We start from the raw sequence: 121,896 nt of genomic DNA, 5'->3' as shown, positions 1-121,896 counted from the left end.
CAAGGAGCTCTCCAAACAGGTCAGGGACAAAGTTGTGGAGAAGTACAGATCAGAGTTGGGTTATAAAAAAATATCAGAAACTTTTAACATCCCACGGAGCACCATTAAATCCATTATAAAAAATTTTAAGAATATGGCACCACAACAAACCTGCCAAGAGAGGGCCGCCCACCAAAACTCACGGACCAAGCAAGGAAGGCATTAATCAGAGAGGCAACAAAGAGACCAAAGATAACCCTGAAGGAGCTGCAAAGCTCCACAGCAGAGATTGGAGTATCTGTCCATAGGACCCCTTTAAGCCATATACTCCACAGAGCTGGACTTTACGGAAGAGTGGCCAGAAAAAAGCCATTGCTTCAAGAAAAAAATAAGCACGTTTGGTGTTTGCCAGAAGGCATGTGGGAGACTCCCCAAACATATGGCACCGCCTGGTTTAGAGGTCCTGGATGGCAGGGAGCTCTGCCCCAGTGATGTAACCTCTGCAAGCGTCTTACAGTCGGAAGCCAAGCAGTTGCCATACTAAGTCAAGATGCTCTCAATGGTGCAGCTGTAGAACCTTTTGCCAAATCTTTTCAGCCTCCTGAGGGGGAAGAGGAGTTGTCGTGCCCTCTTCACTGTGTTGTGCGTCTCATCACTGTGTTGGTGTGTTTGGACCATGATGTGTGATGTGTGGACACCGAGGACATGTGTGGACACGAGGAACTTGAATCGCTCGACCCGCTCCACTACAGCCCCATCGATGTGAATAGGGGCATGCTCAGCCCTCCGTTTCCTTTAGTCCATGATCAGCTCCTTTGTCTTGCTAATGTTGAGGGACAGGTTGTTGTCCTGGCACCACACTGCCAGGTCTCTGACCTCCTCCCTGTAGGCTGTCTCATCGTCGTCAGTGATCAGGCCTACCACCGTCGTGTTGTTGGCAAACTTAATGATGTGTCTCCTGAGTGGCGCAGTGGTCTAAGGCGCCGCATCGCAGTGCTAACTGTGCCACTAGAGATCCTGGTTCGAATCCAGGCTCTGTCGCAGCCGGCCGCGACCGGGAGACTCATGGGCGGCGCACAATTGGCCCAGCGTCGTCCAGGGTAGGGGAGGGAATGGCCGGCAGGGATGTAGCTCAGTTGATAGAGCATGGCGTTTGCAACGCCAGGGTTGTGGGTTCGATTCCCACGGGGGGGCAGTATAATTTTTTAAAATATGTATTCACTAACTGTAAGTCGCTCTGGATAAGAGCGTCTACTAAAATGTAATGTAAAATGTGTTGGAGTCATGTGCGGCCATGCAGTTGTGAGTGAAGAGGGAGTACAGGAGGAGACTAAGCAGGCACCCCTGAGGGGCCTCTGTGTTGAGGGTCAGTGTGGCAGAGGTGTTGTAGCCTACCCTCACCCCCTTGGGGCGGCCCGTCCAGGGTCCAATTGCAGAGGGAGTTGTTTAATCACAGGGTCCTTAGCTTAGTGATGAGCTTGTAGGGGACAATGGTGTTGAACGCTGAGCTGTAGTCAATGAAAAGCATTCTCACGTAGGTGTGGGAAAGAGCAGTGTGGAGTGCAACTGTGGATCTGTGACATATTCATTTAGAATGATTCCTTCATCATTTATTTTATTTGCCAGAAAGGCCTGTCGTTAATTAAATAAAACAAGAAGCCAAACTTTAAAGTACATGAAGACTGTTTTAAATGAAAATGTCCTTGGATGAATTGGCCAGTGCAAATGCAAGACAATGGGCACAGCATCAGTAGTGTGACTACTATACAATAGCACTTAGCAGCTACCGTAATGACATATTTTACAGTAAAATGTATTATATGAAATATATCAGTACTGTAATCTGATATTTCCTGCATCAACCTTAGTGCCTCATACCAAATATACTACTATTTATTCTCTGGTGTAGAGGGTGAATTAGCCTTTCCCACAATATTCAGGTGGTTGAGTCGCGCCATCACCTTGGCACCAAGTCTATTGGTCTGAGACTTCAGAAATAACTCCAGCTGCTGCTCTCTTGATTCCCTGTAGAAGTTATGAGTAAAAGTTATACAAATATGAATAATCATACCTATTGTTCTTGTTTTGATTAGAAAGAGAAAGAATCATAAAGTGTGTGTGTGTGTGTGTGTGTGTGTGTGGACGTGTTTAACTATACTTGTGGGGACCATATTTCTAGGGGGTTTAGGGTTAAGGTTAGAATTAGTGTTAGAATTAGGTTTAGGGTTAGGAGTTAGGGTTAGGAGCTAGGGTTAAGGTTAGGTTTTTGGGTTAAGGTTAGGGTAAGGGTACGGGTTAGGTTTAGTGTTAGGGAAAATAGGATTTTGAATGGGACTGAATTGTATGTCCCCACAAGGTTAGCTCCGCAAGACTGTGTGTGTGTCTGTGTGATAGTAGTTGATGCTACCACCAGATGCTGAGTGGATGGGAAGGGAACAGTGTTGTGTTCACCTGGAGGTATTGGCTGTACTCAGAGGCATCATCTGGGGAGTTTTACAGGGACTCAGGGAACTAGTGGAGGAGAAGCACAATGAGCTGTTGTTATCTCCACCTTTATATAACATCCTCTTTTACAACCCCAACCTGGCCAGAAGGAGGCAGTAGTACAGCAACATAATTATAATTCTGGATCTCTTGATTATCTCTGCATCATGCTGATGTAACTTCATTATTTGAGCCAAATTAGAAGAGATCATTTGATTATAATTTGATTTTTGACAAATCGAATTACAAACAATTAATATGCCCACCATCAATAGAAGTAATGAGACAATGACAAACCAAACATGATGGAAGCAACAGAAAATGGAGTGCATCACATGAATGCTAATTCAAGTTATTGATTGATGACAATTGGCAAGGACTCAAGGGAAGACACCGATTGAGTTGTAGGCTAAATTAAATGCCAGTATTCCTCATAGGGATTAGAGTTTAATTTAGTGCAAACACAGATGCATGATGCTCCTGGTCCTGCAGTGTGTGTGTGTTTGTTCGTGCGTGTGAACAGTATACCTGCTGTCATCTTTAGGTACATTCTCTGGCAGGGGAAACTCGGCTCGGATCATCTCAGTCGTGAGAGAGATTCCCATGCTTTCAAACCTGGTAAAACACATGTCAGTAATACAAACCTCTAAAATGGATTCCTGTTACTTTCAGTCAGTTTGTCTGTCAGTGTGTGTTAGTGCTTACTGTCCATCCAGTAGCTCCTCTGTCATATCTTCTGGAAGGCCATTCAGAGCTGTGGGCGCCATGGTGGGCAGAATGTCACTGTTGAAGGGGTCAGACCTGCTGGAACACACACATGGTCAGGTGGTAAAGACTCGGAGGCCATTAAAGGACTGGTACATTGACTGACTCAACTCTATTATCTCAACTTTATTTATACAGGTAACACAATTTCAGCCCATGTTGTACCACTGAGTATAAACATACAGGCTAACATTCGGTTGATGTTTGCAATATCTTCACGTCAGATGACTAGGCAGCCCTATGGTTTGTTGTAAAGGCCTACCTTAACTTTATAGGCAACATTTCACTTGGACTTGTTTGGACACTACTTCAACAAAGCAGAGGATATAGCGCTGGCTCTTAGTAACCCTGGTGTTGGAATGGATTCCAGAGAGGAGTCTGCACCATGGCCATAGATCTTAGACAAGGGAACAGAGTCCTGCCCCCCCCCCCCCCCCCCCTCACCCTGTAAATATTAAGTAAATCACTGTGTTTCCATTCATAAGTCTGTCTGTGAGACTTGCGATGGTCTGGACCTGTAGCTAATGTGCTACAGCTTAGCCTGAGCCATTCAAATGATCTGGAGGCAGAGATGAAGCCAGCAAGAACATCCTTAAAAGAAGTGGACACACACAAACACACTGAGCCAGCTGGAGGACGTTTGTGGATGACCTATAACCTACAGTGTACTTCCTGAGGAGCATAAGGGTTTACACATTCGTCAAGTCAAATGATCTGAGGAAGGGCAAGAGGTTTTTTAAGTGCTGCGTTGCAACTTACTGGTTGCGTGTGGTGCCTTAATTGAAGCTCTATGCAATCAATGGAAAATCTGAACATAATAGCAAAAACAATCCTAACTAACTATCTCCCACAGGAGGCTGCTGAGGGGAGAACGGCTCATAATAATGGCAGGAACGGAGCAAATGGAATGGCATCAAACACCTGGAAACCATATGTTTGATGTATTTGATCCCATTCCATTTATTGTACTCCTGTAATTCCCACGAGCCCGTTCTCCCCAATTAAGGTGCCACCAACCTCCTGTGCTATCTACCTATCCATAGCTTCCCAGTACCACAACACCTCGGCTGTGAGCTGTTCAAACAAGATGAGCTCATAAGACAAGTGTTCAGTTGTGTGTGAAGAAGAACAGTCTATACTTTGTACTGTTCGCTCAAGAACACATAGTATAGATGAGTTAGTACATCATGATCATTAGACACTGTCAATTTAGCTGTCACTTTACGCAGCTGTATGTGTAATGTGAATGGTAGACAGCCCTGTAAAGTCTGTGTTACTGGATCTTTACATGCGCGGGGCCCAGCTACTGGTGAGTGTGGGAGTGTTGGCCAGAGCGGCTAGGGCAGCCGATGGGAACTTCTTCCAGGTCATCACGCCTCGGATCACATCCTGCAATTTGATCAGGATAAAGAACACAGTGTAATTGTTGTAAAAACGGCTTTGACTTTAGTCCCAATACCCACAAATGTCCACATTGTGTGAACAATCAAGGAATTATATTATATTTTGCTTAATAACTCCTGTTGATATGAAAGAGACTTACTGTTCGGTCCAAAAATGTCTTCTGAGTGCTGGGGGTGTGCATTCCAAACACAGAGGGCTTTGGAATGGTGTACCGGGGCAGTGGACACAGGTGGAACTCCAGGTCACACTCTAGGTAGAGAGGGTCCGCTTTGAAGGCATGGAGACCGGGGGCTGGGTTCTACAGAGCAGAACAAAGTCCAACATGGAACATGAACGGTATAAATGATCAGTACAAAATGATTCATAATGATTGATATTCTCAGGCCCAGTGAATGAATGATTCCACTATTGGAATGAGGAACAGCTAAATACTTTGATGGATGAGAAAGATGTTGAGGGAATCATCGGGACAGAGATTCCAACAAAACATTTACAACTCTATGCATGATAGTAACACCAATCATTATGACTACAGCTATTGTATACAGCCTTATAATGAACAGCCTGGAGATATTTACTAGAGATATGACAGATGTGGCCCATACTGTAGAATATGATAGAACACATTTATATATACAACAGTGGAGGCTGGTGGGAGGAGTAATAGGAGGACAGGCTCTTTGTAATGGCTGGATTGGAATTATTGGAATGGAGTCAAACATGTGGTTTCCATATGTTTGATACCGTTCCATTAATTCCATTCCAGCCATTACAATGAGCCCGTCCTCCTATCGCTCCTCCCACCAGCCTCCACTGAGATACTGTATATAAATAAATGTGTTCTATCATATTCTGTGATATTGCCTTACAAAGATTCTGAGGGGGTGTGCATAGGGGGGCTTCAGCAGGGCGGCTGGGGCCGTGAAGCTCAGACTGGGACACTCGTCCTCCTGCTCCACATCCTCTTCACCCTCTGGCTCGGCCACGGCACACCCCGAGGGAGAACGGATCACCCTGGGCAACAGTTCATCCTGAAAAATAAAAAAGATTGATCAGTCTTGTATAACAGCCATGCTGGCAAGAGTAGATATATACTATCAAGAATCCTATCAATGAGATTGGGCCAATCAATTAGAAGCTCTAGTTCTGCAATTGCAAAAATCCTATTTGACGTTGTCCTAAATTAAGATAAGATCTGACAGTTCTAGGATGTTTCTGTTTAGTATCATATAATAATAAGTAATGTTGTGGTAAAGAGTTTGTTAGAGTTCATATGGAGAGCTGCCCATAGCTGAGTAAGTGTTTGTATCATGGGAGCTAAGTGGGGACCATGAGCTCTGGAGAAGGGTGATTAATGGTTGTCTTGTCATGGTCTTGTCAACCATGGGAAACTATAGGAACATTTAAAAAATAATGGTTTGATTACATAAACAATGAGGTTATTGCTGTATCAGTTTGAGTAAATGCACACATGCTATTGGATGTCAGAGGAGCAGAGCAGATCATAGTCTCTGATAGTGACACCATTAAGTAATCAATCAAACCATTCAGAGTTCTCAGGGTTATTGCTGTTTTATGTCATTGTTTATGTTATATCACTAATATATCATCTCGTAAAAGGCTTAAAAGATTGACTTTGATGTATTTGTTTTTGTAGGAATGTATCTGTGTATCACACACAACCTAGGTAAACTTCCCACAGTGTTGGTGGTGAGTTGTCTCTTGGCTCACCTGTGCCCCAGTGCATAGCGTTCTGGGCTGGGTTGGGGGAATGTAGCTAGCTGCAGCCTCAAAGGCCGAAACAGGCTGGTACCCCATTAACTTGTAGTGCTGGGGAACCTTGAAAAACAACACAAGTAATGGGACAGAAGTGAGCATGTTACTGTACAATCTACAAGCAAAATCCCTGTCATCATCAGCAGTGACAGAAAGTAGCTAGTTGTTAGTGCTCCAATGTACAAGCAACCAATTATTCTTGATTCAGGCAAAGACCTCTCATGTAAACGTACCTTGAGATTGAAGAATGGAGTGTGTGGTTTGACCAGGACCTCAATAGGCCTGACAGGGACGGCACCCAACGCATTGGGAGCCTGGGCATACAGTATAAGGCAAACACTGTAAGTTATGGTCATTTTCACTGTATCATTTCAATGAATTTGTAACAAGCTACTGGGCAAATCAAATCAGTGTTACTTCTTTGCAAGCAGTCCATGCAAGAACAAGATGGCTTTTTATCAAAGTGCACTGCACTCACCAGTTCATCAGACTGGTATGGAAGAGAGAAGATAGGAAATGTGAAAGGAATCACGTTGTCTGGTGAGATCTTCGGGAGATGAGAGGTCTCCTCCTCAACTGAAAAAGAAAAATGCATGCATCTTGCTTGCTTCCAACATCACAACGACTTGGAGGTAAAATAACTTTAAGATAGATTTTTATTTTGGAGCCACAAATGTGTGTGCTGCGTCGTTCAGGTTTGTATTTTGAGCATAGAGAACATTTTTGCCCTGTGGGGTCTCAACTGTGCAATACCTCTTACTCCTTTGGACAGGCGCTTCAAGCTTTGAGTCAGCTGCCTCAACGAGACAAGTCTGTTGTTCATACGACATCGAATCACCACCTGAAACACATGGTGCACTCACTTAGAAGTCGTGTTGTTTGGAAAGGTTATGCATGTTTATAAGTAAAACCTCTTTGTGCTGTATGAAATCTGTAACAGTACATATTTCTTGCTCAAATAGAGAATTATATAAATACACAACAACAACAAATATTTTCAGGTATGCATTGGAAGAAATATGATATTAAAGAGCTCTACAGGATCGGTGTCCCGTATACGGGACGGTTGAGCTAACGTGCGCTAATGTGATTAGCAAACTTTCCAGGACATAGACCTGTCTTAGATGGGCAGAAAGCTTCAATTCTTGTTAATCTAACTGCACTGTCCATTTTACAGTGAAGAAATACCATGCTATTGTTTGAGGAGAGTGCACAACAACAAAATACTTATCACGGCAACTGGTTTGATACATTCACCTCTGAAGGTAAATAATGTACTTAAATTCAGTAATCTTGTTCTGATTTGTCATCCTAAGGGTCCCAGAGATAAAATGTAGCATAGTTTTGTTTGATAAAATCTATTTGTATATTCAAATGTAGGAACTGGGTTCTACAGTTTGAACCTCTGCTGTCTCTGGCTCCACACCCACCCTGCCCGGCCATCTAGATGTGTGAAAGTTAGTGTATAAGCTAATGATCCATCATGTATGACATTCCTGGGAGTGTGTAAACTTACATTTTGCACTACCATATAATTTTTGTATGTTCTCTATAGTTATGTACTTGAAAATGTATCAATTGACCAATTCGGCAAGTTTGTGCAGACTTTATACAAAATAGTCCAGTATTGCAATGATTCACTGGATCACTCCGAAACTTTGCACACACACTGCTGCCATCTAGTGGCCAAACTCTAAATTGGGCCTAAACTGCAATATTATATTGTGGCCTTTCTCTTGCATTTCAAAGATGATGGAACAAAAAAAAACACAAAAAAACATGATTTCTCTTTTACCAGATCTAATGTCTTATTTTCTCCCACATTAATTTCACATGTCCACAAACTTCAGTGTTTCCTTTCAAATGGTATCAAGAATATGCATAACATTGCTTCAGGTCCTGAGCTACAGGCAGTTAGATTTAGGTATGTCATTTTAGACGAAAATTTAAAAAAAGGGTCCCATCCTTAAGAGGTTAAAGAGAACCAGAACTTAGACATTGTCAGCTTTCCAACTGCCTATGAGGTATTGAATAACATAGTGGTTTTACAGTTTGGCATTTGATTGGATGTAGTAAAATGTATGCTACTTCATTAAATATACAGTGGGGAAAAAAAGTATTTAGTCAGCCACCAATTGTGCAAGTTCTCCCACTTAAAAAGATGAGAGAGGCCTGTAATTTTCATCATAGGTACACGTCAACTATGACAGACAAATTGAGGGAAAGAAATCCTGAAAATCACATTGTAGGATTTTTAATGAATTGATTTGCAAATTATGGTGGAAAATAAGTATTTGGTCACCTACAAACAAGCAAGATTTCTGGCTCTCACAGACCTGTAACTTCTTCTTTAAGAGGCTCCTCTGTCCTCCACTCGTTACCTGTATTAATGGCACCTGTTTGAACTTGTTATCAGTATAAAAGACACCTGTCCACAACCTCAAACAGTCACACTCCAAACTCCACTATGGCCAAGACCAAAGAGCTGTCAAAGGACACCAGAAACAAAATTGTAGACCTGCACCAGGCTGGGAAGACTGAATCTGCAATAGGTAAGCAGCTTGGTTTGAAGAAATCAACTGTGGGAGCAATTATTAGGAAATGGAAGACATACAAGACCACTGATAATCTCCTTCGATCTGGGGCTCCACGCAAGATCTCACCCTGTGGGGTCAAAATGATCACAAGAACGGTGAGCAAAAATCCCAGAACCACACGGGGGGACCTAGTGAATGACCTGCAGAGAGCTGGGACCAATGTAACAAAGCCTACCATCAGTAACACACTACGCCGCCAGGGACTCAAATCCTGCAGTGCCATACGTGTCCCCCTGCTTAAGCCAGTATATGTCCAGGCCCGTCTGAAGTTTGCTAGAGTGCATTTGGATGATCCAGAAGAGGATTGGGAGAATGTCATATGGTCAGATGAAACCAAAATATAACTTTTTGGTAAAAACTCAACTCGTCGTGTTTGGAGGACAAAGAATGCTGAGTTGCATCCAAAGAACACCATACCTACTGTGAAGCATGGGGGTGGAAACATCATGCTTTGGGGCTGTTTTTCTGCAAAAGGACCAGGACGACTGATCCGTGTAAAGGAAAGAATGAATGGGGCCATGTATCGTGAGATTTTGAGTGAAAACCTCCTTCCATCTTGCTGAAGATGAAACGTGGCTGGGTCTTTCAGCATGACAATGATCCCAAACACACCGCCCGGGCAACGAAGGAGTGGCTTCGTAAGAAGCATTTCAAGGTCTTGGAGTGGCCTAGCCAGTCTCCAGATCTCAACCCCATAGAAAATCTTTGGAGGGAGTTGAAAGTCCGTGTTGCCCAGCGACAGCCCCAAAACATCACTGCTCTAGAGGAGATCTGCATGGAGGAATGGGACAAAATACCAGCAACAGTGTGTGAAAACCTTGTGAAGACTTACAGAAAACGTTTGACCTGTGTCATTGCCAACAAAGGGTATATAACAAAGTATTGAGAAACTTTTGTTATTGACCAAATACTTATTTTCCACCATAATTTGCAAATAAATTCATTAAAAATCCTACAATGTGATTTTCTAGATTTTTTTTTCTCATTTTGTCTGTCATAGTTGACGTGTACCTATGATGAAAATTACAGGCCTCTTTTTAAGTGGGAGAACTTGCACAATTGGTGGCTGACTAAATACTTTTTTTCCCCACTGTAGCTGACCTCAGGAATTCCCATCCCAGACATACTACAGGAAATGTCCATTCTTAGCTTCTTACTACTTTCATTAGACTGGACTGTGCCCCACTACAAAACTACTACTACACCATCTTATGACATGGCTTAAGATCGTTATCAAAGAGAGTTTACACACTGCCTCACAGGGTTTTGGATTGTGGTTTGTGAGTGAAACCATTGTGTTGAGTGGGCTGGAATGAGGCACTCTATACCTATAGGGCCAAACCTAAGGCCAATGGAGTGAAAATGAGAGGACTAAGTACTGTACCTTGCGGGCTACCTGCTGGAAGAGCCTCAGAGCTCTCTGCCTGATCTCCAGATGACTGCTGGAGTAAATGCGAAAGGAAGGTGTGCCCATCGGTGCCTGGAAGGTACAAACAGAACAGACATTTTGATTTTTAAAAAATAAATAGATACAAGCAGCTCTCCTACTCGAGGAAAAATCACTCCGTTGAACGCCGTTTTGACTTCGACATGCTTACCTGACCTGTGTTATGCAGGACACGTCTGGTAGAGAGCTTAGGTTGATCTCTAGCAATGTCCCTCTCCTTCCTCACCTCTCCTTTTCTAACCTGGAATTAAGACGGATGTTTGTCATGTTCAGAATACGAGCAAGTGTGACTAACAGGGATCAATCCCGGGAGAATGCATTAGCCCACTAAGCGAAAGCCTAGGCATTTGCTCGGGGAGCCAATGCAACTCTTCAAGTCTCAGGTAAGGTTACTGATTATCACACTAGCATGGTCACCAAACAACCTCTGTTACACAAACGTATGAAACACAGACCAGCACACGGAAGAGGTGTAAAGGCTATTTTGGTTTCTGGCCTGAGCTCCAGATTCCAGAGAAGACACATGAAAGGAGTTTATCCAATCACCAAGTGGAGTGGTTGGCCTCTCTAAAAACAATGGCGGCTTGTAAAGAGCAGAGTGTGTAAATACAGCCAATAAACAGAGAGAAGGGAGAGGAAGTGCTGTTAAGTGTCCTGGGAGAGATCTGTCATCTGTTCCCCTTTAGAAGAAACAGCAATAGCAGCAGCTCTCGCTGACATTACAGTGTCATGTAAAGTTACAATGGTTGGATTTATACATTTACTGGCCGGTCTCAATAAAACTCAAATATAGTTGCACAGCCTGACTTTACGATATATTAAAGGAGAGCATAATACACTATATGTACAAAAGTATGTGGACACCCCTTCAAATTAGTGGATTTGTCTATTTCAGCCACCTCCGTTGTATAAAATCGAGCACACAGACATGCAATCTCCATAGACAAAACACTGGCAGTAGAATGGACTTATTGAAGAGCTCAGTGACTTTCAATATGGCACCGTCATAGGAGGCCACCTTTCCAACAAGTCACTTCGTCAAATGTCTGCCCTGCTAGAGCAGCACCGGTCAACTGTAAGTGCTGTTATTGTGAAGTGGAAACGTCTAGGAGCAACAATGGCTCAGCCATGAAGTGTAGGCAACACAAGCTCACTGAACGGGACTGCCGGGTGCTGAAGTGCGTAGCGCGTAAAAATGGTCTGTCCCCGGTTGCAACACTCACTACCGAGTTCCAAACTGCCTCTGGAAGCAACGCCAAGTGTCGGCTGGAGTGGTGTAAAGCCCACCGATATTGGACTCTGGAGCAGTGGAAACGCGTTCTCTGGTGTGATGAATCATGCTAACCATCTGGCAGTCCGACGGACGAATATGGGTTCGGTGGATGCCAGGAAAACGCTACCTGCCCCAATGCATAGTGGCAACTGTAAAGTTTAATGGAGGAGGAATAATGGTCTGGGGCTGTTTTTCATGGTTTGGGCTAGGCCCCTTAGTTCCAGTGAAGGGAAATCTTAATGCTACAGCATACAATGACTTTCTAGACGATTCTGTGCTTCCAACTTTTTGGCAACAGTTTGGGGAAGGCCCTTTCCTGTTTCAGCATGACAATGCCCCTGCGCACAAAGCGAGGTCCATACAGAAATCAAGATCGGTGTGGAAGAATTTGACTAGCCTGCACAGAGCCCTGACCTCAACCCCATCGAACACCTTTGGGATGAATTGGAACGCTGACTGCGAGCCAGGCCTAATCGCACAACATCAGTGCCCGACCTCACTAATGCTCATGGCTGAATGGAAGCAAGTCCCCGCAGCAATGTTCCAACATCTAGTGGAAAGCCTTCCCAGAAGAGTGGAGGCTGTTATAGCAGCAAAGGGGGGACGAACTCCATATTAATGCCTATGATTTTGGAATGAGATGTTTGACAAGCAGGTGTCCACATAGTTTTGGTCATGTAGTGTATATAAAACATAGTTACAATATGGTATGCAAACCGGAGAAAAACTGGATGCCCAGATTGCTGCACAAGTGATGAGAACTAAGCCAGAGCAGAGGGAAACATGAAACATGTTGGAAATACAACATATAGCAACAGTGTTTTATGATTATTATGACTATCATGATAAGTTACAAATCTTACCATATATTCATAATCTGCAACATCTCTCTCCTCCAAAACCTGCATTTTGGTCTGTGCCGAGACAGGGTCCATCCCAAGGTGAACTTGCCTTTATCAAAAAGAATCCTTCAACATTTATCTACAGTACAGTATGAGTGACCTATGACATTTAGTACATAATCATAGATATGTTAATCTACAGTGCCTTTGGAAAGTATTCAGACCCCTTGACTTTTTCCACATTTTGTTACATTACAGCCTTATTCTAAAATTGATTAAATTATTTTCCCCCCCTCATCAATCTACACACAATATGCCATAGTGGCAAAGCGAAAACAGGTTTTTAGAAATGTTTCCAAATGTATAAAAAAAATATTAAAAAAATACCTTATTTACATAAGTATTCAGACCCTTTACTATGAGACTCGAAATTGAGCTCAGGTGCATTCTGTTTCCATTGATCATCCTTCAGATGTTTCTACAACTTGATTGGAGTCCACCTGTGGTAAATTCAATTGATTGGACATGATTTGGAAAGGCACACACCTGTCTATATAAGGTCCCACAGTTGACAGCGCATGTCAGAGCAAAAACCAAGCCATGAAGTCAAAGGAATTGTCCGTATAGCTCCGAGATAGGATTGTGTCGAGCCACAGATCTGGGGAAGGGTACCAAATAATTGCTGCAGCATTAAAGGTCCCCAAGAACACAGTGGCCTCCATCATTCTTAAATGGAAGAAGTTTGGAACCACCAAGACTCTTCCTAGAGCCGGCCGCCCGGCCAAACTGAGCAATCATAGAAGAAGGGCCTTGGTCAGGGAGGTGACCAAGAACCCGATTGTCACTCTGACAGAGCTCCAGAGTTCCTCTGTGGAGAAGGGAGAACCTTCCAGAAGGACAACCATCTCTGCAGCACTCCACCAATCAGGCCTTTATGGTAGAGTGGCCAGACTGAAGCCACTCCTCAGTAAAAAGGCACATGACTGCCCACTTGGAGTTTGCCAAAAGGCACCTAAAGGACTCAGACCATGAGAAACAAGATTCTCTGGTCTGATGAAACCAAGACTGAACTCTTTGGCCTGAACGCAGGAGTGGCTTCAGGACAAGTCTCTGAATGTCCTTGAGTGGCCCAGCCAGAGCCTGGACTTGAACCCGATCGAACATGTCTGGAGAGACCTGAAGATAGCTGTGCAGCGACGCTCCCCATCCAACCTGACAGAGCTTGAGAGGATCTGCAGAGAAGAATGGGAGAAAATCCCCAAATTGTTTTATTTTTATTTAACCTTTATTTAACCAGGTAAGCCAGTTGAGAACAAGTTCTCATTTACAACTGCAACCTGGCGCAGGTGTGCCACGCTTGTAGCGTCATACCCAAGAAAAATTGAGGCTGTAATCGCTGCCAAAGGTGCTTCAACAAAGTACTGAGTAAAGGGTCTGAATACTTACGTAAATTTGATATTTTGCATTTGTATATTTAATACATTTGCAAAAATTTCTACAAACCTGTTTTTGCTTTGTCATTATGGGGTATTGTGTGTAGATTGATGAAGAAAAAAAACAATTTAATACATTTTGTAATGTAACAAAATGTGGAAAAAGTCAATGGGTCTGAATACTTTCCGAATGCACTCTATATGACTATTAATGTGAGTAAATTATGGATCCTCACCATCTGAGATGATTGGCTCTCTCCTCCTGGATGTCCTGTCGAACCCTGGTCTCAAAGAACGCCTCCTTCATCTGTCTCGTCTGGAGGCCCAGCTTAGGTTGGGACATCATGGCTGAATTGTGAGGGGGAAAAAATATATATATATGTAACTTAGTAACAGCAAATACAGTCCACGGCAGACCTAAACGGCAATGAATTAAGCATTCCAGACGTTGAATCATCTGAGTTAGCTTTCAGTCATACTAGCAAACAAGTCATCCAACAAACCTGGTTTCTCCCCTCTTTACATTAAGTGAATATTGAATGACACTCCTTTATCTCTTAGAGAAAATCTAATGTATGTTGATTACTTGTGTGGAAGTTCATTACTTATGTGAAAGTTGATTAATGGTGTGAAAGTTGATTACTGGTGTGAAACTTGTCCAGGTACCTTCCCTCAGGTCTTTAGAGCTCAGTTTATCAGTCTGTTGTATTAGTATCTTGGCCACTCCAGCAGGGGTGGACACATCAACTGCAGTCTTCAGGCTCAGCTTCACATCACTCTCTCTTTTCTCCCTTACAGTCTATTGAAATCACACAATACCAATCACACACCAGATATGTTCATATTCATATGATTACCTCATTATCTACATCATAGTATAGTCTGCTAAATGAACTGGAGTGAGTTTCTTAAAAGCCTTGTAGCTACCATTGTAGTTTATTTCTAGCATGACTGTATCTCTGTGCAGCTGGGTTTTCAAGATAAATAAGGTGTGATGTTAGCTAGAAGGCTTTCTGGAAATGCACCCTTGCTAAGTACAGCAGGAGTTAAATGCTTGCATTACCTTTGACTTTTCAGGTGTCCGCATTGACCTCTGCTTGGTTTTGGTCAGAGGCTGTCTCAAGGAGACAGGTGGAGGCCCTCGACTGTCAACAAACAGAACTTCTCTTGCATGTCCCATGTCTTTCTCCTGTTGACTGGGTCAGAAACAACACCAATAAATGTATGTAGCATGTTTCCTGCAGTCAAATGACCAAATTGCCCTCTAGTGGCCTCATCGGTGGAATGTTATTAATATTTGTTTAATAATTTGACAATTCATAAACATTATTTTAAAAAGCCAGTGGAAAATCTGGTGTTTCTCTGTCAAACGGTTTTTGTAATATTTCAGTCTTCTGTGATGTGTAATATTGTGACGCAAACTCAAAATGTAATACATTTCAACTCTATATCTGACATGGTACAGGTGTCTTCTTTTTTTAAAGCCCATAACCATGTGTGTGAGGTGTATACTTTTGTTTCTAAGTAGATTTGTTTAAGACTACCAAGAAACACTCTGCGTGACCCTGATTTAGCCCACTGCAGTAAAATTTCAATAATAAACTTTTATTGTGGGTCCAGGGAGAAGTAAACATGGGAATATTTGATCCAAAGCACACACATTGAATGGATTGGATACCAATGCATTTTGATATGACTGCAGTTCCCTTGCTTGATGAATCATTAACTTATTTCAGTCATAACACAGGGGAGTAAAACTCGTCCACTGTCAGTGATGGAGTACACCCATTTTCTCATGGGAACTGAATCAAAAATTATATTTTATATACAGACTCGAAACAAGAACAACCTGTTTATCAGTATAAGTGACTGTGTGTGGTTTTGAGTCTGTAGCCCAAGACTAAACAAAGAAGTTAGCCATGAACAGAAATCAATGGAACAGAAGGGTATCATCATCATTTGAATCGTGCAGAAGAACCATATATGTGCATTTTTTTTTAAATGTAGATACACAGAATGCATCATTATAAAACATTTAGAAAAAAAAATGATTCAAGTATCTATCAACTGTAAAAATCCTAATGTGGTATATACACACTTAAAAACAGATAAATATTTGATTATAAGAAAATGGAACAGTATGCACTTGTATGGTTCTTCACTGCAAGGGTTCATTTTTATCTCTCTAAATGTTTGTACAATTTCCATTTTCAAAGTTTTCAGATGGAGAGTTTCAATACAGTACATGTGCAGCACTTGGTCTCTCTCTCACAACAGCAGTCGCTCTATGAAATGTGCGTAACCACTTAACAATCACGTTTCCATTCTTATCAGTAAAATAAATATATTTGGCTCAGTGCATTAATTGATGGAACTCACAATGACACCAAATAACAAGCAATAACGTGATACAAACCAAGAAAACAGGAACTTTGCTGACCATATATATATATAAATAAAATAAAAAAATAAAAGACTGGTATATATACGAGTCTTGTCATTGTAACTATGACCTGGTAAAAGTGACATAATTCAATATAATGTTTGATGAATTAACCTGTAACATTTCAAAATGGATCTGAGATACCTGAGAGCCAGGTGGGGCGAGGAGGACCCGCTGAGGGTGCAGACGTAGGGTTTGGAATTGAACTGGGAGATGACCACTTGTAGAGTGACCTGGGACGTGACATACTGGAACGGCCTGAATGTGACGGTCACCTCCACCTTCCCATTGGCTGGAATCACTCCTAGAATCACACACAAACAAATGATTATACCGGTCTTGAATGTAACGCATTTGTTAAAGGAAAACAATACGTAGGCCTACCTAAACTCAACACTTCAATACCCTCAAACCATGGGAAACATGGAGAGATACTTTTTCAGACATCTCTACCCAGTCTGAGTACTAGGCTATTTGCGTAACCCCGGAAATCCATCATCACGCATTGCCTGGAAAGCGTCACCATCCATGCCAGAGACAAAACAACACAGCTCCCCCCTGTGCTAGATGCACTGAGTCCCTGACTGCTTTGTGTCAAGGTGGCAGTTGCAGACTATGAGCATCTTTCCACAGTAATTCAGACACAAGACATGATGGTGATGTTGAGGAATCACAGGTCAGGGCTAGGTAATCAGCTAATAATATTACGTGAGTTTATACAGGTGAGTCTGGGTCTCTGGGAGCCAGCAAAAAATGTTTTATGTGGTTCAACGTTTTAACTAATCACCTCAAGGAACTAACACAAAAACATAGCTGGAACCTTATTGTGAACCAGAAATTATCCTACCGTCAAATATTAAAAAATAAATTGATACATATCTGGCAAATAGACTCACAGGCTTAATACATTAATAAAATAATATATACCTACTGTAGATAGAATAATACAGGGGTTTTCCTCACTGTCTGTCTGAGTGAGCAGGTAGGATGTTGTTGCTATCTTGTTAAGGACTGTGTTATTACTACTTTATTCAGTGGCCTAATGTAAAGTGCTACCAAGTCTGCTGATTGGAGTTACCTGACAGGGGCTGGACCGAGAAGGCCTTGTGTGGCTGGATGATGTACACCTGGAACTCAAAGTCAATGGGACAGCTGCAGCTCAGAGGGATCACATGGCTGACACTGGAAGGTCAAAGACAGGTCAAAGGTCAAAGATAACAAGCATATACACCACCAGTCAAAGTTTGGACACACCTACTCATTCAAGGGTTTTTCTTTATTTTTTACATTGTAGAATAATAGTGAAGACATCAAAACTATGAAATAACACATATGGAAACATGTAGTAACCAAAGAGGTGTTAAACAAATCAAAATATATTTTATATTTGAGATTCTTCAAATAGCCACCGTTTGCCTTGATGACAGTTTTGCACACTCTTGGCATTCTTTCAACCAGCTTCATGAGGTAGTCACCTGGAATGCATTTCAATTAACAGGTGTGCCTTGTTAAAAGTTAATTTGTGGAATTTATTTCCTTCTTAATGAGTTTGAGCCAATCAGTTGTGTTGTGACAAGGTAGGGTGGGGTATACAGAAGATAGCCCTATTTGATAAAAGACCAAGTCCATATTATGGCAAGAACAGCTCAAATAAGCAAAGAGAAACGACAGTCCATCATTACTTTAAGACATGAAGGTCAGATAATACGGAACATTTCAAGAACGTTGAAACTGGTTCTCATGAGGACCACCACAGGAATAGAAGACCCAGAGTTACCTCTGCTGTAGAGGATAAGTTCATTAGAGTTACCAGCCTCAGAAATTGCAACCCAAATAAATGATTCACAGAGTTCAAGTAACAGACACATCTCAACGTCAACTGTTCAGAGGAGACTGTGTGAATCAGGCCTTCATGGTCGAATTGCTGCAAAGAAACCACTACTAAAGGACACCAATAATAATAAGAGACCTGCTTGGGCCAAGAAACACGAGCAATGGACATTAGACTGGTGGAAATGTGTCCTTTGATCTGGAGTCCAAATTGGAGATTTTTGGTTCCAACCGCTGTGTCTTTGTGAGACGCGGTGTTGGTGAACGGATGATCTCCGCATGTGTAGTTCCCACCGTAAAGCACGGAGGAGGAGGTGTTATGGTGCTTTGCTGGTGACACTGTCTGTGATTTATTTAGAATTCAAGGCACACTTAACCAGCATGGCTACCACAGCATTCTGCAGCAATACGCCATCCCATCTGGTTTGGACTTAGTGGGACTATCATTTGTTTTTCAACAGGACAATGACCCAACCCACCAACAGGCTGTGTAAGGGCTATTTTACCAAGAAGGAGAGTGATGGAGTGCTGCATCAGATGACCTGGCCTCCACAATCCCCCGACCTCAACCCAATTGAGATGGTTTGGGATGAGTCGGACGGCAGAGTGAAGGAAAAGCAGCCAACAAGTGCTCAGCATATGTGGGAACTCTTTCAAGACTGTTGGAAAAGCATTCCAGGTGAAGCTGGTTGAGAGAATGCCAAGAGTGTACAAAGCTGTCATCAAGGCAAAGGGTGGCTATTTTAAGAATCTTAAATATAAAATATATTTTGATTTGTTTATCACTTTTTTGGTTACTACATGATTCCATATGTGTTATTTCAGTTTTGATGTCTTCACTATTATTCTACAATGTAATTTTTTTTACAAATAAAGAAAAACCCTTGAATGAGTAGGTGTGTCCAAACTTTTGACTGGTACTGTATATCACACAGCCCGAGAGAGAAAGGACAACAGCCTACATGTTCATTGAGACCTACAATAAAATGTAAAGCTAAATCAAATTCAGCCAGCCACTCAGTTCAAAAGACAATCATTTTTATCAAGAGATAAAAATGCCCTCCTATAAAAAATTGTGGAAAGTGGATTGCGTCACAATCTGTAAAATGTTAATGTAAATAATTATTATATTGTATCTCTATGGCCTTACAAATGTTTATATTTGGATTTTTTTGAAATATTCTCTTTCCAAGTGTATTGTTTTGACTGAAGATTGTTGAACATGCAAGACAAATACTACTGACCCTAGCATATACCCCAGCATATGGCTTACTTAGAGAACTACGATTAGCTATCTACTGTGCAAATGGACTCTAATATATTGACTGCTCACCGCATCGTTAGTGTCAACAGAGATTATGAAAAACCAATGTTTATGATGCGTTACATGACCATAATAACACACTGAGTTTATTCCTCAAACAAGCCTTTGTTGCCACTCATCATGTTTATCTGGCAGGCTAATTCAGAAACTGGTGCACTTAGCAACTACTTAGCAGACTAGGCTGTAGCTGTAGCCTATCCCTTACGGAAAGAACATATGAATTTCACATGTGAAGTGTTCCAAAAACACATGATTTCACATGTGAAATTATGTGTTTTTTCTGTAAGGGATTTGAGTGGCCATGCACTCATGTACAATCCTCTTATGAAGGTTCATTGGTGGGTTTAAATACTATTCAAAGGGCAAAGATGCACAGTGAGACACGATTGTCCACTTCACCTCACCTTTGGCCCAGTGGAACAGCTGGTATGGTGATGTGTGTTGGGATGTGCAAGTCATCGATGATGGGGTAGGCATGGACTGGTACCTGTAAATTCTCTTCCCCCTGGAGAGAGATTGAGAGAGAATAACAATGCTCCCTGATGCATTCATTTCCTGGAGTTCTAAACAGGAGGGAACCTCCTAGCAGTAAGTACTCTGGTTCCAGATCAGTTTGCCATGGAGTGACAATGACCTTAGAAGTTTGCAAGACAGCACAAACAGATCTGGGACCAGGCTTACCTTGCAGCAACTATGGAGAGAAACGTTGACAACAAACAACATGTGATCCATAAACACAGCAAATCCCTCTTTTGATTGACAGTTGAATAGATTAGAAGTAGAAGTTGAAGAGATCACTGTCAGGCATGACGGCACGCGAACTTGATTAGAAATGAACATAGCACTGGATTCCAACCTTGCAATGAACCCGAATACAGTCGTAGAAGTAGCGCCATTCTTTAGGACAGAAGTGTACTTTCACTGTGTAGGACAGTCCGGGGACAAGACGATGCTGCATAGAATATCAAAATGGAGGAATTAACCATCAACACTGACACGCATACGAATCAAAGATCATAGACGGAATGCATAACATGACATCAAATAGTAATAAACAAACACCTTTTTTAAATATTTCGTTTGGAAGTGCTTTGTTTGGGTGGGGATAATGTGAATGTTGATCACTTCAGATGATATGTTGATAAGTTTCTGAGGAAGATTAAAACAAAGATGAATTACATGACGCCTTGTATAAGAATGTACTGGTACATGAAGTGCATATATCGGCAAAATCCATCTAAAGTCAGTGCTTTGTCTTTTGTTCTCTTGGAACAGTCAACACTCTTTGCTTCACTCACCAAGGTCCTCTGATAATCCTTCCCCAGTTTAAACCCACTGAAGTGAAGTGCTGAGGGTTCTGCATGGATTGCACTGTTGCTCTTGAGTTTGGTATAGGTTTCTGGAAAGTATAATATAAATGAGATGTCTTCACCATCTGCTTAGTCCCGTGTGGCTCAATTGGTAGAGCATGATGCTTGCAATGCCAGGGTTGTGGGTTTGATTCCCATGGGGGACCAGTACGGGGGAAAAGTATGAACATGTATGCACTCACTACTGTAAGTCGCTCTTGATAAGAGCATTTGCTAAATGAAGTAAATATTAAAACCCAAAACAAGTGGAAAATATTATCAAACGCCTGAGGAATCACACACTGCATAATGTAGGCTACGGTAACTCAGATAGCATCATGAGCATGCATATTATAGTTCTAGCCCTAGCGCTCTACTACAATAAACATATTATTCTTGACTGAATATAGCCTGTTAAATATATGACTGAGATGTATCAAATTGTTTAAGTGTAAGGGTCCTACGGGTCACCCGCCCACCCGACTAGAATCACTACTCTAGACGGGTCTGACCTAGAGTACGTGGACAACTACAAATATCTAGGTGTCTGGTTAGACTGTAAACTCTCCTTCCAGACTCACATTAAGAATCTCCAATCCAAAGTTAAATCTAGAATCGGTTTCCTATTTCGCAACAAAGCCTCCTTCACTCATGCTGCCAAACATGCCCTCGTAAAACTGACTATCATACCGATCCTTGACTTCGCCGATGTCATTTACAAAATAGCCTCCAACACTCTACTCAGCAAATTGGATGTTGTCTATCACAGTGCCATCCGTTTTGTCTCCAAAGCCCCATATAATACCCACCACTGTGACCTGTACGCTCTTGTTGGCTGGTCCTCACTACATATTCGTCGCCAAACCCACTGGCTCCAGGCCATCTATAAATCACTGCTAGGCAAATCCCCGCCTTATCTTAGCTCATTGGTCACCATAGCAACACCCACCCGTAGTCTGCGCTCCAGCGGGTATATCTCACTGGTCATCCCCAAAGCCAACACCTCCTTTGGCCGCAATTCCTTCCAGTTCTCTGCTGCCAATGACTGGAACAAATTGCAAAAATCTCTGAAGCTGGAGACACTTATCTCCCTCACTAACTTTAAGCATCAGTTGTCAGAGCACCTTACCGATCACTGCACCTGTACACAGCCCATCTGAAATTAGCCCGCCCAACTACCTCATCCCTATATTGTTATTTATTTTGCTCATCTGTACCCCAGTATCTCTATTTGCACATCATCTCTTGCACATCATTCCAGTGTTAATACTAAATTGTAATTATTTTGCACTATAGCCTATTTTATTGCCTTACCTCCATAACTTGCTAAATTTGCACACTGTATATTAATTGTATTTCTGTTGTATTTTTGATTTTTGTTTTGTTTTACCCCATATGTAACTCTGTGTTGTTGTTTTTATCGCACTGCTTTGCTTTATCTTGGCCAGGTCGCAGTTGTAAATGAGAACTTGTTCTCAACTGGTTTACCTGGTTAAATAAAGGTGAAATAAAAATAAAATAAAAATAAAATGAGGGACATTAGAGGGACTTATTTTTGTGTCCTCCACCAGTTGGCACAGGGGAAGAGGGGTCTTCTTCCTTTGACTGTCTGTGAATGTCTCTGATGCAGAGTGTGCCACTTCCATCACTTCTCCATTAAAAACAGGGCTGAAGAAGATAGCAAACAATATCACAATTCATATCACATCAGATATGTAACGTTAAACGCTTGCATTTCAAAGATGCAATGTTGTCCATATGATAATGAAAAGAACCAAATGACACAAAGCTAGCAAGCCAACTTTGTGCATGTGCAGCTACTGTGGTTGACACAGGAAAGTAAGCAAACTAGCTAGGGACGGGTTAGCAAGAAAGAGTGGAAGCTAGCAGCTAGCAGAGAGAAACAGCTAGCAAAGAAAAACAGCTAACGTCGTTAGCTAGCTTGTTATCAAACTTAATCAAACAGTTGTTTTATTTCGATTTGGTAACGTTAGCTCATAAACAACACACGTTTTTATTCGTTGCATGATGTGGGTGCTTTTCAAGGTTGAAAACTGAACGTACCTTTTGTTTCACTGATAGAACATCCACCAAACACTCTCGTCACCATAGTGATTCTTCCGTGGGGCGGGATATTTTTTCAAGGGTTAGTATTAGCAAAGAGTTTCTAAACCCAGAGGCGCAACATCTGGGAACGCTTGCGAAACAGGCCAAGCAGACAAGACCGGGGTTTGGGGTTTATGAAGTCAATGAGATAAGTATAAAAATATTCATTTGTTGTACATTTTCTCGAAATCTAAAGGCACAACCTGGAGTCGAGACATCGTCTTAAGTAGTTGAACATGGTATTACTACAACCTCGTGAAAGTGACACACTGACACGTTTTCATTTTTGTCAAAAACAACTTTATATCAAAAGAGTGCCTTTGACATGACGGTCTGCACATGTGCAGTACAGCGTGAGACGACCATTAGACACAATGACGTATTTCTGCGCATGAGTTTAGCGAGCCAACGTTGCCATGACTTCGCCTACATGCGTTATCGGGGATTTATATTGGAGAAGCAGTTTCTGCCTATCTTCATACTGTACTGTCTTTGGTACTAGTCTATTATAAAATTGGGCAGGTGTAATAACTGCTCAAACAAAACACATGCAGTTGGTTTGGACAAAGCCAGTGGATGCTGTTTGATGACTTGCTGGTTTGAATTGGACGATTATTTCAGACTTTTAGTACCGAAAGTCAGTTTGCAGTTTATTAAAGTCTATAATTTGGTTACAGTTTTCTGGTATATGATGCTTGTGACTGACAAAATGCACATTGGAATTATTGGAATCCTACTGGGCATGTACTCAGTGGCGGCTCCTGAAAAAATTCTCAGGGGGGGCAATTTTTCTGATGATTTAGGTGACCTACACACATTTTTAAAAAGATATGTCCAGCAACAACATGAAGACAGGGGCAGCATATAAGTCAATACCAGAAGCATTTATTGACTGATCTCAAAAGTGTTGGCTTACAAAAGCAAAATAAGTTATCACAGTAAAAATAATCAAGGGTGTTCTTTCACATTCCTCAACACTGCATAAACAATATGCATTTCCATAAACAAATGAAATATCAGCTGAAAATACAGCATCTTGGTATTTGTTCAGATTGCAGGATCAACAAGAGCTTTTACCACATTTTTTGATATTGTTTAATCTTACCTTATGGCCTGCACTTGCTTGTGAAGCTGTCGAGGGCACGTTTGATAAAGACAGCATCGATGTCCTTCTTCTGTAGCTTCTGGTACAGAATGTCGACGTGGGGCATGATTTTGTGAAAAAGCCGCAGGAAAAAAATTAAATCTTCATCATGTAGTATCCTCACGTAGCCAGCTGCCTCTCTCACGGTGTGCTGGTCAAATGAACCCAATGAACCCGTCCGGATGGCTTCAAAACATTCTATGAGGTCGTCTCGATTCTCGTAGACAGTGTTCACGACTCTGCTGTTGCTAACCTCATCGTTGTGGCGGCGGACAGCTAGCCTGTATCCCTCATCCAGTTGAGTGGCAATATTCACTCTCCCCAAAGCAAACAATCTCAAACAGCTATATGTGGGTCTTTGACAGCTCATTTTTCTTAATCTTTTCTGAAAGATGGTGCATGTCGGTTACACCAGTCGCTGTCCAAGCGGTGCTGTCTGCCTTGCCGCCTTCAGGGTGAAAGAGTAGTTTCTTAGTTACGTTCATGGTTACGTTACGTTACGTATGACGAAAGCGCGTAAGTGCAAGCCCTCAGAAACCCATAGAGATTGTATTGAAAGCTCTGATATTTGAAAAAAATATATTTTACATTAGAGGCTATGAGAGACGTCTGGGCGATTTTCAACCTGACTGAAATCGCCCCAAAACGGGCGGGGACATTTGAAGCACGACTTTAGCCTGATTGGACATTTAGTGGCAGATCAGGCGTCTAGATTAGAACACTGAACTACTGTTGCCGTGATATAATTGATTAGAAAAAAAATCCCTTCCTTTTCCCGTTTGGCAGTGCGTCGCCCATATCGCCCTAATGAACACACCGCCCCTGCATGTACTTGAAGGTAAGAATGAACGCGCGTGTTTGAAACAGCTGGGCATGTTTGGCAAAGGTACATACATATACACTGAGTGTACGAAACATTAGGAACACCTTCATAATACTGAGTTTGTACCCCCTTTTGCCCTTAGAACAGCCTCAATTCGTCGGGGCATGGACTACAAGGTGTCGAAAGCGTTCCACAGGGATGCTGGCCCATGTTGACTCCAATGCTTCCCACAGTTGTGTCAAGTTAGCAGGATGTTTGGTGGACCATTCTTGATACACACTGGAAACTGTTGAGCGTGGAAAACCCCAGCAGTGTTGCAGTTCTTGACACACTCAAACTTGTGCACCTGGCACCTACTACTACCATACCCCGTTCAAAGGCACTTACATTTTTTGTCTTGCCCATTCACATTTAAATTGACGCATACACAATCCATGTCTCAAGGCTTCAAAATCCATATTTAACCTGTCTCCTCTTCATCTATACTGATTTTAAGTGGATTAAACAGGTGACATCAATAACGGATCATAGCTTTCACCTGGATTCACCTGGTCAGTCTACTATGTCATGGAAAAATAATCTAGGTTGAAGGTTATGCCTTTAGATTTTGAGAAACTTTGCAAATAAGGAATACTTTTTTAATGTTTTGTACACTCAGTGACTTCAGAAATTATTCACACCCCTTGACCTTTTCCAAATGTTGTTGTTACAAAGAGGGTTAAAAATTGGTCAACTATCTACACAAAATACTTTCATGTCAAAGTGGGGGGGAAATGCTAACACATATTAGGAAGGTGTTCCTAATGTTTGGTATACTCAGTGTATATTAGAATCACCTTTGGCAGAGACTTTTCTACAGAGACTACAGCTGTGAGTCTTTTCTGGGTAAGTCTCTCTAAGACCTTTCCACAGCATGATTGTGCAACATTTGCCCATTATTCATTTCAAAATTCTTCAAGCTCTGTCAAATTGGTTGTTGATCATTGCAAGACAACCATTTTCAGATCTTGCCATAGATTTTAAAGCAGATTTAAATCAAAACTGTAACTCGGCAACTCAGGAACACTCCAGTGTAGATGTGGTCTTATGTTTTGTCCTGCTGAAAGGTGAATTAATCTCCCAGTGTCTGGTGGAAAGCAGACTGAAGCAGGTTTTTTTCTAGGATTTTGCCTGTGCCCATTCCAATGATTACAAGCATACCCATAACATGATGCAGCCACCACTATGCTTGAACATATGGAGAGTGCTACTCAGTAATGTGTTGTATTGAATTTCCCCCAAACATAACACTGTGTATTCAGGACAAAAAGTACATTGTTTTGTCAATGTTTTTGCTGTATTACTTTAGTGCCTTGTTGCAAACAGGATGCATGTTTTGGAATATTTTTGTTCTGTACAGGCTTCCTTATTTTCCCTGTCAATTAAGTTAGTATTGTGGAGTAACTACAATGTTGATCCATCCTTAGTTTTCTCTTATCACAGCCATTAAACTCTTAACTGTTTTAAAGTCATCGTTGGCCTCATGGCGAAATCCCTGAGTGGTTTCCTTCCTCTCCAGCAACTGAGTTAGGAAGGACACCGCTATCTTTTTAGTCACTAGGTGTATTGATACACCATCCAAAGTGTAGTTAATAACTTCACCATGCTCAAAGGGATATTCAATGTCTGCTTTAATTTTTTTTTACCCATCTACCAATAGGTGCCCTTCTTTATGAGGCATTGGAAAACCTCTGTGGTCTTTGTGGTTGAATATGTGTGTAAAGTTGACTGCTCGACTGAGGGACCTTACAGATAATTGTATGTGTGGGGTACAGAGATGAGGTAGACATAAAATAAAATAAAACTATTATGTGACTTGTTAACATATGTTTACTCCTGAACTTATTTAGGCTTGCAATAACAAAGGGGTTGAATACTTATTGACTAAAGACATTTAAGCTTTTCATTTTTTATTTATTTGTAAACATTTCAAAAAACATAATTCCACTTAATTCCAGTGACAAAAAACTCAATTGAATCAATTTTAAATTCAGTCTGTTACAACAAAATGTGGAAAAAGTCAAGGGGTGTGAATACCTTCTGGAGGCACTGTAGGCTATGGGGAGATGACACATGCACACATTATTTTTCTTTTTAACTATGAAAGGTTCAAGCAGACTGTGAGCCGTACATCATTCTTATTCGAGAGTACTGTTTGCCATATAATGCATGACAATAAACCACCAAACACATGTATACCCCCCCCCCCCCCCCCCCCCCCAAAAAAAGATAATGGTAACTGATTTTTTTTTCTTATACAGACTGCAAGGGTATGTGGGACCACTTGAATTGCTGGTCTCCTGCTTTTGTAGGGGAAACTGCATCACATAACTGTCCCAATTTCTTCAAATCAGAAGGTGAGAGACCCCCACCCCACCCCTGGCTGTTACGATGTGTGTGTTAGACCCCCACCCCACCCCTGGCTGTTATGTGTTAGACCCCCACCCCACCCCTGGCTGTTATGTGTTAGACCCCCACCCCACCCCTGGCTGTTATGCGTTAGACCCCCACCCCACCCCTGGCTGTTATGTGTTAGACCCCCACCCCACCCCTGGCTTTTATGTGTTAGACCCCCACCCCACCCCTGGCTGTTATGATGTGTTAGACCCCCACCCCACCCCTGGCTGTTATGTGTTAGACCCCCACCCCACCCCTGGCTGTTATGATGTCTTAGACCCCCACCCCACCCCTGGCTGTTATGTGTTAGACCCCCACCCCACCCCTGGCTGTTATGATGTGTTAGACCCCCACCGCACCCCTGGCTGTTATGTGTTAGACCCCCACCCCACCCCTGGCTGTTATGATGTCTTAGACTCCCACCCCACCCCTGGCTATTATGTATGTGTTAGTTAATGATCCACTACTAAGATAATTTGTTTCCATTCAATACAAAAATGTTTGTCTTTCTACCATAAACTGTTGATTGATGCTCATATATGCGATAGACTAAAAGGACAGAGGAGTGGTAAAGAGTTCATAAAAGGTCTGCTTGTGGAAAAAGCGGCATCATGAAGTGATTTATGACAACCTTACATAACACAAATGAAGCCTGCAAAAACTACTGCCTGCACTAAAATACCAGAGAGATTGAACCTGCGTACTATGTAGGTCTGTGTGTCTTAGAAAATATTTGGTCTGTTCCACCGTTGCTCTGCATGGTCAAGTTTTTTTACTCTGATGCCGACTATTTTGATGGCCATAATTCGTTTATTTGAACAGAACAGTAAGTAAGTATTGATGAGACTGTATGATTTTCCAGGTAAAGTGTACCGGAACTGCACAGACACGGGCTGGACGGACCCATTCCCTCCGTACGAGCATGCATGTTTCAACGAAACCTTACACTTACTTGGAGAGGTGGGTACATGTGTAATCTTAGTATATGCTACATCAATGGTTTTGTCTTTGATTCAGGACAAATACATAAAAATAAGGGAAAGCCATAGAAGTGTTGAGCAGTGATTTAAAAATACATGGACAATTTTCATAAAAATATATTCTTACACCAGGCCACTTTTTCCTCCCAGTCACATGACTCCCACATGTACTTCCCCTACGTGAAGACCATGTACACTGCAGGCTACGCTCTCTCTCTAATCTCTCTCACCATCGCCATCACCATCCTCTGTCTCTTTAGGTGAGAAACAGAGAATCAAGTCTAAGAATTATTATGATAAAAATATATGATAATCCATTTGGATACCCAATAAACCAGACTGTAACCAACATGCTTATCTTAATATTGTGTCTCAGTGGAGGATTAAACATATTACAACATGGGTGTCAAAAGCATGTTGGTCAAGGAGGACATTTACAGCTGCTTTGACACTTTTCCTGTTGTCTAGGAAACTGCACTGCACCAGAAACTACATCCACATCCAACTCTTTGTCTCCTTCATCCTGCGTGCTTCCTTCATCTTCATCAAAGACTCTGTGCTCTTCACCGATGAAAGACTTCTACCATTGTGACGACTACCCAGTACGTATCTACTGTACTTTGTAGTGACTGTCAATGCATGTGTAAATGGATGAACACATTGATAGAGAGAAATGTGTAATTTAGTGTGTGAAAGCAGAATAACTCACTTTTCTAACTCTTCAAAAAATTCCTGGTTTTGATAGTTATTAATCTTTCAACATGATATGAACATACTAAAATACCCCTCCTACACTATACAGTGCATTCGGAAAGTATTCGGACCCCTTGACTTTTCCACATTTTGTTACGTTACAGCCTTATTCTAAAATGGATTACATTGTTTTTTTCCCTCATCAATCTACACACAATACCCCATAATGACAAAGCAAAAACAGGTTTTTAGAAATGTTTGCAAATTTATGAAACATAAAAAACTGAAATATCACATTTACATAAGTATTCAGACCCTTTACTCAATAGTTTGTTGAAGCACCTTTGGCAGCGATTACAGCCTCAAGTCTTCTTGGGTATGACGCTACAAGCGTGGCACACCTGTATTTGGGAATTTCTCCCATTCTTCTCTGCAGATCCTCTCAAGCTCTGTCAGGTTGGATGGGGAGCATTGCTGCACACCTATTTTCAAGTCTCTCCAGAGATGTTCGATGGGGTTCAAGTCCAGGCTCTGGCTGGGCCACTCAAGGACATTCAGAGACTTGTCCCGAAGCCACTCCTGCGTTGTCTTGGCTGTGTGCTTAGGGTCGTTGTCCTGTTGGAAGGTGAACCTTCGCCTAAGTCTAAGGTCCTGAGCGCACTGGAGCAGGTTTTCATCAAGGATCTCTCTGTACTTTGCTCTGTTCATCTTTCCCTCAATCCTGACTAGTCTCCCAGTCCCTGCCGTTGAAAAACATCCCCACAGCATGATGCTGCCACCACCATGCTTCACCGTAGGGATGGTGCCAGGTTTCATCAGACCAGAGAATCTTGTTTCTCATGGTCTGAGAGTCCTTTAGCCAAACTCCAAGCGGGCTGTCATGTGCCTTTTACTGAGGAGTGGCTTCCGTCTGGCCACTTTACTATAAAGGCCTGATTGGTGGAGTGCTGCAGAGATGGTTGTCCTTCTGGAAGGTTCTCCCATCTCCACAGAGGAACTCTGAAGCTCTGTCAGAGTGACCATCGGGTTCTTGGTCAACTCCCTGACCAAGGCCCTTCTCCCCCGATTGCTAAGTTTGGCCGGGCAGCCAGCTCTAGGAAGAGTCTTGGTGGTTCCAAACTTCTTCCATTTAAGAATGATGGAGCCCACTGTGTTCTTGGGGACCTTCAATGCTGCAGACATTGCTGTACCCTTCCCCAGATCTGCGCCTCAACACAATCCTGTCTCGGAGCTCTACGGACAATTCCTTCGACCTCATGGCTTGGTTTTTCCTCTGACATGCACTGTCAACTGTGGTACCTTATATAGACAGGTGTGTGCCTTTCCAAATCATGTCCAATCAATTGAATTTACCACTGGTGGACTCCAATCAAGTTGTAGAAACATCTCAAGGATGAACAATGGAAACAGGATGCACCTGAGCTCAATTTCGAGTCTCATAGCAAAGGGTCTGAATACTTATGTAAATAAGGTGTTTTTAGTTTTCGCTTTGTCATTATGGGGTATTGTGTGTAGATTGATGAGTAAATATAACTTGACTGGCCTGCACAGATCCCTGACCTCAACCCCATCGAACACCTTTGGGATAAATTGGACCGCCGACTGCGATTCAGGCCTAATCACCCAACATCAGTGCCCGACCTCACTTATACTCGTGGCTGAATGGAAGCAAGTCCCCGTGGCAATGTTCCAACATCTAGTGGAAAGCCTTCCCAGAAGTGGAGGCTGTTATAGCAGCAAAGGGGGGACAAACTCCATATGAATGCCCATGATTTTGGAATGAGACGTTTGACAAGCAGGTGTCCACATACTTTTGGTCATGTAGTGTATCTTTTCTCATCATATCCTGTAGGTGGTGTGTAAGTTAGTGGTGATGTTCTCCAACTACTGCATCATGGCTAACTACAGCTGGCTGCTGGTGGAGGGACACTACCTCCACACCCTGGTCAGCGTCTCCTTCTTCTCCAAGAAGAAACCCCTGTGGTGGTACATCATCCAGGGCTGGGGTACGGACACCTGTCCCCTCTACATTACAACAACACTACACATGCCATGTCATTGATGTCATCTAGCAATGTCATGTCATAGTGAACTGTTCACTGAAAAGAGGGATTGAATTTAACTAAACAGTTTTTGTTTTTCTACATAGGTTTGCCAATGATTGTCATTGTATCCTGGGGCTTGGCAAAATACTTCTATGAGGATGAAGGGTAAGATACAGATGAATGGGATGTCATAGACCATTTTAAACAGATGACAATTGCATCATCATCATAGTTCACATACATTAATAGGTTTCTCTTTCTCCTCAAGCTGCTGGGAGACAAGGGTACATGACTGGGTTTGGTGGATTCTCAGAGTACCAGTCCTACTCTTCATAGTTGTAAGTGCATCAATCTCTGTTGATAACTAATGATTAGGCCTATGCATTGTTCAAGATTCTTCAAGACAGAATACCAGGGCACATTCTCAGAGCATGCGCAGACCAGCTGGCAAGTGTCTTCACGGACATGTTCAATCTCTCCTTGTACCAGATTGTAATCCTAACATGTTTCAAGCTGACCACCATTGTACCTGTTCCCAAGAACTCCAAGGTAAACTGCCTAAATGACTATCGCCCTGTAGCACTCGCATCTTTAATTATTAAGTGCTTTGGAAGGCTGGTCAAGTCACACATCAACACCATTATCCCAGACACCCTGGAACCACTCCCAATTCACATACTGCCCCAACAGATCCACAGATGATGCTATCTCAATTGCATTTCACACCGCCCTCTCCCACCTGGACAAGAGGGGAAATCACTATGTGAGATTGCTGTTCATAGACTACAGCGCAGCATTCAACACCATATTCCCCTCCAAGCTCCTCACCAAGCTCGGGACCCTGGGACTGAACCTCTGTAACTGGATCCTGGACTTCCTGACGGGCCGGCCCCAGATGGTGAGGGTAGGCAACAACACCTCCGCCACGCTGACCATCAACACGGGGGCCCCTCAGGGGTGTGTGCCTAGTCCCCTCCTGTACTCCCTGTTCACCCACGACTCCAGCACCATCAAGTTTGCTGACGACAACGGTGGTAGGCCTGATCACTGATGGTGATGAGACAGCCTACAGGGAGGAGGTCAGAGACTTGGCAGTGTGGTGGCAGGACATCAGCCTCTCCTCAACATCAGTAAGACCAAGGAGCTGAGTGTGGACTACAGGAGAAAGAGGGGAGAGCATGTCCCGATCCACATCGATGGGGCTGTAGTGGAGCAGGTCGAAAGCTTCAAGTTCCTTGGCGTCCACATCACTAAGGACTTAACATGGTGTACACACACCCGCACAGTCGTGAAGAGGGCACGAAAGTGTTTCTTCCCCTCAGGGCCGAAAAGATTTGGCATGGGCCCTTGGATCGTCAAAAAGTTACACAGCTGCATCGAGAGCATTTTGATTGGGTGCATCACCGCTTGGTATGGAAAATGCACCGCCCTCGACCGCAAAGCGCTACAGAGGGTGGTGCGGACGGCTCAGTACATCACTGGGACCGAGCTCCCTGCCATCCAGGACCTCTATATCAGGCAATGTCAGAGGAAGGCCTGAAAATGTGTCAAAGACACCCACCCAAGTTCACTGTTCACTCTGCTACCGTCCGGCAAATGGTACCGGAGCATCAGCTCTCGGCCCAACAGGTTCCGAGACAGCTTCTACCCCCAAGCCGTAAGACTGCTAATAGCCATAAATAGTTAATTAAATGGTTACCCGGACTATCTGCATTGACCCTATCTTGCACTGACTAGCCCTCTCTATACATTTTATATATACAGTGGGGAAAAAAAGTATTTAGTCAGCCACCAATTGTGCAAGTTCTCCCACTTAAAAAGATGAGAGAGGCCTGTAATTTTCATCATAGGTACACGTCAACTATGACAGACAAAATGAGAAAAAAATATCCAGAAAATCACATTGTAGGATTTTTAATGAATTTATTTGCAAATTATGGTGGAAAATAAGTATTTGGTCAATAACAAAAGTTTCTCAATACTTTGTTATATACCCTTTGTTGGCAATGACACAGGTCAAACGTTTTCTGTAAGTCTTCACAAGGTTTTCACACACTGTTGCTGGTATTTTAGCCCATTCCTCCATGCAGATCTCCTCTAGAGCAGTGATGTGTTGGGGCTGTCGCTGGGCAACACGGACTTTCAACTCCCTCCAAATATTTTCTATGGGGTTGAGATCTGGAGACTGGCTAGGCCACTCCAGGACCTTGAAATGCTTCTTACGAAGCCACTCCTTCGTTGCCCGGGCGGTGTGTTTGGGATCATTGTCATGCTGAAAGACCCAGCCACAATTCATCTTCAATGCCCTTGCTGATGGAAGGAGGTTTTCATTCAAAATCTCACGATACATGGCCCCCCCATTCATTCTTTCCTTTACACGGATCAGTCGTCCTGGTCCCTTTGCAGAAAAACAGCCCCAAAGCATGATGTTTCCACCCCCATGCTTCACAGTTGGTATGGTGTTCTTTGGATGCAACACAGCATTCTTTGTCCTCCAAACACGACGAGTTGAGTTTTTACCAAAAAGTTATATTTTGGTTTCATCTGACATTCTCCCAATCCTCTTCTGGATCATCGAAATGCACACTAGCAAACTTCAGACGGGCCTGGACATGTACTGGCTTAAGCAGGGGGACACGTCTGGGACTGCAGGATTTGAGTCCCCGGCGGCGTAGTGTGTTACTGATGGTAGGCTTTGTTACTTTGGTCCCAGCTCTCTGCAGGTCATTCACTAGGTCCCCCTGTGTGGTTCTGGGATTTTTGCTCACCGTTCTTGTGATCATTTTGACCCCACGGGGTGAGATCTTGTGTGGAGCCCCAGATCGAGGGAGATTATCAGTGGTCTTGTATGTCTTCCATTTCCTAATAATTGCTCCCACAGTTGATTTCTTCAAACCAAGCTGCTTACCTATTGCAGATTCAGTCTTCCCAGCCTGGTGCAGGTCTAGAATTTTGTTTCTGGTGTCCTTTGACAGCTCTTTGGTCTTGGCCATAGTGGAGTTTGGAGTGTGACTGTTTGAGGTTGTGGACAGGTGTCTTTTATACTGATAACAAGTTCAAACAGGTGCCATTAATACAGGTAACGAGTGGAGGACAGAGGAGCCTCTTAAAGAAGAAGTTACAGGTCTGTGAGAGCCAGAAATCTTGCTTGCTTGTAGGTGACCAAATACTTATTTTCCACCATAATTTGCAAATAAATTCATAAAAAATCCTACAATGTGATTTTCTGGAAAATTTTTCCTCAATTTGTCTGTCATAGTTGACGTGTACCTATGATGAAAATTACAGGCCTCTCTCATCTTTTTAAGTGGGAGAACTTGCACAATTGGTGGCTGACTAAATACTTTTTTCCCCCACTGTATATACACACATACATACACACACACACACTGAGTGTACAAAACATTACGAACACCTTCCTAATATTGAGTTGCACCCCCTTTTGCCATCAGAATAGCCTCAATTCATCAGGGCATGGACTACAAGGTGTCGAAAGCGTTCCACAGGGATGCTGGCCCACGTTGACTTCAATGCTTCCCACAGTTGTGTCAAGTTGGCTGGATGTCCTTTGGGTGGTGGAGCATTCTTGATACACACAGGAAACTGTTGAGCGTGAAAAACCCAGCAGCGTTGCATTTCTTGAAACATTCAAACCGGTGTACCTGGCACCTACTACCATTCCCTATTCAAAAGCACTTAAATCTTTTGTCTTTCCCATTCACCCTCTGAATGGCACACACACACAATCCATGTCTCAAGGATTAAACATCCTTCTTTAACCTGTCTCCTCCCCTTCATCTACACTGATTGGAGTAGATTTAACAGGTGACATCAATAAGGGACCATAGCTTTCACCTGGTCAGTCTGTCATGGAAAGAGCAGGTGTTCTTAATGTTTTGTATACAAAAAAAGAAACACACACATGCTGCTGCTGCTACTCTGTGCTTTATTTTACTTATATTTTTATCTATCCTGATGCCTAGTCCCTTTACCCTGACTTCATGTCCTTATCTACCTCAAATAGTGTACCCCATACCCATGCACATTGATCTGGTACTCCCTGTATACAGCTTCATTCTTGTATATATGTTTTTACTGCATTGTTGTAAAGGGCTCGTAAGCAAGCGTTTCACTGTCAGTTAACACCCTTTGTATTCGGTGTATGTGACAAATACAATTTGATGTTTGTTTTTTTATATAACTCAGAATGTAAATATTTGTTTTACTCCCTACGGTAATCATTTGTTGCCATTTCATTGCAGATTAATTTTATATTTTTTCTGAGTATCATACGAATTCTGGTGGGGAAACTGCGGATGCCAGACATGCATGGAACTGAATTCAGCCAATACAAGTGAGTTGTCAAAATCACCAGAATATACTATTACCAAAGCATTTCAAGGATGTTTATTCTGTAGGGTATAAAAAAAACTTAAAACAGTGTTACAGTACCTGTGCTAACTTTCTGTAAGCGTTGCCCAGTCAAACCTGAAAGACCAGCACAACGGCAAACTAATGGAATCTCTCCAAACATGTGTACAGTATTGATTTATGTATTTTGTGTATTGTAAAATTGCATATTTTCCTTGTATCTTTTCAGGAGACTTACCAAATCTACTTTTCTTTTGGTGACCCTCTTTGGTTTGTACTACATCCTCTTTGCCTTCTTACCCATCAAAGTCAGTGGTTTAACTTACAAAATATGGACCTTTGTTGAGCTGGCTCTTGCATCAACACAGGTAATTTTGATTTTTACTTTTTTACTTTGCAGGAATACTATTTGATGTCTAAATTCCCCTTTCTTCCTTTCCAGGGCTTTGGAGTTGCTGTTCTTTACTGTTTTCTAAATGGGGAGGTAGGTTTTTTGTCCATTTCTCAAAACTATGATGTTAAATGAAGTTGAAATAAGTGGTATAAATGTGCTATTGCTAATATTAGGCAGCTAGCCCTGATTAACTAGTGCTCGATGATACACTTTCTCCATCCCCTCCCCCCACACACAGGTACAGTACGAGGTACAGAGGAGATGGCGAAGGTGGAGGCTGAAGCAGCATCTACACGGGGTGCCAAGACACCATGGCTCCATGAGCCAAAGCGGCTCTCCCCTTACCCAGGTCTCCTTGCTTCCCTGTTCCGGACCGGCCAGCCTGGCATGACCTTTGACGACCCCCCCCCCAATCACTGGAGATCTCTTAGACATGCCAGATAAAAACACTCATACAGAGGGACTCTCTCAAGACATCAAGGGTACTTAAGTTACATAACTTTATTTAACTTGAGGAATGGTCCACAGAATCACTTGGCCACTCTTGAAGACTTGGACATTGCATGGGAAACAGCACTGTTATTTTGTGTCATTCCCTCAAGCTCAAGCAACATTTCTACGACTATGGACCAGGCCTGAAGATCTAGGACATTTTGGGTTCAGTGGAAATCCTAAGAAACAGGAAGATATTCAAAAACAAGAAGTAGGCCTCAGCTCTTCATCATCAACATGTGAAAGATAAATCCTGGAAAGGGGTCTGGTTATGGCCAGCCTCTTGTCCAGAGAATGTATCGACATGATTGAAAATTCTCACTTTTTATTATACTTCAAAGACATATCTTTTAAGAAACATAATTTACTGTTCTTTTGCATCAATGTACTGTATTTTCTCACAATTTGACATTTTCTGAAATAAATACCCAGTTCAAAAGGCTGCACTTTTTCAAGAGGATAACAAATTGCTGGTGAGTTGTCTAATAAACGGTCATCTTGGTTGTCTCAACACTTCACCCATGTAAAATGTCAGATTTGGTCCCTTTTCTTCTTGCTCATGGTAATTTATTATAAACTGGATGGTTCAAGCCCTGAATGCGGATTTGGCTGACAGCCGTGGTATATCAGACCTTATACCACGGGTATGTCAAAACATTTATTTTTACTGTTCTAATGACATTGGTAACCAGTTTATAATAGCAATAAGGCACCTCTGGGATTTGTGGTAGATGGTCAATATACCATGGCTAAGGGCTGTTCTTAGGCACGCACGACGCAAAGCAGAGTGCCTTGATACAGCCCTTAACCGTGGTATATTGGCCATATACCACACCCCCTCGTGCCTTATTGCTTTATTATAAAATGGTTCTTAGAAAAATATGTGCACTAATGTCCTAAAGATAACCTCTACATTGGATACTTTGCTTTCATTTCTTCCACAAAGGCAATATATTATTTTATGGCATCTTCTTTGGACTTTCCTATTGGATTGAAAATAGAAACAGGACACATCGAAGATTTGTGTTACATTCAAAACAGAGAGAGTGGAAAGGCAGAATAATACATTGTCCAAAATACTTACCTTCCTGTGCTTTCCAAACATCCCATTTAGATTTTCCTTGGAAGTCAAATATTCCCGGACGCTCTGTGGACACAACATATACATTTTCAAAGTTACTCTTACATCAACAAAAATATTACTTTAACTGGCAGGTATTGACAAAGTCTGAAAGACACTTGCCCATCGGGTAAGTCAGGATAATTTTTTGGTTACCCGAAGATTATGATCGCTTTCCCGATAATGTAAAAATAAACTACACTGAACCAAAATATAAAACGCAACATGCAACAATTTTACAGTTCATATAAATAAATACATTAGGCCCTAATCTATGGACCTCACATGACTGGGAATACAGATTTGCCTCATGCAGCCCGACATCTTCGCATTGAGTTGATCAGGCTGTTGATTGTGGCCTGTGGAATGTTGTCTCACTCCTCTTCAATGGCTGTGCGAAGTTGCTGGATATTGGCGGGAACTGGAACACGCTGTCGGAAACATCAATCCAGAGCATCCCAAACATGTTCAATGGTTGACATGTCTAGGTATGCAGGCCATCGAAGAACTGGGACATTTTCAGCTTCCAGGAATGATGTACAGATCCTTGCGACATCGGGCCGTGCATTATCGTACTGAAACATGAGGTGATGGTGGCGGATGAATGGCACAACAATGGGCCTCAGGGTATCGTCACTGTATCTCTGTGCATTCAAATTGACATCAATAAAATGCAACTGTGTTCGTTGTCCATAACTTCTGCCTGCACTACCATAACCCCACAGCCACCATGGGGCACTCTATTCACAACGTTAAGATCAGCAAATCGCTCACCCACATGACATCATACACGCTGTCTGCCATCTGCCCAGTACAGTTGAAACCAGAACTCATCCATGAAGAGCATACTTCTCCAGTGTGCCAGTGGCCATCGAAGGTGAGCATTTGCCCACTGAAGTCCGTTATAACGTCGAACTGCATTCAGGTCAAGATCCTGTTGAGGACAATGAGCACACAGATGACATTCCCTGAGATGGTTTCTGACAGTTTGTGCAGAAATTCTTCAGTTGTGCATACCCACAGTTTCATCAGCTGTCCGGGTGGCTTGTCTCAGACCATCCTGCAGGTGAAGATGCCAGATGTGGAGGTCCTGGGCTGGCATGGTTACACGTGGTCTGCGGTTGTGAGGCCAGTTGGACGTACTGCCAAATTCTCTAAAACGTTCAGTTCTGGCAACAGCTCTGGTGGACATTCCTGCAGTCAGCATGCAAATTGCACACTCCCTCAACTTGAGGGACATTTTAGAGTGGCCTTTTATTGTCCCCAGCACAAGGTGAACCTAGGTAATGATCATGCTGTTTATTCAGCTTATTGATATGCCACACCTGTCAGGTGGATATATTATCTTGGCAAAGGAGAAATGCTCACCAACAGGGATGTAAACAAATGTGTACACACAATGAGAGAAATAAGCTTTTTGTGCATATGGAACATTTCTGGAATATTTTTCAGCTTTTGAAACATGGGACCAACACTTTACATGTTGCATTTATATTTTTTTGTTCAGTATATTTTACACGCAATAGTGCCATATATTGCCTGCCTTTCACATACACAGGGGAGGAATCTGAAAAAGAAGAACTGGAATTCTTTGTATTTTGGTTGTTCTCAGAGCAGGCTCAACTTGCCCGACTGCCAAACATCGTCTGTCTTTCACAAAGATCAGTTTTAGGCTAGGCCTACTGGAAGTATTCACTTTTTAAATCACCTGCCCAACGGGGCAACATCAGAGCATGTTCAGGTCACCGGCCTAAATGTCCGTCCCTGAATGGTTTACTTACAGACAAAAAGGCAGCTAAACAATTGATAAGTCAAGACATTTAACTCTTGAGAAATGCATATAGAGACAAAATTATAAGCCTTGGTCTCACGAGTGGCGCAGTGGTCTAAGGCGCATTGCCTTTAAAATTGTAACTACAGACCCGGGTTCGATCCCAGGCTGTGTCACAACCGGCCGTGATCGGGAGTCCCATTTGGCGGCGCACTATTGGCTCAACGTCGTCCGGGTTAGGTGAGGGTTTGGCCGGTGAGGCTTTACTTGGCTCATCGCGCTCTAGCGACTCCTTGTGGCATGCCGGACGCCTGCAGGCTGACCTCGGTAGTCAGTTGAACAGTGTTTCCTACGACACATTGGTGCGGCTGGCTTCCGGGTTAAGCAGGTGGGTGTAAGAAGCGCGGTTTGGCGAGTCATGCTTCGAAGGACGCATGACTGGACCTTCGCCTCCCGAGCCCGTTGGGGAGTTGCAGTGATGAGAAGATCGAAAAAGGGGGTAAAAAATAACAAATAATTATATATACAGTTGAAGTCGGAGGTTTACATACATCTTAGCCAAATACATTTAAACTCAGTTTTTCACAATTCCTGACATTTAATCCTAGTAAAAATTCCCCGTCTTATTTTAAGAATGTGAAATGTCAAAATAATAGTAGAGAGAATGATTTATTTCAGCTTTTATTTCTTTCATCACATTCCTAGTGGGTCAGAAGTTTTTTCATACTAATTGAGTGTATTTGGTAGCATTGCCTTTAAATTGTTTAACTTGGGTCAAACATTTCGGGTAGCCTTCCACAAGCTTTCCACAATAAGTTGGGTGAATTTTGGCCCATTCCTCCTGACAGAGCTGGTGTAACTGAGTCAGGTTTGTAGGCCTCCTTACTCGCACACGCTTTTTCTGTTCTGTCCACAAATGTTCTATAGGATTGAGGTCAGGGCTTTGTGATGGCCACTCCAATACCTTGACTTTGTTGTCCTTAAGCCATTTTGCCACAACTTTGGAAGTATGCTTGGGGTCATTGTCCATTTGGAAGACCCATTTGTGACCAAGCTTTAACTTCCTGACTGATGTCTTGAGATGTTGCTTCAATATATCCACATAATGTTCCTTCCTCATGATGCCATCTATTTTGTGAAGTGCACCAGTCCTTCCTGCAGCAAAGCACCTCCACAGCATGATGCTGCCACCCCCGTGCTTCACGGTTGGGATGGTGTTCTTCGGCTTGCAAGCGTTCCCCTTTTTCCTCAAAACATAACGATGGTCATTATGGCCAAACAGTTCTATTTTTGTTTCATCAGACCAGAGGACATTTCTACAAAAAGTACGATCTTTATCCCCATGTGCAGTTGCAAACCGTAGTCTGGCTTTTTTATGGCGGTTTTGGAGCAGTGGCTTCTTCCTTGCTGAGCAGCCTTTCAGGTTATGTCGATATAGGACTAGTTTCACTGTGGATATAGATACTTTTGTACCCGTTTCCTCCAGCATCTTCACAAGGTCTGTTGCTGTTGTTCTGGGATTGATTTGCACTTTTCGCACCAAAGTACCTTAATCTCTTGGAGACAGAACGCGTCTCCTTCCTGAGCGGTATGACGGCTGCGTGGTCCCATGGTGTTTATACTGCGTACTATTGTTTGTACAGATGAACGTGGTACCTTCAGGCATTTGGAAATTGCTCCCAAGGATGAACCAGACTTGTGGAGGTCTACTCTTTTTTTTCCTGAGGTCTTGGCTGATTTCCTTTGATTTTCCCATGATGTCAAGCAAAGAGGCACTGAGTTTGAAGGTAGGCCTTGAAATACATCCACAGGTACACCTCCAATTGACTCAAATGATGTCAATTATCCTATCAGAAGCTTCTAAAGCCAAGACATCATTTTCTGGAATTTTCCAAGCTGTTTAAAAGGCACAGTGAACTTAGTGTATGTAAACTTCTGACCCACTGGAATTGTGATACAGTGAATTATAAGTGAAATAATCTGTCTGTAAACTATTGTTGGAAAAATGACTTGTGTCATGCACAAAGTAGATGTCCTAACCGACTTGCCAAAACTATATTCTGTTAACAAGAAATGTGTGGAGTGGTGGAAAAACAGGTTAACGACTCCAACCTAAGTGTATGTAAACTTCCGACTTCAACTGTTATATATATATATACAGGTAAAAGTCAGTAAATTAGAATATTTTGAAAAACTTGATTTATTTCAGTAATTGCATTCAAAAGGTGTAACTTGTACATTATATTTATTCATTGCACACAGACTGATGCATTCAAATGTTTATTTCATTTAATTTTGATGATTTGAAGTGGCAACAAATGAAAATCCAAAATTCCGTGTGTCACAAAATTAGAATATTGTGTAAGGGTTACATTTTGAAGACACCTGGTGCCACAAAATAATCAGCTGATTAACTCAAAACACCTGCAAAGGGCTTTAAATGGTCTCTCAGTCCAGTTCTGAAGCCTACACAAACATGGGGAAGACTTCAGATTTGACAGCTGTCCAAAAGGCGACCATCGACACATTGCACAAGGAGGGAAAGACACAAAAGGTTATTGCAGAAGAGGCTGGCTGTTCTCAGAGCTCTGTGTCCAAACACATTAATAGAGAGGCAAAGGGAAGGAAAAACTGTGGTCAGAAAAAGTGTACAAGCGATAGGGATCACCGCGCCCTAGTCAAGATTGTGAAAAAAAACCCATTCAAAAATGTGGGGGAGATTCACAAGGAGTGGACAGCTGCTGGAGTCAGGGCTTCAAGATCCACCACCAAGAGACGCTTGAAAGACATGGGTTTCAACTGCCGCATACCTCGTGTCAAGCCACTGTTGACCAAGAAACAGCGCGAAAAGCGTCTCACCTGGGCTAAGGAAAAAAAGAGCTGGACTGCTGCTGAGTGGTCTAAAGTCATGTTTTCTGACGAAAGCAAATTTTGCATTTCCTTTGGAAATCGAGGTCCCAGAGTCTGGAGGAAGACAGGAGAGGCACAGGATCCACGTTGCCTGAAGTCTAGTGTAAAGTTTCCACCATCAGTGATGGTTTGGGGTGCCATGTCATCTGCTGGTGTCGGTCCACTCTGTTTCCTGAGATCAAGGGTCAACGCAGCCGTCTACCAGCAAGTTTTAGAGCACTTCATGCTTCCTGCTGCTGACCTGCTCTATGGAGATGGAGATTTCAGGTTCCAACAGGACTTGGCGCCTGCACACAGCGCAAAATCTACCCGTGCCTGGTTTACGGACCATGGTATTTCTGTTCTAAATTGGCCAGCCAACTCCCCTGACCTTAGCCCCATAGAAAATCTGTGGGGTATTGTGAAAAGGAAGATGCAGAATGCCAGACCCAACAACGCAGAAGAGTTGAAGGCCACTATCAGAGCAACCTGGGCTCTCATAACACCTGAGCAGTGCCAGAAACTCATCGACTCCATGCCACGCCGCATTAATGCAGTAATTGAGGCAAAAGGAGCTCCAACCAAGTATTGAGTATTGTACATGCTCATATTTTTCATTTTCATACTTTTCAGTTGGCCAACATTTCTAAAAAATCCCTTTTTTGTATTAGCCTTAAGTAATATTCTAATTTTGTGACACACGGAATTTTGGATTTTCATTTGTTGCCACTTCAAATCATCAAAATTAAATGAAATAAACATTTGAATGCATCAGTCTGTGTGCAATGAATAAATATAATGTACAAGTTACACCTTTTGAATGCAATTACTGAAATAAATCAAGTTTTTCAAAATATTCTAATTTACTGACTTTTACCTGTATATATGCCTTGTAATAAGACACTATAGGCTGATACCTGTTTATAAGTAGGACCAGGGGTTTTGGGGCACTGAGACACTACTTTTATTGGTATTACCTGCATCATCCACTAGCGCTGCAGCAGGTAGGAAATGTTCTGTAATTGACACAAGCTGTCTCCAATCAATCCATATCCAGTTGTGCGTGTGTGTTTGGCAGGGGGATTGCCTAAGCCAGGGGATGAGTAGCTCTGCTAATCTTAAATCGCACAAAATCTATTATTTGGCAAGGAATACCATTTGTAGATCAGTGATTCTAAACCTCACTTTACTCAAACTGATCCTCCCCAACGGAGTCCAAAGTTGTAGCTAAAAAAGGGTAAATTAGGGGCAGTTTAAGGGGAGAGTCAATGAAACCAACCATGGATGTACTGTATGTTGTAGAAAACTTGGGGGGTAGCCCCAACCGGGACTTGAACCTGTGTCCAGTGACTGTCAAGCCAACACATGAACCGTTACGCCAAGAGGTCCGAATCGTGGTCAAAAGTTTAGAATGACACAAATATTAATTTTCACAAAGTCTGCTGCCTCAGTTTTTATAATGCCAATTTGCATATACTCCAGAATGTTATGAAGAGTGATCAGATGAATTGCAATTAATTGCAAATAATTAATTAATTGCCATGAAAATGAACTTAATCCCCCAAAAAAACATTTCCACTGCATTTCAGCCCTGCCACAAGAGGACCAGCTGACATCATGTCAGTTATTCTCTTGTTAACACAGGTGAGAGTGTTGACGAGGACAAGGCTGGAGATCACTCTGTCATGCTGATTGAGTTAGAATAACAGACTGGAAGCTTTAAAAGGAAGTTGGTGCTTGAAATCATTGTTCTTCCTCTGTTAACCATGGTTACCTGCAAGGAAACACGTGCCATCATCATTGCTTTGCACAAAAAGGGCTTCACAGGCAAGGACATTGCTGCTAGTAAGATTGCACCTAAATCAACCATTTATCAGATCATCAATGAAGGCTTCAGGGCACCCAAGAAAGTCCAGCAAGCACCAGGACCGTCTCCTAAAGTTGATTTAGCTGCGGGATCGGGGCACCACCAGTGCAGAACTTGCTCAGGAATGGCAGCAGGCAGGTGTGAGTGCATCTGCACGCACAGTGAGGCGAAGACTTTTGGAGGATGGCCTGGTGTCAAGAAGGGCAGAGAGGAGGCCACTTCTCTCCAGGAAAAACATCAGGGACAGACTGATATTCTGCAAAAGGTACAGGGATTGGACTGCTGAGAACTGGGGTAAAGTCATTTTCTCTGATGAATCCCCTTTCCGATTGTTTGGGGCATCCGAAAAAAAGCTTGTCCGGAGAAGACAAGGTGAGCGCTACCATCAGTCCTGTGTCATGCCAACAGTAAAGCATCCTGAGACCATTCATGTGTGGGGTTGCTTCTCAGTCAATGGAGTGGGTTCACTCACAATTTTGCCTAAAAACACAGCCATAAATAAAGAATGGTACCAACACATCCTCCGAGAGCAACTTCTCCCAACCATCCAAGAACAGTTTGGTGACGACCAATGCCTTTTCAAGCATGATGGATCACCTTGCCATAAGGCAAAAGTGATAACTAAGTGGCTCGGGGAACAAAACATCAACATTTTGGGTCCATGGCCAGGAAACTCCCCAGACCTTAATCCCGTTGAGAACTTGTGGTGGATCCTCAAGAGGCGGGTGGACAAACAATAACCCACAAATTCTGACAAACTCCAAGCATTGATTATGCAAGAATGGGCTGCCATCAGTCAGGATGTGGCCCATAAGTTAATTGACAGCATGCCAGGGCGGATTGCAGAGGTCTTGAAAAAGAAGGGTCAACACTGCAAATATTGACTCTCTGCATAAACGTAATGTAATTGTCAATAAAAGCCTTTGACACTTATGGAATGCTTGTAATTATACTTCAGTATACCATAGTAACATCTGACAAATATCTAAAAACACTGAAGCAGCAAACTTTGTGAAGACCAATACTTTGTCATTCTCAAAACTTGACCTCGACTGTACGGTTAAGGTGTTGGTTTAACAGTCGCAGGACCCGTGTTCGAGTCCTATTCGGGGCTACTCACCGAATTCACTAAAATATACTTTCATGGTTGGTTTCATTGACTCTCCACATTAACTGCCCTTAATTGACAATTTTTTTGCTACAACTTCCGAGTCCGTTAGAGGATCAGTTTGAGAAAAGTGAGGTGTACAAATAGTATTCCCTGCCAAATAATAGGCTTTGTGCGATTAAGATTCACAGAGCTATGCCTCCCTTGCTTTAAGCGATACCCCCGCCAACCAGACATGGATTGATTGAGTGGAGACAGCTTGCGTCAATTACAGAACATTTCCTACCTGCAGCAGCACTAGCTGACAATGCTGGAAATACCGGTAAAAGCACAGTGCCTCAAAGTGCCCAAAAACTCCTGGCCATACTTATAAGAAGTTGTATGTCATTATCTTGATGCTTGAAGTGGTACCAGAAAGATTAGACAATAATCAGGGATTTGGCTTTAAGAATGAGGTGCAGCCTGTAGGACAGGTTGAACAGAATGACTCACCCGTGTTGACGTTGCCAATTGTTGCCTGCTTGTACAAACCATATACCACTGCTAGTTCTATATCGTGGAGCTCCGCCCCATAGGGGAGCTCTGCTCCTAGTGGTTTACCCTCTGCCCTAAGGCAGCAACAGCCTGAGACAAAATTATGCACACACCTACAGCCAATAGGAGTACAGGTGTCCCTATAAGAGGGGATGCCTCCCCTCAATCAGCCTCCCTTTTTCTTCAGCGACTGGATGACTAGACTGAAGAGCCAAGAAGAGACGAAGCACAAGACTCAGGACGAAAACGCCGTTGATATTCCAGTCATCAACGTCGTCTAAATGAGCACACCGGGAGATTTTCCACCCCCAAAAGCTCTTTTCAGAGCTCAGTGCAGATGCACTTCCATGGTGGCCGGTGACCACCACGACCTGTGCTTCGTTTGTTTGGGATCCCAGCATGCCAAGGAAGGCGTCTGCAGTCCCCCGAATTGCGCCTCCTGCGCCCTCCTTTCTTTAAAGGAGAGGAAGCAGCGTTGGGCGTTTTTCAGGGAGGACATCCCCCTTGAGGACGTGCTGTCGATACTAGCCTCTGCTTCAGAGGCGTCGTCCGACGGCGCAGACTCGGGGGAAGATAGGGACTTTGAGGGGGGGTCTGGCATTCCAAGGGAACAGTCGGACCCCATCCCTCATACTTTCAAGCCCCCCTTTTTTTTGGAGAGCGAGAGGGCTTGTAGTCCCTATAGTGAAGGGGATACGAGCTCTGAGAGATCAGAAGCTCTCTCTTTCGCTGCAGCCTCTCTGAGATCTGATTTTCCGGGTCTCATTGAGTGAGCTGCTCAACAGCTGGTGATAAGGCTGCCCCCTCTTCCCTCCGCACCGGAGGTTGATATGATGGAGGGCGGTCCTTATTCCAGGCCAAGGAAGGCAGCAGAGCCAGTGGCTCCTGCCATGCCTTCTTTGGCTAGGTACGTTGAGGGCTCGTGGGAGGCACCTTTAGCGGCGCGTTCGCCCGTAAAAGCGGATCTCCCATTCACGAGAGTGGAAGGAAGGTTTCAGGGTCAGGGAATCCCCAGGTTAGAGAGCGCCATGGCGGCGTATCTCGTACCGGGTTCGAGCCCTTGGCCCTCTTCCAAGAAGGCCACGTTGCCATCCCAGAAGGACCGACTCACAGCGTCGCTGTTAGAGAAGTCCTTTGGGTTGGGAGCCCAAGCTGTAGCAGCAGCTAACAATATTGCCCTCTTGGCGGCCTCTCTGTCCCGTTTAACCACGGGCAAGACAGAGCTGGCACCGGAGGAGGTGGAGGAGGCGTCCAGAATTTCTGGCGCCATACTCCACCTGACACAGGCGTCCGCAGTCTGCGCGGGGAGGTCCATGGCCACTTCGGTGGTCGGGGAACGACACCTCTGGTTGTCCTTGACATCCATGAAAGAGGCAGACAGGACGTCTCTCTTGAACGCCCCCCTCTCTGACGACGGCCTCTTTGGGGTCGCAGTCAAAGAGGCGACGGAGCGCTTTTCCAAGCTGGAGGAGGAGAAGAAGCAGCTGGCCAAGCACCTGCCGTTGGCAGGACGACTCGGCCCCCCTCCATCCCAAAGGCCATCTACCTCCGCCCCTCTAAGTAGACCGGGGTCTACGGCGAGGCGGCGTAATCGGCGTCATCCTACGGCCACGAGCAGCAAGGGAACGGGCCCCGCCCTTCCAGCAGCTACGGTAGCCCCACTACAGCTGGCGAGGGAGGTGACGAGGACGCCGACCTGGCCCTCCAAGGGAGGCAAGAGGAGGCGTACGTGACGGGACGCGGGGGAGAGGATGGAGGACGCATCGATGGTGTCGAACGTGCCCACTGTTCCCCCCCACCCTTCGGTTGAAGGGATGGGTGTTGATGTAAATGCCTTTGTTGATGTATTTAATAAAGAGTTGGCTCCACCTGACTTTGTCAAAAAATAGCCTCTTTTCCATAATACGTCCGAGAGCGTTCAAATCTCACCCTCTCTTCCTTACCATTCTAAGAGCCGTTCAGCCCACCGAGGGTGCGTTGCTGAACAGGCACTTAGAGTAGGTATCCGTAAGACCTCAATCAGGTCGTCACATCACACTTCACGTATAAGAAGTGCTTTACATAGAAAGCAGCAGTCCCGGTCAGATTCTGACATGAGGACGCAGCCGCTATTTGGGGATGGCGCACTAGCACAGACTAAGGTCTCCGCTAGTACGAGCCAGACCCATGCTGCGTTCACGGAGGGCCCGATTACCGCGGTCACTAAGGTGTCCAGAGTATCGGCGCCCCCAGGCATTGTAACACAGCAGCTATCTGGGGACGGCGCATTATAGCAGACTAAGGTCTCGGTTAATGCGATTCAGACCCATGCTACGTTCACGGAGGGCCGGATTACTAGGGTTATGGGTATAACCAAAGTATCAGCTCCCCTGACAGAACGAGCCAGTACTCACCACACTGAGCGTGAATCAACCCACCAGGGGTGCAGAGTTGAACACACACAGAAGGTGAAAGTTAAGAAGGTATCAAGGCGCCGCCTTGTTTTACCTCATAGAGACCTCATACTACAGACTTCTAGGAGTACTGTAGTGAAGGGCTCTGATAGCGAATTGCAGTCACCTAAGATGACGCAATCGCTTGCTGGGGATGGTGCCCTGCCGCAGGCTGTGACCTCGGTCAGTGCAATTCAGACCCGCGATGCGTTCAAGGAGGGCAGGAATACGACGGTTACGGGTTTAACCGACGTCCCTGCTCCTCTTTCTTTCTCAGAACGCATTGATGATTCCTCTCCCTTTCACGGGAGGCCCACCTTGGGCTGTTCCACCACTTCAATGTTGGGGAACAGTGGCGGTAAGGGCCATAGAGGAATACAGGTCCTTCCTACTGAATGCACCACAGCTTCGTGCTCAGCCACTTTCTCTGCATTGCTGGCAGTGGCGAAGAAGCTGCACCCTCTCACGCTGGCTAGAACAGATGTTGCAGAAGGGTTATGCTCTCCAATTCCACCGGACCCCACCCCCGTTCAGGGGAGTGGTGGAGACGGTGATGAAAACGCCAGACAAAGTGGCCGCTCTGATGACAGAGATTACGGAACTTTTGGCGAAGGAGGCGGTGACAGTAGTTCCCCGGGAGCAAAGGAACAAAGGGCTATATTCGCCTTATTTCCTAGTGCCCAAAAAGACGGGGGGAGTGAGGCCGATTTTGGACTTACGCATTCTCAACGAGAGCATAACCAAACGGCCCTTCCGAATGCTAACGACAAAACGTCTGCTGGAATGTGTCCAGAGAGGGGACTTTTGTACGAGCATAGACCTAAAGGACGCGTACTTTCATGTGCCGGTTCAGCCGCGTCACAGGAAGTTTCTGCGGTTCGCCTTTCAAGGGGTGGCGTACGAATACACGAGGATGCCATTTGGGTACGCCCTGGCACCTCGCACATTTTCCAAGTGTGTGGAGGCGGCATTGGAACCATTGCGTCGTCAGGGAATACGGCTACTAGCCTACCTGGACGACCTACTGGTTCTCGCCCCGTCAGCAGAGCTGGCGATCACTCACACAACACAGACAGTGATGCATCTCACAAGTCTGGGGTTTGCTGTGAATTGGAAAAAGAGCGCGCCCTGGCCCACTCATCAGATTGTCTACCTGGGGATACAGCTAGACACTGTGAGGATGAGGGCTCGAATTTCGGACCCCCGAAGGGTAGCCTTGTTGCTAGCCCTGAGGTAGACCACTTTCAAAACAGCGGTTGTCTCACTGGCTTTGTGAAGGCATTGAGACAGCTTATGAGGCAGCAGGGCAGCAATTGCCTCAGGGTATCAGAGCTCACTCCACTCATAGAGTAGCGGCTTCTACTGCCCTTTTCAGAGGAACAGGGGTAGAGGATATCTGTAGAGCAGCATCCTGGTCGACGCCGTCTCCATTTATCCGTTTCTATCTCTTAGATATGTCTTCTAACTCTCTGGCTCGATCTGTACTCAGCGTGGCTGAAGGGAGATCTTGAGCAAGATAGAGAGGAGAAGCAGGACTGTGGACACAGGTTTCCATCAGGTCCGCTTTGGTTAAGAAGACGTGTTTTTTGATAGATGTGTTTTCTAACTCTTTGGCTCGGTCTGTACTCAGCATAGCTGAAGGGAGATCTTGAGCTAGGAAGAGAGGGAAAAGCAGGACTATGGACAAGGTTTCCATCAGGTCCGCTTTGGATAAGAAAACATATTTTGTGGCATGAATCCTGACTGACAGGTTCAGTACAGTAGAGGCATGCGTTGATTGACAGAAGGTGAGGTCATCTATCTGCTTGTTCAGTTTAGTATGACTCATGTTTTGTTCCTGCCCACTAATCTCTGGGATTCCATTGAGTGAGTGAGGCAGTCTACCGCGTTTACAATGTAGAGTGACACTTGGTGTCATTCCATTAGTGGTTGGTAGTGTTTTCACAGGATATTGAGGCACATCTATCTGCTAGTACAGATTAGTATGGCTTCTATTCTGGTGATCTGCCCACTAGTCATTGGCATTGCCATTGGACTAGGTGGTGCGGGTCTTTAACCGATGACGCGGTATATTGTGACGCCCGTAGGGGTTTTTAGTTGCAGTACTGCGGGACTCGGTTGCAGCCATTGCTAGTCCTGACCTTCTCGTTTCGATGGGAAGTGTTAGGCTCGGCAGGGAGTACATTTTGGAGCGCTACGCTCCGCCTTAAACCACTAGGAGCAGAGCTCCCCTATGGGGCGGAGCTCCACGATATAGAACGATTAGTTACCGGAGTGTAACTCCAGTTCTATGAGTGGAGCAGAGCCCCATAGGACTTAAGGCCCTGCCGACCCTCTCTAGTCTCGCTGAAGAAAAATATCTCGGGAGGCTGATTGAGGGGAGGCATCCCCTCTTATAGGGACACCTGTACTCCTATTGGTTGTAGGTGTGTGCATAATTTTGTCTCAGGCTGTCGCTGCCTTAGGGCAGAGGGTAAACCACTAGGAGCAGAGCTCCCCTATGGGGCTCCGCTCCACTCATAGAACTGGAGTTACACTCCGGTAACTAATCGTTCAGCGTAGCTAGGTTGTACGGTCAGCCTCCTCACCTCATCCGCAGCCTTTTCAAATTCAGCCTCGAGAAGAGAAAAAAAAGTTTTGTATTGCACTCCTTGTGGGGACCAAAGAATTGATTCCCATCCAAAATCCTATTTTCCTTAACCCTAAATCTAACCCTTAACCTAACATTAACCCAAACCCTAACCCTAATTGTAACCCTAAACCTAAAATAGTATTTAGTCCCCACTTGTCAAAATGTTCTTGTTTTACTATCCTTGTGAGGACTTCTGGTACCACAAGGTCAGTTAAACAAAACCACACACATAATTTCCCCTATATACTGAGAATAATATGTAAATCAGCGGATGCTGAAAATACTTCCACACCACATTGTGTCAAAATATTTGTATCCGACTTAAAAATAAGTTGAATACCTTAACAACCCAAAAATTCTCCCTATGACAAAATCAGTCCTATATGCCACACACATCAGTTAAAATGCATGTGTCTACACGAAGCTATTTGCAGTAGCATCAGAATAGATTCGCTGCAAAAAAACTGTTTTAAAAAGAAATGCATGACACCTAGAAGGTATCTAACATTTTAAACAGATGATTGTTAGTTACTGCACATAAAAACAAAAAATAACGAGGTTTCTGTTTACCATAGACATGTTGTTCCCCAGAAAAAGACCCAGCTACTCCTTACATGTGGGAATGCTCACTTCCGTGATTTCATATGGGAGTTGTCTTACCTTTAACCCTTGAGTAGGTGGTGGTGACATCTCAAATTCCATTGGAAAGCAATGAAATGAGAGGTGACAAATGCAATAGCCTATAGCTACCACAAGAGGACAGCATGTGTCCACAGTCTCTCTCCAGGTCAGTAAGGAGTGAGACAATAAAAATACATTCATGAACTTCTACATAACAATGAATTGGTAAGTTGTGGAAAATACTGTGTTTATTCTGAAAATAAGCACTATCAAAATATACATGTCTTTGATTTCATTTTGTGGATAAACCAATGGAAATTCGTACATTTAACAGAACCACAAGTGACGCAAGAAAAAATGTAACAGTCAGAGAATATAAAATAGCTCGTACAATTTCAGATGTACCATTGAGTCACCATGACAGCAGGTTTGTTTGATCATTCAATAAAATTAGTACATTTTATACAATGTCATATTTAAATTATACCTATATCACAGTGTAACTTCAACACAGAAACAAAACATGAGCCATCCTCGACTGGGTTTGGTGCCAGCAACAATTTGGGACTTGATAGTACATTTCTCCAATCTTTGACACACATTTGATCTTTGAAAGACTCTGACCAGGTAAAGTCTAAACATTATAGTGCATTCATTGACGCGTAAAAACAGTGCAACAATAATCTAAGGCAGAAAATATAAAGGTCTATTTTCTAAACACATCTCCGAGCAGTAAGAAGCGATTACACAGCAGAAGTAGGCATGACACCCCCAAACAACCGATGACATTGTTGTGAGTTGCAACATTTTGGCTCTGACTGACCTTAGCGTCAGGGCAGGCAAATCAGACAGCTGAGCCAGATTCAGCCGCGAGCAGGACAGAGCTGAGGCATCTAACAGTACTACAAGTACAGCCTCGGATGCCCAGGCTTCGCTCACATTGAAGTGAAAGCCTGAGACAGAGGCTACTACAAGTACAATGTATTTTATTTTGATTTGTGTGATAGCATTGGATGCCCAGTATTTGACTGGCTAAGAGACTAGTAGGAAGACAATGACAATGTCTGGTTTCCAGTTTAGTTAAAGGGAGTAGCGGCAGCAAATTTAAAAGCAGCACTATAATAGCCATATCCAAAATGCATAACTGTACATGTGCCGGAGGCTTAGTGAGCAATACAACCATAGTTAATTTCTCTTGATAAATATACCAAGGTAAACAGTAGTGCTATAGATGAAATGGCATCCAAACAAGTAGCATGTTCACTAGTAAAACAAAGGCCATTGAAATCCCTAAATTGTTTTTGATGCATAAGGCTACTGTTGGTGATATTCCATCCCTTATAATGACACGGTCAGTACTTCTCTCCCATCGCCACTTGCCTGTGTGTGTGTGTGTCTTCCATGCTTCCTTCATTCAACCCTGCATGTAAGACTAAACCAAGCATCTCTCTCAAACATTACTGATGTCATCCTGTGATGGCCCGTTACACTCGTCCTCAGGCAGTGTGAAGTGGATGGCTCGGCTCTTCTCCCAACCCCTCCTGATACGACTCAGCCGGAGAGCCACACACGGCAGGGACAGAGCCAGCCTCCCCAGCAGCACAGCCAGCGGCAGGGCCAGCACCAGCAGGAAGGTGGGAGGGAGGTAGAAGCGATACTGCTCCGGGTCCAAGCCCCGGTCCCAGCCGTAGGTCAGCGTGTGGAGGGTGGCCATCACCAGGGCGGTGTAGCCAAGTCTGGACTGGAGGGGAGAAAACGTATTTGAATTGAACTGAATCTGGGTGATAGCCGGCTTCAGATGTACTCACTATAAGTTAATTTGGTTTGAAATCCAGTTTTTTTATTCAATACAATGTCAGGTCGTGAGATCCGATGGTGATGGCCCATTTTATATTGAACGTTTTAAAAAATACACTTCTGAACTTATAAATCCCCCAATACTCCATCCATACCCAATCAAACCCCTTTATGAAAGACTGTAAATGCAAACGAGGTTGGCCTACCCAGATGTACAGAACACCGGGGATCTGGCTGTTGACCTTTGAACCTTCTACATAACCTAATAACTCAACATCTTAGTGAGGTGAAAGGAAGTGGTGACTTGAGTGGTATATTATATGTGCAGTATATTAGCTCACGAGTGTAGTAAAGAGGCCCAAGGGGACAGTATGACCTACAAGCTCAACATTTGTCCTTAATGAGCCCCTGTAGTCAGCGCGTGTGTGTGTCTGTGTGTGTGTTCCCTCTAATTATTAGCACAGTACAGGGCACTACAGAGAGCAGCTGAATTATAATTACCCTTGACAGGCGGGAAGGTTCACTGTCGTGACTCACCTATTTCATCCCCATCCCTAAGTATACTGAACAAAAATATAAATGCAACATGTAGTGTTGGTCCCATGTTTCATGAGCTGAAATAAAAAATCCCAGAAATTTTCCACAAGGACAAAAAGCTTATTTTTCTTACATTTTGTGCACAAATTTGTTTACATCCCTGTTAGTGAGCATTTCTCATTTGCCAAGATAATCCATCCACTTGACAGGTGTGGCATATCAAGAAGCTGATTAAACAGCATGATCATCACACAGGTTCACGTTGTGCTGAGGACAATAAAAGGCCACTTTAAAATGTGCAGTTTTGTCACAACACAATGCCAGAGATGTCTCAAGTTTTGAGGGAGTGTACAATTGGCATGCTGACTGCAGGAATGTCCACCAGAGCTGTTGCCAGAGAATTGAATGTTCATTTCTCTACCATAAGCTGCCTCCAATAAAATTTTACAGAATTTGGCAGTACATCCAACTGGCCTCACAACCGCAGACCACATGTAACCACACCAGCCCAGGACCTCCACATCCGGCTTCTTCACCTGCGGGATCGTCAGAGGGAGGGTGGGGGGGTATGCTGAGGAGTATTTCTGTCCGTAATAAAGCCCTTTTGTGGGGAAAAACTCATTCTGATTGGCTGGGCCTGGCTTCCCAGTGGGTGAGCCTATTCCCTCCAGGGCCCACCCATGGCTGCACTGCTGCCCAGTCATGTGAAATCCATAGATTAGGGCCTAATTTATTTATTTAAATTGACTATTTTCCTTATAAGAACTGTAACTCAGTAAAATCGAACTGTAACTCAGTAAAATCGTCCCCCCCTACCCACAAGGCAGGCAATACGCTTGACCTCATCTTTACTAGATGCTGCTCTTCTACTAATCTCACTGCAACTCCCCTCCATGTCTCCGACCACTACTTTGTATCCTTTTCTCTCTCGCTCTCCTCCAACACTACTCACTCTGCCCCTACACAGATGGTAATACGCCGCCGCAACCTTCGCTCTCTCTCTCCCACTACTCTCTATTCTCTTCCATCCTATCATCTCTTCCCTCTGCTCAATCCTTCTCCCTCCAATCTCCTGATTCTGCCTCCTCAACCCTCTTCTCCTCCCTTTCTGCATCCTTTGACTCTCTGTGTCCCCTATCCTCCCGGCGGCTCGGTCCTCCCCTCCAGCTCCGTGGCTTGATGACTCATTGCGAGCTCACAGAACAGAGCTCCGGGCAGCGGAGCGGAAATGGAAGAAAACTAAACTCCCTGCCGACCTGGCATCTTTTCACTCCCTCCTCTCTACATTTTCTTCATCTGTTTCTGCTGCTAAGGCCACTTTCTACCACTCTAAATTCCAAGCATCTGCCTCTAACCCTAGGAAGCTCTTTGCCACATTCTCATCCCTGCTGAATCCTACCCCCCCCCCCCCCCCCCCTCCTCTCTCTCTGTGGATGACTTCGTCAACCACTTTGAAAAGAAGGTTGACGACATCCGATCCTCGTTTGTTAAGTCTAATGACACTGCTGGTCCTGCTCACACTGCCCTACCCTATGCTTTGACTTCTTTCTCCCCTCTCTCTCCAGATAAAATCTTGCGACTAGTGACTGCAGGCCGCCCAACAACCTGCCCGCTTGACCCCATCCCCTCCTCTCTTCTCCAGACCATCTCCGGTGACCTTCTCCCCTACCTCACCTCGATGATCAACTCATCCTTGACCACTGGCTATGTCCCTTCCGTCTTCAAGAGAGCGAGAGTTGCACCCCTTCTCAAAAAACCAACACTCGATCCCACTGATGTCAACAACTACAGACCAGTATCCCTTCTTTCTTTTCTTTCCAAAACTATTGAGCGTGCCGTCTTTAGCCAACTCTCTTGCTATCTCTCTCAGAATTACCTTCTTGATCCAAACCAGTCAGGTTTCAGGACTGGTCATTCAACTGAGACTGCTCTTCTCTGTGTCACGGAAGCTCTCCGCACTGCTAAAGCTAACTCTCTCTCCTCTGCTCTTGTCCTTCTAGACCTGTCTGCTGCCTTTGATACTGTGAACCATCAGATCCTCCTCTCCACCCTCTCCGAGCAGAGCATCTCCGGCGCGGCTCACTCCTGGATCACGTCCTACCTGACCGGTCGCTCCTACCAAGTGGCGTGGCGAGAAGCTGTCTCCGCACCACGTGCTCTCACCACTGGTGTCCCCCAGGGCTCAGTTCTAGGCCCTCTCCTATTCTCCCTATACACCAAGTCACTTGGCTCTGTCATATCCTCACATGGCCTCTCCTATCATTGCTACGCTGACGATACACAACTAATCTTCTCCTTTCCCCCTTCTGATAACCAGGTGGCGAATCGCATCTCTGCATGTCTGGCAGACATATCAGTATGGATGACGGATCACCACCTCAAGCTGAACCTTGGCAAGACGGAGCTGCTCTTCCTCCCGGGGAAGGACTGCCCGTTCCATGATCTCGCCATCACGGTTGACAACTCCATTGTGTCCTCCTCCCAGAGTGCGAAGAGCCTTGGCGTGACCCTGGACAACACCCTGTCGTTCTCCGCTAACATCAAGGCGGTGACCCGATCCTGCAGGTTCATGCTCTACAACATTCGGAGAGTACGACCCTGCCTTACACAGGAAGCGGCACAGGTCCTAATCCAGGCACTTGTCATCTCCCGTCTGGATTACTGCAACTCGCTGTTGGCTGGGCTCCCTGCCTGTGCCATTAAACCCCTACAACTCATCCAGAATGCCGCAGCCCGTCTGGTGTTCAACCTTCCCAAATTCTCTCACGTCACCCCGCTCCTCCGCACACTCCACTGGCTTCCAGTTGAAGCTCGCATCTGTTACAAGACCATGGTGCTTGCCTATGGAGCTGTGAGGGGATCGGCACCTCTGTACCTTCAGGCTCTGATCAGTCCCTACATCCAAACGAAAAAGAAAAAAAATATATATATATATATATTGTAAAGTGGTTATCCCACTGCAGTGGCGGCTCCTGAAAAAATTCTCAGGGGGGGCAATTTTTCTGATGATTTAGGTGACCTACACACATTTTAAAAAAGATATGTCCAGCAACAACATGAAGACAGGGGCAGCATATAAGTCAATACCAGAAGCATTTATTGACTGATCTCAAAAGTGTTGGCTTACCAGGGTTGGTGGAGCCCTCAGTTTCACCTTTGCCTCGCAAAGCTAACTCAAACACTCCGCAAAGCTTGTCCACCAGTATCTGTCTTTTTATCTCACGTTGTACATCTCTTAAAGCCTGTCTATCACCCCCAGCATAAACTGCCTTCTTCCTATCAAGTAGTGATTTTAGATGTTTTGATACCCAAGGCTTGTTGTTAGGGAAGATTTTACAGGTCTTAGTAGGCACAACTGACTCAACACAGAAGTTTACATAGTCTGAAATAACCTCTGTGAGTTCATCCAGATCAGAGCTGCTGTCCTCAAATATCTCCCACATTGTACAGTCAAAACACCCCAAGTGATACTGTTGTCATTCCAGATCTGGACAGTTTTAACTGTGGGTTTCTCCCTCTCCAGGAGGTGACAGTAAATTGGCCTAAGGTAGACCACATTGTGGTCTGATGTCCCCAGAGGAGGTCTGGTGGTGGCAGAGAACGCCTTTGGTATTGTCCCATAGCACAAATCAAGAGTCCTATTTTTCCTAGTGTGACATTTCACATACTGATGGTATGTGCGCAAGACTTTGTGCAAGGTACAGTTGTTAAAATCCCCTAAAATAAATTTGGGTGCGTCGGGGGAGATGGATTCCAGTTTCTGTGACAGATTATAAATAATCTCTGATGCCTTTGTTATATTAGCTTTTGGTTGAATGTACACAACGGTAACAAACAATTGGGGGAACTCACGGGGCAGATAGTAAGGTCGCAGTGACACAGAAAGCAGTTCAATGTCGGGGGTACAGAGTCGCTCTCTTACCAGGATCGATTTACACGACTGGTCCCTGACAGACGCCCCCGCCGTGAAGTTTCCCTGTGACTGTCAGATCGTGGTCCGCTCTGACCAGGGTGAAGCCGGCCGGCTCCACTTCTCTGTCCGGGACTCTGTCATCCAGCCAAGTCTCAGTAAATGCCAGCAAACAGGCCTCCCGATATTCGTGTTGGAAGCGCAGATTCGCTGACAACTCATCCGCTTTCCCCCTCAGTGACTGGGCATTAATCAGCAAGGTGGTGGGTAAAGGAAGTTTGTTCTTAATTTTTTTAAAGTCGTTGTCTGATTCCCCCGCGTTTTCCACGTTTGCATTTGGGTTTGTAATCCACTCGCAGACAATCAGGTATTAGATGGGCCATTGGGATATCCATCGCGTTCGTATTTGAGTTGCATTGTAGTAAAAACTCCCTGCTGTATTGGATTCCGCTGCCAGCAGCGTTTTCATTATTTAGTCCGTTCGTAGCGGGTATGTACACGATCAACAAGATCAGTCCAACACAGTGACCCCACCACTGGAAATCCATGGTTGGCAGAATGTTTGTAAACTAAGTGTACAAATTAAAAACATAAAATAACGCCACTAAGTGTACAAATTAAAAACATACGATTAAAAACATAAGATAACGTCACACACACTGCAGGTCGCAACAGAGACGCTGCTACCCGCTATTTTCTTAGTTACGTTCATGGTTACGTTACGTATGACGAAAGCGCGTAAGTGCAAGCCCTCAGACACCCATAGAGATTGTATTGAAAGCTCTGAAATTTGAAAAAAATAGATTTTACATGGGAGTCTATGACAGACTTCTGGGCGATTTTCAACCTGACTGAAATCGCCCCAAAAGGGGGGGTGGCCATTTGAAGCACGACTTTAGCCTGATTCGACATTTAGTGGCAGTGTGGCAGATCAGACGTCTAGATTACAACACTGATAACTACTGTTGCCGTGATATAATTGATTAGAAAAAAAATCCCTTCCTTTTCCCGTTTGGCAGTGCGTCGCCCATATCGCCCTATTCAACAGGCCGCCCCTGTCCCACTGGCTATAGGATGAATGCACCTATTTGTAAGTCGCTCTGGATAAGAGCGTCTGCTAAATGACGTAAATGTAAATGTAATTTTACCAATAATTATACAAGGCTCTGTTAAGAAAGTCTGGGCAAGTTAACAGTTCCTAATACCAGCCTAACTCACTTAAAGCCATGTCCGTCTGTCGTCTGCACTATGAATCAGCAGGACTGAACTCACTACATTATGTCTGGCTGGCTGCAAGCTTAAGGGACTGCAAGACTGTAATCTTGATGGAGAATAATGCTCAAATGTTTTACTGCGGCTCCTGGATTTGGCAGACAGGCCATTCTGACAGGCCAAGCAGAACCCAGGCCTTTTATCACAGGGACTAGCAGCATGTGACTAATCTGGCGCCGACTGGATCAGATTAACATACATATGAAGGGGAAGTTCTAAAAGCTCCAAAGAAGGACAAATCCCTGGAAAATGGAACCATTATAGTAAAGTTCCCCCTTTATGAATTCCGAGGCATGCGAGAAGAAGAGTTGACACGCATAGCTCAGAGGTTGTCTTTCTACAGTAGGCTACAATGTTAATGTGTTTTCAAAGTCTTCGACTGCTCCATTGACTTACTGCTCATGTACACAGAAAAGGTGTGTGTGTGCAAATGTGCTGACCTGTACGAAGCTGAACTCCCTCCAGTTGAGAGATTTGCCCACGGTGGGCACTGAGGAGATAGCCAGCAGAGAGAGCAGGCCCAGGGCCAGGATGCCTATAGACAGATACAGCTCCATCCTCCACACCTTCTCCTCTACCCACGAGTCCTCCTGGCCTGCCTTCACCTGCACAGCAAACACACATTGTTGCTTACTGTGAGGTCAGGTGGTTACACTATAATATGCATAATCCATTACAAATGTTTTACCATATTGAAAACGTTATAAATGCTGATGAGTAGAAATGTTTTTAATGCTTATGTTTAGACCCATACATTTATACTTCAATACTAATTCATTTATAGTATGTAGGCTACACTATTTATAAATAGTTTGATGACGCTTTCTCACCTGTTTGAAGGCAGCATTGAGCAGACTGTAGCGTGCAGACCTGCGCATGGGCAAACACAGGCTATAGACGGCATGCAGGGCTGCGTAGAGGAAGGCACAGAGGCCCAACTGCTTCCGAAGCTGCAGCCAGCGATCCAACCAGTTGGGGAAGCGCCTGTACTTGGTGCCCCACGACAGCTGCAGGAAGGCAGCCACGAGGCCCGGCAGGTAGACCAGAGCCAGGTTCACCAAGGCCACCGAGGGGAGAGTCACGTTTACCACCTCCACCGGCATTTTGTAGAATGCGCTCTTCCCCGCCGTGGCGTAAGGGTGGATGACGTCACGTAGGAAGTTGTAGGCGTAGAAGAAGAGGAAAAGGCAGAGGGTGGAGAGACAAGGGAGACGCCACGAAGGGAAGAGGTACAGGGGGGTGTTCTCTATCTCCTGGGCAGAGGAGAGGCGGCCCATGTCAACAGGGATGAAGCCTAGACTGCGGCAGATCTGGAGTACAGCGCTCTTGGCCCTACTGCTGTCACTGCAAATCAGCACCTGGATAGTAAAGAGAAGAGTGTCAGCTAAGGGAAGGGAATCTTCACCAAGGAGAACCCAACTGAAGAGACACTATACTTCACCAATAGCCTACCCTACATCACATCGTTTAGCTACAGTGACATCGTATGACCAACACCTGTGAGAATATGGTTGCAAGATGAGAATGTGTGAAACATCTAACATTACATAAACTGCAGACATTGTCCGGTTTAGAGCAAAAAATATATAAAAACTGTACGTCCAAATGTCATTCAGAGTAGTAATGTCTGTCTGTCTGTCTCTTCTCTGGCACTGTTGTGTGTTCAGAGGACTTAGGCCTTACCTGTCTGCTGCCGTCCCGTGGCCCCGTCTGCAGGCTCCAGGCCGAGATCACATTGAAACCCTTCACCACACTGCTCTCTGGGAAGATATCGGCCAGCTGCTCCGCGTAGGACTGCTTATCCCTGTTGATCTTAGTACCGTTACTAACATCCACCAGAATCTTCCCCACTAGCGGCTCCCTCAGCCCAGCCAGGGTGGAGCAGTGCTCGGGGAAGAGGGCCACGAACACCAGGTCGGCCTGGGTGGCAGCCTGGTGCTGGGTGGTCACCTCAGCCTCCTCGGGAAAGAGGGAGGCACAGCGCTTGGGGTTGCGGCTGCCCACCACCACCCGGTACCCGGAAGCTACCAGCCCGGTGGCTAAGGAGCGGGAGAAGTCACCTGTGCCCAGGATGCCAACCAAGGGGGTACCTGGATCGGAAATTGAGGTTTTGAGGTGTCTGGGGCTGGGGCTGACACCACCCCATATTAGAGGCTTCTTCATCTCCTCCTGGGGCATCCTGTCCTGCGCTGAAAAAAACAAAAGGTCACTAACAGTGTCACATGTCTATCAATAGACAATTGTGTCTGTGCAGCATTCAATGTAAATATGATTTTGTTATTGACACAAATTAACACTGATGTACTACTTGATTCAACTGGCAAACTAGCTAGCTAGCTAATGCAACCTGCGTATAACTGCTATAGCTAGCTAGCTAGCTAACTAACTAGCTAACTAACTAACTAGCTAGCTAACTAACTAACTAACACTACTACTGATTGTGCAATTTGTTTTGACATGAGTAGGCTACATCTGAATGTTATGTGACTCCAGTGCCATGCCACTCCTATGAAATGATAAGTGATCTAATGAGAATGAGATATGACAAGGTTTTGTCTCTATCCAGATTCAGGAGATTCAAGGCTACTTGATTCAAGGCTACAGTGCATAGGCCTACATAATGTAAGTAGGCTAAAGACAATTAACCAACGACTGTAGCAGTCCGTTCCATTTCATAAGATGGTTATGAAGACATTTCTGTCAGCCACCGCCTTATATTGCTGCAGCATTTTAGGCCACTTTAAACTCTGACTTTACACTCCGAGATCCGTTATGGCTTCAGTGTTTGTGGTTAACTTTCATCTCAGCAGACAGCTCTATCTGGGCTCATGTTGGATGCCAGGCATGTCCGAACTATTTCCCCGCCTGCCTTGCTCCCAAGCCCTGGCTGCTCCTCCATATTACTGTAACCTTCCCGGCTCCGTCGGTCAAGATGAGCGTGGAAAGCTGGGATTTCTGTGGAAAGCCTCAGCCTTGATCACAGAATCACACAAATATATGACCATCAGCAGCCGTCCGTGACAGATTTGGAGTGTAATATCACACTGATCCATCTTGTAATCTATAAATCACAGAGCATTTAATGTGATTCATTGGAAATAAATGACTGTCTTTGATACAGGACCACATTTTTTTCATGAAGATTGTATACATATTTCATATACATTAGCCTATGTTTCAGTCTATTTTAACATCTAAGATTTCCCTTCATGCCAACAACTGTAAGAATGCATTTGCTGGCCTCCTGAGTGGCGCAGTGGTCTAAGGCACTGCATCGCAGTGCTAGAGTTGTCACTACAGACCTGGGTTCGATCCCAGGCTGTGTCGCAGTTGGCTGCGACCGGGAGACCCATGAGGTGGCGCACAATTGGCTCAGCGTCATCCTGGTTAGGGGAGGGTTTGGTTGGCCGGGATGTCCTTGTCCCGTTGTGCTCTAGCAACTCCTTGCGGCGGGCTGGGCGCATGCACGCTGACATCGGTCGCCAGTTGTACGGTGTTTCCCGCCGACACATTGGTGTGGCTGGCTTCCGGGTTAAGTGAGCAGTGTGTCAAGAAGCAGAGCGGCTTGGCGGGGTCGTGTTTCGGAGGATGTGTGGCAATGGACCTTCGCCTCTCTCTCGAGTCCGTACGGGAGTTGCAGCGATGGGACAAGACTGTAACTACCAATTGGGGAGAATAATGCATTTGCCTACCAGCAGCAGATAACCATTGTCACATTCAGTTTGCTTATAGTGAGGTGTTAAGTTATTTATCTTCTACAACATGTTTTAAGTTTTTAATGTAAAGATTTGATTTGTAACAGAACAAGGGACTACCGGTCACTCTGTGACCTCTAGGGTCAAAGGTCAACAGAAATCCAGCCAAGTCTAAAAACCTTCCTCCACGTCATCCACTGGCACCATGTCAACCACTGCCCAAATCTTTTCATTATGAGCTGGGCAGTGGGCACTAATGCAGCCCAGTGGGCACTGTGAGTCCAGTCTTACTGCATCAGATAACGCAGACTGGGCTGGAGAACTGGGTCAGGCTAGAGTTGGAGCCTGGGAGCAGACATTTATAGCCAGCAGTAGCAACGCATGTTCAATGTGTAGACAATGGAACACTTTGGTGCTTCAAAATCGGACACTTCACAGAGAGTGGCGCAGATCAATGTCAAATGCTGTGTTTAGCTGGGATTCGATCTTTAATTTTGCAGAAATGTTGCTGATGATATTTCAATGGGCATTGCTCATTTGAATCACATAATTTCAAGAAATGTATTGCATTGTACCAGTTATTATTATTCACCAACTACTTCTCAGATATAGTTCAATGTGTCAAATCGGAGGGCCTGTTGTCTGGACCTATGGCAGTCTCTATGGGGGTGCCACAGGGTTCAATTCTTGGGCCGACTCTTTTCTCCGTGTATATCAATGATGTCGCTCTTGCTGCTGGTGACTCTCAGTTCCACCTCTACGCAGACGACACCATTTTTATACATCTGGCCCTTCATTGGACACTGTGTTAACAAACCTCTAAATGAGCTTCAATGCCTTACAACACTCCTTCAGTAGCCTCCAACTGCTCTTAAACACTAGTAAAACTAAATGCATACTCTTCAATCGAACGCTGCTGGCACCCGCCCACCCGACTAGAATCACTACTCTCGACGGGTCTGACCTAGAGTCTGGTTAGACTGTAAACTCTCCTTCCAGACTCACATTAAGAATCTCCAATCCAAAGTGAAATCTAGAATCGCTTCCTATTTCGCAAACAAAGCCTCCTTCACTCATGCTGCCAAACATGCCCTCGTAAAACTGACTATCCTACCGATCCTTGACTTCGGCGATGTAATTTACAAAATAGCCTCCAACACTCTACTCAGCAAATTGGATGTAGTCTATCACAGTGCCATCCATTTTGGCACCAAAGCCCAATATACTACCCCCCACTGTGACCTGTATGCTCTTGTTGGCTGGTCCTCACTACATATTCGTCGCCAAACCCACTGGGTCCAGATCATCTATAAATCACTGCTAGGCAAATCCCCGCCTTATCTTAGCTCATTGGTCACCATAGCAACACCCACCCGTAGTATGCGCTCCAGCAGGTATATCTCACTGGTCATCCCCAAAGCCAACACCTCCTTTGGCCGCCATTCCTTCCAGTTCTCTGCTGCCAATGACTGGAACGAATTGCAAAAATCTCTGAAGCTGGAGACTTTTATCTCCCTCACTAACTTTAAGCATCAGTTGTCAGAGCACCTTACCGATCACTGCACCTGTACACAGCCCATCTGAAATTAGCCCACCCAACTACCTCATCCCCATATTGTTATTTATTTTGCTCATTTGCACCCCAGTATCTCTATTTGCACATCATCTCTTGCACATCTATCATTCCAGTGTTAATACTAATTGTAATTATTTTGCACTATAGCCTATTTATTGCCTTACCTCCATAACTTGCTACATTTGCACACACTGTATATATATTTTCTGTTGTATTTTTGACTTTATGTTTTGTTTTTATCCCATATGTAACTCTGTTGTTGTTTTTATCGCACTGCTTTGCTTTATCTTGGCCAGTTCGCAGTTGTAAATGAGAACTTGTTCTCAACTGGCTTACCAGGTCAAATAAAGGTGAAATTAAAAATTAAAAAAATATTCTGCATGTTCCTAACTAAGGTTGGATATGCTGGGCTATGTGACGTTTGATTGATTCCTCTACCTCCATTGGCCTCTGAAAACATAGCATCCTCCTGACGAGTTGTGTGATTAGGGACATTGTACCTAATGACTGTATCACAGGGCAGCAGTTCATTGCAATGACCTCCATAGCATGGATAGTGGTGCACCATCCCGTCCTCTTTCCCTTGTTTTGTTATCGCCCAAAGGTGTATTGTACAAATCCCTGGGAAAGGTCACATCAGCAGCCATGTGAGTAATGAGGCAGTAAGCATTTATCCTTTGTTGATGGAAACAAATGTGTTTCTACTGAACTGGATGGAGCACAGATAAGAGTTTGGTTTCACTTGTGCTAAATGAAACAGGTCCAACTTAATATACAATTGATCCTCAGATAAAAGCTCATACATTTTACTTGTATTCTTATGTGAGTGGTTTGGTGTATTTCTTTGATTGATTGAAATGTAATGGATGCTATATATAGAAAACAGAGGGGAGTTTTGAGATCCATTATACACATTGTGGATCATACGAGAACCAGTGTACCGGAGATTCCTTTCCTTTTCAAACACAACAGCTTGCGATGTCTTTGGCCACTCAGAAACTCTACATCACCTTGAGTTATGCAGTTACTCTGATGTGGGTCAACCATGTCATGTTGTCCTTCTCTTTGAGGAACTGTTTGATCTGGACTTGAAATTACTCTAATGCAAACCTACATACTTTGATGACCACTAATCTCTTTATGTGTACGTTTTCAGTGACCTGTTACTATATCATTTTGGATTTCGAGATTAGCGAGATAATCCAGATAGCTAAAGTGATAACATGTGATTGAATCTGTCTTGGAGATAGCCAGGCCTGTTGCTGATGAAATGATAGCTCAAGTCCACCCACCTCCTAAGGGATATGTCTGGATCTGACATTGTGCCAGCAGCCAGCATCAGCTCACGTCCTCCACGTGTTAGTCTATCAACAATGGGACTCTGATAGTGTTAGGTTGAATCACTCTTTTCGTGTCTGAGATAGAGAAATTATGTTTTCACATGCAATGGTGGGAAAAGCAGGACATCAATTATGTGGGCAATGTAATCTTGATATGGGATGTCCATCACCTTATTTGTGTGGGTTTATTCCTCTTAGAAAAACCTACCAATATCACAGAAATACAAACATTTAAACTGGCTACGGATTCACACATGATTTTGGTATCTTTGGTATCCAATGGTCTGATAGTGTGGGAGTGCTGGTTTAACATCTACTGTAGTTACAATGAATAAATAACAGGCATAAGCAAACTTTGTCTCATTGGATTTTATAAGAAGTATTATAAGCACAAGATGCTTGAGTTTATTTATTTTTTCTAAGTATGCTATGCTCCACTGCATCCTTTTTTTCTGGCAAAATAGCCTATGTGAGAAAGAGAAAATTAGTGACATCCCTTACCACAAACATAGTTTACTGTTGAAAAGGTGCACTTATATCAACCTCAGAATTACATTGACTAAAATAGATTAATTTGGATTGTTGTGGCAAAAAGGTGAGCTGGATTAAATCATGTAGTACCTAAAAAAAGCCTTAAAATGTCCAGGGGAAGAGTCAACAAACGTAGAAGTCCCAGGGGTGGACATGTGATCCCAACAGAGTCCGATTCACCATAATCTGAACACAATTCAGGAGAATCAATTGTTAACTAAATTTAAACCCTGTGCTAGAGAAGAAAAAAACATTAATTGAAGTCTGAACCCTGTTAGGATATAGAGTAGTCAATGGTGGACATTATTTTGCTCACCAGCCCAATCAGGCTTGTTACAAGAGTAGAGAGGATATTTACTATCCAAAAGGTCACTTACCTTCCGGCACACACATCGGTGAGAGAGGTCTGAGAATGTGAGCCAGGGCAGTGTCTGATATTCCAGGCCCAGCTTTGGTAGTTGTACCTGGATAACCTGAATATTTGAAATCCTTGGCCCTTTGGAAACCCTGTGGTGGAGGTGAATGGAAGACATTCTGGGCCCTTTGGCAACCCTGTGGTGGAGGTGAATCGAACCAATTCTGGGCCCTTTGGCAACCCTGTGGTGGAGGGAAATAATCCGATAGGCAGGGAGGAGGTGGAGTAGTTCTGGTCTGTGGAACTGAAGTTTCCATGTCTTTTTGTCTTTTTTTATGTTGCTTCAGCAGACCGTTCAGCTCAAACATGACATGCTTCATAATTGGAGAGATGGGCAGCTCAGCTACGATGGGCTTCACTGGTGGAGAGATGGGAAGCTCAACCATGATGGGCTTCACTGGTGGAGAGATGGGAAGCTCAATCATGATTGGCTTCACTGGTGGAGAGATGGGAAGCTCAGCCACGATGGGCTTCACTGGTGGAGAGATGGGAAGCTCAAACATGACGGGCTTCACTAGTGGAGAGATGGGCAGCTCAGCTACGATGGGCTTCACTGGTGGAGAGATGGGAAGCTCAACCATGATGGGCTTCACTGGTGGAGAGATGGGAAGCTCAATCATGATTGGCTTCACTGGTGGAGAGATGGGAAGCTCAACCATGATGGGCTTCACTGGTGGAGAGATGGGAAGCTCAATCATGATTGGCTTCACTGGTGGAGAGATGGGAAGCTCAACCACGATGGACTTCACTGGTGGAGAGATGGGAAGCTCAACCATGATTGGCTTCACTGGTGGAGAGATGGGCAGCTCAACCACAAAGGGCTTCACTGGTGGAGAGATGGGAAGCTCAACCATGATGGGCTTCACTGGTGGAGAGATGGGCAGCTCAGCCACGATGGGCTTCAATGGTGGAGAGATGGGAAGCTCAACCAAGATGGGCTTCACTGACGGATAGATGGGAAGCTCAGCCACGATGGGCTTCACTGGTGGAGAGATGGGCAGCTCAACCACAATGGGCTTCACTGGTGGAGAGATGGGAAGCTCAACCATGATGGGCTTCACTGGTGGAGAGATGGGCAGCTCAGCCACGATGGGCTTCACTGGTGGAGAGATGGGCAGCTCAACCACAATGGGCTTCACTTGTGGAGAGATGGGAAGCTCAACCACGGTGGGCTTCACTGGTGGAGAGATGGGAAGCTCAACCAAGATGGGCTTCACTGGTGGAGAGATGGGAAGCTCAACCATGATGGGCTTCACTGGTGGAGAGATGGGCAGCTCAACCACAATGGGCTTCACTGGTGGAGAGATGGGAAGCTCAACCATGACAGGCTTCACTGGTGGAGAGATGGGCAGCTCAGCCACGATGGGCTTCACTGGTGGAGAGATGGGCAGCTCAACCACAATGGGATTCACTTGTGGAGAGATGGGAAGCTCAACCACGGTGGGCTTCACTGGTGGAGAGATGGGAAGCTCAACCAAGATGGGCTTCACTGGTGGAGAGATGGGCAGCTCAGCCACGATGGGCTTCACTGGTGGAGAGATGGGCAGCTCAACCACAATGGGCTTCACTGGTGGAGAGATGGGAAGCTCAACCACGATGGGCTACACTGGTGGAGAGATGGGAAGCTCAAATATGACAGGCTTCACTAGTGGAGAGATGGGCAGCTCAGCCACGATGGGCTTCACTGGTGGAGAGATGGGAAGCTCAACCATGATGGGCTTCACTGGTGGAGAGATGGGCAGCTCAACCACAATGGGCTTCACTGGTGGAGAGATGGGAAGCTCAACCATGACAGGCTTCACTGGTGGAGAGATGGGCAGCTCAGCCACGATGGGCTTCACTGGTGGAGAGATGGGCAGCTCAACCACAATGGGATTCACTTGTGGAGAGATGGGAAGCTCAACCACGGTGGGCTTCACTGGTGGAGAGATGGGAAGCTCAACCAAGATGGGCTTCACTGGTGGAGAGATGGGCAGCTCAGCCACGATGGGCTTCACTGGTGGAGAGATGGGCAGCTCAACCACAATGGGCTTCACTGGTGGAGAGATGGGAAGCTCAACCATGACAGGCTTCACTGGTGGAGAGATGGGCAGCTCAGCCACGATGGGCTACACTGGTGGAGAGATGGGAAGCTCAAATATGACAGGCTTCACTAGTGGAGAGATGGGCAGCTCAGCCACGATGGGCTTCACTGGTGGAGAGATGGGAAGCTCAACCATGATGGGCTTCACTGGTGGAGAGATGGGAAGCTCAACCATGATGGGCTTCACTGGTGGAGAGATGGGCAGCTCAGCCACGATGGGCTTCACTGGTGGAGAGATGGGAAGCTCAGCCACGATGGGCTTCACTGGTGGAGAGATGGGCAGCTCAACCATGATGGGCTTCACTGGTGGAGAGATGGGCAGCTCAGCCACGATGGGCTTCAATGGTGGAGAGATGGGAAGCTCAACCAAGATGGGCTTCACTGGCGGATAGATGGGAAGCTCAGCCATGATGGGCTTCACTGGTGGAGAGATGGGCAGCTCAACCACAATGGGCTTCACTGGTGGAGAGATGGGAAGCTCAACCATGATGGGCTTCACTGGTGGAGAGATGGGCAGCTCAGCCACGATGGGCTTCACTGGTGGAGAGATGGGAAGCTCAACCACGATGGGCTACACTGGTGGAGAGATGGGAAGCTCAAATATGACAGGCTTCACTAGTGGAGAGATGGGCAGCTCAGCCACGATGGGCTTCACTGGTGGAGAGATGGGAAGCTCAACCATGATGGGCTTCACTGGTGGAGAGATGGGCAGCTCAACCACAATGGGCTTCACTGGTGGAGAGATGGGAAGCTCAACCATGACAGGCTTCACTGGTGGAGAGATGGGCAGCTCAGCCACGATGGGCTTCACTGGTGGAGAGATGGGCAGCTCAACCACAATGGGATTCACTTGTGGAGAGATGGGAAGCTCAACCACGGTGGGCTTCACTGGTGGAGAGATGGGAAGCTCAACCAAGATGGGCTTCACTGGTGGAGAGATGGGCAGCTCAGCCACGATGGGCTTCACTGGTGGAGAGATGGGCAGCTCAACCACAATGGGCTTCACTGGTGGAGAGATGGGAAGCTCAACCATGACAGGCTTCACTGGTGGAGAGATGGGCAGCTCAGCCACGATGGGCTACACTGGTGGAGAGATGGGAAGCTCAAATATGACAGGCTTCACTAGTGGAGAGATGGGCAGCTCAGCCACGATGGGCTTCACTGGTGGAGAGATGGGAAGCTCAACCATGATGGGCTTCACTGGTGGAGAGATGGGAAGCTCAACCATGATGGGCTTCACTGGTGGAGAGATGGGCAGCTCAGCCACGATGGGCTTCACTGGTGGAGAGATGGGAAGCTCAGCCACGATGGGCTTCACTGGTGGAGAGATGGGCAGCTCAACCATGATGGGCTTCACTGGTGGAGAGATGGGAAGCTCAACCATGATGGGCTTCACTGGTGGAGAGATGGGCAGCTCAGCCACGATGGGCTTCACTGGTGGAGAGATGGGCAGCTCAGCCACGATGGGCTTCACTGGTGGAGAGATGGGCTATAGATAGTGGTATAGAAAGAGAAGTTTAGTCCAGAAACAACATATAATCAATTACAATGTAATAGACGCATGGCCTAAAACATTAGACGCATGGCCTAAAACATGTTTGCTTACTTATGAATATGCAAACCATAATAATCATCCCCTCCCTCATCATTCATTCTAACTCTGCTGTCTCATCCAACGAATAAACGTACCTGTGCCCTACTCTGTGTGCACAACAGGGTAACACAATACCACATGAAGAACTTAGATTGGTACTCCTGACACTTCTGCCATACAATCTCAATCATCTCCTCAAGAGTCCCAACGCTACAGGAGAGGAAACACACCAGGTTGTTTAGAATGTGTGGAAAGAGGCTTCATACAGTGGATACGAAACAGCCTTTATATTTCAGATCTGAACTCAATCTAGGTGCTCTGGGTAATCCAGGTAATCTGAAACTCCATTACATTGGTCCAACATCTCAATCAACTTCACTGTAAAGGCAGTGTATTCATAGCACTCCAAATCCCAAAATGAATGTATCTGGTGGATTGTGTAGCTGTGCAGATGTCAATGCTGTGCTAACGAACAAAGTGCTTACTTTGCAAGAGGCCAAGGGGATGCTGCGAGGAATCCAGGCTGCTCCTGTGGGCTCTGCTGAGGGAGATCAGAGGAAGTAGGGAGGGGGAGATGGGCAGGAGCATCGACAATCTGAGAAGAACCAGCCTCTATTTCCCATTTGGCCCCTTGACCAGGTTGATCCTGGTCATACTTGTACACATACTCATAGTTGTACTCGTTGTTGTTTAGGGTCCACCTCTCTGTAAAAAGAATGAGAGCAGAAGCTTGATCCTCTCATTTCCATAAAGGAATGGTAATACAATGATTAAACCAAGACCCAACAGAGGTGTGAAATGCTTACCCCAATGGCCATGTTCTTCATTCCAGTGGAAATATCCATAATCATCGCCCACATAAAACCCGTCTGCATCAGCCTTAACAACATAATCAACATGGAGACAGTCAGGTGAGAACAACTTTAAAGAGCAAAACCTGTTATCAAAGCAAAAAAGCTGGAAGGTACAGTATAAATTGAATCCCTTTTAATGTTCTCAGAATGTATTGGAGAAAACATTATACCGAGACCTTTTAAAGCTAGAATCCTTAATTGAAACAATAACAAAGCGCACACCCCACCTCTCTTTTGGTAAAAAACTAAGGGATGGGCCTGGAGGAATATAACCACTCTCAAATTCAGACAGAGCTGGCCATCCATGATATCAAAATTACAGTTTTAACCATGTTTTAAGGTTATACAGTGTTGTTTTCATTACATTTACATTGTTTACACACATTGGAGTAAAACAAGCTTCTATTTTGGGTTCTGATGGGGTACATATGACAGTTGAATTAAGATCATGAGGCATTTATAATTATATTCTTCAAGAATCAAATGGGTATATATCATTAACCTCTTAAGGATCGTACACTTTCTTTTGCCTAAAATGACATACCCAAATCTAAATGCCTGTAGCTCAGGACCTGAAGCAAGGATATGCATATTCTTGATACCATTTTAAAGGAAACACTTTGAAGTTTGTGAAAATGTGAAATGAATGTAGGAGAATATAACACATTAGATCTGGTAAAAGATAATACAAACAAAAAAACATGTGTTTTCTATATATTTTTTTGTTCCATCATCTTTGAAATGCAAGAGAAAGGCCACAATATAATAATGCTGTTTAGGCACAATTTAGATTAATCAGAGCAAGATTACTGAATGTAACGCACATTATTTACCTTCAGAGAGGTGAATGTATCAAACCAGTTGCCGTAGAGGTTAATTAATAAGTCCAACAATGGATGTAGCAACTAAGGGTTCTAGTTTTAAGGAACCAAACAGCTAACGTTGGGAATATCTTGAAAAACTCCTGATCCCAAACGGGGACCAAACTGGAACGTTTCCAGTCCTAGACCTATGTCCCTGGAATCTTCTGACTGTAACATCATACTACTGACATTCCATGGACCAAAAGAAAACGTATTGAATGTTGCCAGAACTTCCTGGAGAAATACGTTACATAAAGAACATTATAAACTGGGTGGTTTGAGCCCTGAATGCTGATTGGCTGACAGCCGTGGTATATCAGACCATATACCATGGGTATGACAAAACACTTATTTTTTCTACTCTAATTACGTTGGTAACCAGTTTATAATAGCAATAAGGCACCTCTGGGGTTTGTGATATATGGCCAATATACCATGGCTGAGGGCTGTGTCCAGGCACTCCACGTTGCGTTTTGCGTTTGCGTCGTGCATAAGAACAGCCCTTAGCCTTGGTATATTGGCCATATACCAGACCCCCTCTGGCCTTATTGCTTAAGTAACCCACTGGGCACAGACATAATTTCAACATCTAGTTTGGAATTCAGTTTGGTTGAGTTGTCAACTAAGGTGAATTCAACTTGAAATCAACAACAACAAAAATCACTGGGTACTTGCTAACTCTGGTCAATGGTGATAGTGTGGAGAAACTCACACTACCGCCCTGAACCAGAGCTAAATATGCTACTCGCTACCACCCTGCTCCAGAGTGAGGTGTTTGATTACTCACATTATATGGATCCATAGTTGCTGGATCCATGGTTAGCCAATCTTCAACACAGACGCACCATCCAACATCTCCGGTAAAATTTACGGTAAGGTCTCCAACATCCGGAACAACAGACCGTAATGGTTTCAAAGAGTGATCCAAGTAGTAGTCTCCAGAAACAATTCGTTGCTACTAATAAACGAAAATCGATTGCTCGGGGTTATTTATAGGCTAGATAACGTCACAATACTAATCGTCAGATTGGAACTCACAGAGATTCTGTAGCTCATTCTGTAAATGTTTTAACTCTACTTTGAGTCATAATGTAAGTAATTACACTGCACGCGACCACTATTGACATGGGACGGGTTGTTCATTTGAGTCAAATATTTGGCCACATCCTTGTGTTTGTTTATAATTTAAAATCAATAAACAATATATCGTAAAGTTTTGGTCACTCACATTTGTCTCGATTGATTGTTTCTAAATATTTCCCGCAAATGTTCCACTAGTAGCCTAGGCCTAGCCAACAAGACAAAATAGGTTTCAAGGGAACACACAGCAACACATTAAATTACTATTCTGTTCTATTTATGGGAACACCTATAGGGAACACGCATAGGGAACGTGCATAGGACATGTTTAGTCTGTCTGCATTACCAGTGTCTATTGGTAGCTTATAATGACAGACTCAATCACAAGGGATGACCGCGAATAAATGTTAGCTTTGCTGTTAGCTGATTTCTTAGCTGCTGAGACAGGGTGGTAGATGTTAAACCCCAGCTCTAGAACATAAGGATTAACAGATTTGTTTCAGACATGAAGCCGTCACTTTCTTAGAGATTGAAGACAGAATACAAGAATGTGTGAATGTAAATGTAGGTTGACTTGGATGGTTTGGGGTATGCCATTTGTTACAAAGGGGAGGTGACGAACTAATATTTAATGAAACAAATATTAGATAGGCCTACAGCAAAATTACTAAATTGTTATGTTGCTTTTAAAGCGCATTGATACGTAGGCTAAATGTTTTGATTCATGTGGATTTCCAGTTGGGCGCCAGCGTCCTAATGATTGGGAGTGGTGCTGAAAGGACAGCTACTGCACCATACACAGAGCCTTTCGTTTCAGCAAAATAATGGCTATTCTGTTCTATTTAATTATATGGGGACACGTTCTGTACAACCACATGGTTTGCATGTTTCAAAATATAAATGGATCAAAAGTGTTTAATACTTTCTAATTCCATATGCTCCTTGTTGTAATATGAGGATTTGTAATTCATACATAAAGATTGCCCGATTATTGTTTCGATCTTAATCCAAATTGCAAAAGGCTTTACTCCGCATGTGTTACGTCAGCGACCCCCGTAGGACTGGAATAGAATGGGAGCGCTCAAACTCAGCGCTGAGAACCAGCGCGCGCCCATCCATGCCAAGATGTGTACCTTTCGTCTGTCTGCTCTGTGAGGCAGTTATGATACTGGCACGACTGCCTAAGGCTTATGGACAAAACAAAATAGAATCGTTTCATTGAGGAAGAAAATATATTTGGTGTCTGTTTTTTTCCTTCTAATTACGCACGCAAACCTTCCACTATTACTCCTCCAAGCTCAGCTGACTTTCTATCGCTTGCTTCTCGGATAGTCCAGAGGAAGCGACTTGTGGCCGCTGTGGTTGGCATCGTCATGGTGTTGGCCCTTATCATAGCAATACCGCTGCTTGTGCAAAGTACCAAGACTTCGGCTCACTATGAGATGATGGGCACCTGTCGAATGATCTGTGATCCATACAGTTCAAAACCCGCCAGCGCCACGGCCATGGAGCTCATGCAGGACCTGAATGCTATTCCGCCGCCGCCAATGGCGCAAGGCTCCAAAGGTGAAATGGGGCGACCTGGGAAACCGGGACCAAGAGGTCCACCGGGAGAACCAGGACCTCCAGGCCCAAGAGGACCACCTGGAGACAAGGGAGATTCCGGGAAAGCTGGTTACCCCGCGGTAACGTCAGGGACTGCAAAGACCAAAACGGACATGGACGAGGTTAACACGGCACTCAGTGACTCAAAGGTTGCGTTCTATGTCGGGTTGAAGAACCCACACGAAGGATATGAGGTGCTTAAATTCGACGATGTTGTCACAAACTTGGGAAATCAATACGACCCAACCAATGGCAAGTTCACTTGCCAAGTGTCCGGAATTTATTTTTTCACATACCATGTGTTAATGCGAGGCGGCGACGGGACAAGCATGTGGGCAGACTTGTGCAAAAACGGACAGGTAAACATTATTTCATCCTATTAGCATATACGAAAATATTGTTTTCTCATTCAAGAATTTATTTGAAAACAATTTATGTCTTTAAAATACTATAAATGCATGCAAAAACCCAAAGGGTATGGAGAAAAACGTATACTTTACGCACTAATTTAACGCACTCACTTTATATATATTTTGGCTAGTGCACTTTTCGGCTTTAAAGTAGGACATTAAGGCCCCTTAGCATCTGCTTAGCCATGGTGAACTCAGTTAAATCGGGCAGGCTATACATGAGATTACCACAGTAAAGCCCCCGTGTAGCTCAGTTGGTAGAGCATGGCACTTGCAACGCCAGGGTTGTGGGTTCGATTCCCACGGGTGGCCAGGATAAAATAAAATATAATCTATGCACTCACTAACTGTAAGTCGCTCTGGATAAGAGCGTCTGCTAAATGACTTAAATGTAAAGAAAGGCTTAAACTTTTAGCTGATTAAGCCCTTGTTCCCCCTACTGTGATGTCCAAAGTGACATAATAAAACCTATTCTACGAAGTTGTAGTGGAGGAATTTGTCTGACCATAACTGACGAAATGTCCAAAGTGGTGTCCCAAGTGACATAATATGACCCAATCGACAAAGTGGTAGTGGAGGGATTTGTCTGACCATAAGTGACGAAATCAAATAACCAGAAAATATAAAGTTAATGAGGAAAATACTTATTTTGTGTATCCATTCCATTACACAGGTTCGGGCAAGTGCTATTGCACAGGATGCAGACCAGAACTACGATTACGCAAGTAACAGCGTGGTTCTACACCTGGACTCTGGAGACGAGATTTATGTCAAACTGGACGGTGGCAAAGCACACGGAGGCAACAACAACAAGTACAGCACCTTCTCTGGATTCATTTTGTATCCAGATTAAATAGCCTGACAAGTTTTAGGCTATCCATGACTCTACCTCCAATTGAGGTCCAAACAGAACTTCATCGTTTATTTCGCTCTCTCATTTCCTTTGGAGAGCAGGGTGCTTGTAATGGTCCTCTAACTACTAATAATATATAGGATAAATAGGTTATATAGCAGTTGAGGTCGTTTGATTGAATGTGATAAGATGACTTTATGCAGCAGTTTGTTTTACTCAATAGGAACACCTTATGTGGAGAAGTAGCCTATATGTAGCTAAGATCAAATGCACAGAGATAGAATCAAACATACAAAACCAGTCTTCGGTATATTCAGAGTCCAGAGTTGTGTTTTATTTTACAGCATTAGGCCAATAGTGCATTATATTTTGTCCTCATGTACCAATAAATATTATTTTACAGTATGTCTCATTGAATGTTTTTTCAAATATTACATTACATTTTAGTAATTGAGCAGAGGCTCTTATCCAGAGCAACTTACAGTAGGGTGTGCATATATTTTGTGACCAAGAACCTGATGGTCACTCCAGAGTTCCTCTGTGGAGATGGGAGAACTTTCCAGAAGGACAACCATGTCTGCAGCACGCCACCAATCAGACCTTTATGGTAGATTGGCCAGACAGAACCACTCTTCAGTAAAAGGCACTTGAAGTTTGCCAAAAGGCACCTAAAGGACTCTCAGACCATGAGAAACAAGATTCTCTGGTCTGATGAAACCAAGATTGAACTGAAGTATGGTGGTTGCCGCATCATGCTGCAGGGAAGTTTTTCAGCGGCAGGGACTGGGAGACTAGTCAGGATCGAGGGAAAGATGAACGGAGCAGAGAGTACAGAGAGATCCTTGACGATAACCTGCTCCAGAGCACTCAGGACCTCAGACTGGGGCGAAGGTTCACCTTCCAACAGGACAACTACCCTAAGCAAAATTTGCAAAAATGTCTAAAAACCTATTTTTGCTTTGTCATTATGGGGTATTGTGTGTAGATTGATAAGGGGGAAAACAATTTAATCCGTTTTAGAATAAGGCTATAACGTAACAAAATGTGGAAAAAGTCAATGGGTCTGAATACTTTCAGAATGCACTGTATATTCCCAGATGCTGTTGCAATGCTGTCCTCGTATTCCCTTTCTACAACAGGCTGTCATTGGCTAAAGAGCATGATAGATGGATGTGGTGTTTAAGTTGTAGGAAGAGAGAGAGAGAGAGAGAGAGAGAGAGAGAGAGAGAGAGAGAGAGAGAGAGAGAGAGAGAGAGTTCATTGTGACGTATCATCAAATCAAATCAAGTTTATTGGTCGCGTACACAGTTTAGCAGATGTTATATAGTAGTCTGCGCTCCAGCAGGTATATCTCACTGGTCATCCCCAAAGCCAACACCTCCTTTGGCCGCCATTCCTTCCAGTTCTCTGCTGCCAATGACTGGAACGAATTGCAAAAATCTTTGAAGCTGGAGACTCTTATCTCCCTCACTAACTTTAAGCATCAGTTGTCAGAGCACCTTACCGATCACTGCACCTGTACACAGCCCATCTGAAATTAGCCCACCCAACTACCTCATCCCCATATTGTTATTTATTTTGCTCATTTGCACCCCAGTATCTCTATTTGCACATCATCTCTTGCACATCTATCATTCCAGTGTTAATACTAATTGTAATTATTTTGCACTATAGCCTATTTATTGCCTTACCTCCATAACTTGCTACATTTGCACACACTCTATATATATTTTCTATTGTATTTTTGACTTTATGTTTTGTTTTACCCCATATGTAACTCTGTGTTGTTGTTTTTATCGCACTGCTTTGCTTTATCTTGGCCAGGTCGCAGTTGTAACTGAGAACTTGTTCTCAACTGGCTTACCTGATTAAATTAAGGAGAATTTTTTAAAATATATATATATATATATATATATATATAGTGGGTGCCGCAAAATGCTTGTGTTAGTAGCTCCTAACAGTGCAGTAAAACGTCAAACAAGTACACAAATAATCAAAAAACTTCAAACAAGAAATCAATAAATGTCAGAAAACCCAAATAATGCTGAATCAGTCATCCAAATGCAATCTATCATGGGAGGTGAGTGATGGTGGATGTGTGTAGACCTGGGTCATGTTCAGTAGGGCACACCATAGCAAAACAAAAAGGATCATTTCTTATTGGTCAAGTTCAGATAGTACCTCCCTGTCACAAAATGTTTAAAAACATTTTCTTCCAACTGAACATACCCCTGGATAGGAATTGACTGGAAAGTCATGAAGAGTCCTTAGAAGAACCATGTCTAGCCAACAACATACTTAGTTCCTGAGAGGATGACTGTGTTGTGTCTCTAAGTGATGATTTCACCAGCTTTTCACCTGGAGGCAGGCAGATTAAACAGCTGTCTATCAATTAAACAGCAATCATGTAAAACAAATATTAGCCAGTCTGGTTCAACATGGCTCTGGCTAAGTTGTTGATTTATTTCGCTGTGTTCAAGATGACTGAATTCATACCCTACTATTATCCCCAAAATAACCACCCTGCTAAAAGCCATTCTGGCATGGTTTCATCAAATACACTCAATGGTCAATATGGACAACTCTTGTCCATTTCCTTTTTACATGTAGACTATAATGTATGTGTCTTTCATGTATCCTACTCATTACCAATGGTGTCAAAGTTCTACCAACACATATTACACACAGAACATCCCCTGGAGAGTGTTGTGCTGTGTGTGGTGCTGATACCTCTCATCACCCCGCCTCATCACTTAAGGGAGGAAGTGGAGCTGCCTGCATCGACTCACCCAAAGACATCACCATGCACATTTCAAGATTCAATCTAATCTAATAGGTACGTAGTATTTACATTTTTAGTCATTTAGCTCTTATCCAGAGCGACTTACAGTTAGTGAGTGCATACATTTTTAATACTGGCCCCCCCCGTGGGGATCGAAGCCACAACCCTGGCGTTGCAAGCGCTATGCTCTACCAACTGAGCTACAGGATGTAGTATGTAGCTATACAGACCCCATCTGGGAGAGCTGTGGGTTAGACATTCCTATGTAAACGTCCTGCTGTAATGTCATGGATAGAGATACACTGAGAGCCTGACAGTTTGCAGAGACACTCATAAGTATGGTGGAAGCCAGGGGGCAGGCAGCTAACAAGGTGACAAAGAAGTGCTAATGACACAAGTGACCACAGGGAGTTCTATTTCGGAACTCTTCCAAAAGTCCTGTTGTTGATGCATAAGTTGCCACAGGGAGGTTTCCTCATTTTGCATATCAACATGGTTTTCAAGAGGAAAAACACAAACGGCCAGACAGACAGATTTGAGATCAGTGATACTGAGCTGTCTGCCTTCTGTTGTTACATCATAAACAGTTAGAGGCATGACATTGGGGGAAAAACAACAGTCTGGAGAGAAATTGAGGTTCGGGTGGTGTTTGATGATAATGTGGAAGACCTCCAGACCAAAAGAGTTTGATGTCAGTAAACATTCATGTAAAAGATCAATTACTTAAACATGGTAAGTGTGCTAAACTGGGTAAAGAACCTAGGTCAAAGGTCAAAGACGTTTTTCAAGGCCACGTTAGCCCACTGAGCCTATAGGCCTAAGCCCAGCCCATAGGCATTAGATCAACTTACCATATACTCAAACAAACTGGCCAAGAGAGAGGTAACCCACTGGGCACAGACATTAATGCAACATCTATTCCACGTTGGTTCAACGTAATTTCGTTGAAATGACGTGGAAACAACGTTGATTCAACCAGTGTGTGCCCAGTGGGAATTGACTTGGCCAGAACCCTACACCTTGATATCGCAGGGGAAATGCAGCTGAAAAGGCCACCTATGCTGTAAACACTCATATACATTCCCTCTATAAAACCTTATGATGACCTTGTCTCAACTGCAGTCGCACACTAACAACAAAACATTAGGGAGAAATGTTCTCCTTCACTCCAATGGAGACATCAACAATAGCATGTAGGTGTCACTTGCTACAAGATGGAGAGCCAGAATGAGCCCTTCTGGATGAGGGTGAAAGATTGGAGGGTGACAGGCAGTCTGGTAAAGCTCCTTGATAGATGAAAGGACGAGTCTGGCTCTTTGCTCTGATGTGATGCGGTCTGACAGGCTTGAGTTGCAGGCAATGTTGTCCTGTCCCGGGAATGATCGCTTCTGCCCCTAGCCCACTGCACTGCCTCGTGAGTGAGACAGTCTGAATGTGACTCTGGTCTTCTCCTGCTCTGAAAATTGAGAAATGCATTTTGAATCATGTAAATACAGTACTAGATATCACATACATACACACAATACAGCAAAATACTTAAAGGAAAATACCACTCAAAAACTATTGGTATTTGTTTGATTTGTCCACTGTTGATACAATCCCAACATGTTTTGCATGTCAGCAGTCAAGATTTCAAGATATTGTACTTTCAAAATACAGAAAGTGTCACAGTATGATGATCCTGTTGATGATGATCCTGTTGATGATGATCCTGTTGATGATGATCCTGTTGATGATGATACTGTGACACTCTATGTATTTTGAACGTTCTATATCTGGAAAACTTGATTTCTGACAGTGCACTAATGAAACAAATACCAAAAGATAGTTTTTGAGTGGCATTTTCCTTCAGTTCTGTTTGGGAGAAGAAGGAGGCTCTGCTCAAGGCCATTTGGGTTTTCAACTTTATGCCTTTTCTCCAATCTCTTATGGGCTGAGCTACTAAGAGGAGAGTTCCATTTCCCATTTATCAGTCTGACATATTATTTTCAGAGAAGTGACAGTGTCAGTTACACTAAACGCCTCTCCGTTTGAGTCACAGTGCAGTAGGACGGCAGGGTGTCATCCAGGCGGGTCACATGAGGTGCCTGTGGAAATTATAGACGTACCTGTGACATATGGTGTTGGCTTATTAAAAGCTGATCATTATACCTTCTACAGAATATCTCATATTAAACTATGCTGCACGAATGCAAGGGTTGATTCTATTCAAGAGAGACACAGACACACCGAGGCAGAGAATATTTATCCAATTTTCACCTTTTCATTTAGGAGAAAACAAACGCATCACCTACACCAAGATCACGCTTGGGTTTATTTCTGATGGATTCAAATAAAGCTTGTTTTGTTTAATCTCTGGGTGGAAATCATTCAGATTCACGGTCACATATCTCTCCAATAAATGATACAAATGCAAGACTTTAGTTTGTCTCTCCTTCTGACTTATATTTCCTTTTCAAAGTCAATGGAAGGAAATTTAGATCGAAAAATAAAGTACAGCCAATCACTAGGGAGCTTAGTGTCTGTCTTCGTCTCTTATTTTAGCATTGTTTAATCGTACATCCAAAAATAGAGTCTGACCTCTACTGGTTCCAATGGGACAGCTCAGATCTTAGCAGTAGCCAGGATAGTTGCAATTCAAAATCATTACGATGCACGCTCTCATTGCTCTGTGGTTTCCAAGTCTCACTCGGACTTGGGTTCTGTTTGAGAGACTTTTAAGGACTTGACCCCAAAGACAGTGCTACTGGTTGCAAATTACGACTCGGAAGGCAGACCTGGGATCCCATGCATTGCACACTAATCAAAAAACCTGTTTCGATGATACAATGCAACACAGATGCCATAACAAGTTGATGTGTAGTCGTTTCGACTCAGCAACACGATGTGCCATGACATCACAGAGTCTTCAAATGTCTATCAACACAGTGAGCTTGTTGAATTTAACACTTTTCAGTGGTTCTATCATCTTCACTTGCAATTGTTAAATTAACACCTTTCACAGTTTCCTGGTTCTCTCTACAAGGTTACATTTAAAATCAAATGATCTGTACCCAGTAGAAGTTCTTCTCACTCTGTCTGTAAATCCAGAACAACCATATACCCCCTTTAGCATTCTGTAGCATTGGTCTTTGAGGACACTTATCAGCCACCACTGTCACACCTTGTCCCGGCACCTCATTTTCTCCTAACAGGGTCCGACTCTGGAGATCCAAAGCCTCAGGCTGAATTATGTCCCTCAATCTGCATTGTGCAGCCTGTTGGAGCCAGAGATCAGATGATTCATCGGGTAGGGAATGGGCCACATGGTGTATAGCTGTCAAAAACACATCTACGTTAGGTTGGACCCTGTGCATGATGAGGAGCTCAGAGGGATGCGGTGATCCATCATGACACCCCAACCCCTCCCTTCACCCCTCCATCCATCCCTCCCTCCGTCTACTCTGGGTATAAGGGAAGAATCGCTCGTACCTCTCAGAACTGGGGGTTCCCATCACTCCTGCACTCTCCATCACTTCTACACACCTCCCTCTCTCATCCCTTTCTCTTTATTCCCCTTCATTCCTCCATCCCTCTTTCCTCCCCCTGGTTCCCAATGGGGGCTCTCGTTCACTCCTCTCAGAATCTCAGTTCAGGGGGAGGTCTTCATGCCTTCTGCATGGCCCTCAACCACCTCTAGACTGAACTACAACCTCAACCACCTCTACACACTCTACACCCTCTACACCCTCTACACCCTCTACACCCTCAACCTCTACACCCTAAACCACCTCTACACCCTCTAAACCCTCAACCACCTCTACACCCTAAACCACCTCTACACTCTCTACACCCTCAACCACCTCTACACCCTCTACACCTCTACACCCTCTAAACCCTCTACACCTCTACACCCTCTACACCCTCAACCTCTACACCCTCTACACCTCTACACCCTCTACACCCTCAACCTCTACACCCTAAACCACCTCTACACCCTCTAAACCCTCAACCACCTCTACACCCTAAACCACCTCTACACCCTCTACACCCTCAACCACCTCTACACCCTCTACACCTCTACACCCTCTACACCCTCAACAACCTCTACACCCTAAACCACCTCTACACCCTCTAAACCCTCAACCACCTCTACACCCTCTACACCTCTACACCCTCTACACCTTCAACCACCTCTACACCCTCTACACCTCTAAACCCTCTACACCTCTAAATCCTCTACACCTCTACACCTCTACACCCTCTACACCTCTAAACCCTCTAAACCCTCTACACCTCTACACCTCTACACCCTCTACACCCTCAAACACATCTAAACCCTCTACACCTCTAAACCTTCTACACCTCTAAACCCTCTACCCCTCTAAATCCTCTACACCCTCTACACCCTCTACACCTCTACACCCTCAACCACCTCTACACATCTATACCTTCTACACATCTACACCCTCTACACTTTAACACCATCAACCACCTCTACACCTCAACACCATCAACCACCTCTACACCTCTACACCTCTACACCCGCTACACTTCTACACCTCTACACCCTCAACCACCTCTACACCCTCTACATCTCTACACCCTCAACCACCTCTACACCTCTACACCCTCTACACCTCTACACCCTCTACACCTCTACATCTCTACACCTATACATCTCTAAACCATCTACACCTCTACACCCTCAACCACATCTACCACTCTACACCTCTACACCCTCAACCACGTCTACACCCTCTACACCTCTACACCCTCTACACCCACTACACCCTCTACACCTCTACACCCTCTACACCATCTACACCTCTAAACCCTCTACACCTCTACACCCTCTACACCTCTAAACCCTCAACACCTCTACACCTCTACAACCTCAACCACCTCTACACCTCTACAACCTCAACCACCTCTACACCTCTACACCCTCAACCACCTCTACCACCTCTACACCTCTACACCCTCTCCCTCTCTCATCCTTTTATCTTCCTCCTCAGGCACTCTGATCATCATCACTTGTGCATGACACATATTCTCCAACTTTTTGACATTGCGTTTTCCAGCTTTTGAGATGATCCCTCTTGTGTTCCATTCATCATTCTATTGTCTTTTTTTTCTCTGACATTTTTACTCTTGACTGAGGTGAAACAATTTATTCTGATAATCAAACTGGGGGTTGAGGTCAAATGCATTGGTAAAAAGAGAAAGAAAAGGATGAAGGAACGAGAAGACATCAGCCAAAACCCCAAAGCAAACACTGAGCTCTTACAACACCATCAACTCAATCAGATCAGGGTTAGGGTTGCAAAATGTCTTTTTTCTCAGAAACCCTGGATGGAAGATTCCTGATTTCCTGTGGTAATCTTCCAAACAGGATTTCTGGAAAACCTGGGAATCTTGGGAAAGTTACCAGAATTGTGCAACCCTAATCAGGATACAATATGCCTAGCAGAAAAACAAGTAAAACAAATCCCAAACACTTATCAGGGAAACTAAGACAAAGACACTTCCACTTCCTTTATTTTAAAGCTCACCTCAACACAAATTGCATTTAGCCGCCCTTTAACATTGAAATTGACATGGCTTGTATACAAATGAGATAGTTGCTCCTCCAGGGGCATTGAGAAAGGTTAGTGGCTCCACAATGCTGAATGGGAGATGAGGTCCCACATCCACAGGCTACTAATGAGCCTCAACAGCTAAAGAACAAAATATGTTTGATTAGTAAGAGCAAATTAAACCTCCCTATCTGGGATTTGCCATTCAAATCGTGACTCCACCAACACAAATTAGTATCTGGAAGGGAATATTTCCTGTTCATCAGTACATCCAACGTTGAAATCGCTAAATGTGCTTTTAAATGTAGCATTGATGAATGAGGAATCAGAAAATAACAAGGTTTGATCAAATTACTGCAATATTGGTCTATGCAGGATTTCTCATTATGATAATGTGGGCATTCTTTATTTGAGGACATTGTGTTTGAAGAGGGTACAGTTCCTTAACCAACTACTGCCGATGAACACATATTTTCTTCTATCATGGTCAGCAATCAAAACATGACAAGTACGTCCACAGACATCATGTCTAACAATGAGAACAAGGTCCAATTCTAAAACGACATCACAAAACATAAGAATCCCACAAACAAAAACTAATCAAAACAGTGTGCTGTCCCTCATTTTTGACTACTCATAATTATGGCTTTCGACTGTATTCACTTCTTATTTGTGTTTTACTGTGGGTTGAGGGGACGGAGGGCCATGGAGTCACATGTATAACTTCTCTCTAAAGTTCACCAATCCTTACTGTGGGCAAAGTGTTTGAATTGTTAGAATAAAGAACACGTGGAAGAAATGAAGAACGAGGAGAGGGGATGAAGAGGATGTAGTGGAGACTTGGATCATTTCCTAGCTCTGCTTCACAGTTCTACCAGCTGTGCCCCCCTCTACCCCCTCCTCCTCTGGGCCCTGAGACGTTTGCCAACCCCATCTCACCCCCCTTATCCCCCACTCGTCCCCCCCATCTTTCTAGACAGCCCTTATATAAATCCATTGACATTCTCTGATTTACATAAAACACTATTTCTGTATGGTAGTTTGTTTGTTTGTTTGTTTGTTTGTTTGTTTGTTTGTTTCAGGGGTGGGTCGAAGGGGTTGACAGCTTATAGTGTCATTCTAATCAAAATACAATTTTTATCTCAATATCAAATAATTTCTGAGTACCTTACTGTGATTGTTTTCAATTCAAAACAAACAAAAATAGCTTCTTAGCAAAGATACATTTCTCAAGCAAGAATTTAGCTAAGACTGTCTGGGAGTGGTTTGAGTGGGGAGGGGAAAACAGAAAATGTGCTGTTATTGGCAGAGAGGTTTGGAACTCACTTTCTTATTGGTCTATTAATTACAAAGAACAAAAATATAAACGCAACATGCAACAATTTCAAAGATTTTACTGAGTTACAGTTCATATAAGGTAATCAGTCAATTGAAATAAATTAATTAGGCCCTAATATATGGATTTCACATGACTGGGAATACAGATATGCATCTGTTGATCACAGATACCTTAAAAAAAGGTAGAGGTGTGGATCAGAAAACCAGTCAGTATCTGGTGTGACCACCATTTGCCTCATGCAGCGCGACACATCTCCTGCGCATAGAGTTGATCAGGCTGTTGATTGTGGCCTGTGGAATGTTGTCCCACTCCTCTTCAATGGCTGTGCGAAGTTGCTGAATATTGGCAGGAACTGGAACACACTGTCATACATGTCGATCCAGAGCATCCCAAACATGCTCAATGGGTGACATGTCTGGTGAGAATGCAGGCCATGGAAGAACTGAGACATTTTCATGGGGGCCGTGCATTATCATGCTGAAACATGAGGTGATGGCGGCGGATTAATGGCACGACAATGGGCCTCAGGATCTCGTCACGGTATCTCTGTGCATTTAAATTGCAATCGACAAAATGCAAGTGTGTTTGTTGTCCGTAGCTTATGCCTGCCCATACAATAACCCCACTGCCACCATGGGGCTCTCTGTTCACAATGTTGACATCAGAAAACCACTCGCTCACACGACGCCATACGTCTGTCATCTGCCCGGTACAGTTGAAAGTGGGATTCATCCGTGAAGAGCGCACTTCTCCAGCGTTCCAGTGGCCATCGAAGTTGAGCATTTGCCCACTGAAGTTGGTTATGATGCTGAACTGCAGTCAGATCAAAACCCTGGTGAGGACAATGAGCACACAGATGAGGTTCCCTGAGACGGTTTCTGACAGTTTGTGCAGAAATTCTTTGGTTGTGCAAACCCATATTTTCATCAGCTGTCCGGGTGGCTGGTCTCAGAAGATCCTGCAGGTGAATGAAGCCAGATGTGGAGGTCCTGGGCTGGTGTGGTTACACGTGGACTGCGGTTGTGAGGCCGGTTGGACGTACTGCCAAATTCATTAAAGCAATCTTTGAGGCAGCTTATAGTAGATTGCAAGTGGCCTTTTCTTGTCCCCAACACAAGGTGCACCTGGGTAACGATCATGCTGTTTCTTGATATGCCACACCTGTAAGGTGGATGGATTATCTTGGCAAAGGAGAAATGCTCACTAACAGGGATGTAAAGAAATTTGAGCACAGCATTTGAGATAAATATGTTTTTTGTGCATTTAGAACATTTCTGGGATCTTTTATTTCAGCTCAAGAAAGATGGTACCAACACATTACATGTTGCGTTTATATTTTTGTTCAGTATAATTTACCACATGGTGATGTCACCATGAAAGGCCAAAACTCACTCCCTGTCACAACTTCTTCCAAAGCTGCCTCCTCTCCTTGTTCGGGCAGGCTTCTGCGTTCGTCGTCACCAGCCTTCTAGCCACTGCCGCTCCTCATAGGCTGAACCCTCGCCAGGCCAGGTGGGCCCTGTTCTTCACCCGGTTTGATTTTACACTATCCTACATACCGGTTACTAAGAACGTGAAGGAAGACGCACTGTCACGGCTGTACGACACAGAGGAGAGGTCAATAGACCACACCCCCATCCTCCTGCATTGTGGCGCTGGTAGTGTGGACGGTGGACGAGGACATAGAGCGGGCGTTACGCACCGAGCCATCTCCACCTCACTGTCCAGCTGGGCTGTGGTACATGCCGTCTCTTGTCCTGATCTATTGGGCACACACGTCCCCCTCCTCTGGTCACCCAGTTATCGGTCGTAAAGTGCGCTGCCTGACCAGGAAGTATTGGTGGCCTACCTTGGCTAAGGACGTGAGGGTGTATGTCTCCTCCTGCTCGGTGTGTGCCCAGAGTAAGGCACCTAGGCACCTCCCAGCGGGTAAGTTACAGCCCTTACCAGTTCCACAATGGCCATGGTCCCACTTGTGTATTGACTTCCTTACTGATCTTCCCCTCTCTCAAGGTAACACCACCATCCTGGTCGTTGTGGACCGCTTTTCGAAAGCCTGCCACCTCCTTCCTCTTCCCGGTCTCCCCACGTCCCTGCAGACTGTGGAGGCCCTGTTTACTCACGTCTTCCGGCACTACGGGGTGCCAGAGGATATAGTGTCTGACCGGGGTCCCCAGTTTACATCCAGGGTCTGGAGGACGTTCATGGAACGTCTGGGGGTCTCGGACAGCCTGTCCTCTGGTTTTCACCACAAGTCTAATGGGCAGGTGGAATGGGTTAATCAGGATGTGGGTAGGTTCCTGTGGTCCTACTGCCAGGACCGGCCGGGGGAGAGGTCGGTGTTCTTGCCATGGGCCGAATATGCCCAGAACTCTCTCTGCCACTCCTCCACTAACCTATCGCCTTTTCAATGTGTTTTAGTTTATCAGCCGGTTCTGGCATTGTGGCATCAGAGCCAGACCGAAGCTCATGCGGTGGATGACTGGTTTCGGCGCACGGAGGAGACGTGGAACGCTGCTCACGTCCACCTCCAGCGCGCTGTGCGTCGTCAGAAGGCCAACGCTGACAGCCACCGCAGTGAGGCCCCGGTCATTGTACCGGGTGATCGGATCTGGCTCTTGACCTTGAATCTGCCCCTCCGCCTGCCCTGCCGGAAGCTGAGCCCGAGGTTTGTGGGGCCGTTCAAAGTCCTGAGGAGAATTATAGAGGTTACATATAGGTTACTACTCCCTCCAGATTACCGTATTAACCCCTCGTTCCATGTGTCTCTCCTCAGGCCGGTGGTGGTTGGTCCGCTCCAGCAGTCTGAGGTGCGGGAGGTTCCTCCGCCCCCTCTGGACATCGAGGGGGCCCCGGCGTACTCCGTCCGTTCCATCCTGGATTTGAGGCGTCGGGTGGGGGGCCTTCAGTACCTCGTGGAGTGGGAGGGTTACGGTCCGGAGGAGCGGTGCTGGGTCCCAGTGAGGGATATCTTTGATCCCTCCCTGTTGCGGGATTTCCACCGTCGCCATCCGGCTCGCCCTACTCCGCGTCCTCCTGGCCGTCCCTGAGCCGGTGTCAGCGCGCTGCTGGAGCTGCGCGTCAAGTGGGGGGTACTGTCACGACTTCCTACAAAGCTGCCTCCTCTCCTTGTTCGGGCAGGCTTCGGCGTTCATCGTCACCGGCCTTCTAGCCACTGCCGCTCTTCATATCTTCATTCCATTTGTTTTGTCTTGTTTATTACACACACCTGGTTCATATCCCCTCATCAATACCTGTATAAGTGTTCCCTCTGCCCCCTTGTCTTTGTGTGTGATTGTTTATTGTAAAGGAGATTATAGCTCGGTGGAGCTCGATTCTATTGTGTATCGCTGGGTCACCCGTGTGCCTTTATTTCCCCAGTGCGCCGTTTGTCTGCAATAGTGTGTATTACGCATTGCTGCGTACCTCTGTTAATTGATTAAACCATTTATTCCGTGATTTCCTCTCCTGCGTCTGACTCCGTCCAACATCACCCGCTGCACTCCCACCAAAACAGGCAAAAATTTCAGACGGTCTTTTCAAACAGATCTTAAACTAAAAGGGCATTATCATTTTCAAAATTTCAAAGTATTATTCCAACTTCATAGCGTGGAAATATAAAACACAGGAAAATCAAGTTTTTGACTACGCTGGGCCTTTAAAGTAATGATTTTTTCATACCATAAACTGGGTGCTGCACATACTCAGAGAAGCTGAAGAATAAGAAAGGTACTGTGTTAAATGAAAGCCATGCCCCAAGTCACGTAGCAGAGTGTCACAGTGATGAGTGCTGTGGTAGTCACAACAGCAGCCCATTGTAAACAAGGTCAAAACCTGCCATGATAGGTGGCTGAAAAGCACAACAACCGTGGCCTTTTGTTCAGTGGTGAAAGGCACAGAAACTACAACCACCCGTTTTCTTCCTCTGAACGACTTCAAGTTTGCGAGACATCAGTTGAAAATGATTGAAGATTGAAAGTGTCCTTTCTTTTTTCACAGGCAAGGGTATGCAATAAAACAAGCACTATAGAAAAAAACAACCAAGACATTTTTCATGATGTATTATATGAATGTATAAAATGTTGTGAATACAATACGTTGAGTCGAAAAGAAAACGCTTTAAAGTGTATTCATCTTTCCACTCCCTTCCATTGCTCTGTCAGACCGACCCTTCAACTCTGCGACAAACTCCCCAAGCTCACCTCCCCATCATCACCTACAATCTATTGCCCCCACCTCTTTCTTCCCAAATAAATCATGAGAAGAGGAGAGAGACCCTATCCCTTATCACCCATTTAGTCTGAAATACATTTCAATGGCTTCATTATTTATCTGCATTAACTGCTCAATTATACATCATAGGTGTGGGGGTCAAAGATCACTGTGCGCCCAGCTCCCACTGATTAATCAATGTTTTATGTTTTATTTCCTGGAAGTGCTTAGAGCGAGCCCTCTGGAGATGGAGTGTGTGTGCGTGTGAGAGAGAGAGAGAGAGAGAGAGAGAGAGAGAGAGAGAGAGAGAGAGAGAGAGAGAGAGAGAGAGAGAGAGAGAGAGAGAGAGAGAGAGAGAGAGAGAGAGAGAGAGAGAGAGAGAGAGAGAGAGAGAGAGAGAGAGAGAGAGAGAGAGAGAGAGAGAGAGAGAGAGAGAGAGAGAGAGAGAGAGAGAGAGAGAGAGAGAGAGCAGAATAATAATTACCGTTTAGTATGCAAGCATCTCCTCTACCTCTCTGGCATATAAATGTCTGAGGGCTGAGATGGGGGATTGTGTGCATACTGCTTGCATTTCAAGAGTGTGGTGAGACTGTCAGAGGTGTGCAAAAAACCTTGGCTGAGACAACCTTGGCTGAGAGAGAGGTTTTGAATGAATAGGATTTCTTTTTTTTAAATTCTGTATGTTTGTGTAGACATCTTCAACAAAAAATCCAGACAGATCATTTAATTGCAATCTGACAGTGTTATGACCCAAATAATGGTGATTGTGTGCATCACATGCGGCTGGTGGCACCTTAATTGGGGGGGGCTCAAAGTAACGGCTGGAATGGTATCGAACTCATCAAACACATGGTTTCCATGTGTTTGATACCATTCCATTCACTCGTTTCCAGCCATTATTATGAGCCGTCCTCCCCTCAGCAGCCTCCTGTAGTGTGCATATTCATTGCATTTCTGCAGTAGCCCTGCATGTTCAACTCAAGGCTCTACAGTCTCCTGTGTATTGACACAATGTACATTTACTCAACATTGGCATGGCATGAAATATAAATCAAGGTCATCATTGAGAAGAGTAACAGAGGAAGTCAGTGTTTATGGGGCAGTGAGATGGTATAATTAAATCTGCATGACTTGATGACAAATGTAATCTTATCTTTGGAATATCTCTGTAAATTCTTGATTATGGTTGTGTCCCAAATCCCATATGGGCTCTTGTCAAAAGTAGTGCACTACATAGGGAATAGAGTGCCGTTCTATGTCTTTATGCATAGCCTAATTATCAATGCTGCTCTGCCGGCTAATAGGTTAATAATTACAAATTGTTTGCATCTTATGTTTGCTTGTGGTATATGGCTATGTTACCACTGCAAAAACAATCAACTGAGAGCATGGTACCGAACTGATTGTGCTTATTAGCGATTGTCTGCCATCTACTGGACATGACAAGAAAAATCCCTGTTTGAATTTCTGAAACGCTATGTTTTCAAATGTCCTTACTTCCTCCCTCCGTTCTATCCCTCCTTCATTCCTTCCTTCTGTTCATAAGAGGAGCCCACTGACAAGAATGACCACAAGATGTCGCCCAAGTTTGCTATATTAATGTAATGGATAAATTGGGAAGACTTGCCTGAAGCTGTGTGTAGGCCAAAAACATTGACGACTATAAAGACAACGATGATGATGCATAAATAATAATAATAATTTCCAATTATAGTCCAAAAGTCCAACTTGACCATTGATAACAGAAACTGTTTACACAAGAAAAGATGTAGATCTTGACTGTATAACATCCACATCCATATATTCTAACTATACAAAAATATCTTAAACTTCAAGAAAATCCATCCACCGTATGAAGGGAAAAAGTAGAATTAGGTCTACACATTTCCCAATAACGTATTTCAACATACTGTATATGATTTACACGTTATTTAATGGTGACACCGTTTATGGTATTTATATTGGCGTCATCATTACTACGTATAGTTGAACGTGACTTGAATGGTGTCACTGGGAACGAGGGAAGCCCATTTCTTGAAGTGGCCACTGGAGGACAGCACAATTCCGGTGTCGTATCTAAATGTATCGCACTGTATCACGCCCTGTAGCCTATCAGAGAAATGGAAGAACACTTTTCAACACCCAGTTTGAATCTCTAGAATTGAAGAAACAACATGTAACCGATCTCTACCTTGATAATTGTGTACATTAAATCGGCCTAAGCCTATATGAGCCTATAAGCTGCATATGAGTACGTATAGCAGATGTAGTCCCGTGTAGCTCAGTTGGTAGAGCATGGCGCTTGCAACCCCAGGGTTGTGGGTTCGATTCCCACGGGGGACCAGTATGAAAATGTATGCACTCGCAAACTGTAAGTCGCTCTGCTAAAATGTAATGAAGTCTTTCGTTAAGAGGTTACTTTATTTCATTAGTATACAACTGAATAATTTAAAATGCATGTTATTTTCTGGTAATAAAATAGTTGTATATAGCCGAATGTAAATATTGTTCAAAACTAGCCTAGCCTGGATATAGGCAACACACAATTGCAATGGATCTGGTTCTGAACAGCTAGTATAGATAGGCCTTCTGTATATGAAGCAACGGTCGTGAATAATTACAATTCACAATTGCTGTTTAGCTCAATAGCATATTGCTAATTATTATGGATAGTTTCTTAATTAAATTACACTAGTTTTTTAGATAAGAATATTTTGATTATCAATCTACCCAATACTTTAAAATCTAAAATATGTAGGCCATAGCTAATATAATATAATCTAAGGAAATACGATATCATATAATATTATAAAACATAGGATTAGATCAGATGAAATTTAATACTAACATATTATAATTTATATAATAAACTAGGCCTATAAGATAATACAATATCACATTAGTTTATATTATATAGTCCTTGAATGCAAAGTTATTCAACAAATAAAGTTGATTTTACAGTTATTTCACAGTAGGCCAATTGCTTTATGGTGTCTTGCATATTTCTCTGTACTAAAACGAGAAGCATTCCAAATGCTTGAGCGGCTGACCATGGTCATCCTTTCCACAGGAAAACAGTTCAAGATGGAAAGAGACAGTACCGTTATTAATTCGTTTTATGATAGTTAGGCTACCTATTTCAGTTTATATTTTTTACAAAGTTTGCTATTTTGTTCAAATGAAAGAAGGCTTTTCATGCCATTGTTCTCTGTTCTTCTGACTACAGATAAACCTTTGTTTTAGGGAATTTTACTAACTTATATTGCTGCTGCCAGTAGCCTGGATTTATGATTGTTACTCGCTAGACATATTAATGTCAAAATACGGCCAAATGTAATTTATCAGAGAACTTCCTTCATCATAATGTAGCGATCCATTCGGAATTAATTCTGTGAATTACAGGCCAGACATTTTTTGTTTGTTTATTCGACTAATTTATGGCATAGACATTAAATGGGAGTGTTTTGAGATTCCACAAATAACCTAATGAAACCAATGTTTTTCAACTGTCTTTGCAACTTCATCCGACAGCCCAAATCACTGATCAACCATCATTGGATTTTACAAGTGCTGTGCGCTGACGTGCTCTGCGTGCTCCCGTTCTGACTCTTTTGGGACAAGGTGCAGGTTGATCTTTTGTTGCCTAATTGTTCTTGTGTAACTGACTCCACTCCATTTACATTCAATTGTACAAAACCACAAGTTATCTTAGACTGGGATGCAAGATACAAATATATATTGAGGTCATATCCTTGAAAGTTTCTATTCAAATGGACTGTTTTTGTCCTAGTGGTCAAGAACGCATGCAGCCAGCTGTTCCAGTCCACCACACACCTACAAGTTTCACAACCAAAAAATAAAATGTATTCTTCCAGACTGTTGTCTTTTTGCAAAATAGTAAAGCTATCGAAAATATATGAAAGCAATTCTATCATGGCCTCAAAATTAAATGGAAAGTGCCGAAGCATTCGTTTAGAAATGATCTGGGGGCTTTTCAGCTAGTGAAGGAAGAAGTGTGTATGTGTGTGTGTGTGTTTGTTTGTTTGTGTGTGTGTGTGTGTGTGTGTGTATTTGAGAGAGAGAGAGAGAGAGAGAGAGAGAGAGAGAGGGGAATAAGTATATGTGTGTGTGTGTGTGTGTGTGTGTGTGTGTGTGTGTGTGTGTGTGTGTGTGTGTGTGTGTGTGTGTGTGTGTGTGTGTGTGTGTGTGTGTGTGTGTGTGGGTGTGTGGGTGGGTGGGTGGGTGGGTGCGTGTGTGTGTGTTTGTGTATATGTGTGTGTGTGTGTGCGTGTGTGTGTGTGTGTTGCACCCTAGCCCACTATATTCAATAATATGAGCTGCAGGCCGTCAGTGCATTTATCATCCCATTACTGCAACAAATCCAGGTCCAGTACATGAAAGGTAAAATGAATTACCAACGTTAAGCCATCAATAAAGTCATTTCTGTAAATGGTGTCTCAGAAGACTCGCCGCATTATTCAACCGGCTTTATCAGCACCTTGGAAATTACTCGCGGTCCTCTTGAGCGCATAATATTGCCCTGCTTACTTTGATTAAGCGCCTTGCCAGGGAATAGTGACAGTGTTTTGACCGGCTTTTATTCACTCTACTGTGATGAACGCCAAGCTGATCAGGCGGAATGAAGAGTAATTAAAAGCTATAAATTATCTTTTGCTGCCCCTCTCAAGGCGTCTCTTTGCGGGCAAGATAAGAGCCAGAGTCCTCATTTACCGCCTGAAAAGGGACTGCGTCTCCACAATGGCTACTTGGCTAAATAGCATATTGATAGTGTCCCAATTATAATTTAATTAACTACCCACACTAACACTATAGCTTTTGGGATAAAGATTTCAATACTAGCATGTTGAATGTGAATCAGTCCTATAGTTTCAAGCAGAATGTATTATTTCATGACTAATTACTCTTATTTATGTGTCATTCTTTTATTGTATCCCTAAGCATAGACACAAGTTGTCACACAACAGAGAAGCTCGAGCGTCTACCTTGTTGCAAAAAAAGATGAGGTTCTCAATTAACAAACATAAAAGGCCTATGGCGCCGGTTCTAAGGCGTCTCCAATGTGTGTTTGTTTCGTTTTGTTTTGTTAGCTGCTATATCTGTATTTAAATCTGGGATTAATAAAAAATCACCACAAATCCAACATTACAGACTGTCTACCGGCACCCAACTTACAATTTGCATTGCTATAGGCCTATATCTGTGTCACTATTTTCTATAGGCTGCACCACAGGTGACACAGATATAGGCCTATAGCAATGCAAATTGTATGCCTGTTTAAAATGAGCGTGAACATAAACAATTTTCAATTTGACCATATAGGCTCCCCTTTCAAATCAAATCAAATCACATGTTATTCGTCACATGCGCAGAATACAACAGGTGGTAGACCTTACAGTGAAATGCTTATTTACAAGCCCTTAACCAACAATGTTTTAAGAAAAATAAGTGTTAAGTAAAAAATAGATAAAAAATAAAATAATTAAAGAGCAGCAGTAAAATGACAGTAGGGAGGCTATATACAGGGGGTACTGGTACAGAGTCAATGTGCGGGTGCACCGGTTAGTCGAGGTAATTGAGGTAATATGTACATGTAGGTAGAGTTAAAGTGACTGTACCTAGATAATAAACAGAGAGTAGCAGCAGCGTAAAAGAGGGGGGAGGGGGGACAATGCAAATAGTCCGGGTAGCCATTTGATTAGCTGTTCGGGAGTCTTATGGCTTGGGGGTAGAAGCTGTTAAGAAGCCTTTTGGACCTAGACTTGACGCTCCGGTACCGCTTGCCGTGCGGTAGCAGAGAGAACAGTCTATGACTAGGGTGGCTAGAGTCTTTGACAATTTTTAGGGCCTTCCTCTGACACCGCCTGGTATAGAGGTCCTGGATGGCAGGAAGCTTGGCCCCAGTGATCTATTGGGCTGTAGCACTACCCTCTGTAGTGCCTTGCGGTCGGAGGCCGAGCAGTTGCCATACCAGACAGTGATGCAACCAGTCAGGATGCTCTCGATGGTGCAGCTGTATACCTTTTTGAGGATCTGAGGACCCATGCCAAACCTTTTCAGTCTCCTGAGGGGGAATAGGCTTTGTCGTGCACTCTTCACAACTGTCTTGGTGTGTTTGGTCCATGATAGTTTGTTGGTGATGTAGACACCAAGGAACATGAAGCTCTCAACCTGCTCCACTACAGCTCTGTCGATGAGAATGGGGGCATGCTCGGTCCTCTTTTTCCTGTAGTCCACAATCATCTCCTTTGTCTTGATCACGTTGAGGGAGAGGTTGTTATCCTGGCACCACAAGGCCAGGTCTCTGTCCTCCTCCCTATAGGCTGTCTCATCGTTGTCGGTGACCACTGTTGTGTCGTCGGCGAACTTAATGATGGTGTTGGAATGGGTTTATGAATGATTAGCCTGATTTTAGATATTTTGCATCACCACCACCATTAGGCCTAATACTTCATATTATAGGCCTGATACAAAAGCTCAAACAGACCACCTCCAGCACCTCCTACCACCTCCATCAAGTAACCTAACTTAACTTGTCCCCCTGTTTCGTTTTAGCACTGGAAATATAGCCTATACATACAAGCACGTAGCTGGTCAAAGGCAGGCTATGCACAGGTGAGGTTGATTACAAGCATTTATCAAGTGAGTTATCCTTTTGGAAAGAAGAAATGACTCATGCGTAATTATACAAATATCATTGGATTTTTGTAGCCGAGATGAGATACTCATTTAAGATATGGGTTGCCAATTTGACACACCTATTATTTTAGATATAAAATAAGAAAAACATCAACTAGAGTGGGGAAAACGTCATACTGTATGTCAATTGTATAGGCTACGGTTCCTTGCAAATATGGAGGAAGAGGATTTAAGAAAAGCATACTCATATCACCTTTCGGTGGTAGGAGAGTGGATGGCAATCAAGTCGATAGACAAATTAATGGGAACCATTGGTAGCCTAAATGTATAGGTAGCTTATAATATTTCTGTACAAGCCCAATGTCTCTAACAGGTTTTCCTCTATCGGTGATGAGCATAGTCATTTGGTATGAAAGAAGAGTGTACCGCTGAGACCCCTTGTTTTGTGCCTAAAAGCCATCTATTATTTATTTGCTGAGATTCATAAAATTCGATTGGACGTCGTCACTTGTGACAGCGCGGATTACCACAAGTGATTGGTCTATTGCACGTGTGTTGGCACTCACGTGCTTCCGGTTGGTGTGAAAAAAAAAGTGTGTGAGAGGGATAACGGGTTTTAGGAGAGTTTAGAAAGATCGCGCTGACATACATTAGAGAAAGCTAGGGACGACGCTGCTGCGCGCGATGTGTATTCAGTCGTCGTAGCGCAGGGCTATTGTGACACTTGGATCGCTTTAGTAGACAACATGTCGACAGTGTAGAACATTGTCTCATTTATCAAAAGTATTTTATATAGGCTTCCTTCATAATATAGTCAGAGATCTTTTTTTGTTTGCTATTATTCGGATACGGCATTGCGCAACAAGTAGAGTTTGGCGTGGAGAGTTTGCGCTCCAGCCAAAATTGTTCCAGTTATGGAAGAGCGAATTGATCAAAACAGCCGTGATTCGACTGAGGGAGAGAGCGTGTCCCTCTCCCCAAATCTACCATCTCCTCCAATTTTGCCCCACCAGGCAGCACAGCAAGTACACAGAACCACAAACTTTTTTATTGACAATATTCTGCGGCCAGACTTCGGCTGCAAGAAGGAGCTTGGGAGTCGGGAGCGGGCGCAGACCTCGGGCAGAGAAAACGTCAACCCCTTGGTAATCAGGCCATCTCACGCGAGTAGCCTTTGCCAGGATTCCAACTGCAGTAGTGACAGTACTTCTTCGTCGTCGTCCTCGCCGTCTTCGAAACAGAGCTCGACAAAACAAGGTGAAGGGAATGGGACTACCACGACGAGATATGGAGACACCGCGTCTATAGTGGTTGTGAATGCCAGTAATGGAGGATCTCCACCCGCTAAAGAATCTACGCCGATGTTATGGCCTGCGTGGGTTTACTGCACGAGATATTCGGATCGACCATCATCTGGTATGGCGCTAGTTTCTGAATAATTTTACCCCTGCACGTCTGAAATGTGAAAGTCCATTATTTTGGTTATGTTAGGAGTAGGCCTAGCCTATAGGCCAATTTGAACATCGTAAACATCTCTCTCTCTCTCTCTCTCTCTCTCTCTCTCTCTCTCTCTCTCTCTCTCTCTCTCTCTCCCTCTCCCTCTCCCTCTCTCTTTCTCTCTCTTTCTCTCTCGCTTCGCTCCATCTTATAAATTAATTCAATTCGTGAGCGTTACGCACGATAGGCTAAATGAAGAAACATACCTTGCAAAAGCTAATAATAACAGTTGCCAAAACAACAAATAAGGATAGGCCTGGATTATCATAGTAGGCTAGACTAGACATATGCCTATAGTACTTGCCATAATATCTCTAACAATAACACACACAAACACACACACACACAATTGCCACTATGTTTTGGTAAGAGCATTTCAAACAAAACGATTAATAAGACCTGGTAGAACATGTTAAGAAGAACAACTGGGCAGCAATCTGATTCTCCTCCCTAATTTGTATTATTCTCCTCAAAACAAAACAATGCCGAAAACTGGTCCGCCATGTTATCATATTGTTTATGTAAAACTCATTGAAAAGTTTTGCATGGACAAGACAAACTTGAAAGGAGTGGACACCGAAACGTCCACTTTAACTGACCTCGTTTTGTTTTACTATCTTGTTTTACTTCACACCATATGCCTATACTGACTGTTAACTATTAGGCAAGCCTTCGATGAAGGCCGTCTCCAAATCGGACAAATTGCTAAATATGTACGAGAAAAAAAAAGGATAGATTAATCAAATAGTTTAGTCTATATTATCTACATAATCCAACCATCATGTCGTTCGATTAGGCTACAATAGCTGATTTATTTTCACCTGACGAACATATTGATGGGCCTATGGTGTAAATCAGGGGTTTGTATAGACTGCCTTGTCAATATGATTGGGGGTTTATTTTCCACAATCGTTATGAACTTGACATGGGATTCAGAATTCAGAAAATATGTATTGATTGACTAAAGTGATTGATTGACTGATTAAGCTATAAGATTTAGGCCTAGGCTATATAACTTGAACAAAACACTAGGTCTATTGGTTTCGATATCTTTCGGGATTGATATCTGGTAAAACAATGTAGGCCTACGAAAATGGAATTAACCGACAGACAATATAATTGTTTTAGCTAATCAAATAGCCTAGGTTATATTTTCGGCAAGTAGGCCCTAGCCTAGCCTGTGTATGTGCTTGCTATTGTAGGCCTACTACTGTTATTGTATTCAGAAAAGTAGCCTATATCTGCAGGTAAACGTGACCTCTGTCGTTACATGTTAAGCTATTTTGGCCCATGTTGTTCCAAATTACAAAATAAAGATGACGTAGGCTTACAGTCCATAACGCAGATTAAAATGTCCAATCAAAGTATAAGGCTATATAGGCTAGGTTTATGCGCAATATCTCGTGTTTATGATAGCAGGAGAAGCCTAGTTGAGTTTCACACAATACAGTATCAAACTGTGATTTAAACCGTATTCTACAATCAACTGACTGAATTGGGATCCGCAGCTTTTTTTTTTTGCAATATACGGCCTAATTGTGGTTTTTATCCTATAGAAAATCGTTTTTTTCTGAAATGACAGCCTACATTTTGTTGTGTTGTCTGCGTTTTAGGAGAAGTCAATAGAATGGATGAATAGTAGGCCTATATTAGCTATGCGCTAGGCCTATATAGCTGTTTGGTAACAAGTTTTCAGAAAGTGTGTAATAAAAAGAGAAATAATTAGGCAATAGGTTGATATAATTGAAGGACTAGTATATTCGTATTAATAATAACTTAAATTGAATATACAAGTATCTTCTTTATCGCAATATTAGCACAGTGTAAATGCTACATTATGAACCTCTCAGATGTAATTCTGTGTAAGTTACATGGCTGTCGATAGAATAGCCAATTATCTCAATACCAACTTGCAAAACAGTAGCCTTACGTTCCAGTGCAATGGCGTTTTTGATAGACCTATTGCAATGTAGGCCTAAGCATAGCCTAGTGAAATAGTAAGTAACCAAATATGTTGCCGTATTTTGTTTACTTTTACATTCATGGCACCGAGTTTTTATTACACACATTGATGGAATAAGCTCGTTAACTGACGGAGAAATAGTGGCTGAGCTGAGGCATAGGCCTACTATTGCTAAGGATGACTTACGCCATACTGTGTGTTCTCGTGCTTGCGCCGGTCTGCAGGTTTACAGAAGAAAAGGCATGCAAGTCAACAATAGTCTATTAGTGAGTATAGGCATATAGTTTGATATTATATTGATGTTATTGATATTACCCTATCTGTCTTAGGAAACGATGAAATTCGTAGACCACATATAGCCTAGGCCTAAACATATGCGTAAAATAGGCACGCAATCGAGGATAACGGGCTTTCACACCACTAGGCCTACATTTAATTGTTTTGACGTTTCTTATATGTTTTTGGTTCTGTATTATGTCATTGGAAGATATTTGTTACTGCATTTCTTAGATGATGAATATTCAAATGATTAAATTAGGTCAATACAACTGTTTATCATTTAGCCTTTTTGAAATGGGTGGGGGCACACACACTTTTTTGCACCTTGCGCCTGGGGTAAAATGCTCGCAATGACTGCAAACACACAGCAAACACACATTTAGGCATGAACAATATTTATTACATTGCATTACTCCATTGTTTTAGTAATGTGTAAATGAATGTTTGTTGGGCCTAGGACTAACTGATATTTACGTGTTCGTTTCACTGTTGTTTCTACATCAGGCCCAAGGACACGGAAATTGAAAAAGAAGAAAAATGAGAAAGAAGACAAGCGACCCAGAACCGCGTTTACGGCTGAACAGCTGCAGAGACTTAAGTCCGAGTTTCAGGCCAATCGCTACATAACAGAACAACGGAGACAGTCACTGGCCACAGAACTGAATCTCAATGAATCCCAAATAAAAATTTGGTTTCAGAATAAGAGGGCAAAAATCAAAAAAGGGAATGGCTACAAGAACGGCCTGGCTCTCCAACTCATGGCCCAAGGACTGTACAACCATTCCACAACGACGGTCCAAGAGGAGAAGGATGATAGCGAGTAATTTCCCCCCTCGTGCAGGGCAAAATAGACGCTGAACTGAAGCAGAGTGCTTGAACTCTTTTGTGAACTGAAAACGAAAGAGGTAAATACGATTTGACTGGGACAGATGCTATTTAAAACCGATTTCTGTTTATGATACAGTATATGGACATAATTATATAAAATACGAACATTATTAAAGTTTATATATAGCCAAAACAATATGACGTTGTATATATTTAATTCCAGGTAAGGTTATGTCTGTATCAATCCCTACTTGCTGGAGATTTAAACTTTTCTTTTACTTATGATGTTGTTGGCCATTGTTTTAGTATAAGTGTCTGGCTCATAGATTTTTTTGTGATTTCTGTCGCCCCTCTCCCTAATCTCTCACTATTCTACAGACTGCGTTTCTGAACCGACGCGCCAAGCCAAAGATTTTAATATGTTCAGAGAATATGTAGTCTGAAATAAATAAATAAATGTAGAATGTGCTACAGCTTCATTCGTCATTGAAATACAATACATAAAAGCGTAGTTTATGAACCGAGTAAAACTATTAGCTTTCAAGGCCCAGGACTAACACTATGTGGTTTAAATAAAGCCAGAAGAGACAATAACCTAATATGGGATATTTTGTTGAGCTTTCGGGAAAAATATAAGACTTCAGTGACACGATTATTTCCTGTGATGCAAAACAAACCTACTTTTTTTTTAGTTTGTTCTGATATCTAAGACATGTTCTTCATCAACGAACCAGTGATAGACTACGCTTAGCTTTTTAATGAGTTAATTCAGATAATGTTGACATGCATATATTTCCCACGAGCTATGTCATTTGCTATACAAACATTGCTTGTTAATAGGACAGAGGGTCCAGGCCTGCGTCTCCGTGTGTAGCCTAGCCTACCTTATAGTCTATAGGCAGGCCTATATCCGTCAAGGTCACAGTGCACGCATGGAAGTTATTTTTTATTATTCGTTTATTGGGGGGAAGACACCTGCTTATTATCATTATTACTAATATTAGTGATACTAGTAGTAGTAGTTGTAGTAGTATTACGATTAGTAGGCCTATTATTATTGTTCTGTCTTCAATAATATTGTATTACTATGAGTACAAGCCTTATCTCGGCCTTTATCATTGGAATATACTGTATGTCTACTAGGCCTGCTTTTAGGCCAATAGTATAAGACATCTTGATGAAATTTGTATATGGCAGTGGTGGAAAAAGTACCCAATTGTCATACTTGCGTAAAAGTAAAGATGCCTTAATACAAAATGACTCAAGTAAAAGTGAAATTCACCCAGAAAAATACTAATTGAGTAAAAGTCTAAAAGTATTTGGTTTTAAATATACTTAAGTATCAAAAGTAAAAATATTTTCAAATTGTTTATAATAAGCAAATCAGACGGTACAATTGTATTTTTACTTCTTATTTACGGATAGCCAGGGGCACACTCCAACACGCAGACATAAATTACAAATGAAGCATTTGTGTTTAGTGAGTCCTCCAGATCAGAGGCAGTAGAGATGACCAGGGATGTTCTCTTGATAAGTGAGTGAATTGGACAATTTTCCTGTCCTGCTAAGCATTGAAAATGTAACGAGTGCTTTTGGGTGTCAATGAAATTGTATGGAGTAAAAAGTACATTATTTTCTTTAGGAATGTAGTGAGGTAAAAGTAAAAGTAGTCAAAAATATAAATAGTAAAGTACAGATACCTAAAAAAAAACTACTAAAGTAGTACTTTAAAGTATTTTTACTAAAGTACTTTACACCACTGGTGTAACTGCTGGCTCAGTTCAGAACGTCATCATCTCTGTGTATAAGTTCATCATCTCTGTGCAGGCTATGTTGTGCTTTAAATAGCACTTTCAGTCTCCTCATGAAATATATAAGGATAATAAAGTCGACACGCTTAGGGGTGTTTAACTTAAAGGCTTGACTATATGACTACAAAAGTATTAAAAGCTTTTAGAGATAAACATACATGTAACAGAAGATTAAGTTCCACTGAAGTGAATAGTGAACACGTTGCAAGAATTCACCATATGAGTTAAAATGTTTAAGAAAAAAAAAACTAAAGCAATGGATGAGCAGAGGGACACACACGCGCGCGCGCACACTATATTGTATGATTGTATTGTATAGGATACTATCTCATAACTTGGCCTTGTGGTAAAGCAATATTATGTATATTTATTTATTTCCTGTTACTGGGGTACTTTCTCGAACAAGAGTTAGGTTGTCCTTTTGTCTAGCTTCTTGCCACGGTCACCAGACATCTTAACACATTGTAGTTATTTTTCCAAAATTGATATAATTTCACTTATTAAACTATTCCCGGCATTTACAAGATTCGATTAAAGACGCAGGTGGTATGGAGGAACGCAAAAGAAGCAGAAGATCTAAGATCCGGACATTTTATTGGTCAGAGGAAAAGCAGATCTGTAAAGAGCATATTTCTGTAATAAAAAAATTATAAATCAAATTCCAACTGTATAATTTGCCCCTTTTCCGTGCATCCTTATCAGTTTCAAAGCTCAAATTCATTAGTCTTGCTGCGTAAAGGGACGTATTTCCATTACATCTTGTTGCTATATAGGCTACTCTTGCCCTACCCTAGCCTACGTGAATCTTTTGGACTAGGTTCCCATTCGGCCTGTAACCTCCGTTTCTGTTTGATAAGCCTCCCCGTGCACCCTGGGACATGACACGCGTTGTTTTCAATGCCAGTATGTTGCTCATTGGGATAGCCTATAGCTTAAATGTCCCGAAGATGCAGCACAGGCCTTTGTGTCTGCATCTCAAAGCCCATGGGCAAGCCATAGGTCAGACCGGGAAGTCAAAACAAGTAATTTATATTTATAGCACAATCTATAGGCTACATTAGGCCTACCAGAGGTTCATTTAAATTCGAAGACAGTGATACTTTTTTTTGTTAACTTTCCTTGTTAAAATGTTGAAATTATAAATCAGTGTAATGATTCTCAAATAGGTTACTGGGTTTATCAGACATAGGCCTAACAAAAACAATTCGTTAACTTTCCCAGGTTAGCACTAAAGGACACATTTTCACAATAGTCTATTTTTTATAGATATTTAGCAAAAATGTAATAGAACAAGGTAAAGAAAAGGCTTGTACAGTCCAATCCAAGACCGGAGAGTGATATGGCTATAGTAGATATGGCAATTTATTTTACTTAACCTTTATTTAGACAGGGGGGGTCCCATGGAGGGAACCCAAGACCAAGCAATTACACAATCATGGCAGGAGCATAGGAAACACACAAAGATAAATATAGAAAACACAATCATAAAAAACAACCACATTCCTCAGTGAAGAGGTCCTTTACCAACAATCTGAATTGCCCGAAAGGCACCAATGCGTCCAACATAGGGTATTCTGAAAGTGAGGTGCGAAGAAACTAAACGCCATGTGCTTCTTAATCGATAGTTGTAGTAAAAACAAACGAACATTGCCTATAACACCTTGCAACTTTCGTTGAAATAGAGTCTAGGCCAGCCTAGTTCATGGACAGAAGAAGTAGGCATAGTAGCTACACCCATATAAGACACTTTTATATAGCCTTCTATTGAACTTGTTCACATATTAGGGTTACCTAATAGGCTACATAATACGACTTCGCTGGACTAATATCCACTTTTATCGAATATTAGGGCATTGTTTTAGTTCTCCCAGATACCTTCAACTTAGTTATCAATTAGTGAACATTATGCTTTGCAGGTGCATATAGGCTTAGGTGCTTTCCTGCGTAGGCTTGCAGCATTATCTTCTTTAAAAACTTCCCTGTGTGACAAAATGGGCCAGGATATTGCTATTTCCTGCAAATATGTAGCCTAGCCTATAGCCTACATCTTTATACCCCATGACAAATGTTAATTAATTAAATAAATGTCTCTAAGTTAAATGTACCTTCAACAACAAGCCTATACTGGGACCTATACTGTCTAGATTACTCACAGTTTCTCAAAGTAAGTGTAGGCAAATACTATTAAATATGGAAAACCACATATTTTTTGCATTACCCCCCAAAAGCATTCTCTGTCTACTTGACAACGGACGTGGTTCGTAGCATAGTGCAGGTAGGAGAAAACAATGAAAAAGTTTAAATTAATATAATATGGCATGGATCATTTGTTCGTAATTTCCACTCCGTTCAAGATTAAATGCTTCTATCTTTTTGAGGGCTATTTTTAAATTGATACATATAGATAAGTCCCTATTTATTAAAAATGGCAGGTTACTTTTTGATACTTGCTTACTCACTCAATTATTAAGGATGACTGCGTATTGCAGCAAGCCTGGCACAAGTGCAACACAATAGAAATGGAAAACTATGAACAACTGACAAAAACAAACCTTGAATGTTAGGATTTGAATGCATGTTTAATATCAATTGATGTTATATAGGCCTATAGCCTATTGATTACAGGTCTTACTCCTGAAAGTGCAATTGCATTCATTCATTCATTTGATAATTAATTCATAATACAGATTTTCCAAATTAATTTGGCTGCGTCCAACACACACTATAACGCCTATTCAATTGAAATACATGGTCATGTACCTAGTTTATTTCGTTGGTCCTAATATAAGCCTATCTGTTTGTTACGTAATCAGAAATGAGTTCGGATTTAATTAATGGTTGCCCACTTCTCTGGAGAGGACAGCAGCCCAACCATTTAAACAGCCCCTGGGCTTCTCGTCGGTTTTGTTTTTAATTATTTCCAATGTTGTTCGAACTGCTCTGGGTTTTGACGTTCAATTAACTCCACGAGTTTTAATAAACACACAGGCCCACCACTCATGCATCATTTATTTGAATAACTTCTGTTAACATTGGACTTGAACTATGGGTGGAGTAGCCTGGCAATTAATGAAAAATGTACAGCATTAATTAATTTCAGACATTTTCAGGACATTTCCAGTCACCATAAGCTTATTAATGTAGCCTAGTTATTGCGTGTCCCACTTGTTTTCTTTTTCCCAGTATACAGGAATTTTGAAAAAAAATTCCGCACAATGCATTATGACATCTTTATAATAATAATATATAATATAATATGCCATTTATAAGACATATATAGATAGAGAGACACAGTTCATACGGCACCGATACGCATAAATAATACATTTTCATCCAGCTCAGTGGTTGGTGCAGAAAAATATAATTGTAAGGTCATATTGAACAGTGGTTGGTGCAGAAAACATAATTGTAAGGTCATATTGAACAGTGGTTGGTGCAGAAAAATATAATTGTAAGGTCATATTGAACAGTGGTTGGTGCAGAAAAATATAATTGTAAGGTCATATTGAACAACTCTTTGAAGTATACTCGGTGACGTCTTTTCTCTATGATTGTTTCTGCCACTTTTTCTTTTATGTCAAATTTTGCTTCCGCTATGTAGGCCTATTAATTATTGTTCTGCCTCGAATAAGAGTTTCACACTTTTGTGCTTGATCTCGATAGCTTGATCAGTCTTTGTCTATTCGTTAGCTAATGCTATCCTTTTTTGTTTGCTTTGCAATTTCAAGAAGAATACGTTCATAGCCCAGGCCCACTATCAAAGTTTTAACCAATCAGCATTCAGGATTAGACCCACCCGTTGTATAAAGCCTAATATTCAAATACAACATTGAACTTCCACTCAAAGTGCGGTGAACAGTAGGATCAGTAGGACTACGAGAGCTGCACAGCTGACGGGTAGGCATATGACTTGATATTACATTACATGACATGACATGCTTGCCTCTTCATCGTCAATTGATCTGACAAAACACAGTGCAGTAAGTTGGAAAAACGTCACTGAAGATAAAATGTATTGGTTATTTGACATGTTATGTGTGCAAACCCGGATAAGAATTTACGAAATGATCTCGGAATCGCAAGGTGCAGAATAGCACCGAGTGACGCAAAGGGGGAAGTTATTCAGTCAATTCAAAATTACAAGGCTACTTTCCCCACCTAGTCATTTAGCAGATGCATGAGGTTTATGTATAAAACAATGGAACCCTGGGATCCAGTGCATACTTAGCATAGTCTGCCTTACAGCTACAATATGCCTTTAATTTATATGCAAATTAAAGCAATAAAAGAAGACACTGGAAATTACTCAATTTTAAGGGGAGCTGTAAAAAATGATTTTGCAGGTAGAGTGTACAGGATGCTAAGTGTACTAGCTGGATACAGAATGAGGTATAATGAAAAAGAAAACAAACATTGTTTTGTTATTTACAATGTAGAGAGAATGGATTGGGAATAGAGTTTGGGCCTTTTGAGGTTGCAGGCTGCATCACCAAGGAGAATTGCAGTTTCGCATGGTGTCCCTTTTGTGTGTCCTCTCCGACCAGCAAAGTCACGCTAGGGCAATCAGAGTGATGTGGATACATCAAGTGATGCTGAATAGGGCTAAAGTATGCAAATGAAGCAGCGAAGTGAGCTTTAATCCTGTTAGAGTACAATGTGGATGGAGGCTCAGGGGTCCAGGGCCTGTCTTGTTTTAATTCCTCATCTTCCCTGAACCTGTGTTTACTGTTAGGAACCTATTTCAAATCCATAATAGGGCCTTGGACAGATGCAGATAAACACACATGGACAGACAGACAGACAGACTCACACTCAGACAGAAACCTGGCATCAGACACAGACAAATGCACTCACAAACACAGACACAACAAAACACACACACACCTACATGCACACACACACACACACACACACACACACACACACACACACACACACACACACACACACACACACACACACACACACACACACACACACACACACACACACACACACACATACACACACACACACAGGCAGGCAGTTGAAAAGAGCTCCTTAGATCACTACCCTGTGACCATCCCACTGCTAAGTACAGAACCTTAGAGTAATCCCCTTCCAGCTGCTGCCTCCTGAATTATGGGAGATGCCTCTTTAGGGGGAGGGGGATGGCTTAGAGAGACACAGGACAACAGTTTCAACACCCTCTCTTCTCTCCCACCCAGTGGAAAGTCGTTCTTTGTTCTACATCCAGAGATTAACCACTATCAGGACTGAAAACTAAATTGATAACCAATATGGAAATAGTATGGAAAACAGGAAATCATATTTGGTGGTAAAATGGAAACGTGAAAACTCTTTCACCAAGTGGAAACACAGAAGTTTCAGGAAAGTCTCTAGGCTCAAAGTGGATGTAACCGATTCTCACTTTTAGAAATGTAAGAGGGTTGTGGCGGTGTGTCAGTGAGGGTTTGAAGCCCTTAGCCGATTCCCCTTCGGCCCCCAGGATGGGTGTCAGAGAGAGAGATAAAGAAAGAGAGAGAGAAAGTGAGAGAGAATTAGCGAGGGAAAACGAAAGAGAAATAGCGAGAGAGAAAGAGGGAGAGAGAGGGAGAGAGAGAGACAGAAACAGAGAGAGCGAGAGAGGAGACAGACAGAGAGAGAGAGAGAGAGAGAGAGAGAGAGAGAGAGCGAGAGGCTGGAGGGGGCTCTAAGGAGCATGCATGTGCCATGATCTCCATGGCAGAGAGGACAGGGGGAAGAGGGGAAGATGACTCATAGCATTTTATGGCCTGTCAATTGCACCACTCTATCTATGGGAGCAACACAACAAAGGTGGCATTGACAGAGAACCTCCCACGGCGCAGCTGAGATGGTCTGGGGGCACCAGGCAAAAACAGCCGTAAATATCCGACAGATAAGTACAAATTACATGGCGGATATAGGCAGCACCACTTGTTTGTTCTGCAAGTCAAATTCTCTGCTGCCTGTGCCACCAGCCACAGAAACACAGACATGCACGTCAGCTTATGTGTGAGGGAAGGGATGGGAAACTCTCGTCTTTGGAGAGAAGCCTATGGCGAGAGTATGGTCACGTCTTATTGTGAAAGGGGATGAGTCCTGTTCTGTGCAGAAAATAACCACCAATGGCCAAAGAGTCATTCCCTTTTTGCAGGTGGGTGAGAGTATATTTATATTGAGTATATACAAGTATATTTTCTACAAATTCAACAAGTAAGCTTGATTCAAATATTTTTTGAATAAAAAATACAATAGAAAAACTGACATTGTCTGCTGTTTTATCAATAAACTAATTGAAATAATGCAACTACCCAAAGTAATATCAGGCGCTTTTATTTTCCCATTGAGTGATGAAAATGCTTTGTTTTGTCACTGTCAGTCTCCAAGAATATGACACAGTGTACTCAATAACCCCAGTATCCATAACCTTCCCTTACTCTCTCTGAGGCGTACATGTCATTCGTAAGGAAAATGAAGAGGTCTAAAGGTTATAATTTGCTACATTGAGCTTGCTCTTTGGTAGACAGGATACTTTTGGACAGCTATATATCTTTAATTAATAAGGAAGCGACTTAAAATTATAGTATGTCCCACCACATATATGTGACAGTCACAAAATGTATTCTTCTACTTAAGTCGAGGCTAGAATAAAATCAAAATAGTATTTTAGGTTTGATCTTTTTCTAAAGAGAGACTTGGATATTTACGGAGTAGCGTAAATACATAAGCTATGGTCTGATATCTATACAATATAAATCATCATCTGAAATAAGATATTATAGTATGCTCACAATGTAAAATATTTACATTTTAGTCATTTAGCAGACGGTCGTATCCAGAGCAATTAGGATTAAGTGCCTTGCTCAAGGGCACATGGACAGATTTTTCACCTAGTCAGCTCAGGGGTTTGAACCAGCGATCTTTCTGTTACTGGCCCAACACTCTTAACCACTAGGCTACCTGCCACCCCTATAAAAGGCACAAATACCTGGGTTAAGAAAATAATAGTAAAATCGGTCACTTCAATCTATTCAATTCTGTCCAGTTATAGTGAATGTACTGATTCATAACTTTATTTACAATTATACTATTAATGTCATGATTTAAACTGTGGAATTGTACATTATGTACATTATCAATGTGTAATATAGCTGTACAAAACTAAAAATATATATATCTGTACAAAACTTTTGGAAGTTTCAATTTAAATATAGAAATAATAGCTCTTCAATGGATTTAACATGCTGTATTTATAAATATATAATAAATTAGTAATATATAAAGACATTATTCAATTTAGATCTTACAAAATGTTATGAGAGATTTAGAAACTTGTTGAAAGGCATAATGAGTTATGAAAATAGATCACAGAGAAATGCAGCACTTCTAATTGGCTAAGAATTCCATCAACATAACCACATGTCTAACCATGACCAATCAGAAATAGCATTGTAAACAAGTTCACCAGTACACAGACCGAATATATGTTAAAACGGCTTTCCTTAGACCATTCCACTTGAGTGAAGACAGACACAAAACGACACAAACAACTTCTCTTGAGTTGATGAGTTCATGTTCCCTCTCGTCCTTTGACAATGGCTGCATTACTCCAGAGGTGACACATTTATATTCCTTACAGGAAAAAACGCCACACTTTGAAGACTGCTAGTAAAATATTAACTCCATCCACAATGACATCTGTGGTGCACATTTCACATTGTCCAGACTCATCTTGACATTCTCTTTAAATGAAGGTCCACTATTATATACACAGATAGGTAAAGAGTAGGACCTGGGATTATCATAGAGGCATATTGTATGGGTGGTCACCAGCACCTTCCTCTAACATGCCTTGGACATATGGAATCACTTCACCATCCCATGAAGTGAAAGTGGAGAGATGGAGGGATGGTGGAGGAGAGGCCAGGGGGATGTTGGCGTGGGCAGGCAGCTTGGCTGGCCACGTTTTCACCCCAGCCTCCTCACTTCAAAAGCAGGGGCCGTTGGGTAGATCGCTCCCTCGCTCCGTCTTTCATCACCCCGGCTCGGAGGTGCCGAGAGGTGATGCGAGAGGCGATTAGTCATATACAATTTACATATGCTTGTCATGGGCTCTCGTTACAGACTAGTGATGTCATCGCTAAATTGGCCCTCTGTGACCAAGCAGTATGGGAGAGTTCTTCTACACATATAGACGCAGCAAACCATTCTCCTCATATACTTGATATAATGTACGTTAGCAAAAATAATGCCTACGTCCTGACATTAAATGAAAGTGAACAATATCTACTTTGTGTTGTAGATAACATTTGGAAAAATATGCAAAATATGCAAAAAATATACAAACTGTCTTGCACTTTTCAAAAGGATGCAGTTTATTCTGTTTTCAAGCTATGCAAAACTAATAGATGTGCCCCCCCCAAAAACAAAAACAAACAAACAACAGCAACAATATCCATCAATACTAATTTCAACTAACATGTGTCAATAACTCTTGACAAACGTCAATGTCTTTTTGAAGAAAAACAATAGAAAGTGTTGTTCTTATGAGAACAAATACATATGTATGTTATTGGCAGCAGTTGCATCTTTGTCTGAATGAAATGAAGAGACAGAGATGAAGGGATACTGTATATTGGTATACAGTATATTGTATACTGTGTATTGGTCATAGAGATTGATAGAAAGGGTGGATGAAAGAAGAGGTACGGTATTTGTGTTGGAGGTTGTGTGTGATCTGTGACCTGAGTGTTTATGTAAGTGTGTGTGTGTGTGTGTGTATGTATTCATATGTGTGTACCTGTATATTCATGTGTGTGTATGCTTCTCTGTGTGTGTGTGTACCTGTATGTTCATGTGTGTGACAACATTTATCCATTCATATGTGTTAGTGTGTATCTGCATGTGCATCTCCTATATCCCTCTATGTGCTTTCCATGGCTGCTGGGCCACGCTGGAAGCCTCATGATAATCTGTTATGGCACCCATCCATTCCGCTGGTCCATGATTTACTGCCATGTGTCATCCACAGCCTCTCACCCAGGGAAGTTAAATGACCCGAAAATAACATTAATATGTACTAGAGATAGATGGAGTGCTGGACTGAAGGGGTGGTCTCTGGCATTGGCTTTCACCCATGGAAACATTACCTCAAATACGGCCCGGAACATTGATAAGGGTCAAGAACCGGCAGTCAGTTTTGCAGTCGACTGCTGTGGAAGAGTCAAGTGTTCTGTCGGTATGGCTAAGAATCTGTTAGAGATGGTGTAGGCTGGCTGCTAAACTCTCATTGGTGCAGGTTCTCTTGAGTTGATCTGGTTGGTCACAGAGAGTTGAAGGAAAAGTCTCTCAACCAATTGAATTTGTTCCTCCAAAGAGTAGTCGTTCATGAATGTGAACAGTTTACTGAATTAGCGTGAATATTAATCTTCAAATCTGGACCCTTACCAGTTGCATTTGACAGATGTGACATGCCAGAAATACAATAGTTTGTTTTAATCAAGTACGATCAGAGCAAACATCACTTTAAATTCCCCCAATTCCCCCAATTGTACAATATTTAACCATGAAATTAGTCATTATGAATTTAACCCCTGGCCTACCTATAATGTATATGCTAGTAATGCTATCAAACATAAAACAAGGTATTCAGGCATACTTACATAGAGAAAGATCAAATCCCATCTATTTCTAATACTAGTACTAGATACTAGTAACAGTAATAATAATCCTAGAATGAGCCTTTCAGAGCCCACAAGGCAACACACACTATGCATGTTATGGACTGCAGTTCTAACACACTAACCAATTCAACTGTGAAAACACTGTTCATACCAGATGCACTGGCCAAAAGTTCAAGTTACCACTGTGAGACATCTCTGGAATTGAGTAGCATGTAGACCATGAATAACTGTTTTAACGCACACCCAGCGCGATGTGTGGTCTGTGGAATGCCATCTAAAGCCTGTGTGTTTGCGTGTGTGTGGACTCACACACATGGTGTGTGTCTGTGTGTATGTCCACTATGCATTGCAAGACAGCTGTGAGAATGGACTCTCATACTCAAAGCATTATGTTATGCAAATGGTAAGCAAGCATAACAGTAAGCAAGCATAGCATAACACACTGCACTTCAAACACTCTGTTTGAATGCGTGTGCAGTGATGGGTATCCGACTATCCATACTTGTCTGTCCCAGTCAAACAGGTGCTGTGAGCGTGGACACCTGGGCACTCGGCCTTAAAAGCACAAGCAGTGCAATTCCAGGCACGGACCATGAAAGAAGTGGCATCTGAAAGTTGAATGAACTTACTATGGGCTATTGAGTGGTGCAGTCACACTCGGTAAGGTGTGAAACTATCTGTGTTGGTGAAGACATTTATGAGGACGAGTTTTAGACTTTTTATCATGGTCACTAGAAGGATATAGAAAATACTTGTATAATCTGTTTCACCCTCTCATTGCAAATGGGAGGAACTGGCATGGGATACTCAGAACTTTAAAGTTGCTCTGGAAAAGAGTGTTTCAGAAATCTAGCTGAATTGTGCATATATTTTTGCTCTGCCGCCTTCTAGGTCAAATAAAAAAGTGGCCCTGTTATCCACTTGATTCTAAGTGATGATTGTTTTGACAAGATTAAACTAGTATGTAACTTAATAATAGAAGTCTTTCTCTAAACTACCATGTTCCCGGTCATATAGTCATCAACAAATAGAATATACTTTTATGGACATCAGTACACAGTTGTTTTGGTATTCTTCCCTTCGCATCTGTACGGATGTAGGATCTTAATTTGATCACTCTTTTGTTGATGAGAATTTTCCTGCAAAGCAGGGAATGTAAACTTGTAGTGCATTAGATTTTTTAAGATGTTTCTAAAGTTTGTAATTTCCACTTTAAAATGTCAGACTTGATTTACCCTTAACAAAATGTGTCAACTCCTACACAAATGTCCATTAATTATAATAATCCACATAATAAATCACATTTCCTGTTGCTGCAGGATTATTTTCCTGCTATAACAAATTGACTCAAATTAAGATCCTACATCTGTACATTTAACACAATCCTCCACATTTTATACAGAGCAGATGGGTCCTAAGCAAAATAAATGCCAGAATATGACAAGAGGAAAGACGGAGGGTAAACTCATATATTTCCTTCAAATGGGGTGAGATGAACCACAGATGTTTGTGGATGAGATGAGCTGACACACAGCTGGTGAGAGCACATTCGTGTCAATGCGTGGACAACCTACTCGAGTCTCATGCCAGTACCACGACTCATCGAATCTGCATTCTCAGACATAAAATGAAATCACATATTAGAAATAAAAGGGGTTGTCGTAGGTTGAATCCAGAAACACTTGGCTTCCCAATTCCCCTGCCGGCCTTGACGAACATCAGAGCACCGTGACATTGCTCCATCAATCTGTGTTTAAGACTAGCACAGCCGGCCATGCTTTCTCTCTCTCTCTCTCTCTCTCTCTCTCTCTCTCTCTCTCTCTCTCTCTCTCTCTCTCTCTCTCTCTCTCTCTCTCTCTCTCTCTCTCTCTCTCTCTCTCTCTCTCTCTCTCTCTCTCTCTCTCTCTCGCTCTCTCTGTCTTGCTCTCTCTATGGCTCCTCTTATCTGACACCTGCAGTTAAATGAACACCAGAGCAGAACTGTCCATGACTGCCTAATAAGAGGCAGAACAAACACAGCCATTGAGAGAATTCATCCCAATTCAAAGGGCCATCAAAGTGGAAAAGAGGCTCAAATGCCCTCAATTCAGAGCTGCAGCAAAAAAACCAAGAGTATATATTAGAACAAAATACATTCTGGTAAAGCTCCATAAAAGTAACATATGGCAGGCCAGATCTTTTGAAATTCCCTTAGTTTTTACTTTATGTGCAACCATGTTAAAAATAAAATCCATACATGCAAAAATATTCATATGTGATTGACCTAAATAACCCACTGTTTACCCACTGCTATACCCTTGATCTGCACATATACTTTTTAGGCCATACTTTGGGGTGTGGCTGCAGCCCCCAGACCAGACCAGACCACAGACCAATCTACTGGGACAAACGACCCAGGTCTTTGTTCTGCCCGACCCCACCGCCAGTCACCATCTTGGGGGATGAAGACGTGGTGGGTTACCCTCCTGTCCCCTAGCCCTCCAGCCCCTCATCCCTCCAGCCCATTCAACCCTCAGCCCCCGGACCACTTCCTGCCCTCCCGCCCCTCCTCAACCCTCCAGCCCCTTCAAGCCTCAGCCCCCAGGGCTATTCCAGTGGAGCCCCAGATGCTTTAGCGGATGGAACAGGGAGTCCGGACAGGCTGAGTTAGCTTAAATACATATAGTCAGCTGGGAAACATTCCACTATAGGAAAGAGATGGGCTGTGTGTGTGCATGACCGACAGAGGGGAATCACTGGCGAAACAAACGGTGAGCGGCATACTAGGATTGCATGTGCTTTATTGTATTCATTTACATCCAACATCTACAGACGATGAAACATGTATGTACAATACTATCTACAACCATCCTTACATTATTCAATCTTACTGTAGTACTGCTGTGACAAAGTCTGTGAACAATTCTGTCAAGATGACATTTTTCCAACATGTTGTTGACATGCACATTTGGATTTAAGTGCTTGTATATTGTGAAACATTGGAATTTTAGGAAATTACTAATATAATCAATGTGCTTTGGATACTTTGCGGGAAGTGTTTATCCCTGGAAGTGTATTGGGGATTATAAAAATTCCATGCTTCATAAATAACAATTTATCACCATATTAACACTCAAAACAATCTGTGTATGGTAGGGCTATTTTGAACAATACATGAAGAGAAAAGGGAGAGACAGCCAGCATGTTCGGATGTCTTCTTTCATTTCGCTTCACTAAAGCAGCAGTGCACTTTAAAGAAGAAACAGGAAGTACCGTAGTTTGGTTGCAGCACCACCTGCAAGCCAGTGATCAGGTCCCACTGGGCACAGATGTCAGTTCAACATCTAGTTTTGATTTAAATTTGGTTGAGTTGTCAACTGACTTGAATTTAATGTGAAATCAATCAAAATTACCATGTCACTGGATTTAGGTTAAAAGTTAGGTGAAAAAAAGACGAAATGCCCTTACGTTGATGACTTGTTGCAAATCCAATTTGTTTTTCCACATTGAAATGACGTGGAAACAACGTTGATTCAACCATTTTTTCCCCAGCGGGCTGACACATTTTCAAATCATTGCTGTGAAAAGAAAGAAAGGGTATAAAGATAGGTATCTGTCCTGTAAAACTATAAACAAATACGATTGAGTAAACATTTGGTATTGTAGAGCATCTACTCTGCACGCGCCAGTGAATAGTGAAAGAGTAGTCCCATGGTACATGCCTTCAGATGGACACCTGTTCACGGTACCTTCAGATGGACACCTGTTCACAGTACCTTCAGATGGACACCTGTTCACAGTATCTTCAGATGGACACCTGTTCACAGTACCTTCAGATGGACACCTGTTCACGGTACCTTCAGATGGACACCTGTTCACAGTACCTTTAGATGGACACCTGTTCACAATACCTTCAGATGGACACCTGTTCACAGTACCTTCAGATGCTATCACAAAGCAATACATGAGATACTCAGATCACAAACTGACAGTTCATTTGGATATATCAGCCTGTTGTGATAGGTCAACATATTCTAGCTGTACTAGGAGAGATGAAGAAGATGAAGCAACAACACAATTCCAAGATGGTGACAATTTATTTTCAAGCAATGTGTTTCCAAGGAATTGATCAGAAAGCAAATAACTTTGGGCTGTAAGAGGGTTCTCCCGTCCGTCTTCAAGGCTTTCATTGGACGAGAACTGATGAGAGCTTGACAGGGCCTATCAGCTGTAGTTTCATTGGCATGTGAAGGACAGATAATTCACGTTCAGCAGAGAGTCAGCCAAGTGACTTAAGACTTTGTGAAGAACAGAGTGTTTCCAGCTCTGTGTGAGTTAGTTTAAACTTCTGAATCTGAATGTCTCTCCTCAGCTATCAACAAAAACACACCATTGACCAAGACACAAGTTCCTTTTGTACCAAACTATGAATGCATTATAATAGAGGGCATTCTGGGTTATATTTGCAGTGTGAATGGAGGCAATCTGACCTTGGAATGTTTTTGGGAGCAAGATGACATTTTTTGCCATTTTAATTGTCTCTGTTGTCCCCATGGTCACACTGTAACGGTCAGCTCAGCTACTGTGTCATGGGTTCAATCAGTAAGTTAGCCATGAGACACATATTTCCCTTTCCTTCTTAGCATCCTTAGACTTCCAGTAGTGTAAAAGCCTTCTGAGTCATGGTCCTAGAGTGATGCATTATGCAGAGTGACAGTGTGTGGAGCTTACAGGAGTTTTTTGTAATTACCTGTCAACTTGTTTTGTAAAGCATGCACATCCTGTGTGAGCGCCAAGGAGACAGCCCCAAAAATGATCGCTCGAGGGGGCCAAACAAATCAGTGTTGCACAAAGAAAAAAGCCATGCACACACAAATGAGTAACTTTAGGCTGCTGCTTTTGTTGTTCGAGTTAAAAAGGCCTCCTTCATCAACAAATGGAAATTAGACAATTATTTAAGAGAGTGGGCTAGGATAAAAATTTAATTTTAATTTAAATTTAAATTAAAGGTCCAATGCAGCCGTTTTTTTAAATCTCAATATCAAATCATTTATGAGTAACAATTAAGTACCCTACTGTGATTGTTTTAAATTAAAATGGTAAAATAAGAAAAAAACATGGCTTTTTAGTAAAGAGCAAGTTTCTCTGGGAGTGGTCTGAGCGGGGAGAAGAAAAACTGAAAATTAGCTACTACTGGCAGAGAGGTTTGGAGCTCTCTTTCTTATTGGTCTATTAACTAATTTACCGCCTGTTGATGTCCCCAGGCAGGACAAAACTCCATCCCACCAAAACAAGGTGAAATTTCAGGCAGTCTTTTCAAACAGCTCTTACACTGAAAGGGCACTATAACCATTTGCACAATTTCACAGTATTATTCCAACCTCATAGTGTGGACATATAAAACAGAGGAAAATCACATTTTTTACTGCACTGGACCTTTAAACCTGCTGTCCCTATAACCCTTTTAATCAATTGTCCATATTATAGTGCTCTTATGCAAACTCCCATATCTGCTACGTGGTGGAGAAAGCTAACTGATTGTTTTTCCATTACTACTGATACACATTTAGCCAACAGGTCGATGCTGTTCTCATTCTATCCCCCAAGCTTAATGTAATTAACTACAAATGTGCACCACCGGAGTTTGGAGAGTCCCATGGTGAGGCTGTTTTAAAAGCCAGGGTTCCCTGGGGAGAACTAAAGAAGCTCCCTGAAGCTGTTTATTTATCCACACACGCACACACACATGCGCACGCACACACACGCACGCACACACGCACGCATGCACACACACACACACACACACACACACACACACACACACACACACACACACACACACACACACACACACACACACACACACACACACACACACACACACACACACACACACACACACACACACACACACACACATAGTCCTCTGCTGCTTCCAAAGTACTTTTAAATGGGTTTTTATTGGGTAATGGGGTAATACGTTTATGGGCTAAGAAGCCTCCCTGTGGACTTAAAAACAATTAGCTCCAACCCTAATTAGGATGATTGTTTTAATACAACTGTTTTAACAATGTGATTATATTATTGTGTGATTATATAATTTATATTATTATAATTGTAATTAACTTGTTGAACATTGTTGTTATTTTATTGTATGTAATTTTGCCGTATTCTGTTCAAAGAACATTTAATAGCCAATGAAAAAATATACACATAATTTATTAAAACAATTCTGAATCGGTCTTGATTTTTCTTCTTTTCACACATGCTGAATTAAAGAAAAGCATTTGACTGTTATCCAACAGATACAAACAGATGCAGACACAAACAGCAGATACAAACTGTTATCCTACAGATACAAACTGTTATCCAACAGATACAAACAGATCCTGACACAAACAACAGATACAAACTATTATCCTACAGATACAAACTGTTATCCTACAGATACAAACTGGTATTCTACAGATACAAACTGTATCCAACAGATACAAACTGTTATCCAACAGATACAAATTGTTGTTGAATGCACCAATTTGTAAGTTGCTCTGGATAAGAGCGTCTGCTAAATGACGTAAATGTAAATGTAGATGTTATCCAACAGATACAAACTGTTATCCAACAGATACAAACTGTTATCCTACAGATACAAACTGTCATCCTACATATACAAACTGGATCCAACAGATACAAACTGTTATCCAACAGATACAAACGGTTTTCCTACAGATACAAATTGTTGTCCAACAGATACAAACTGTTATCCAACAGATACAAACTGTTATCCAACAGATACAAACTGTTATCCTACAGATACAAACTGTTATCCAATAGATACAAACTGATACCTTTTGCCTTTTGAACTGTCAAACTTATCACCTGAAGTAATTATTTGAATGGAATTCAGATTATATTAATGTCTTCGCTATGCTTATAGTAACAATATTTTGAAATCGGTGTATTTGTATGCGGTGTGAATGTGTCTGTGTGTGTGTGTGTGTGTGCAAACTTGTGTGTGTGTTCATGTGTGTGTGTGTGCGTGCATGCACACTCATCGGTGGAGCTTAGGGATGCAATAAAACTCCATTATCCTCTAAAAGCAGGGCCAGCCAACCTTAAAGAGAGACATGCTTTATGCCTGGGCAACTCGACAAAATGACAGATCCTAAAATGGAGCAGCAAACAGAATCATCCTCATCCTCTGAGATGCAAGGAACACTGCAGACTTGCTCGTGAATATTTTGTTAAGGTAATCTCTGTAGAATAAACAGATCTCTTTTTTCAGTTTGGAAAAAAACAAAAAACTAAACACATACACACACAAAAACGGAACGGTGATTCCCCAGCTGTAGTGGTGGTGTCTGAAAGAACAGATGTTCCCGTGCCTCTCACAGACATGGAGGCGTTGCTTGATCTCCCAGCCAGATGTGAACACATCCCGCCACTTCAGGACATGAAGTTTACCCAGTCAACAAGAAATGAAGGAGACCTGCCCATGCAATAACACAGCCTTGGTATATGGGTACATGATTTAAAGCTCTGTTTTCTATGGACAAAGTGCTTTGCCTTTTGGGGAACTGGATTTGAAATGAAAGAACTGAAATGCAGATTGGATGAATATTAATTAAATAATGAATAGTGTTTTTTTTATCCAACAGAGCAAGATAATCACTGATAGTAAGGACAGTATCAGGATTGAATCAATATCATACTGTACATACAGTGTCTGTCTGTCTTATTATCTATTACAAGAAGCTACCTCATGCCAACTATAAGCACTGGGCAATTGAAAGAATTTAAGTAATTTAGTTTTCAATCAAATCAAAGTGTTTTAATGCAATAACGGTATATTGATTTCAGAGAGATAAGAGAAAATCTGTTTGGAAAACATTTATGGATTTCCTTCCTTGCAATTGATCACTTTGTGGAGAAGCCCATCAACAATCTTATTTACAAGAAGATGTACTTATATTTAATTATTTAATTATCATTTCAATTGCATAATAACTTCTCCTGGCTCTAGTCTGATATTGGTTGTTTTGTTTTGGTTGTAATCAACCTGTATGTTGAAGATCACCATGTACATAATGTGTCTGTGTGTCCAGAAATATCCACAATACATCACTGTTGCTTGTGTTTAGCCAGTTGTTCTAGTATGTGTTCACACTGCGTCTGTTTGGTATTTGCCTATATCTGTCTTCCTGTCTGTGGAAAATGTGCATCTGTGAGTGCACTTGTGTGCTCATGGCTCTACGGCCTTGTATATGTGTGGCTCCGATCATGTGGGCGCTTCGGCCCCTCGGCCCCAGCTATGTGCGTCTGCATGTGCCCCTATGCATGTGTGTCTGTGTGTGTTCATCGATGGCATGGGGGATACATCTGCGTTAACTTAACCCATTGGGAGAGGCTCCCAGCAGGTAGCTAGCTGTATGTCAGCCTGGGTCGGCACAAATCATCTGGACGGGCAAAAGCGTGAAATCTTTCCAGGCCAGGACAGATGACTTCTCTTGAACCCTTGCTGCCCTACCCTGGCCCTGTGCACTCTGCACACAGATCCATGGCCAGACCACGGCCAATCCTCAGTCCTGGCAGGCGTACCAAATTGCAACCTGTTCCCTATATAGTGCACTACTTTTGTCAGAAGTAGTGCACTAAATAGGAAATAGGGTACCATTTGGGACTTACCCCTGCACTTGCATTGACACAGAAAAATGGCAGCAATGTGGTTCAGAGGTTTCAGGTGCAGCACGCAGACCACTTTGCCCTTGTGCCCAGAGACAGGAAACCGTATCCCACAAACCTGCTGCACCTCACGCAAACAACAACCTCGATAGCAGCCCATGTCCAATCCGCTCAGTCTCAAACAAACAGACTCCCCTCATCTGATGAGGACCAAACCATCTCTTGCTCATCACCCTCTGCTCCTCCCCTTGGACTAATCCACCCTATATAGGGGGAAGGCTAGTATAATGAAGAGAGAGAGAGAGAGAGAGAGAGATAGATAGATATATATATATATATAGAGAGAAATAGAGAGAGAGAGAGAGAGAGAGAGAGAGAGAGAGAGAGAGCGAGAGAGAGAGAGAGAGAGCGAGAGAGAGAGAGCGCGAGAGAGAGATGGAGAGAGAGATGGAGAGAGAGATGAAGGGGAGGTGCAGGGAGAGAGAGAGCTCACAGACATGGAAAAAAAAGAGAGAGAGAAATTTACATTTTTAGCAGATGCTCTTATCCAGAGCGACTTACAGGAGCAATTAGGGTTAAGTGCCTTGCTTAAGGGAACATCGACAGAGAGAGAGAGAGAGAGAGAGAGAGAGCGAGAGAGATGGAGGGGTGGTGCAGGGAGAGAGAGAGCTCACAGACAGAGAGCTGAAACATGGAACACATGTATGTTATGAAAGAGGAGCATAGATCACTTCTGCTTTATCTACCCTACCTGAGTAGGAGCAATACAAATGGTCACCAATATGAACATGTATTGAGAAATGT

General features: G+C 43.2%; 4 protein-coding genes and 1 long non-coding RNA gene across 6 annotated transcripts; 2 read left to right on the top strand and 3 right to left on the bottom strand.

The window, feature by feature from the left end:
* Positions 1 to 1,648: 1,648 nt before the first annotated feature.
* Positions 1,649 to 36,335, bottom strand: cfap221 (cilia and flagella associated protein 221; the record flags this gene model as incomplete). The annotated part of the gene is made up of 24 exons (XM_084193491.1): positions 1,649 to 2,004; positions 2,431 to 2,490; positions 2,992 to 3,078; positions 3,169 to 3,264; positions 4,517 to 4,617; positions 4,772 to 4,930; positions 5,502 to 5,663; positions 6,364 to 6,471; positions 6,642 to 6,722; positions 6,887 to 6,984; positions 7,162 to 7,249; positions 10,390 to 10,485; positions 10,604 to 10,693; positions 12,589 to 12,676; positions 14,237 to 14,348; positions 14,667 to 14,799; positions 15,064 to 15,196; positions 16,588 to 16,747; positions 17,522 to 17,625; positions 20,002 to 20,102; positions 20,454 to 20,549; positions 20,660 to 20,746; positions 20,896 to 20,996; positions 36,284 to 36,335. Coding segments are annotated over 24 exons (2,529 nt in total), but the record flags the coding sequence as incomplete, so codon positions are not given.
* Positions 36,336 to 36,421: 86 nt separating this feature from the next.
* Positions 36,422 to 51,419, bottom strand: LOC311118701. 2 transcript variants are annotated; one of them, XR_014611838.1, is made up of 3 exons: positions 51,354 to 51,419; positions 37,515 to 37,577; positions 36,422 to 37,413 (listed from the first exon to the last, which is right to left on the bottom strand). It is a non-coding gene; the product is annotated as an uncharacterized lncRNA (long non-coding RNA). The 2 variants fall into 2 exon arrangements; XR_014611839.1 differs by having other exon boundaries at positions 36,422 to 36,609.
* A 211-nt stretch (positions 51,420 to 51,630) lies between these two features.
* LOC311118702 (metalloreductase STEAP3-like) lies at positions 51,631 to 74,326 on the bottom strand (the record flags this gene model as incomplete). Its single annotated transcript, XM_084193490.1, has 7 exons — positions 51,631 to 53,145; positions 59,361 to 59,525; positions 59,751 to 60,278; positions 60,604 to 61,104; positions 70,250 to 70,364; positions 70,640 to 70,859; positions 74,227 to 74,326. The coding sequence occupies 7 exons, from the start codon at positions 74,324 to 74,326 to the stop codon at positions 52,855 to 52,857; spliced, it is 1,920 nt and encodes a 639-aa protein (XP_084049616.1). The 3' UTR covers positions 51,631 to 52,854.
* LOC311118700 (complement C1q-like protein 2) lies at positions 74,325 to 75,819 on the top strand (the record flags this gene model as incomplete). Its single annotated transcript, XM_084193489.1, has 2 exons — positions 74,325 to 74,915; positions 75,640 to 75,819. 2 exons carry the CDS (start codon positions 74,325 to 74,327, stop codon positions 75,817 to 75,819), a joined length of 771 nt encoding a protein of 256 aa, XP_084049615.1.
* Positions 75,820 to 97,281: 21,462 nt separating this feature from the next.
* Positions 97,282 to 100,930, top strand: LOC311118699 (homeobox protein engrailed-1-B-like; the record flags this gene model as incomplete). The annotated part of the gene is made up of 2 exons (XM_084193488.1): positions 97,282 to 97,783; positions 100,611 to 100,930. 2 exons carry the CDS (start codon positions 97,282 to 97,284, stop codon positions 100,928 to 100,930), a joined length of 822 nt encoding a protein of 273 aa, XP_084049614.1.
* Positions 100,931 to 121,896: the final 20,966 nt, after the last annotated feature.

Source organism: Coregonus lavaretus (genome assembly GCF_964263955.1).
Source record: "Coregonus lavaretus genome assembly, contig: HAP1_SCAFFOLD_684, whole genome shotgun sequence".
NCBI lineage: Eukaryota > Metazoa > Chordata > Actinopteri > Salmoniformes > Salmonidae > Coregonus > Coregonus lavaretus.
Note: the sequence above shows the minus strand (reverse complement) of the source record. Positions and strands in the feature narration are given on the sequence as shown.